The sequence below is a fragment of the Micromesistius poutassou genome (genome assembly GCF_964030765.1).
Source record: "Micromesistius poutassou genome assembly, chromosome: 14".
In the NCBI taxonomy this organism is placed as follows: domain Eukaryota; kingdom Metazoa; phylum Chordata; class Actinopteri; order Gadiformes; family Gadidae; genus Micromesistius; species Micromesistius poutassou.
In genome coordinates this window covers 6,119,718-6,242,217 of record NC_140284.1, presented here as the reverse complement: position 1 = coordinate 6,242,217, position 122,500 = coordinate 6,119,718, and the positions used below count along the sequence as shown (strand labels likewise).

The following is a 122,500-nucleotide window of genomic DNA, read 5'->3' as shown; positions in this document are numbered from 1 at the left end:
AGGTAAATGCTGTCACCTCACTGCAATTTTTTGGGGTGGGAAATGAAATTGATTATTTGAGAGAGAACCAGAGAGGCTATTTATCTCCCATTCCAAACAAGCTGAGCTGAGTCGTGAATCAATACTGATACTTTAGGCCCTAAACATGTTATTGATGTTACATTTTTACTGTGTGAAGCATTTTCCACGATAAGGCCCATTAGGGGAGTTTCACCGATGAAGGGAATAGAATTATAAATAATCAAATCATTGTTGATTAAACTGTATTGGTAAGGGAGATAATCTGATCTATATGGGTAAATTACAGCCTACAATTCCAGTTTTATATTTTGATAACCTCCATATTAGCTATTAACCTCCAGACCTTGGGCTAAGAGAAGCTATTAGTCTCTTAATGATCAGTTGACCTTTGACAGCAGTAACCAGGCAACCTGAATGAATGCACCAGAGAACCCAACCTTGGGGAATGCCACTCTTCAGGGACCTCTCGTAATTACCCACTCAAGTAAGAGTGGTAAGTTGATAAATTGAGATCATCTGTAAAAGCAATTAGGGGAAAATCTTGACTAGCTGGTGCCAAGTTTGGTGGTACAGGAGGATGAAGGGATGAAAAACTGCACTTCTTCAGCACTTCTTGGTACCATTCCTGTTCCAGCTGGTTTGTCGAAAAAAAGACACCAGCAGGGATGACCCCCAGGTTTTCCTGAAGGCGTTCAAGGTAGTGGCGAAAAGGGCTTTGCAGAGCCTAACAACTGGAGGACCAAAATGGCTGATGGAAGGAGATCAACTGTTGGCCCTCTCCCGACAAATCCTGTAAGCTACCCCACCACCCGAAAGTAACTCAAAGTAACTCTAAATGGTGCTCAAGGTGGGGGGGGGGAGACGAGGCAGAATCAGACTCCACTGGTCCCACAGCTTTATCCTCAGTTTTATTGTCTTTTTATTGTCTCAGTTTACTTCCTTGGATTGTTGTTGCCAAACAGCACTCCTGATCAGCAGATATATGTTTTATCCTTAAAAATTGTTGATCATTATTGTAGGCTTGAAAATGCCATTGAATCCAACACTGGCGTTGTGACTAGACTTCTGAAACGATTTCAGTAAAGTGACTTTGTACGACATGTCAGCTGATAGATTACCGATTTGATGTCATTCATTAACGTCTGTTCCTTCTTCCTCTTTCTGCAAAGAGTACACTGCAAATCATTGTAAGTCCTCTAATGTGGTGCTTTGCATTGGAGCTTGTTGCTCCAGAGCCATGACCCTTAATTGTTTAAGGGTTACTCCATGATTATTGCTATAAGCTTACTCTATAGTGAAAAAAGAATGAAAGGTACTGTAAATGCTATATACTGTAAAATGCATGCTGAGACAACATTATCTTCCCAAACTAAGAAATGTTCTGTGTGAAGAATGCGTATAACATAGTCTGATTATCTACAAAGGTTGAAGGGTTCCCCAGTATAGGCTCAGCCAATCCCGAAGCCAATTCCACCTTGTCTAAGTTGTAAAATATTTTTGAAATGTTTAAGAGAACAACACACATATTTTAGAATAATATATTGTTAGGTTTGGATTATTCCTTACGTTTTATGCTATTGAAACATAGTTGTGACAAATTGAACAGAGGGATGTGTGAGACAGAGAAATAGGGTGCATTCACAACAGACTGGAGGTCAGGTTCACTATAAATGTAATCCTGGCAAATAAGGTGTGTTTCTATAATCTAAAAAATATATCTAATAACAGAAAAGGCAAAAAAGCAACACTTTAGCAGGTTCATAGAGATCGTATTTACGTGTATTTATTTACAGATTACATTTTGAAACACATTATTTTCTAATTCAAATGTCCGTTATCCATCCCAGGGCTACTATCAATTCATCCACGATCAAAGGTCAAGCTGCATGTTTGTCGCTACTTTTCACTTTGGTGTGATGCACTCTCCAGTCTCCAGCTGGGAGGATGTGAGTCTGATGCCATCAATATTTTACGGCATGAAGTGACCTGGCGAAGCAGGTTAGACCCAATAGAGCGATATTCACCAGTGTCGTTTTCACAGTGACCGCTGTCTATTAGGTCAGGGTTACTATACGGTAATTGCAAGTGCTTAACCGTTTTTATACAACTGCATACTTCTATTAAATATTACAATTCCAAAACACACACACAACAGTCTTACTAGTTTATAGTGTCTAATAACTATAAGGAGAACTCATTTATTGAGATCTTTAGAAGTCTTTATGAGTGAAGACCGCCGAGAGGCTCAATTGACTGAGAAATAAAGGAAAATGTCAAGGCACATGGGCTATTAATGGGCTGCCACCGCCAGACTAAGATGGCAAAATGTCAGGGACAGAACAAATGAAGGCACAAAAAAAGATTACCTCGAGGAACCAGTGTGTCATGTTGCCATAGTGTCGTTATGCCATTCACATGTTAATATCACGCATAGCCACACAATTAATGTCAGTAATTAAAATGAAAGCTAATCATTTAAATGCACTTGGTCGCTTATAACCATGTGTGAATATGCTGCCACATTTGCAGGAATTGTTGACCTTGCCATCACAAGTAAAAAAAATAATTCTACAGTCATCTTGAGGACGAACACTTTAACACTTTAAGGTTTCCCATGCTCAAGAAAGCTAACAGAGGTAACAGCTTCGTCCCATAATCCCCTTGACCCAAAGTCAAAAGCACAATCAAGCCAGTCTTCAACCTGTTGTTTACAGTCAATCAGTGCCTCACACCCTTCCTATACACTGCAAGGGGTCTGGGAGTACCCCGCCTAGAGGACCTGCTTCAATCACACGCTGGAGAACAACACACACACACATCACTGATTGGGAAGAGGGTAAAAAGGGGAGAAAGAAGATGGAAAAAAATGCATAAAAAAGAGTAAGATTGACAGCAGAAAGGCTATCTCAACAGAACACAACAAACAACAACAAATTATTGATGTTTTTGTTTGTTTGTTTTTTGTGTGTTGTTGAGATTGAGCTTGTAAAAAACTTTGAGAACTTCAACACTTGATTGTGTGATTTCGTGATTTCTGGACCATTGATATGAAATTGCCACTATATGAAAAAAACATGGCCAAGAATGTGTTACATTTGGTCTTATAATAATAATATTCAGCAAACCAGAATATTATTCTGGTTTGCCTTATTTTTATTTCAGTATACCGACCCAGCATTTAATTTTGCATTTTCCGATGAGAGAAAATGTCGATATTAATACATCTAGAGGGTGTATATTGTGCCCTGAGGCTTATGGGAATGCTTTGAATAGTATTTTAGTAAATACAGAATGACATGTAAATATAACCAATGGCAAGGACCTTTAATAGCTGAGATTTTCAATGGGCCCATCTGGCTCCCCGAATGACTTTTAGAAAGAAAGTGTGAGGGAGGGTATCAGAGAGAGAGAGAGAGAGAGAGGGGGAGGGAGGGAGGGAGGGAATCTAAAACCTATCCCTGACTTCATTGACACAGATGGAAATATGTGCACTGAATGTGCTTTCTGATGATTCAGAGCGAGTGAAAGGAAGAAGGAAAGTAGGAATACATTTCATTTTGATAGACTCGGCCATCCCATTCATTATTCCCTGGTTACTCTCACATGTCACTTGTGCCAGTCACTGCCCCTGAGTGGCAGCCACGAGGGGGAGAGAAACAGCATCAAACCCACTAGGGGCTCAACAAATGTACGCATGGGAGAGGCTTTGATGGATGACTGTGTTTTATTGAGGCAGGGTCAAGAGTTTGATGCTAGAGAGCATGAGGGAATAGACATGAATCTCCTCCAGATAAGGGTGTCATCGGAGCACCCCATCTGATCCGAACACCACGGAAGGTGGATACAGAGTGAAGTGGAACCAAATAAAACACAAGTGTCAAAGTGAGAGGCAGTTTACTTAAGAGCCTTATGCTTCAGGCTCAATACAGGCACTTTCATATATATAGTACATTGCAGATTGAACATACGGCACAGCCATTTGCAACGGGTAAATTCTGTAAGATTGTATGTCCACATAATCGTAGGATTAGAGCAATGTGTTGAACTCTTCTAACTATTGTAATTTATTATATTTGCAGAAAACGTAGAACTATGCTAGATGAATAATGTATTACGTTTGTTTTTTCCCCCCCGATATTTAATCTATTAAATAGGCCTATATATTTTTTGAAACGTTGCAACCGCATATAGGGCCAGCGGAGCACAGCCAATGAGAGTGTCCCAAGAAAGACTGGGACGACGCACGACATAGCTGACGTCATCTGGTCTGACGATTGCGGAAATACATCGCTCGGTACCGGGAATCAAAACAGTGGAGACGATATACTATTAATTCCAAAAAAGAGCACGACATTTTAATGGTATTCGAAATTATTTCAACGCGGTATTCGAAATCATTTCAACGAAGTTAAACCAGGTTTAACTTCTAGGAGGGTCCATACACAGAAGATCAACACTTGATCCGTCGAGATGGAGGTATGATGTCGTCGATTAATTTAGCTTTAGCTATGACAAGTAAATGATGAATGTGTATCATCACTTTCTTGCGTGTGGTATTATATTATTTTCGCCATCTTCATGCAATATCAATTCATTCCGTTGGAGATGATGAAAAGACATGGCTCATGTGGCTCATTTCTCACGTCCAGTACTGTCCTTTAAACCCTTCAATATTAATGTGCTGCAACAGGAACCCGGGGGCTCTGGGACCCAGTCTGTGGCTTCGCCTGCAGCAGGTGCACCGAAGTCAAAGGTGCTGTGCATATCACTTACCTCTGCGTTTCTTCCTTGTTCCAAGTAAAGTTGTTTCAAATATGTTTCATGTCATTGATGTTCATCTGTTTATGTCTACCATTATTTAAAACTCCTAGTTGGACACCCTGTCCAAAGATGACCTTATCAAGTTTGCCAAGAAGCAAATCGCAGCCATGCAGAAAATGAAGACCAAATGTACAGGTTTGTAGCCATGTATTTGGATTATATATACATTTACTCAATAACTGAGCAGACAGATTACATGTTAATCTAACACTCCCTCTCTCATCTTTTATATTAAGATTTGGAGAAAGAAGTTGAAACATTCAAACAATCAAAAGCCAGCAACAGCAATGCAGTCGACCCCAATTTATTGCAGGTCAATTATTATTGTTTCTCTTCAGTCGACAATAATACAATGTCCCTACTGACCTTTGTGTTTGTGCAAATGTATTTGTGTGGCCGTTTAAAGTAAACTGACATGCATGTTTTATATGTACCAGGAGCTGACAGAGAGAATGGAGGCATTACTGTTGGAAAAGGCAGAGTGTCAACAAAGACTGGTGTTATCTTGCAAGGATCTTGAAAAGACAAAGAGGCAGACAAAGGTGAGATGAATAAGAAAAAAAATACTCATTTTTTAATAACGGAGCCTACAAGCTACACTCAATAGCCATTTTATACCATTTTCACAGTAAGGAAAAACAGGTGTAGCTTATAACATTAATTATGGGTCAGTTCGATTAGGCTATGTAGTGCACCAGTATAGACACAACTAGTTAAGTAAATATATTGACCATTCTGGTGCGGAGACACACAGAAATAAAACCGCCCTAATGTTAAAATGACATGAACAGGAAGTTACTGTATCCTTCTGTTGGTGATCTGACGATTAGGTAAACATACAAAGGTTTATTACACATTCAAATGCCTAATGTCTGAACAACAACTGAACCTAGACCAGGGGTGCCCACAACTTTTTCCTACAATATTTACTTTTCTGACTGAACTGCTTAGAAGATCAACCAAGCAAGCTGTTGGCAAAGCTGTCAATATGGGAAGTACTGTACCCCTGTACCCCTACTGTACCCCTAGGGCTGAGAGTACTTGGAAAATGTATATAAAAGCACTCATACATGTGTACCTAATACAGTGACCACTGAGGGTATATATTCATATAAAGCATTCATCATAAATATATATCTCAATATTTAATATTCTGATATTCTGTTCAGGATGATTTGGACCAACTTCAAGGACAACTTGACTCTCAGAAAGAAGACCATCAGAGACAAATGGAGACCTTACAGGGAAGCATCAAGGAACTCAACGGAAACCATCAGAAGGAAGTAGCACAGCTTCAGAACCTGCTCACAGACTACTACAAACGAAACTGTTCCGACTCCTCATGTCCCTCGGAGGCAGTGCAGCCTTGTCTTCAAGATCAAATAAAGACCCTTGTGGCCGAAATGGAGGCGGCCCACCATTCACAGGAGCGTTTCCAAAAAGAGCTAGCCCTGGCACATCACGACATGGAGAACCTACGAGAGGAGCTGACCCAGCAAGGCGCTCGGCATCTGGAGGAGATGAAGGCTCTGGAGGAGGACTGCGAGATGGAGAGGGAGCGGCTCCTTCTGCTCCACGATGAGCTGACCGAGCAGCTGGCTTTAAAAGGTAAGCCGACACTACACACTGTGTACATTCTTCAGGAGTGTAAACATGCTGTAATATGTGGACATAGCCTCTCGTTTTCATCTAGCAGATACTTTCTCGTCATTGTAAGATGTTGACATAGCCTCTCCCAGTTACAGCTACCAGATCATTTGTTCACACAGAAAACATTTGTTTTAGACACCTACCTACAGGATGTCCAAGAGGAAGACGAGGAGCCGATACGAGGTTCAGGGATCGCCAGGATGCTGGAACTGTCTGGCTGCAGTCAGGCGGAATCTGATGTCACAGAGGGGGAGGCAACAGACGTCTGCAGATTGAAAGGTGTCCTTGAAGACGTCCAAGCTCAGAACACAATGCTGCATGATGAGCTGACGTTGTTGACCAACTTGAAGAGCGAGCTTGAGATGGAGCTGGAGAGGGTCAAGGAGGAATTTCAGGCAGAGAAGGAGGAATTGGAGTTCAAAATTGACGAGCTCCAAATGACTAGAGAGAGTGTGCACATTGAACAAAACACAACCTCAGACGAGGTAATTCCTGACTCTGGCATTGATGCAACAGTGAAGGAATTGGAGACCAATAACACCGCCTCTGAAGTGCAATTAAATGCTAGCCTTGCTAGACCAGAAGACCAAAAGTCGTTGAGTTCAGAAGATCCTAACCAACACAACCACAGAATTGAAGAACTTGAAGCTAAGTTGGAAGTCTTGCATCATGAAAGAAACACAGCCATTGATGAATATGCCCAAATCAAGGACATTCTGCAAGGATTGGAAACTGAGTTGGGTCAGAGGACGGCTAATTTTGTTGCCCAGTATGAGACCATGAAAGAACAGGGTGACAAGGCAGTACAGGATCTCCAATGTCAGATTGAAGAACTCCAGCAAGAAAAGACCATCCTGGTGGCGTCGTCCAGAGAAGCTACAGAAGACAACGAGAGCCTCAAGAAAAGTCTGAATGAATTGCAGCTGCAGCTTGAAGAACAGCTCGTTCCCAAGCAGCCAATGGAGGAATGTGTGGTCCCACCCCAAGCCTCTGTTTTAGAACAGACAAGGTTAGCCTTTGAGCTAAAGGAGTCGCTGGAGGAGTTGACCAAAAAGAATGAGGTTATCGTTGTTCAACTTCAGGCAAAGGATAATGAGGTCCATGAACTCCGAGAGATCGTTGGGGACCTGACCGCAAAGCGCGACGGGTTGCTCTCACAAGTCCAGATACTCGAGGAGCAACTAGAAATGTTTTTCACGGAGCGGACAAAGGAGATCCAGTGGATTCAAGAGGAGAAGGAGAATAAGCTAGAGAGTTTGAGTGTGGAGATGGAGAGGAAGGTCCAGAGCCTTGAGAAGGCAAAGGATGCTGAGATTGAACGTCTGACAGAGGAAAAAGCCAAGATAGAGGTGAACCTGAAAGCAGAGATCAGGGAGAGACAAGAGATGTTGTCCTCCCTTGAGCTGGCCGTCCGAGGCTTCTCTGCAGAAAGGGACAATCTCGAATGCAAACTTAAGGAAGCATCCTGTGCCCTTGCCGGTGCGCAAGACGAGAGGAACCTTTTGGACTCAAAACTGACCGCATTCAAGTCGGAGATGGGGCAGAACGAAGCCGATCTGCAGTCCAGGCTGCAGTCCCTGGCTGAGGAGGTGGAACAAAGCCGGGCAGCGATGACAGTTCTGGAGGAGAGCCATGCGGAGGTCTCCAGACACTCTGCTGAAAGGGAACAAGAGCTCCAGAACCGTATCGAAGACCTAGAGCGGGAACAAAGCATGGCGATGCAGACTGATGAAGCCAGTGGAGACGACGGGTTGAAAGAATCTCGGGAGGGGCTTCAGATTCGCGTGGAGGACCTGGAGAAGGAGAGGGACATGTTGAGGAGCAACCTGGTGGAGGTGGTGAGGGACACAGAGGGACTCCAGAAGGATCTAGAGGAGATGAAGTATGCCAATGAGAAGATGAGCGAAGAGAACCAGAAACTGTACGCCCATATTTCAGCCGAAGCCATAGAGGACATGAATACACAGAGAAGACAACTGGAAGAACAACTTGAAGAAAAGAATTGCCTCGTCACTAAGCTGTACGATGATATGGCTGCCTTGAAGGTGTGTGAGTGGATCATTTAAAAATGTATATAAGAGGTTTAAATTGGCACATTCTTATAATTGTATTTCATAACTAGCTTCCTATATCAGGAATGTATGCCGTTATAATTCTCAGTCTGATGTGACATTTCTCCAATTCACTACGCTAGGAATCTGCTGCCCAATCAACTTCTTGTGAAGAAACTGTAGCCAGTCACTCTGCTGAGAAAATTGGTATGGAGCGTAATCACTGTGTATCACTTAATCTTGGTCCCCACACCCGCAAGAAATGCTGGTGTGACTCCTACTATTCTAATCTGAGTAATGAATTAGGTCTGCTTTACACTTTGTTTTCTACACCCTCCCACACATTGACACTCAGCCCTCCTGGAAACTGAGGCCAAAGAAAAGAATGAGAAAATGACCAAGATAAAGGCGGTGGCCATCAAAGCCAAAAAAGAACTGGACACTAGTAAGAAAGAGGTACGGTCGTCACAAACGTACAGTGCTCGTGATTTACACAGATTCTGCCAATTGTTTTGCCATCTAAAATCCATGGGCTCTCCCCTTTTTAATGGCCTTTCTAGGTCAGCACCCTTAAAGAGGAAGTGGAGTCACTGAAGGCTGAGCGGGACAAAGTGAGCAGCTCCATGAAGGATGTCATCCACACCGCTGAGAGCTACAATGTAAGTGTCCATTTCTGACCATGTATCCTTTGGTTTATCATTGCACAATGTATATGTTCAACAAAACCCTCTCTTGAGCCAAACCTTTCTGTGGTTTACGTGCAGAAATGTCTGAACTACTACTAATTTCATTCCTACTATCTGTTAACATCTTTTTTGCTGTAATATTTATAATGATGTTAATATTTCTAGACCTTTTTTTAAGGTTTTATTCAAGTAACAATTACACACACTGTAACCCTAACGACCATATCAATAACATATGTGCTTGTGTATGAACGATTGTAGTCCTTCAGAAGTAAATGGGCTATAACACATTGTATTAATGTTCCATGTACTATTGGACTCTTAATCAGTATCCCCGAGACAACACTGTTGGCCTCCATTTAGGATGAAACCACTCTCTTGTATCAAATGTGCATTTTGTTCGCAGCCTAAATGGAGCTGCTGTCAAATCTACTGTGACGTATAGTGTTTTCCTACACTGTGCTGCTCAGCCAGCCTTCAAATCAATTGTGTGTGTGTGTGTGTGTGTGTGTGTGTGTGTGTGTGTGTGTGTGTGTGTGTGTGTGTGTGTGTGTGTGTGTGTGTGTGTGTGTGTGTGTGTGTGTGTGTGTGTGTGTGTGTGTGTGTGTGTAGAACGTGCAGATTGATCACGATAGGCTGACGGAGCAACTGGATAAGGAGCGGGAGAAGGCGGAGGGGGCGGAGAGACGGATGGCAGAGCTCACCAAGCAGCTCGATGCTGCCGTGTCGCAGGTAGGGTGCTGCCTACACCGTGCCCATGAGTGTACACTGGTTTTATCCCCTTCTGTGTCCACACCACCACACACAAGCTGTAGAAAATCTCTCCGTCCACAGGAGAACCACAAAAAAACGCTCTATAGGCATACCATACCATGAGTCAAACACCACAGAAGAAGATTCAGTAATAAAACAAAACAACAGACAGTTGGACCTGACTGCATGTGCATTGTGATTGGTTGCGTGCCGAATTAGCCATGGCCATAGCGTACAAACTGATATTTCACCTGTGATTTATCTCCCTGCTTTGTTTACCTTCCATGACGGTGTCTGTAGAGCATGGCTCACACTGGCAGCAACGCTGTAGCTCTTTAGCAGTCGCTTCTCTATCGTCTGCTGATATACAGTTGGTTATTTATCTTTGGACACCTTTTAGCGAGCCATGCATGGCATAACGATGGCCTTAAATAGACCATTAAATGAGTCTGGGGAGACATCCACATTTAATTGACTCTTCTTCCCATCCCCTGTTTTCCTCCTAATGAGTGGTAGAAGGAAGTTATTTATTTTTCCATCTGTTACTGTGCTGTCACAGAGACTGAGCTTAATGCTCGTTATAGGTCTCTAGCGGGCGCGGACTGTTTACACATTATGGTTTCATGTTCCGCATGAATGACAGGTTTGTGTGTGTGTGTGTGTGTGTGTGTGTGTGTGTGTGTGTGTGTGTGTGTGTGTGTGTGTGTGTGTGTGTGTGTGTGTGTGTGTGTGTGTGTGTGTGTGTGTGTGTGTGGTTTCTTCCATTTGCATTGTAGTTATCGGTTGTCCAAATTGAATTGTGTGTGTGTACATCGGTAAGCCCAGCTTTAGAATGGTCCTGGTGTGTTGCTGTTAATATCAGTTCGATCCCTCCACACATGTCCAGAATGCCACAGTGAGCAGTGAGAAGGAGGACCTCCTGGCCGCCGTGCTCACCTGGAGGAACACGGTGAAGCAACTGGAGGCACACGTCAAGGAGGCCGGCAAACAGCGAGAGGGCCTGGAGGCAGAGCTGCTCGCCGAGAGGCTGATGAAGGAGCAGAAGGTTAAGGTAAAGGAGAAAAAAGGAAGGGCAATAATTAAGGAATCTTCTGTGTGATAGGATAAACAGTTTTATGTGTATAAGTGTGTCAATGGATCGCAACGGATTGGGGGCAAATTGCAGTCCCCCACCACCAAAGAATTCAAAGAGTTCAGACCTGTAAGTCTGGCCTGACGTTCAAAAACCTCACTACCAAAACGATGTATTCCCTGAGCCAAAAGTGTGTGTGTGTGTGTGTGTGTGTGTGTGTGTGTGTGTGTGTGTGTGTGTGTGTGTGTGTGTGTGTGTGTGTGTGTGTGTGTGTGTGTGTGTGTGTGTGTGTGTGTGTGTGTGTCGTGACTTTTCAGGAGTTGTTGTCTGCCACTTCTAAATCAGAGGAGCTGACAGCTGAGCTTGGCAGGCTGCAGCAGCTGTCTCAGCAGACTGCTCATGAGCTGCAGCAACTACGCAAGGTGTGCAGGCACACACACACACACACACACACACACACACACACACACACACACACACACACACACACACACACACACACACACACACACACACACACACACACACACACACACACACACACACACACACACACCTACCTGCATACACACACACACACACACACACACACACACACCTACCTGCATACACACACACACGCAAAGCATTTTCACAAGCACCAACACAGACTATTTCACCAGCATCCTCTGAAGCATACACCCAACGCAATAATGAACCAGCCACTCAAAAAGACACACAAGACCCTGGGGCAGGGTCCAGTCAGGCCGGTGCACTTGTCCCCCATACCGGCTTACTGCAGGGGACCACTGTAATGGCAGGCCTCTAGCTATGATCACCATTTAGAAAGGAGGACGGAGCCATTGTAGCCCCTAGCACTGAAGTTCCTGCTTTCCATTAGTGGTGTGCCCTCTATATATAGCCATCTGGATAGCAACTGTTGTCAACTGAACAGAAATCGGTGGATGCATTTTCCATTGACACAGATCTTTTCAAAGAAACACTGATCTGCTCTGCTCTCAACCTCTCTAATCCCTGTTTTGTTTAGCCACATCAAGCCTGTACACAACATTCACTCGCTATAATTTCCTTTTTATTAGCGTGAATTAGTCATGGCCATTAGCTTCTATTATATATATATTATATTGTGTTGTACCTCAATACATAGGTTTATCACTGCTACTTTATGCATATGTGTGTGTTTTCCTGTCCATACAGGAAGCGCAGCAGAACTCTCTGCTGGGTATGGAGATGGCGGACTATGAACGACTGGTCAAGGAGCTCAACATTAAAGTCTCCCAGGGAGATAATGACATCGCTCAGCTGAAGGCGCAAATAGCAACTCATGTCCAATCAGAAGAGTGCTTCCAGCAGCAAATCGGTGTGGACTTAATCCCTTCACTCATTAACTTGTATTAGTCTTTGGGGTTTTTTTGCATTTGAAGACGATACCTTTTTTCAAAGTAAAATGGATTTTAGATTTCCCCCTATAATCACAATAGCCATGAGTGGCAATTCACAATGGAATGCCTTACATTCACCCACTCACACACCTGTCTGTGGTATGTCCACCGGCACAGTCTTTGGGAGCAGTTTGAGCAGGGTTGAAATCTTACCCAAGGGTACAGATTAACGCAACAAGGAACAGATTAACGCAACAAGGAACCATGATCAGCTGTGAAACAAGTTGCTGATTCCCTTTTATAGTGAGGAATACATCTAAGTAAAACGTGTGTGTGTGTGTGTGTCATACAGAGGCCTTGAAGTCCCAGGTGCGGCAGAGGGAGGAGAAGGCCTCCAAGATGAAGCAGCTGCTGGTGAAAACCAAGAAGGATTTAGCCGAAGCTAAGAAACAGGTTTGCAATGAGTTGGTATTGCCTTTAATCCTCATTAAAGTCTAAATGAGCTTCCATTAGGAATGCAAACTAATTATATTTTATTGTGTAACAGTATTGCCATATTAATGTTAATATTACAGTGCAACCATGCATGAATGTGTAATGAAGTTCCCTTGCCTGGGACATGCATTATCTAAGCGTGTGTGCCTTTTGTGCACATGTCTGTTTCTCAGAATGCATCCTCCATGATGCTCCAGGCATCACTAAAAGGAGAGCTGGAGAATAACCAGCAGCAGCTAGAGTGTTGTAAGGTAAATCACCCTTTTCACTTTTGTATCCATTCCAAAAGTTTACATGGCCAGGCTTTTAAGGATATATTTTGTATGGTTTTCTTATGGCTTGTGAAATGTGGATGGCACCATGTACATAGGCTGATGGGCATTTACAATAGTTTCATTACTTTATAGTTCATATTTGATCATTTTATTTATATACTCCATTCTATCCATAACGTAGAGCATCGGTGGCTGTCGTTCTCTTAGGATTAATGAAGTACGCTGAATCGAATCAATCAAAGTAAATGTTGCGTCTCCTTTTAGAGAGAATTGGACAAGTAGTGTAAGCTGCATGAACTGAACGCTAGTAACAAGACACATGCATACGTTATTTGAGGAGAGCAGCAGTGGCACCAGACATAAAAAACCCTTATACCAGGAAGCACTGATACTCTAGCCTGTCAACAGAACTTGCTGACAACAAGGCTCTCTGTTGACTGGTGGCCATGTGTACCCGTGTGTCGTGTTTAGATCGAGGTGAGTGAGTTGATGGCGGAGCGACATCGCCTTCAGGAGCAGCTAAGGTGTGCGACGGAGCAGAGTCTGAGGACAGCCAGCTCTCTGCAACAACGCATTACCAATCTCCAACAGGAGTGTGAAGTGTCTAAAGTGCGTGTACCAGACACACACACACACACACACACACACACACACACACACACACACACACACACACACACACACACACACACACACACACACACACACACACACACACACACACACACACACACACACACACACACACAAAATTATATTGTTTGTGCACGTATCGTATTGACACAGGACAATCCATCAAGTGTGCTATTATCGGAGTGCACTTTCTCTCCATCACTCCTACATCCTCCCCCTGTACTGTGTTTACTTTTCCTGTTCCTCCAGTTTCACTGGCGCCAATCTCATCCCCCCCCGTACCTCCATACCTCCTATTACCTCCCCATCTTGTCAGTCAACATGTATCATTATTTTAAAATAATCATGCAGACTGGACTTTTTGACATTTCATTTGATATATATTTAAGATTGTTACATTTGAATGATTTTAGATCATCCAGCCCTAGCTATTTTTATTATGATGATGTGCACCCTAAAAATAAGTGAATACTTATAAACACTATGAGGTTAGATCTAGCTGCAATTTAAGAATCATAATTCAGGCCAGAGCTTGGCACAACAAGAACCACACTGGCACATCGCAAACCATTGCTAACCCATTACTTAATTAAGTGCTCCAGAACCTTTCTTGGAGTCAGCATGGGCTTGTCATGGGCTTGGCAATAGTGATGAAAAAACAGAATTTAGAGCTTTACTTCAAGGAATTAGGAATAGGCGACACAAATTTTTGCTTCTCTCTGGAAATAAATTTTAATGAGAACCTTGTTTATCCTATTGTCTTTGTGCTAATTATTTGCAGGCAGAGCTTGTCTCAACAACAGGGGACTTTGAGAGTTATAAAGTGCGTGTCCACAACGTGCTCAAACAGCAGAAGAATAAGGCTACTTTGCAGAGTGACAGCGAACCTGTCAAATTGGAAAGGTAAGGCCCACAGAGATTTCAAACTAAACTCTTTAGGGAGCTGTTAACATTGCTTTTATGAGGGGCAATTAAATCACTAAACAATATAGAAAACTCAAATGAATGATTCATAGACAGACTCCCATTGATCCTTGCTGGTTTTTTGTGGCACTGCATTTTAACAACTGAATCAGGTGTTTGGCCAGTGCTCCTAGTACCAATGTCTCAAAATATTACAGGTGTCTCAATGCCATTTGGTTGACTACTACTGTAGCATGCCATGTACTGGAACCTGTGCTAATGCTTTAGAGCGGTTCTTCCACTGCTGACTTATCTTGCCTTCATAACGCCAAGATGACTACGTCTGGCTACAGAGCTCTCATTCATTTTCAATAGTCTCCCACATACACACGGTGACAGGGGGCAGCATTGCGACCGGAAAAACAAATCTTCCAAGCAAAAAAAACCTGCGCCACAGAACCACCATTATTCCTTGGTCTTTGAACAGATTTGACGGCCACTCTGATTGCTACTCTGCACAGTGTAGTACTCAACCACCTTGGGTGGATGAGTACTATTTAGAATATAAGGCTAATATTCCTTGTATTCTTCATCAATGTATTTTAAAACCCTCTTTTAATCATTGTACACATACAACAGTTGTATAGTTGTATCGTGATTCAAATTTGTGAGTGTGCTATATTTTACACTCCTATTGAGAAAGAATGTAGCCAATAAATTAAAAATACAAGTCAAATAAAAACAGGCTGGCTATAATGAGGGACATCTGATCTCGGATCCAGCAGTACTAACATGTTAAGCAGAACGTCTGTGGTGAGACGGTTCAGAGCCTTGTAAACCAACCTTTGTTGCAGAGTTACGCCTTGTTTCGTGTTTCGTTACAGAGATATTCTACCGAAGAGAAACTGATGGTAGACAAAGCTTTCAGTTCGGGATTTTATTTCTACAGTTGTCAATCTACCCAGTGTTGATTGTTATGAAACGACAGAAAGAGAGGCACCCCATTCACCCAGATGTGAGGTCGTTTTTTTTATGAGCCATGGAGACACATCATTGTTTTTGTGCTTTTGCAGGGAGCAGCTCTCCTCTCAGGTGGAGCAGCTTCGGGCCCGGCTGACCGAGAGCCAGCAGAGCATGCAGGGCTGCGCTGCCGAGCTGCAGCAACTCCAGCATGAACACGACACCCTGCTGGAGCGTCACAACAAGATGCTCCAGGAGACAGTTGCAAAGGAGGCAGACCTGCGCGAGCGGTGAGGTGGATTGGAGAGAGCGAAAGCTAAATGAAACGGCGTCACAAGGGTCGCACTTGAATGCATTTAGCGCCACACAACTGGGAGTGGTTACATCAGGGCGCATACCGTAGACGTAGACATGCCACTTCAAGTTACATTTAGAAACAGCTTGAATATGAGTTAATAACGTCATGTTGCCATGGATATGGCAGGGAGGGAGGGGTTGCTGTCTTGGTGCCACCTCAAATTAATCTTAAAATTGTCGTATGCCATGGTGAATGTATTGAAAATGTGAGCGCTTCAATCACTACATACAATGCATCCGGTGCTGTGCATATTATTCGCCTGTTGTTAGTCGTGATATCAAATTTTAACAAATCTGTGAAAATCTCTTTCAGGCTTCTATCGGTGCAATCCGAGAACATGTCTCTACGTACGGAACAAGCCCAGGCCCAGGCAGAGCTGCAGGCCCAGGCAGAGGCCCAGAGACTGGCTTTCCGAGAGCAGGTGCGGCACCTGCAGGACGACCACCGGTCCACCGTGGAGACCCTGCATGCCCAGCTGAGCCGGCTGGAGGAGCAGCTCTTCACCTTACAGAGCCAGAGTGGTAAGAAGCAGCTGTTGTCGTATGGGCAATATCATGGCTATAACCAAACGTTCAGCCGCAACAGTCAATCGTATGACACAATGGGATTATACCAGGAGATGATTGCAATTATTTAAGATGTAGAATTTTTTTTTACAAACAGAATAACACATTTTAATTGTAATAGGCATTTAATACAATTGTATTACAATTGTAATACACTACGGTGAAGTATTGGGAGTTGAACTTTTATTGTAAATTTTTGTCTGTGAGGATTTGTACTGTAAAACAATTGCTCTTGTGTGAATGCTTTTTCTCTCCCAGGAATCAATAACCCGGGAGGTTATTATGGCTAGGCTGGAGGAGGGTAGTCTGGTTCTGGTCCTATCCGTTGTTGTTTGTCTGGCTATTGGGAAAATGCAATATAATAACACAGAGTGGCAGGCAGAGGGAGTCAGCGTCCTGTTGAAGGAATGTAGTTGCATGAGAGCATTTGAAAGTCATGAAGAAGAATGAGTTTAAAGGGATGGGGGTTGCTTTCATGGTAGCGACACCCTAAGTGCTTTCATCACCTCCCACACTGTTATTGTCTGGAGCTCATCAGAGCAAAACCAAGCAGAAAACCACACAGTAGAACTACCAACATGGGGTATGGTGTTCAGTCTAGCATTCTGTCTAGACACAATCCACTAGCCTTATAAGGTGTGAGGAAGGGAATTGTCCCACACCTTGTTATGGCACAACACTTTTATAGCATTAAGTCCTATATAATTTTATATTAAAAAATAATAATTATATAATTATAATTACTATTATATATAGCTCACCCCTAGGCATTTGGAGATAGTATTAGTGGAACCCTGTTTCATAGATACACACTGAAAGATTATGGATCTATTTAACATCTCCATTTCACGTTTCTGTTGGTTTCTTTCATGCTACCATTGTATGTCTGCCCATTCCGCACCAGTCGCACTCCTAACCATCCTTGTTAGAGGGATCCTTCTCAAGTCTTCTTCTGCTGGGTTGTGGGAGCTTTTAAAATAAGGCCTGTAAAGCCAGCGTTCACTCGACGTAACACACTTGTACTGTTCACTGCCATTATCTGGATACTCAGAGCCCAAGAGTACTAGATTGTAACGTTTGGCTTTAAGCTTATCTCTAGTGCCGTCACTTAGTCAGCGTCTTTATCTCTTACCAGTCTGTCGCATACCACAAATGTTTACCCTTCCTCTCAGGTTCTCCGTCCATCCAATCCAGCCGGAGGCCCCGAATGTCTGACCTCCAGCGCAGGAATCCTGACCTGAGTCATGGTGGGCCAGGGAGCATAGACCTCCAGACCACAGCCCGGGAGGAGGGCGAGGGCATGGAAACCGCGGAGACGGAGAACCCCCTCCCGCCACATCCCCCCCTGCCTTCCTTAGAGCTGCTTCTCGGCTCCCCAGACCCTAAACAAGGTGCGCACACGTGTTATACGTCTGAATGACCATGACAATCTTGATTAACGACATTATAGCTCCATTCTCATTCATATATTTTGACTACAACTCGTTGGCTAAAATGTTAATCTACGATTTCCAGAACCATTTGTATGGACCGCTGAGCCGACCAAGCAAGAGTTGAGCCAACAGCTGACCACAGCAGCACGCAGTATGGAGCATATGAACAGCCTGCTGCACGAAACGGAAGCCACCAATGCAGTCCTCATGGAGCAAGTTACAGTATGTAACACAACCACTCAGAGAAAAACACAGGACCGCAACATCAATTCACGTTCATTTGAATTTATTTGAAACAGTTGTTGGTAAATTACCACATTTATTTTCCCTTCAAATTTATTCCACAGATCAAAAATACAACTGGTTTCGTCACCAAATGTTAGACATTTTTCATACCTAATTTCTCAATTAGAGTGGTCGATATGCCCCAACGGTAACATCAAACAATTGAGCATTGTTTATTGTCCCTTCTTTGTCCAAAAGAAAGTAGAATATATTGTCCTTTATCTTGAGTGGAATAAACGAGGGGGACTCGTTCCTGTGGGCGTGGCAGGCGACCCGGGACAGAGGCACGGTTATTTGCCGACCTCTGTCAGGTCCCAGGGGGGACTGGGTCGCCACTGTAACCATCTTGCCTCCTTGGTGTAAAATCACCCGACTCACAGAACGGCGACAAAAAAGGACGCCAAGTCCTATGATGCCCGCTCCCACCGCAAGACACCCTCCTGTAAACCCGTATCTCCAAACACTTCTTCCTAAATTGATATCGAAGCTCCAAAACCCGGCCAGGCCCGTGGTGGTCACTTTGCGTTGTTCTTTTAAAGAGCTGTCGTTTCGTAGACCGGTATAAGCGAAATGTGCAAGGTAGGTCCAGAAGAGAGTCTGAGCGCCGCAGAAGGTCGCCAGGAGGCGGACGAAGCGGGTTCGGTCGTGATGGAACAGAACGACATCTCTGGAGATCTTGGTTGATGTGCAATAGCAGCGACCGGGTCGGGTTAAATCCCTGCTGTATTTTGGACAGCGCAGCCCGGACAGTACATGTGGCAACTCAATCCCGATCAGGCATTTCATACGACTATAGACGTCCTTCGTTTGTTTTGTTGATAGATTCTGTGGCGACAACGGCGTACTTTGCGGGATTTCCCTCAGTACTTTGGCGACAGTTTGTTGAATACTTAGCAGTCGAACCCGAACTCGGATCGAATTCCATTGATTCGACTTACGAAATAAACGAAAGAATCCCATCATTCGCTGTGAACTGCTTGAAACGAAGACGCTGTTATTCCTCAATCGCGAACTTGTATTTCCTGACACCTCACGCACAGGGCGCCGCCATCTTGATTTTCGATGGCGCGTCATGAACTACAAGTAGCGCGTTGGTCCAGAAAACCTATAGGCCTCGATCCAAGGAACGCTTAAAATTGTATATTGTATACATGCAGGAATGCTTACAGCCAAACAATATCAATAGTATAATATTTTTGGACGTGGTTATACATCATTTCATGATTTTACTTTTAAAGCCAATTGTAATGTACCTTATTTGTTGATAATAAGTTCTATCGTAAGAGTGCGGAGGTCCTCAACATCCACCCACCTAACTAAGCAAACAACCCCCTTCTACATTAATACGGCAGGACATTTTAAACGGGCCACAATTGTCTTAACAGTTGCTGTTTAATGTAGCGGATGCAACTAATGTGTATATGTCGCTCCCTAGCTGCTCAAGAGCGAACTGCGGCGCTTGGAGCGTAACCAGGAGAGGGACAAGAGCGTGTCGAACATGGAGTACTTGAAGAATGTGTTGCTGCAGTTCATTTTCTTGAACTCTGGGAATGAACGACAAGCCCTGCTGCCGGTCATTCACACCATGCTGCAGCTCAGCCCTGAGGAGAAGAGCAGGCTGGCAGCGATAGCACAGGGTACGCTTATTTTACCCATCTATGCACAATGCCATTCGGTTTGTATGTGTTTTTGCTCACACGCTATTTCTTCTCGTCTTGCCTCTGTTGACAGGTCAGCCAGAAGTGTCGGGGTCCCGGGGCGCTGGATGGTCTTCGTATCTCCACAGCTGGTCTGGAATCAGATAGATACTTATTGATCACACTTTAGCACAACATAATAGGGTGGGAAAATGTAATCAGGGACATACTAGCAAATATCTGGAAATCATACTGGTGATGTGTTATGTTAATGTCCACTTGTACATACATGCATATAAAACGGTCTTCCTGACAGTAGTTACTTATAGCCCAGGTCAAGTCATCACATCTTTGGGTTGACATGACCAAAATGATGGCAGTGCAAAAGGAATCAGTGAGATTTACTTTTTTTCATATATGTGCATTTTCTTTAAGTGGCAACTCATCTCAAAGCCAGCTAGCATTAATACTTAGGTTGTGCTGCTACATCGGTATGTGGAAGAATCATAATATATATTTTATAAATCATCACTGTATGTGAGCCAGAGACCAGTATAGCTTCACACTACCCATAATGCAATTTAGTTTGTTAAAGATGTCTGAATGTTGAAGTGATGGGCATCTATGCTCTTTGTGGCATTCTGTAATGTGAACTTTAATTTTATTATTTAAGTGTTTTATATGTGTGGAAATATGGTAATAAAATTATATTATATATTTTGGGTTATGGGTCCAGTATTGTCATGTAATGTTAAAAGATTGTTTCATTTTGGGAGATTCATGGCTGTAATGGCAAATAAATAGATGTCCCGTGTGGTGTTGTTACCCAAATTGTTACTTTTTATTTATTAGTAAGCAATGTTTGTTATTTGGTAAGTTTAAAATATATTTTTATATTTTCTTAATTCATTCTTGATATAAATTATGTGCTGTGTTCCGATATCCATACTTCCATGAGTACACTTAAACGTAGTACACTATCCGCGCGTTCATGGTCCTGGTAACGAGAAGCCTCGTCACGTCATAGTGTGTTCCAGATGCCTCGGACAGTGGGGAAGTAGGGATATCTCCCAGCTTTCTTGCGGCATTTCTCGGAGGCACGCCCCCTTTTGGTTGTGCCCCCTCGGAATTCTGATGCCGCCTTCAAAACAGCTCGGAGATTCGGAATCTCTGATGTGTCTTTACGTAAACCTTCCCTTCTTCAGAAATAAGAGCGTTCAGGTAACACCCCTCAAAAGTGTGTAGCTATGACATAAATTCATTCTTGAGACTAGACTTCATAACAACAAAAAGTATGGATGCCCGCTGGGGCCTCTGCGATTTTTGGTGAATCAGATGATAGTTGGGTCATCTATAGCAGTTCTGTGACCGTGGAGAATGAAGGTTCGTTTCTCACTGGATTTGTCAATTATGAAGGTTAAGAAAAAAATGATCCAGGGTGCCCCAAAAATGTGGGGAAATTTTGTGAGAGCCCTATATCCAATTTGGCTGCCGTCAGCCAAGCTGGAAATTAACTTTTTAATGGTTTTGCCCACAGCGCTGCATAATACATGGTTTCTACGACTATTTGGGTCAAGAAATTCATAAATGATGAAGATTTTTCGTCATAGAGCCTTAATATTAGGCTCAAATTAAAGCTCTCCTCATACTGAGTTCAATTATGGACAGTAAAATTACAACATATACATAGGTGTCTGGGGTGAAACCAATGAAAGCAGGGAGACAGAGAAGATTCTATGACTTGGAGTTGTTTTTATTAACATAACATTAAAAATAATTAAATTATTTATTTATCATGATTCATTTATTTAATTTACTAAAAATACTCCATCGGAATCTGTTGAATCTCCACACAGACTCCTCTCATTATCAATGCTACTCTCATCTGAGCAGTCATGAGGTGTGAGCTGCTGGAGGCAAGGGGGACAGGGTGTGACACACTGGTCGACACTTTATGTTCACTAGTTCCCAGATGTGATGGGAGAAGGATGCTCTTGCAGGTTGTAATGGAGCTTGCAATATGTACGGTAGTTTGACCTTTCCATATGACGATTCAAAGAGTCATCATCAGGTGGGAAATGGATTGTACACTTATTCTTCAGTTTGTGCCATTTGGAAACTCTGTCCTGCCCGCAGCTCACATCTGCACTCTCACCATAAATGATGGAGAGGACAAATGCCTTCATATCCACTCTGACGCTCTGACCACTCTGACTCACTCCAGGATCTCTCTTGCCTCAGAATTGATCTTTACCTTCTACATTCTTCTTCCCATGCCCTTAGAACCCTGAGGTGTGGTCCCTGCCATTGATGATGAGGTATGATATCTGCAACCTCTTCCGAGAGCATGGCACAGCAGTTGATTAACACATGCATAGTCCACAGACATAGTCCCCAATTGCATTCTTCAACATTCACTTCACCCAGTCAATGACAGGGCTACCTTACTCCTGTCAGCAACTTGACCTTTGGATAGAAACAACTATGAATCTGAACTCGAAGCTAAAGCAAGGAACGCAAACAACGTTGCAAGGGTGAAGTCTACTGTGGAGCAGAGCCTCTAGTGACAGCGCCGCTATAGGAAGCATGTTGAATGCCAGCCAACAAGGATGAAGAAGGATGAGCAGGCAGTTCAGGACCTGCTGGCTGAGCCGTTTGACATCTCTTAACCTACACTGAGGTCGCTACAGTCCGGCCTGGTCGCCTCACCAGAGTTAGTGCATGACCTAAAGACTGCACTTCCAGGTGGCCAAGCTCAGGTTGAAACCTTCCTGCAAGAGCGAGTGTTCACAAAGTTCACGCCTTCACTGAACCATCTACAGGAATAAGAGGCAAAATTTCACTGGAGAAATTATCTGTACACCATCTTCTGCTCATCATTTGAAGATTGGCCATTTGGAGAGATCGGGGCTGGCAGCCCCGATCTTGCAGAGGGATCAGGAATGATCCAACTTGAGTCAGCTTGAGAGGGGAGTGACTCAGGAGTGCCTTTCACTCTACAATGTAGAAGGGTCAATGTGCAAGACTGTGAAGAGCAAGTTGTTAGAGGTCTTCAAGCTAGACCCAGTAAGTGAAAAACCAAGAGACCACGTTAGCCTTGTGGACGTGGGGCTGATCTGGTGGCTTGCCACCCCCAACACCTGAGGACCGTGAGTATCGGAAGCGGGACGGTTCAGAGTACCACTGGGGTGACTACTTGGGTGCTATGATCTTCTCACACCACGCCAACGCATACCTCATCATCCTTATCAACGACATAAATGACCTTCCTTTCAGCATCAAGGATGATGAGCACGATCGTCAGGCAGAAAAACATCCAAAAGGCCCAAATGTTTTACCCAAACCTGAAGACATGTTCCCAGGTGCTGCTGAGTTCAACCAACTCATGGTTAATTCCGAAAACAAGGTCAGGCTACAGAAACTTGTAAAGGAACAGCTGAAAAGACAAGTGGGTCAGGTGCAGGGTGACATCATACTGTGAGGGAGAAACGTCAACCAACCTATGGCAGTAAGTACTCTGGACCTATTGTTCTAGACTGCGAGGACACAGACGTGTGTATGTCCAAGCAGCTTACGTCTCGCAGCAAGTCAGAGGTGATCTGCTGATTAAACACAAGCATGCGTTAATCAACTGCTGTGCCATGCTCTCGGAAGAGGTTGCAGATATCATCATACCTCTCCATGTGATCACTGGCAGTGTTCCACACCTCAGGGTTCTATGGGCATGGGAAGAAGAAGGTGTTGGAGAAGGTGAAGATCAATTCTGAGGCAAGAGAGCTCCTGGGACGAGTGGTCAGAGCGTCAGAGCATCATTTATGAAATTCTTGACCCTAATAGTCTCAGAAACCATGTATTATGCAGCAATGTGGGCAAAACCATTAAAAAGTTCACTTCCAGCTTGGCTGACGGCAGCCAATTTGGATATAGGGCTCTCAAAAAATGTCCCCACATTTTTGTGAGAGGCATCCTGGCTAATTTCTTTCTTTAACCTTTAGAAACAAAACATTCCTTTGCTCTCCATGGTCACGGAACTGCTATATAATATATATAAGTGGCGGGAATGTTTTTCTTCTCTGTGTGTTGTGTGTTATGTGTTGACTATTTTTTGTATTGCATGTCTTTTAAAATGGACCTTGAGTCTAATAATACAAGTTGATGATGATTAAGTCATTTAATATACACATTTGAATGTTGTGTATGACTACAGAACATATATCATTGTGAATGTGAGTGGTAATCAGAAGATATGACCCATCCAATTGTAAATCCTGCATTTTAGAACTATAATCTTTTTGTATTTATTTATTAACACATTGTTTGTCTAGCAATTGGCAGTGTTGCAGAGTTGAAGTAGCCAATGAGCTTAAGAAAGCAAAGTATGCTGAAATGGCTGGAGAGGCAGCACAGCGAGGCTGGAGTACGCGACTAAGGCCTATTGAAATCGGTGCGCGGGGGTTCGTGCCTAGATCTGCTACTAGCTTGCTGACTGAACTGGGCATTTGTGGACGAAGTCTGAGGCAGGCGGTTAGTAACATGTCCTTGGCAGCAGAATGAGCAAGTGAATGGCTGTGGGTAAGGAGAAAACATACTTCCTGGGGTGCAAGCTAAGGTAAGCCAGCTGACTAATGTGCTAACGTGTTTGTTCCGCGGTGCTTATTCTTACATAATATCAGAGAATATCCGCGTCAGTTCGGCCGGCGCAATTAATGAATAAAGATCATAAACATCATAAACTGAATGGCTGTACAAGTGTTCTGAGATACGGCTGCGAACTGGCAACTTAAAAAAAAAAAGTAGTGCCGGTTTGGTGACGGTTCCGTGTCGTGCCGCTGCCGTATCCAGTGGAATAGCCTACATTGACTATAATGGTTTCTAATGTCTTCAGCAAACGTTTTTATTGCCGTGCCACTTCCGTGACGGTTCTGGTGGAAATTGCCCTTCACTCAACATTCCGAAAATATCTATCATGTTGGATAACCCCGATTTTGTGCTCGGGTACTCTTGGAGTTGATGAGATTCTATCTTGGAACTGCAGACAGGATAATCTTGGCCGATTTTCGTCCAGATTCGGCTGCCATGGGAACGCCACCCCGATTATCGTAAGGGGCAAATCTGGCAGGATATTGGGACATTTCTCTTGTAGTGTGGGGTGATCTTTAGGAGAGCAAGTATCCGACATCACGAGGAGACGTCGGATTTCTTGGGTGGCTGCAATTAGAAGAAAGGACCTTACTTTCGATCACATCGAGTCGATGAGAGTGTGTTCACTGCATTTTCACTAGGACCCTTTTCCTTCGCCTTATTCTTCTCAATTTATTTCTTTATTTCTTTATTTCTATCTCGTAATGTCTCCTGCGTCTCTATGTTGCGTATGCCTTGCCTCTGACGACGTTGCCCCTGGCAACCGATAGCCGTGGATGCCATCATGACAGACGGGCTCAAACATAGGGCTCAAACCCCTCCCCTCCCCTCCCCAAAAATCACGTGACTCCTATAATAATGTTTGTAACTGTCCCAGAGACTTGTTGTTTTGGTTATGCAATGTTCCCTATGAAAGTTATTATAAATTAGATTTCCTTTGTAATTCATGAATGTAAATGTTTAAAAAAAGACGTAGTGACGTAGTGACGTAGTTGGTCACGGGACCTGACAGGAATCGCGGGTTATACGCAAGGGACGTAAATAATTCTGTTCACGGTCCAAGAGGCGCACACGGTAATGGTTTATTCGCAGTTGTAATATTAAGTTCATTTCTGTGTTGGGCTTGAGATTTGAGTGTTGTTTGTCGTCCTTTTTTTTAAAATAGTTTTCACGGTGTCAAGCCATACGACTTAATAAAGACATCAGTATGAAGCGTGGCCATTATTCCATTGGACCGGTGCAGTTACAGTGAAAACGTACCGCCAGCATGGCCGACAGTTCGAAGTAAAGAACGGCACGTACCTGTGAAGAAGAGAGGAGGGAAGCAATCGTGGAGCAGCGTTTAACCGGAGACAACGGTGGAAAAGACTCGTTGGCCGATTCACGGAGAAAACGGCAGAGTCGATTCTGGCGCCATTGAGAACAGTAGCGCGATTTCGTCACCAGAGGTCAGCGTTTACCAGCGTAAGGTACAGCTTTGCAAATAATTCCCATACGGACTAGATATTGGTTTGGACGAGAGAGAGGCTCCGCAAACGCTTCAGAACATGTACGATGTCAGTTCATGGAGAAGAATCACTCGGCAGTAAAGTTAAAGAGCAAACTCAGTATCTTCGTGAAGAATTGTATAGATTACGGGAACAATTACAGTCACAGACTGACGATGTGGAAATAGAAAGAATAGAGTTACTCATAGGAGACATTCATGCCCAAATAGAGATATGCAAAATAACAGAGATGGAGCGTACCGGCGCAACTTCAGCAACAGTAGAACCTAGGAAATCTTCACGAGAGAGAAAGTTAACCCCAAAGATGCAGGAGATAAAGCAACAAGAGACCTCTCAGAAGGAGCACATATTCAGTAGACTTTATGAAACCTGGAAAGAACAAGTTAGAGCTGCACGCACCAAACTTAAAAAAGAGTGCTCTGACCAAGATCTTAGTGTCATGATGGATGATGTTGAGGAGCTTGAGACTAAAGTGAGAGGTGTGTACGAGGAAATACGTTCCCAGTCAGCACCTTCTACTGAGATTAGGAGAAGGATGGACTCTTGCACAGCAGTAACATCAGATTTGATGGGGCTACTAAAAGTGCGCATGAGTGAAGTGGGACTAGACGAGTTTGATGCTGAGGCAGAAAATGCAAGACTCCGTACAGTATTGAACAAAGAATATACACAGTCAATATTTGGGACCACAATCACTAAATCTACTGTCAGAAGCCATCTCTCAAACGGTTCATCACAACAGCACAGCATTACAACCAAAAGAGTAGAGTGTGCTGCACAGTTGGCCGCAAAGAAAGCTGAAATGCAGATGGAGGAGGCAATTGCTGCCCAAAAGCAAGAGCTCAAGAAACTGGAAGATCAGAGAGATCTTCAAGTAATGGCTGCTAAGCTTAAGGCCTGCTCTGAAGCCGACTCAGGTGAGGCCTGGGACGAAGACAAAGCAGCATGCAGTGAAGTGGCTAGTTGCCCTCCAGTACCCTGCAAAGAAATAAAAGGTCAACAAACATGTAAGAACAATAACAAAGAACAAGCCATTAACAATTACGACGCATCATTAGCAAAGGCTTTACATGACACTGGTTCTCACCAGACTCCCTGCACCTGAGCCATCAGTCTTCTCAGGAGATTCGCTTAAGTTCTTGGAGTGGAGTACAAGCTTCAAGTCATTAATAGAACAACGGTGCCCCAATCCAGCTGACAGATTATTCTTTCTGCAGAAATACATCAGTGGTGAAGCTCTATCAGTATTGGAAGGAAGCTTCTACAGAAAGGATGATGAAGCCTACGACCAAGCATGGAAAGCTTTAAATACTAGATATGGCCACCCCTTTGTGATTCAGCGTGCATTCAGAGAGAAATTGAGCAGTTGGCCAAAGATTGGCTCAAGAGAGTCTGCGAAGTTGAGACAATTTAGTGATTTTCTGACAGCTTGCAACAATGCCATGCCTTACGTTAAAGGGCTACAGGTGTTAAATGACTGTGAAGAGAATCAAAAAATGCTCCAGAAACTCCCTGATTGGATAACTTCACGCTGGAATCGCTATGCCTCGAAGCAGTTGCAACAGTCTGAAGAATACCCCAGTTTCAAAGAGTTCACTGATTTTTTGGCAGAAGAATCAGAAATCGCATGCAATCCTGTGTCATCCTTTCAGGCCCTGAAACCTACTGAAGAAAGGCTCTTTAGAGACATAAAACAACCAAAGGCTACTGCATTCATCACAAATGTGGAAGCATCAGACAGATCAAATACAGAGATTAAATCATAGTCTTGTTGATAACAGTGCAAATCCTTCAATGGGATTCAAGGAAGCAAACGGCTCAGCTTCATCCTCAAACCAAGTCACATGCACGTGCTGTGGAGAAAGCCACTCCATCCACAAGTGTGAGAAGTTTGTCAATAAACCTGCAGAGGACAAGAAAAGGTTCATATTTGACAATAACCTGTGTTTTGGCTGTCTTAGGAGAGGACACAAATCAAAAGAATGTGAGAATAAAGCTACTTGCAGCATATGCAAAAGGTCTCATCCAACACCACTTCATGAAGACCGTCCGGCTTCTACTGCGCACACATCCTTCCAGGTTAGGCAACCAGAAAGAAACTCATCCTCCCTCTCTTGCATCGTGGACGAAGGCGATGGTGGGAGTACATCCATGATTGTGCCTGTATGGATTTCTTCAACTAGTAATCCTGAAGCAGAGAAATTAGTGTACGCCCTATTAGATACACAGAGTAGCAACACTTTTGTTGACCAAGAGGTATGTGTAAAGACGGGAGCAGAGTTAGAACCAGTTAAGTTAAGGCTTACCACTATAGTGGGAAAGGATTCCATTGTTCAGAGTGAGAGAGCTAGTGGTCTTAGAGTTAGAGGATACTCTTCGTCAAGCTTTATTAACTTGCCACCTGCCTATACCAGAGATTTCATCCCCCTCGAACGTTCCCAGATTCCTGTCCCTGAAACTGCCAAAAGGTGGGCCCATCTAAGTAGTATAGCACAGGAAATGCCAGGACTGATGGATTGTGCAGTTGGACTCCTAATAGGCTACGATTGCCCCAGAGCATTGGCGCCAAGGCAAGTCCTCGCAGGAGGTGATGATGAACCATATGCCATCAAGACAGATCTGGGCTGGAGCATTGTCGGCAGCTCATTGCGCATAGCAAAGTCAACAGAAGTGACAGGTTTGTGCCACCGTGTATCTGTCAAGGAACTGCCTCTATTGACACCAGCCGCAGTCATCAGAGCCCTTGAATCAGATTTCAAGGATACAAAGCCAGGGGAAAAGAACATATCACAAGATGATATACAGTTCATACAATTGCTAAATGAAAGAATAAGTCAAAATGAAGAAGGACACCTGGAAATGCCCCTCCCATTTAAGTCACGCCCACAACTTCCAGAAAATAAGCAACTGGCTCTGGTGCGGATGAAGCACCTAAAAAGAAAACTTGAGAAAAATCCCAAGTTTAAAGAAGACTATGTTAAGTTTATGCAAGGTGTGTTCAAGGATGGAGATGCAGAGAGAGTGGTTGACCAACCTAAAGCAGGGAATGTGTGGTTCATTCCTCACCAAGGGGTCTATCACCCCAGAAAACCAGGAAAAATCAGGGTTGTGTTTGACTGCTCTGCCAAGTATGATGGAACAGCTCTGAATGAACACCTACTATCTGGACCTGATCTCACAAATAGGCTGACAGGAGTGCTCTGCCGATTCCGTCAACACCCAATCGCAATCAGCTGTGATGTGGAGAAGATGTTCCACAGGTTTCATGTAAAACAAGAAGACAGAGATTACTTACGGTTCCTCTGGTGGGAAGTGGGTGACACAAATTCAGAACCGAAGGAGTATCGGATGAAAGTCCATTTGTTCGGAGCAGCATCCTCTCCTGGCTGTGCAAATTATGGAATGAAGTATCTTGCAAGCCAAAATGAAAAGGAGTACCCTATGGCGGCTAACTTCATCAAAAGGAACTTCTACGTGGATGATGGTCTGATCGGTGTAGAATCTGTGGACACAGCCATTAAACTAGTAAGAGAGGCACAAGATGTGTGTGCAAAGGGGAAACTACATCTCCACAAGTTCATTTCTAACTCCAGAAGTGTTTTGGAATCAATTCTTGACAGTGAACGAGCTAGTGAAGTTCAGGATGTGGATCTCAGATGTGATGAACTCCCAGTCCAGGCTGTATTGGGAATCAAGTGGAGGGTAGACAATGACACCCTCTCCTTTAAAGTCACCCTGGATGAGAGACCAGCAACACGGCGAGGCATTCTCTCGACTGTAGCCTCTGTTTTCGACCCACTAGGATTTCTGGCTCCTTTCCTCCTGCTGGGAAAGAAAGTGCTACAGGAAATGTGCCAAAAAGGGATTGGATGGGACGAACCACTGCCCGAAGAATTGAAGCCAAGATGGGAAAGTTGGCTGAAAGACCTAGACAGTTTGCAAAAACTCCAAATCCCAAGATGCCTTGTTCCTGAAAACCTAGGGAAGGTAGAGAGAATTGAGCTGCATCATTTCTCAGATGCGAGCAGCTACGGATACGGTCAATGCTCGTATCTCAGAGTGGTCAGTGAAGGGGAAGTGTATTGCTCCTTGGTCATAGGGAAAGCAAGAGTCGCACCCACTAGTGTTGTAACCATACCTAGGCTGGAATTGACAGCCGCAGTGGTGTCCTCAGCAGTCAGCAGTATGCTGAAGGAAGAGTTGGACCTCCAGATTGACCAAGAGTACTTCTGGACAGATTCACAGGTCGTCCTGGGCTACATTAACAATGAAGCCCGAAGATTTCATGTTTTTGTGGCAAATAGGGTACAACGAATCAGAGAAACAACAAACACAGCAAATTGGTACCATATTGACACTGATCAAAATCCAGCGGATCACGCTTCCAGGGGCCTCAAGGTGATGGAATTGATAAGCTCCAACTGGCTGAATGGACCCAAGTTTCTGTGGGAGAGAGAGATTGTCGTACCAATGTCAAAATCAGAGCTTCTAGTCGGTGATCCTGAGGTCAGATCACAAGTGCTACAAACAAAAGTAGTGCAAGAGGAAATATTTTTGGAAAGACTTAAAGGGTTCTCGAAATGGCACACAGCGCTGAATGTTGTTGCTCGGATCCATAGACTAGCAAAGAGAACCAGAAATGCAGAATCTATAAGCGTGGAAGACAGACGAAAAGCCAGTGTTGTGCTCATTAAGCTGGCACAAAGGGATGCTTTCAAAGAGGAAATGCAAATACTGAGTCATGGTAGCCTGCCATCCAGCAACCCATTGCTCCAGCTGGACCCAGTATTGCAAGATGGAGTTCTCCGGGTGGGAGGACGTTTAAAGAGAGCTTCCTTATCGCATGACGTGAAACATCCAGTAATCCTGCCGAGAGATGGTGTGATCACACGACTGATCCTGGATTACTGCCATGAAAAAACTCAACACCAAGGCAGAGGACAGACCCTCAATGAGCTGCGAGCAAATGGCTACTGGGTTGTAGGTGGGAGTAAAGCTGTGGCAAACCACATTAAACAATGTGTCACATGCAGGAGAGCTCGCAGGCCAACTGAGACACAAAAGATGGCAGATTTACCAGCCAACCGTGTTGATCCTTCGCCACCTTTCTCCTACTGTGGGATGGATTGTTTTGGACCGTTCTACACAAAGCAAGGTCGAAAAGAGAATAAGCGATACGGTCTCATATTCACCTGTCTGTCATCGAGAGCAGTTCACTTAGAGCTTTTGGAAGATCTAACGACTGATGCCTTCATAAATGGCTTGCGGTGTTTCATAGCGATCCGTGGAGCTGTAAGGCAAATCAGATCGGATCAAGGGACAAACTTTGTTGGAGCGAATAATGAGCTCACAAAGGCTTTAAAGGAAATGGACAAAGACAGAGTGGCCTCTTACCTGGCTGAAAAACAATGTGACTTCACTACGAACGTGCCTGATGCCAGTCACATGGGAGGTGTCTGGGAACGGCAGATTAGGACAGTAAGTCCTAATCTGGGTCCTTTCAAAGAGTGTTGGAAGAGTGGATGACGCTTCATTGAGAACCTTCTTGTATGAAGCCATGTCTATTGTAAATAGCCGCCCACTTACCACAGTCAACATCAACGATCCCGGAGGTCTAGAGCCCCTTACACCAAACCATCTACTCACCCTGAAGACCGCTGTCCCACTGCCTCCGCCAGGAAAATTTGTGGCAGAAGATCTGTATCTCAGAAAGAGATGGCGCAGAGTTCAATATCTGACAATTTGCAATTCTGGAGTAGATGGAGGAAGGAATACCTGGCAAACATCACCAGCAGACAACATTGGAAGTCTGCAAGACGAAATGTGAAGACCGGAGACATTGTCATTCTCAAAGAGGAAAGTACTCCCCGCAATGAGTGGAGACTTGGAAGAGTTCTTCATGTTTGTAAAGATGAAGATGGCTTGGTCCGAAAGGCCACAGTACAAATAGGTGATAGAAAGCTAGGGAAAGCGGGGCATCGACATGCTAGTCCATCCATTCTTGAACGACCTATTCATAAGTTAGTTGTACTTGTAGAAAACAATTAAGATGTGTCAGAGGAACTAGTCTCTAGATACCTATGTGAAGAGTTAAAAAATGTCATTGTGACTTCAGAGTTAATTTAATTTTTTTTGGTTTGAGAAATTAATTGATTTATTCAAATGTATGTTTGTCGTGAATCAATAATTTGGTGGGAGTGTAACTGTCCCAGAGACTTGTTGTTTTGGTTATGCAATGTTCCCTATGAAAGTTATTATAAATTAGATTTCCTTTGTAATTCATGAATGTAAATGTTTAAAAAAGACGTAGTTGGTCACGGGACCTGACAGGAATCGTGGGTTATACGCAAGGGACGTAAATAATTCTGTTCACGGTCCAAGAGGCACACACGGTAATGGTTTATTCGCAGTTGTAATATTAAAGACCGGGTAAACCAAGAATAATTATGGGTTTTGAGTTTATAATACCACAGGAAAATATATTATTAACCACCCTGCCAAATTTGAAGGACTAAAAAAATCGCGAAGTATATAAAATTATGCTTCAAAGTTGATGAAAAATGAGCAGTAATCCCTGGCTCAGGACGGTGGGGGCGTGTGCGCTGCAGGCCAGGAAACCACGCCCATCACCGGAGAGAGACCGTCTTCGGTCGGAAACTTAAATAAAGTAAACGAACCGTTAACGTTACGTTTCCCACTGTGGCATCCAGGGAAGATGCACCAACGAGGTTGAAGAGGCATAATGGGCAAGCTAGCTGCAAACTGACAATTCAAACCAGACTCGTGAGCGGTAAAACCATAGACGGGTGAAACCACAGAATGCTAGTGCGCGGTTAATGTATTTATACCTAGAGGGCAGCAGGGGGCGGGTCTACATCGAAGACCGCTTTACGTAAAGCGGTCTTCGATGTAGACCCGCCCATTTTAAACCTGCACACAGAACATTCTCTGAGGCCTAGCTCCTCAAGGAAATGATGAATGGGAAAAATATTTTTTACATGTTTTGAGGGACACATTTAAGGCCTAATTAATATGATAAGAAGAAAAATACTGAATTTGGTTTACCCGGTCTTTAAGTTCATTTCTGTGTTGGGCTTGAGATTTGAGTGTTGTTTGTCGTCCTATTTTTATAGTTTTCACGGTGTCAAGCCATACGACTTAATAAAGACATCAGTATGAAGCGTGGCCATTATTCCATTGGACCGGTGCAGTTACAATGTTGGTTTGGGCAGGGGCTTCTGAATATGTGTTTTTCTTGGATTTTGGCACAAGGGATTATAACAAATAACAAATAAATAAATAAATTGTATTGTGGTTTTACTTTAACTCTTGACAGGGCATGTTTTAGACTGAATTAAATCGTAATTTTCCTCGTCATGTATTATATCTTTCTTAATAAATATTAATATTGATGATTTTTTCCGCGTTACTTCACTCGAGTCTAGAACTGACAGTATTTTTGATTGAATTGAATATTATGCTTCTGTAGGTCAAGAGACTGTTCTAGGCCGGGTGTACACACCTTCAAAATAAAAGTGCGTCACCTGATTCAAAAAGTTTCACTTTCGTTTTACCTGAAACTCAGGCAAGCTAATGACGACACTACATCACCATGATGGCCGAAGAGCTATTGAACAAGTAACGATTTGAGAAATGACTATCAATTATCGTTCAATAATACCTTCTGCCACACATTAGTATAGAGATCTAACATTCAATTCCGAAGCCATGAAGCGAAGTAAGGCTGAAGTGGATCGCTATATCTCTTCAGTACACAGTTCGTCCCCTTCGCTCAACGAGGTAAGTTGACAGGCAGAATATTATGGTTCGTAAAAACCTTAACGTTACTAAATCACTATTTAGTTAGATTGAGTCTTGCCCGTGTCCACCATTGGAAATGCGCGGTAGAATCCCGAGCAGTGGCGGAGCCAGAGGGGGGGTCGGGGGTGGCACTGGCCCCCCCTGGAACCTGATGTGCCACCCCAGGTGCCACCCCAGTTGATTGACAGTTCACTGCATGTTTCGTTGAAAGCGCGATTTATGCTCCCCGCAATGTTTGGCTGATGTGGGTCAGCTAACTGGACGTTACCCCAATCCTTTATTAGGTAACATTTAACATGATTTCATATGCTGTTACTCAGTCCGCATAATGCTTCGTTATAACTTTCCTGTCAAATATGATGCGATTATCTACTTTTCTGAGCTCCTTGAATATTTGTTGAATTAATAGTCATCTGGTTCAAACAAACATGTCCAACTTTTATTTCTTGAATATCCAATGCTGTAATTTTCTTCTACAGAAACCAATAAAAGGCTTTTTATTTGCCAAGCTGTATTTTCAGGCGAAGGAGTATGAACTCGCTAAAAGGTAAGCCAAATAAGCCTTGCTTATTTAAATTAAACCATTTGACTATGGTTTTGGAGTTTGATTATTTGCATACCTTTCTATTTGTTTTGTTTTGTCTTTAGACATGTGTCAGAGTATCTCAAAGTCCAGGAGAGGGACCCCAAAGCACACAAATTCCTTGGCCAGCTCTACGAGAAAAAGGGAGAAGTTGACAAAGCAGTTGGATGTTATATGGTATGTAATTCCGACCATATAGCGTAGCCATCTTTAATGCTTCCACTGTTGAGTGCAAACTTCATTGTGTGCATTGGGTGATCTCTGTGTGTAGAGGTCAGTGGACCTGAACCCAGCACAGAAGGACCTGGTTCTGAAGGTGGCTGAGTTGCTGTGCAGTAAGGATCCATCTGACAGCAGGGCAGAGTTCTGGGGGGAGAAGGCCAGCAAGCTGCTCCCTGGTAACCCAGCGGTCTTCAACCTCAAGGTGAGATCAACTGTAAGCTACTTTCAACCATTAATAGCAACACATTTTAATGTTAATATGAATGAATGAATGAATTAATTAATTAATTAATATTAATTCAAATTGACTTGTTCAAACTCATACGTCAGACTTGCTAGTCTGTGGCAGGTTATGAAACAATGGAGCTGGATGCTGCTGCTATACCATTGCTTCTGTGTTTCGGTTCTTGTTTTGCATACATAGAACTGCAGTAACCTACAATACATTGCATGTAAACAAGACTAAGTAAAAAGGCACAGCTGGTTCAGATACTTTAATACAACTATTAAAAAGATTGTCGTTGGGGAGTTTTCAACAATCAATTCATCATTTGATCATGACGCATTAATTCTCTTGTAGTTATTATTTCTATATCCTGGATAAACGGCCACATGCCAACAACATAGTATTACTTTAGGCTCACATAATGAATCACGCTTAACAGTTGATTCATTATGCCTTCGTACACTATGACACCAGTATAATTTGTCCACTCTTTTAATTCTCCAGTCTGCTCTCTAGCCACTGACTTAAAACCTAATTAATAGCCTCCGTAAACTACGCACGGTAACTCAAACCAAAAAGAATACGGCAATATGTTGCATATCTAAATAATGGTTGTGGGGGATGGATTTAAGGAGGATTTATGGAGGATTTAAGATGGAGTCACACATGGGGTTTGTACTTCCTCTGTTGTTGTTGTTGTTAAAAGGAAGTTTGTGTGAGTCGGTCAGCCTGTAAACATGTTTACAACCCCTCCCAAAAGGGGCACAGAGAGTAAATTAAAGCAGCAGCTCTGGGTCTGATATGTTTGATAATAACAACAAGGAGAACCTTTCCTCTGGAAATGGTAGCTCCCAACTACAGCTTTTCATGCGTTGCGTTCCATGTCCAGTGCCCCCTCGTCTAGTAGAATATCCCCTGCGTCACTTCACAAACTGTGCATCACAGTGACTTTAATGGTGGATAAATTGAACTCTTCCTGCCTCTCACATTACGACTCCTTTTTTGTTTTGATATGTTAAATCTTATGGATATGTGAAAAGTCTTAAATAAAGGATAAAGTGAAAAACTCTTGTTTACTCTAAAAATAAAATATGGGTTAGGGTTATACAGTATATTGTCATTTACTTTTGAGAATTGAATCGTGAACCCAATATCAGATATCAAACCAAATCATGAGCTGAGTGAATCGTTACCCCCCCCTTATTTCCAGGCATTTAATGAACAGTTAACTAAATGCCAGCTATCTTATTTCCCTGTTGTCCTCGTACCCCTCATCTATTTACATTTGTTTCCATGATCAGGAGAAGCTGCTCAGCCGTCAGGGCCAACAGGGATGGAGCCACCTTTTCGATCTTCTGCAGGCTGAGTTAGCAGTGCGCCCAGCCGATGTCCACATCAACATAAAGCTGGTTGAGCTGTACTCTAAAGATGGGCGCCTGGACGAGGCTGTGAAGCACTGCTTGAGCCATGAGAAAAAGGGCCAGCTACGCAAAAGTCTGGATTGGAACTCTGTTGTGGTCGACACACTGCAGGTCAGCCATTATGTGTTTTGGATGTATATAATTTTGGATTAAAAAGATGAAAAAATACAGTATCGTATTTAAATACGCAAGTGGTACAGTAAATGGCCTCAATGTGCTTCAACTGAAGTTGAGCAGACGTTTTAACATCTTGCATCTGACTTGGCATGTGTTTTAAGGAATACCTGGCCCAGCCCGGTGTCTCAAACAATGAAAAGCTGTGTCGTCGCCTTGAAGGAGAGCTGCTGCTGGCCCACTGCAACCTGCTGAGACTCAAACTATCAGTCAGTGGAGTGCTGCCCGCACTTGATGCCCTGAGAAGGTAGGTTTTGTGTGTTTGCATTTGCCCACAAAGACGGGATAAGCATTGTTTAAACCCAACTCTTTAAGGTCTACAAAGAGCCATGCGCAATAATCCCCATATAATGTATGTGCGTGCATGTGTTTTATTTTTCTTTATTTTTAGTTTTGATGAAGCCATGCGGTCTGTGAGTGCCACAGCAGGCAGCCAGACAGACGAGCTGTGTGAGGTGTTTGGGGAAATGCGAGCTCACCTTTACCTGCACACTGGTACCCTCCTACTGAAGATGGCCCAAGAGCGTGAGCAGAACTGGAGAGCTGTGACCGACTTGGCCACCCTCTGCTTCCTGTTGTCTTACCAGGTACATGCTAATGGGACCTAGATGGGTTACTATAGATCTCTATTAAAAGTCTGCCTGTTCCTGACAATAAAACGTAGCATACAGCACACACACAGTTTGGTTTTCTAACGTGCACTGTTTAATTAAACAGTGCAATTTTATACTAAAAGTACTTTAATATACAACTGTAATCATGGCCAGTAACTAGAGATGCACGATTTTAAAACGATACCGATAACTTTCAGCTCCTAAAGGCTGATACCGATAACCGATAACACACACACATATACATATATATGATCATGACCTACGATCATGACATTAATACTATGAACAAACCCAAAAACCTTTGGGTTTTTATTCACACTTGATGCCCGATATGCGGACATCGGTGTCGCTCAGACATCAGTAGAATCAACGGGGGGTTTAGGGGGGCGGGCTTGCAAGGGGCGGGATATGACATAGGGTCGAGGTTCGCAAGAGGCGGGATAAGTGAAGTCCCCTGTCACTCAGGTGTGTTTTGGTCTGACCGCAGATGGCAACAGAGGAGGAATGGGCAGAACTCATCGCGATCATCTTAAATGTTGCTGCAGCGATGCATCATATATTCTGTTGCATCCACAACATCTGCATCGATCGATGAAAGATTGGAGCATGAGTTACAGACAAATAGAAGAAATGATGAAGAAGAAAGGCGTCGCGAACGACTGGGTTACCGGAGAAAGAGAGCGTTTTTTTTTGTTTAATTTCTCATCTAACAAACGCTCAGACAAATGTAGTTGATTTCTGTGTTTAACTGAGAAAACAGGGAGTGGAAGGCCGGGACCCTATAATGTTCAGCTAACTGTTGTCAATAATAAGTGTTATGAGAGTAGTTTAGTGAAGTAATGAACTAGTCCGGTTGTGTCTGTGCAAACGTGTACTGTAAAGTTAGTGAAACTAAGAATAAAGTACCCAGCCTCAATAATCGGCAGCCGCTTCATTCCGACCATATTCCGACCTATAAGCAGACTGCCAGTCAAAGGGAAGGGTGAGAGAACATCGACCCTGGAGGGAACGTCTCCGCTGTGCTCCTCGACTATGGTCTGGGAGCCGACAGCAGGAAAGGTGTAACATAATAAAAAAAAACATTTTCTATATACGCGTGCAGTTGTGAACTTGTGTATTGTAATTGATTTTATGATGTGTACTTTTAGGGTTATGATAAGACCTTATCGGAACGACGTAATAATTTCTGTTATCGGCCCGATAATTATGGTGCACCCCTACCAGTAACTGACAGTGATGATGATAATGATAATGATTGATGGCTGGTCAGTAGAGAACATAAAGGTAGAGAACATAAAGGTAGAGAATGGCGAGTTAGCAGTTGTTGGATCCCAAAGGGAAATTTAACGTTATCATATACTCCTGTCAAGTTAGGGCAGACTCTCAGTTCAGCATGGATAAGGAACAGCATGGAAGGAATAGCATTTGAAGCCATATTGAGCCTAAGCTGGGTATATTAAGCAAAAAATAAAGTAGTAGTACACGTTTGCATACCTAGTGCCAAAGTACCCCAGTGTAGCTCGTACTTCAGAGTTTGATTTCAACCACCAATATGCAATGGCATCTGCAGCAGCAGCTGCTGTCAATATCTTGGTAAAAAGTGAAATATCAATATCGCTTTGTCATTTTAGGTGCCCAGACCAAAGCTTAAGCTGACTAAAGGAGATCAGTTGGCACCCCAGCTGTTGGAGCTGATGGCCAGCGATAGACAGAGCCAGGCTGGCCACATGCTGCTCAATCTCAGCTCGGACCCACAGACCTTTATTACTGAGGTCAGTGGAACAACCGTTAACCATTTCATCACTTTTCAGCTAAAACAACCATCTTATGCTGCTTGTTTTTTTCTCTTGACTTTGGAATGGATGTATTCCAGCTGCCTTCCCTTTTTCATACATTGTACATTTTATTGTATTGTAGGTGGTGGAAGCATTTGGTAATCGCATTGGGCAGAGCTCTCTTTTTGAGCTCCTGTTTGGCGAGCAGTCCTCCACAAGTGCCTCCTTCATGGCCAATGATGACTTCTGTTCCATCAACACACAAGTCCCAGAATTCTCCAAGCTGGCTAAGTGGGACAATGGTTAGTGGAGCACAGGGGTGTCCTCGACAGCAGTATACAAAACTGCACGGTCAAGTTTTAATCGTCAGGCCAGACATATCGATGCCGGATGGTTTAAACGGTCAAAACTTCTATCAATCAATTGGCTTATCTGGATTTCCCAGGTGCTGTCTATAGGCAAGCACAGCGACTCCGCTAAAAGACTCACCGCCTCTAACAACAAATTAACTTAAAATGAGGACAATGTGCGTCTCCGTTGATTTCAGCATCTGCATTCTTTTTGACATAAACTGTAGGCTACTATAAGCAAACAAAAGTGATGTAATTTGCTAGAACATCATGGATCTCAATTGGTTCTGTGCGTGTTCTGTAGGTTCCATCATGCTCCATGGGGGAGACTTGCAGCACCTGAGCTGGCTTGGCCTGCAGTGGACCTTGTTGGCCCAGAGGCCAGCCCTGCGAGACTGGCTCAAGCAGCTCTTCCCCAGGCTCAACCTGGAAACATCCAAGCTTGACACCAATGCTCCCGAGTCCATCTCCCTGCTGGACCTGGAGGTACTTTTCCAGGGACTAGATGTTACTTTAAAAACTAACCATGGTTGAAAACCTTATATCTTCATCAGCCTGTATTATCACAATACAGGTCTGATATGAGAGGGCAATCTAAACTCAAAGGGGTACACTGGGCCTCATTTGTTTTTCTCATGCTTTATTAGTTTGGTTGGCTTTCTACGATTTTATCAGACTACTTTCAAGTGGGGTTTGATATTTAGACATTATTCACACTACAATTGAATTTCCAGTTTTGATATCCAGTGATGATATTACAAATATTGCCACTTGAAAATCATGAATGAATTGGTTCGCTTCACACATAGGAAATCTTAACTATTCAAAGACTAAAAGTTGCTCCTATTGAAGGTAGCTTCCATTCTGATTTATTTATCTTTTTCTCAAGGTGTTTGTGTGTGGGGTGGTTTTCTGCTGCCACAGCCAGCTCCAGGAGACTGCTAAGATCAGCTGTGTCGGCCAGCAGCCACCCAGCGAGCCGAGATGCCTTCCTCTTCCTCTTCTCCGCTCCCTGTCCAGTGATCGGCAGAGGGAGTGGTGGGATGCCATCTACAGTCTCATCCACAAACAAGCTCTGTACGTTTTATTGAGCGATATGCATGGGTCCACAATGAAGGCCCAAGGCATTCTTTCCATTTTTGGTCAACTGACACCATTTGACACCCCACAAAATATTTGCTCTTTTAAATCCAACCTTTTTTTGAATGATTGTAAAACCCAGGATATCAATTTCACTCAAAAATTCTAAAATAAATGATCGGTGATTTTTAATTTATGACTTAAAAACAATATTGAGGGTAATATGCTATAGAACTATATAAAACTAAGCCATCAGATTCAGCCATTGGGTGATTCAATTCCACAGTAGTACACCTTGATGAACAAATTTGTTTAGCTTTATTAGAATTGTCCACTTGTCAGACTCCTTCAGTGTTTCAAAAGTGCTCTACATTGCATCAATTTTGTATTTCTATTTTGCAGACCTGGCACATCAGCCAAGCTGCGTATGGTTGTGCAGCATGGTCTGAGTTCACTAAGAGCAGGAGAGAAACACGGTCTGCAGCCAGCACTTGCTATTTCCTGGGCTCAACATCTCAGCCAGATGGTGAGCATGTCTGCAGTGTTTAGCACCTAGCAGGTTACCCAACACGTGCGTGCATGCCTGTGCCTTCACGCTGTATACTTTCCTTTAAAGGGGTGATATCAAGCTTTTCAACTTTTCCCTTTGCTTTAGACTGTTATATGACCTATGTTTACATGTTTTACATTTCCTAAGCTAGAAAAATCTAAGTCCGAGCCAGGGGGAGTATTCGCGCACACCGAGAACGACTGGTGAATAGTGTATGAAACAGCAACAGCAACAATAGCAACAACAGCAACAGCAACAATAGTTTGCCTCGAACTTTACTTCCATAATAGTCTGACGTCAAACTGTGCAGTGGGCGGTGCTGAAGTGCAGAATTCGTGCCTCCCTACTACCCACAATGTTTACAACTTCTCGGGTGAGAATTTGCCGACACGCACGCAAAGCGTTACCTGCTGAACAATCACAGCAGACTGGACTACTCGGGAGGGGGGGCTTAAAGGGACATGATACAAAACAGAACGTTTTTGAAAGACGCTGAAATTGGTTTTGCAGAAATGAACAAGGTGAGATTAATAAGGGGTATTTTTAACATACAGGCATGTAACCCTATTCTAGTAGTACCCCCAAATGCAATTATTAACCCTAAAAAAGGTTGGCTGTTGTTACTTGGCTTTTATTAAAATAGAATTATTAGAATTTTATTATTAGAATAGTAGTATTTCTCAGTTTAGTACTATGCTCAGTATGCTCAGACTTTTGACATACTTATTTAACCAGATTTGTCTCCTCAGGGCATGGAGGTGAATTCATACTATGACCAGAAGGAATACATTGGCCGTAGTGTCCACTACTGGAAGGCTGCTCTTCCTCTCTTGGACAAGATCAAAAACAGGCGAAGCATACCAGAACCCCTTGACCCCCTCTTCATTCATTTCTCCAACAGAGATATCCAGGTGAACTTATATTTTATTTTCATCATTTGTTTACAGTTTAAGCCTATGTTGCATGCATACAAGTAATATGACTGCAACAGTTAGTTTGTTAACTGCTGGGAAATGTTCCATACCTGTTCCTACTTTCAGATCTCAATTGTGAAGGGCTATGAAGAAGAGGCCATGATAGGATTTGCGTCTCTCTTGGACGTAGAGGGTAAGACGGAAGAAGCCATTTCCACCCTGGAAACGATCAATAACGTGTCATCTTCCTGGCATCTTGCACAGGCAAGTCCAAGCTTCAGATTACTTGAGTGAACTGATGTACTTGGGATGCTGTTGACCATTATTGTGTTGCCATTAATGCCGGTTTTCCACCGACAGTACCAGCTCAAATCGCCATGACTTAGCGCGGCACGTCTTGAATTGGTTCCAGGCACCATCTAAAAAAGTACCTCTTCAACATGGGCAGGTCGTAGAAAAGAACCTCTTCAACGTGGGCGGGTCGTCATTAGGGTTTAATCCCGGGAGACGGTATTCCTGGGAAATCTAATCAAGACTATTTCCTGATTCCCGGGAAAGGTTATGACGGGAAACAGGAAATAAAATAAAATAAATAAACGCAATGAGTGTTCGTCTATTGTTGTCATACGGTAACATTGATGGAGGCGAAACTCGAGCCCTGGGAAAGGAACGACACAAAAACGAAACAGCGAAACGCTGATCCGTGTCCACCTCGGGAGCGGGTCTGTGGAATCCAGCCACACCGGACACACACAACCACACCGGACACACACAACCACGTGCAGCCTAACTCTAGCCCCGGGAAATGAGCAACACACAAGGCGAAACACTGACCCATGTCCCTCTCGTGAGCGGGTCCGTGGATTCCAGCCACGCCTGACACAATTTAACTTTGAGTGATTATTCCCGTTTGCAGTCACTGGCAAATCAGTGGTCAGCAGCCTGTTTAGGTCACACAAAAGTACCAGCTCAGTTCGCTTGGAACCTCTACGGAGGTGCTACTTTTTTTGGCAATGGAAACGCAAAAAAAAGCGAGCCAAGTCGAGGCGAGTTGAGCTGGTACTGTCGGTGGAAAAGGGGCATAACAGATCACCAGCCTTCAGTTGATTTGGTTGTAGTAGAGGCTTCCTTTCATTGAGATTCTCAACAGATCTACCAAAGGCTGTCAGAGGAGGCAGGCAGTGGGGTGGAGGAGACACGGTGTATCATGTTCCTCAAGAAGTTCAGAACTTACCTGTCGAAGATCTACAACTCGGATGACCTGGAGCAGGTTTGTGGTGGTTTCATGATGGAGTGAATTGTTTCCTCTAGGGAGGTATAAGCCAGTGATACCAATCTTCTCCTCCAGCTGCCTGTATCCATAGAAGAGGTGATGGACCTCTTGAATGAGGTGAATCAGAAGCTGGAAGATTTTGGTGAGATTGCAGAGGAGAAAGAGGAGAAGGGAGGGGCCCGAAGAAACCGGTTCACACCAGAAACAACCTTAACTGTCGCCAACATCACAGTTTCTCCCTCCAAAATACACCTGGTTGGTCATTTTCATTGATAAATGGGTTGACCATTTTGATTAACCAGTGGCTGATGTTTTCCATAATATACAAGGTTTTCTTGACATTCTCAACATTGTCAATGTTTCTCCTAAGACACCACTGCATTGGGTCGAGGATCAGATGTCTCTGCTACAGATGCTCTGGCAGCAAGTAGAAGCTCTCAAGGTAAGGTTTTTTTATGTTGCTTTTTTGTGGTATTGCAATCTGAGCACGTTGTCATGCTAACAAGCTGATGTGCTAGGATGCAGTCTGTACTTCTGTATAATTCTGAATCATCATAGTCATCAGAATTGCAATGCAAATATCTTACCTAAACAAAAAACACCCCTGGCATAAATAAGCGCAAATGAAAGATTTTGTATTTACAATGTATGAGAATTACAGCGCATGGAACAATGCAACCTTTTGCAAAGATGCCTCATCAAATGGTAATTGCAAGGGAATGAGAGGGTATTTAACTGAAATGCTTTCCCCCCCATTCACTTTGAATTGGAAGCGTGCTGGACGGGTGGACGCGGGGGCCAAGGGATTTTGGGGAAGGCTTGCATGCGGGCGGTTGATTGCGGCGCGTGTAAAGGGGAGGGACAAAAGTTCAGTTCAGTTCAGTTAACTTTATGCAAATAAGTGCATCTTGTAGCGCGCGTTCGGCTATGCGATTGGCCAACCGACATTCAGTGACTACTGGCGGACCATACAGACTCGTGGTGGAATTTCATTTCCTTGTTTGGAGCACTTCAATCGACAAAGTGGGAAACTCCCACAAGCAGCAACTAGAGAGCACATAAAACCCTGCTGAATCTGGCTAAGATAGTCAAACTCATTTACAGTAATCGTGGTAACCCTCTGAGCATTTGATCGAACATTTAACAAAAAATCCCTGCACTATAGTTATTGTAAGAGAAAAGGGGGAGACCTTTTATTGCCTTTATCTATTATTCCATGGTGTACACAATGGTTTTATGTATGTGGGAGACAGAGTAGAGAATCTGCTGGATACGGCTACGGCCGTGACATTGTGTAGTTGGTTGATTAATCATCCTCTACTGTACATGATGTAATGACTCATTCCACAGTTGTGCATGTGTAAAAAATAAGTGATAATAAAATGGGGCTGTAACTACTTTCCACCTACCAAACATGGATAGGTGGTTTGTTTGTGTGGAAATTCAGATGTATTTCTTTACATTGTAGAACGAGGTCCACGATCTGAAGCACAATTCTAGTGGGGACCTGGGCTCCCCTCATAGGATGTATGGGGACAGCTATGGAGCCGACGGCCTACAAGAGCCCTACACCCCGGTACCGTCCTTTCAAGCGCCACAGTTAACAGGTAGGTTTCCAAGTAAATCAGTATTGCCGGTTACTTGTTTAAGCTATATGAGGTGACTATACACTTAGGTTACCCTCCACATATTGCAGCATCTATATTGTAATGGAATGGAAGTCAATGTAGCACCTCTTTAAATCCTTGGGATCTGATCACAACTTCTTCCTAACTAGTTAGGATTCTTAATGAGCACTGTGTGTGTGTGTGTGTGTGTGTGTGTGTGTGTGTGTGTGTGTGTGTGTGTGTGTGTGTGTGTGTGTGTGTGTGTGTGTGTGTGTGTGTTCTTTCTCAGATGCTACCACAGGGCCGTCTGGGTACTACAACCAGTCTCCTGCTTATAGCTCTCAATATCTACTTCGCTCATCAGCAAATGTGACCCCCACAAAGGTAAGATAAGTACTTGATATTCAGATTGCCATTTTGGACTAGGGATGCACCGATTTGTCGGAGATACATCTATATCCACTGATACTTGCCTTGTTGACTGCCATCAGCCTATCAGGAAATAAGATTCATCTATGGCAGTGGCTAATGTTGGATGCATACGTTAATGAGCTCACTGACATGCAGGAGCTATTTACAAACAATGTAAAAGTGACCTTCGAACATTCCAACTTATTATTGGTTCAATAAAGCTCAGATACTACAGCCGAGGCTTCCTGGTAGATTCTCAGTTTGAGCATTCTGATACGTGCAGAGTTTATCACACGTGAAACTATTACATTTGATTATATGTGGGTTAAATCAGTGTTGGGTGTGTATCATCCATACAGTCGATGGTATAATCCGTTTCCTTAGAGTGCGAGTGATTGTGTTGGCCTTGGTTAAGAAAATTAAACAACAAAAAAATAATAATACATTGTTATATGCCATCGGCAAGATTGTAACGGCCCAGTATCGGCCCAGTATCGGCCCAGAATATTACAATCGGTGCATTCCTATTTTGGACCAGTGAGTGATGACTCTTCTAATGCATATTTTTGTGCTTTATCACAGGGTTCAATGTACAACATGAATCGTATGCCCTCACAACAGCATATGTATTCCTACCAGCAGCCGAACCACACACCACCAATGCAACCTGCTCCACCGTTCGTCTACCCCCCACAAGAACAAGCTTTCGGTGCACCTCTTCGCTTTGAGTCACCAGCAACCAACCTTCTCTCGCCCTACAGTGAGGAATATTACAGCCATGGTGTCAATCAGCCAACAACCAACCTACCCCTTCCTGAGCCTGGTTACTTCACCAAACCCTCTCCGGTTTCCATTCAACCAAAGAGTATTGAGGGGAAAGCAATGGATTTTGGGAAAATCTCTTTTGGCCAAATGGCATCGACTGACAACCCAAAGGTTCCTAGTCTTGTTGCTGGGCCAACTAGTCAAACTGCACAATCGTCAGACTTCAAATTCAACTCTAATAATTTCAAATCCAATGACGGAGACTTTACCTTCTCTGCTTCTCCAGCCAAGCACAGTGAAAGTCTGCTTGGGCTGCTGACTTCGGATATTTCCACTGAAACAGACTTTGAGCAGAAGCCTGGGGCTCAGGATCAACCCACTAGCCAAGGGGGCATCTTCACATTTGGAACTAAAAATCTCTCTGGGTTCAGTTTCTCAAGTGCAGCAACGAACACTGGCATTTCAGGTGTATTTGAAAAAGTTGAGAAGCCATTTAGTTTTGGGGATGTCACCAAGCCTATAGAAGAATTGGAAAATCCATCTCAAGCTGAGCAAAATCAGCCACTGGAAAATGACAATGACAGCACCCAGTTAGAGGAAGATGATGATGGTCCTCATTTTGAACCTATTGTACCTCTGCCCGATAAGATAGATGTCAAAACAGGTGAGGAAGAAGAACAGGAATTGTTCTGTAATAGGGCCAAGCTGTACCGTTTTGAAATGGAGACAAAGGAGTGGAAAGAGCGGGGTATTGGAAATATAAAGATTTTAAAACATAACACTTCAGGAAAAGTGTGCATCTTAATGAGGAGAGAACAAGTCCTTAAGATCTGTGCCAACCACTATATCAACGCTGATACCCTACTTAAACCGAATGCTGGCTCAGACAAGTCATGGGTCTGGAATGCCATTGATTATGCAGATGAGCAGCCCAAACCTGAACAACTAGCCATCCGTTTCAGAACTGCAGAGGAGGCATTGCTTTTCAAAATAAAGTTTGATGAAGCTCAACAAAATGTGCCCAAGTCACCAGCAAAGCATTGCTTGCAGGAAAAGAGAGACGTGGGCTATAAACTGAATGAAACCCAATCATCATTTGGAGCCCATTTTGCACTTAAGGATGGGGAATGGGACTGCAATGTTTGCTATGTGCGAAATAAGCCCAAAGATATTCAGTGTACAGCTTGTCAAACCAAAAATCTGCCAACAACCAACCCGTCCCTTCCAGAGCCTTACTGTTTCACCAAACCCTTTCCGGTTCCCGTTCAACCAAAGAGCATTGCGGGGAAAGCAATGGATTTTGGGAAAATCTCTTTTGGCCACATGGCGTTGACTGAGATCCCAAAGGTTCCTAGTCTTGTTGCTGGGCCAACTAGTCAAACTGCACAATCGTCAGACTTCAAATTAAACTCTAATAATTTAAAATCCAACAACGGAGTCTTTACCTTCTCTGCTTCTCCAGCCAAGCACAGTGAAAGTATGCTTGGGCTGCTGACTAGCCAAGGGGGCATCTTCACATTTGGAACAAAAAATCTCTCTGGGTTCAGTTTTGCAAGTTTAGCAACAAACACTGGAATTTCAGGCGTATTTGAAAAAGTTGAGAAGCCATTTAGTTTTGGGGATGTCACCAAGCCTATAGATGAATTGGAAAAGCCATCTCAAGCCGAGCAAAATCAGCCACTGGAAAGTGACAATGACAGCATCCAATTAGAGGATGATGATGATGGTCCTCATTTTGAACCTATTGTACCTCTGCCCGATAAGATAGATGTCAAAACAGGTGAGGAAGAAGAACGGGAATTGTTCTGTAATAGAAATGGAACTATAAAGATTTTAAAACATAACACTTCAGGAAAAGTGCGCATCTTAATGAGGAGAAAACAAGTCCTTAAGATCTGTGCCAACCACTATATCAACGCTGATACCCTACTTAAACCCAATGCTGGCTCAGACAATTCATGGGTCTGGAATGCCATTGACTATGCAGATGAGCAGCCCAAACCTGAACAACTAGCCAGCTTTACTTTCAAATTTGGCACAGAGTCTTTAAAGAATAGTTCTGGCACTCCATTTTCAGGATTTAGGGCATTTAATGCTTCTATTCCTCCATTTTCATTTGGGACTAGTGGTCAAACCCTTGCCGATACTGGAACCAGTGCATTTGGAGCTCAGTTTAATAAGAAGCAAGGTCAGTGGGACTGTGATGCATGTTATTTAAGAAATGAGTCGTCATCGAACAGTTGTGTTGACTGTCAAACTCCTCATTCCACAGCAGCATCAGTTGTCACAGAAACAGCAGGGCCACCTGCACAAATGGCTGCTGCCCCAACCACCAAGCCTCAGAGCTCTGCGTTTGGCTCGAGTTTTGGTAGCCAATTTGGGATCAAACAAGGTCAATGGGACTGTGATACATGTTATGTAAGAAATGAGTCCTCATCAAAGAGTTGTGTTGCCTGTCAAACTCCTCAGGCCTCAGCATCAGTTGTCACAGAAACAGCAGGGCCACCTGCCCAAATGAAAGCTCCCACAACAACCAAGCCTCTCAGCTCTGCGTTTGGCTCGAATTTTGGTGGAAAATTTGGGATGAAGGCAGGTCAATGGGACTGTGATGCATGTTATGTAAGAAATGAGTCCTCATCCAAGAATTGTGTTGCCTGTCAAACACCTCATTCCTCAGCAGCATCAGTTGTCACAGAAACAGGTCCACCTGCACAAATGGCAGCCGCCCCAACCACCAAGCCTCAGAGCTCTGCGTTTGGCTCGAGTTTTGGTAGCCAATTTGGGATCAAACAAGGTCAATGGGACTGTGATGCATGTTGTGTAAGAAATGAGTCCTCATCAAAGAGTTGTGTTGCCTGTCAAACTCCTCAGGCCTCAGCAGCATCAGTTGTCACAAAACCATCAGAAACAGCAGGTCCACCTGCAGAAACAGAAGCTGACCCAACCACCACTCCTCAGGGCTCTGCGTTTGGATCGAGTTTCGGTAGGCAATTTGGGATGAAGGCAGGTCAATGGGACTGTGATGCATGCTATGTAAGAAATGAGTCATCATCAAAGAGTTGTGTTGCCTGTCAAACTCCTCAGGCCTCAGCAGCATCAGTTGTCACAGAAACAGGTCTGCCTGCACAAATGGCAGCCACCCCAACCACCAACCCTCAGAACTCTGCATTTGGATCGAGTTTCGGTAGCCTATTTGGGATGAAGGCAGGTCAATGGGACTGTGATACATGTTATATAAGAAATGAGTCCTCATCCAAGAATTGTGTTGCCTGTCAAACTCCTCATTCCTCAGCAGCATCAGTTGTCACAAAAACAGCAGGTCCACCTGCACAAATGGCTGCCGCCCCAACCACCAAGCCTCAGAGCTCTGCGTTTGGATCAAGTTTCGGTAGCCTATTTGGGATGAAGGCAGGTCAATGGGACTGTGATACATGTTATGTAAGAAATGAGTCCTCATCCAAGAGTTGTGTTGCCTGTCAAACTCCTCAGGCCTCAGCAGCATCAGTTGTCACAAAACCATCAGAAACAGCAGGTCCACCTGCAGAAACAGAAGCTGACCCAACCACCAATCCTCAGGGCTCTGCGTTTGGATCGAGTTTCGGTAGGCAATTTGGGATGAAGGCAGGTCAATGGGACTGTGATACATGTTATGTAAGAAATGAGTCCTCATCAAAGAGTTGTGTTGCCTGTCAAACTCCTCAGGCCTCAGCATCAGTTGTCACAGAAACAGCAGGGCCACCTGCCCAAATGAAAGCTCCCACAACAACCAAGCCTCTCAGCTCTGCGTTTGGCTCGAATTTTGGTGGACAATTTGGGATGAAGGCAGGTCAATGGGACTGTGATGCATGCTATGTAAGAAATGAGTCATCATCAAAGAGTTGTGTTGCCTGTCAAACTCCTCAGGCCTCAGCAGCATCAGTTGTCACAGAAACAGGTCCACCTGCACAAATGGCAGCCGCCCCAACCACCAAGCCTCAGAGCTCTGCGTTTGGCTCGAGTTTTGGTAGCCAATTTGGGGTCAAACAAGGTCAATGGGACTGTGATGCATGTTGTTTAAGAAATGAGTCCTCATCCAAGAGTTGTGTTGCCTGTCAAACTCCTCAGGCCTCAGCAGCATCAGTTGTCACAAAACCATCAGAAACAGCAGGTCCACCTGCAGAAACAGAAGCTGACCCAACCACCAATCCTCAGGGCTCTGCGTTTGGATTGAGTTTCGGTAGGCAATTTGGGATGAAGGCAGGTCAATGGGACTGTGATGCATGCTATGTAAGAAATGAGTCATCATCAAAGAGTTGTGTTGCCTGTCAAACTCCTCAGGCCTCAGCAGCATCAGTTGTCACAGAAACAGGTCTGCCTGCACAAATGGCAGCCACCCCAACCACCAACCATCAGAACTCTGCATTTGGATCGAGTTTCGGTAGCCTATTTGGGATGAAGGCAGGTCAATGGGACTGTGATACATGTTATATAAGAAATGAGTCCTCATCCAAGAATTGTGTTGCCTGTCAAACTCCTCATTCCTCAGCAGCATCAGTTGTCACAAAAACAGCAGGTCCACCTGCACAAATGGCTGCCGCCCCAACCACCAAGCCTCAGAGCTCTGCGTTTGGATCAAGTTTCGGTAGCCTATTTGGGATGAAGGCAGGTCAATGGGACTGTGATACATGTTATATAAGAAATGAGTCCTCATCCAAGAATTGTGTTGCCTGTCAAACTCCTCATTCCTCAGCAGCATCAGTTGTCACAAAACCATCAGAAACAGCAGGTCCACCTGCAGAAACAGAAGCTGACCCAACCACCAATCCTCAGGGCTCTGCGTTTGGATCGAGTTTCGGTAGGCAATTTGGGATGAAGGCAGGTCAATGGGACTGTGATGCATGCTATGTAAGAAATGAGTCATCATCAAAGAGTTGTGTTGCCTGTCAAACTCCTCATTCCTCAGCAGCATCAGTTGTCACAGAAACAGCAGGTCCACCTGCACAAATGGCAGCCGCCCCAACCACCAAGCCTCAGAGCTCTGCGTTTGGCTCGAGTTTTGGTAGCCAATTTGGGATCAAACAAGGTCAATGGGACTGTGATGCATGTTATGTAAGAAATGAGTCCTCATCAAAGAGTTGTGTTGCCTGTCAAACTCCTCAGGCCTCAGCAGCATCAGTTGTCACAGAAACAGGTCCACCTGCACAAATGGCTGCCGCCCCAACCACCAAGCCTCAGAGCTCTGCGTTTGGATCAAGTTTCGGTAGCCTATTTGGGATGAAGGCAGGTCAATGGGACTGTGATACATGTTATGTAAGAAATGAGTCCTCATCCAAGAGTTGTGTTGCCTGTCAAACTCCTCAGGCCTCAGCAGCATCAGTTGTCACAAAACCATCAGAAACAGCAGGTCCACCTGCAGAAACAGAAGCTGACCCAACCACCAATCCTCAGGGCTCTGCGTTTGGATCGAGTTTCGGTAGGCAATTTGGGATGAAGGCAGGTCAATGGGACTGTGATACATGTTATATAAGAAATGAGTCCTCATCCAAGAATTGTGTTGCCTGTCAAACTCCTCATTCCTCAGCAGCATCAGTTGTCACAAAAACAGCAGGTCCACCTGCACAAATGGCTGCCGCCCCAACCACCAAGCCTCAGAGCTCTGCGTTTGGATCGAGTTTCGGTAGCCTATTTGGTATCAAACAAGGTCAATGGGACTGTGATGCATGTTGTGTAAGAAATGAGTCATCATCAAAGAGTTGTGTTGCCTGTCAAACTCCTCATTCCTCAGCAGCATCAGTTGTCACAGAAACAGCAGGTCCACCTGCACAAATGGCAGCCGCCCCAACCACCAAGCCTCAGAGCTCTGCGTTTGGCTCGAGTTTTGGTAGCCAATTTGGGATCAAACAAGGTCAATGGGACTGTGATGCATGTTATGTAAGAAATGAGTCCTCATCAAAGAGTTGTGTTGCCTGTCAAACTCCTCAGGCCTCAGCAGCATCAGTTGTCACAGAAACAGGTCTGCCTGCACAAATGGCAGCCGCCCAAACCACCAAGCCTCAGAGCTCTGCGTTTGGATCAAGTTTCGGTAGCCTATTTGGGATGAAGGCAGGTCAATGGGACTGTGATACATGTTATGTAAGAAATGAGTCCTCATCCAAGAATTGTGTTGCCTGTCAAACTCCTCATTCCTCAGTAGCATCAGTTGTCACAAAAACAGCAGGTCCACCTGCACAAATGGCTGCCGCCCCAACCACCAAGCCTCAGAGCTCTGCGTTTGGATCAAGTTTCGGTAGCCTATTTGGGATGAAGGCAGGTCAATGGGACTGTGATACATGTTGTGTAAGAAATGAGTCCTCATCCAAGAGTTGTGTTGCCTGTCAAACTCCTCAGGCCTCAGCAGCATCAGTTGTCACAAAACCATCAGAAACAGCAGGTCCACCTGCAGAAACAGAAGCTGACCCAACCACCAATCCTCAGGGCTCTGCGTTTGGATCGAGTTTCGGTAGGCAATTTGGGATGAAGGCAGGTCAATGGGACTGTGATACATGTTATATAAGAAATGAGTCCTCATCCAAGAATTGTGTTGCCTGTCAAACTCCTCATTCCTCAGCAGCATCAGTTGTCACAGAAACAGGTCCACCTGCACAAATGGCTGCCGCCCCAACCACCAAGCCTCAGAGCTCTGCGTTTGGATCGAGTTTCGGTAGCCTATTTGGTATCAAACAAGGTCAATGGGACTGTGATGCATGTTGTGTAAGAAATGAGTCATCATTGAAGAGTTGTGTTGCCTGTCAAACTCCCCAGGCCACAGCAGCATCAGTTGTCACAAAACCATCAGAAACAGCAGGTCCACCTGCAGAAACAGCTGCTTCCCCAACCACCAAGCCTCAGCCTCTATCTCTGGAAGCCATGTTTGCTTGGAAAGGTGTGGAGTGGGACTGTGACACTTGTTTGGTCAGAAACAATGCTTTGGTCAGTCAATGTTTGTCCTGTCAGACGCCTAATCCTAACAAAAAGATTTGTGGCCAAACACCTCCGGCCTCGGCAGCATCAAATGAGCATCCTAAACAGCTAAACATCTGTTTCAAAACTGGAGAGGAGGCAGTGCTTATCAAAGCAAAGTTTGAAGAAGCTCAACATGTGCATAAGTCACCAGCAAAGCATTGCCTGCAGGAAAAGATTGGAGCCCAGTTTGCACTTAAGGATGGGGAATGGGACTGCAATGTTTGCTATGTGCGAAACAAGCCCAAAGATATTCAGTGTACAGCTTGTCAAACCAAAAATCTGCCAGCAACCAACCTGCCCCTTCCAGAGCCTTACTGCTTCACCAAACCCTTTCCGGTTCCCGTTCACCCAAAGAGCATTGAGGGGAAAGCAATGGATTTTGGGAAAATCTCTTTTGGCCACATGGCGTCGACTGAGATCCCAAAGGTTCCTAGTCTTGTTGCTGGGCCAACTAGTCAAACTGCACAATCGTCAGACTTCAAATTAAACTCTAATAATTTAAAATCCAACAATGGAGTCTTTACCTTCTCTGCTTCTCCAGCCAAGGACAGTGAGAGTCTTCTTGGGCTGCTGACTAGCCAAGGGGGCATCTTCACATTTGGAACTAAAAATCTCTCTGCGTTCAGTTTCTCAAGTACAGCAACAAACACTGGAATTTCAGGTGTATTTGAAAAAGTTGAGAAGCCATTTCGTTTTGGGGATGTCACCAAGCCTATAGATGAATTGGAAAAGCCATCTCAAGCCGAGCAAAATCAACCACTGGAAAGTGACAATGACAGCACCCAGTTAGAGGATGATGATGATGGTCCTCATTTTGAACCTATTGTACCTCTGCCCGATAAGATAGATGTCAAAACAGGTGAGGAAGAAGAACAGGAATTGTTCTGTAATAGGGCCACAATGTACCATTTTGAAATGGAGACAAAGGAGTGGAAAAAGCGGGGCATTGGAAATGTAATGATTTTTAAACACAACACTTCAGGAAAAGTGCACATCTTAATGAGGAGAGAACAAGCCCTGAGAACAAGTCCTGAGAATATGATCTGTGCCAACCATTATATCAATGCTGATACCCTACTTAAACCGAATGCTGGCTCAGACAAGTCATGGGTCTGGAATGCCATTGATTATACAGATGAGCAGCCCAAACCTGAACAACTAGCCATCCATTTCAAAACTGCAGAGAAAGCATTGCTTTTCAAAACAAAGTTTGATGAAGCTCAACAAAATGTGCCCAAGTCACCAGCAAAGCATTGCTTGCAGGAAAAGAGAGACGTGGGCTATAAACTGAATGAAACCCAATCATCATTTGGAGCCCAGTTTGCACTTAAGGATGGGGAATGGGACTGCAATGTTTGCTATGTGCGAAACAAGCCCAAAGATATTCAGTGTGCAGCTTGTCAGACCAAAAATCCCAAAAGTGTGTCAAAACCAGAAGGAACGACAGTTACTTACTCCAAACCAGCCCGGGAGGAGGGCGCAGGTATGGAAACCGCAGAGACGGAGAACCTCCTTCTGTCACATCTTCCCCTGCCTTCTTTAGAGCGGCTCGGCTCCCCAGACCCTAAACAAGGTGCTCACACATGTTGTAGGTCTGAATGTCAACAACACTAATGATTACTAACTACATTAAAGCTCAATTCTCATTCATATCTTTTGACTGCATGTCAAAATTACTAAACTGTTTTCTGTTATGCTGCCAGAACCATTTGTATGGACCATAGAGCCGACCAAGCAAGAGTTGAGCCAACAGCTGACAACAGAATCACGCTGTATGGTGCACGAAACAGAAGCCACCAATGCAGTCATGGAGCAAGTTAAAGTATGTATAAACACAACCACTCAGAGAAAAACACAGGACCGCAACATCAATTCACGTTTAGTGGAATTTATTGAAAGGTTATTACATTTCCTTTCCCTACATCCCTGCTGCCGGTCATTCACACCATGCTGCAGCTCAGCCCCGAGGAGAAGAGCAGGCTGGCAGCGATAGGACAGGGTACGCTTATTTTACCCATCCATGCACAATGCCATTCGGTTTGTATGTGTTTTTGCTCACACGCTATTTCTTCTCATCTTGTCTATGTTGACAGGTCAGCCAGACGATCGGGGTCCCGGGGCGCCGGATGGTCTTCGTAACTCCACAGCTGGTCTGGAATCAGAATCAGATACTTATTTATTACACTTTAGCGCAACATAATAGGGTGGGAAATAATGTAATCAGGGACATAATAGCAAAGATCTGGAAATCATACTGGTGATGTGTTATGTTAATGTCCACTTGTACATACATGCATATAAAACTATCTCCCTGACAGTAGTTACTTATAGCCCAGGTCAAGTCATCACATCTTTGGGTTGACATTAACAAAATGATGGCATTGCAAAAGGAATCAGTGAGATTTACTTTTTTTTCATATATGTGCATTTTCTTTAAGTGGCAACTCATCTCAAAGCCAGCTAGCATTAATACTTAGGTTGTGCTCCTACATTGGTATGTGGAAGAATCATAATAATATATATTTTATAAATCATCACTGTATGTGAGCCAGAGTATTTCATTAATACACAGGATCAGATGATATAATCCCTTTTGCCAAAATCCAAGGAAAACATATATTCAGAAGCCCCTCCCCAAACCAACCTTATAAGTACGCTGGCCACTAAACTACCAACCAATGGTGAAAAACACATGCAAGACAAATGGCCCAACTAACAGCAGTATGCAATATGCAGCATTTCATTGGGGTTATCAAGTGGGCACCCTCTTTCACCGATGTTTCGTTGATGAACAATGAAACCAGCCTGGAGTCAACCCCCTCTATGCTGCCACATTTAATGCCTCTAAATACTCTCTTTACTGCATCGTACCCCTAGCCCTAGCCCTACCCCTAACCCTGATCAAACACGTTAGCACATTAGTCAGCTGGCTTACCTTAGCTTGCACCCCAGGAAGTATGTTTTCTCCTTACCGACAGCCATTCACTTGCTCGTTCTGCTGCCAAGGACATGTTACTAACCGCCTGCCTCAGACTTTGTCCACAAATGCCCAGTTCAGACAGCAAGCTAGTAGCAGATCTTGCCGCGCACTGATTTCAATAGGCCTTATTTATTAGTAAGCAGTAAGCAGTTTAAGATATTTTATTTTTTATTTTCTTAATTCATTCTTGATATAATTTATGGTTGCTATAGTTTTAGGTTAAATCATTTTGTTTTTGTGTCCCCACTACCACCACTAGAGGCCAACAAAGTATAGGCTATAGATTCCTCTCAAACATTTTTGTTTGTTAAAGTTGTATGCGTTGGCCTTGAAGGATAACAGGAATTCAGGATAGTAATTTACAATCAATGGGTATATTACACAAAATGCAACAAATAAAATTACGAAATGTATTTGCAAAGTATCAATTGAAAATAGGAAACATACCATAATTTGGAAATTAACTCCATATTCTAAATGTCTACTACTGGGTAATAGCTAAATATGTGAGTTTTTGCTAATATGTGCATAAAGAAATTTCACATTTGTAATGGGATTTGATGCATGTTAAAGAAGTAAAAGATGAATCAGTGTTGCCTTACAGAATATAGCCTACGAGACACTAAAAGAGCCTTCTGCAAATTTGACATATTACGATTAACCGGATAAAGGTTAGTCATTGTAATCTGTAATCTTTCTTTACGTGAAATGCAATACCAATAGGGTAATAGGGCAATAAATATGCTTTTTTCCAAGATGCGTCCTCAATATGTGATCTCCAGCTTACTTTATTGGCTATTTGAACGATACATCTAACATGATAACAACATTTCCTGTTTGTTATTTAATATCCATCTAGCATTAATGGCCGGTAGTCATTTTCTACTGTTACACAACTTGGGTGGTCTTAATTAAAGTGAGCTGGACCAGGAGCTGGGGCGAGTATTTGGCTAGTGTTTCTTAGCAGACGGTGTCAAGGCTGCACAGCATCAACACTGATGCTGTGTGGGGATGGGTGGCGTTGCCAAGAACCTCCGTCTTGGACTTGTTCTGCTGGAAGTGGTATGCCTTCGTCGATCCAGATGGATTATCTTGTATATCTGTGCCAGCATACATATAGTAATAGCCACATATTTTTTAATCACTCAAAAAATTATTATTTTCTGTTTTAATCTCTGATTAAAAACTCCTGAACAGGTTCTTGATTTGGTCAAAAAGATTAAGATCCGTGCAGTGGGTTTCTTTATGGGGTTGGAAATATGAAAAAAACATTAAGGTAACCCTTGTTGTTTAAAGTGAACCTCCCATATTAATGTTTAGAACACAAATAAGTGGGTCATCTACAACAAAGGGCAGAGCTACTATTTTAGTTCTTCCTGACAAAAGCTTTTTGTGTAAGCCTACTCTTACTATAAAAAAAATATATATATTGTTTAGAATAATTTGATGGGCAACAGTCTGAAATTCAAGTCCGCCAAGCATATCACTGAAGCATTATACAACAGAAAGCTCCTAGTTGCAGTAACAGTTCTTTCATTATTTCTCTATGCGAAGAAACCCAGTGTACCTTTACCTGTCCTGAGAGGAAGGGAGGGGCAATGCTCTGAGGTATGCTGACAGAGAGCCACACCTCAGTGTGTGTGTGTGTGTGTGTGTGTCCGACCTCTGGCTTTGTGCCCTGGAGGTGTGCTGGAGTATGTGTGGTGGAGATAGCGAACGAGAGGTAGTTGAACACTGGCTGCCATTGTAAGAGAGAACGAGTGGAGACCCGTCTCCTGCTCTAGCCTGTTGGTCAAGGAGCTGTCTTGCCCATCAAGTGTTTCTCTGCACTGCGAACCTTCTATCATCGGCAGTGACAAAAGTATTCTTACCAAGAGGAAAAAAAAAAGAAGCCGTAGATACGGGAAGAAAGGGTGTGTTGGCAGATAGGGAGAGATGAACGCTCTTAAGTTGAAGGAACTGTCCAACTCACATCTCTACAGACGCAGACAGGAGAGACCGGACAGCGATGGCAGTTTGACTAGACACAGTCTTGGGTAAGACAACCTCCTTCCCTCATACACATATACATATATAGAGTATGGATATTAATTCAGTTAATGGAATAGCACACGTGTGTGTGTTTCATGTGGATGAAACATGCGCATGCATGTCAGTGAATACATGGATGTTGCAATGTGAGGAATGCAGTAAGAGGTCTCCTCTTTGAATGGGACCCGAGTCATAAAAGAAAGAGAATCAGAAAACAGACTGCATCTTTCTCCATCTTTCTTGTGTTTTTGACAGAAACACAAGTGTGTGAGTGTGTGTATCTTTTTATCTTAAAAACAATTACGCAAATCTAGAATTTTTAACATGTTGAAAGGAAAATGTGTGCGTGTGCATGTGCACATGCATGTGGGTGTGTGTGTGTGGGTGTGCTCAGACAGTGTTGGTCTGGAGACAACATGTTTTCGGCCCAAGCAACCGATTATGTTGCTATAGCTACTGTTGACACAGCGTGGATGTATGAAAGGGGGATTGTTTGCTGCAAGTTATGCCTTTGGTTGTCTAGCACTGACTGAGAATACATTGGAGTTTGCTTCAAAGAAGGGTCAGCGTTATACGTCAAAAGAATATATGATTATTATATATGATTATTATTATTTTATTGATAAATACAGTTTAGCCCAGAATATGAATAATTTCCATAGCTATACCTGCTGTGCAAATGATACTCAATTTTACTTTGTTTCTTCAGACCCACAAATCAAAAAGTAAAACAAAGTTATCATTTATATCTGGTGTCTCAAACCCTTATAGGCTGATTATATTTATTTCAAAAATATTGTGGTTCTCAAAACCTCATAATTAAAAAACAATTAAATGTTAGCATTTAACATAACTTTGCATTCGGCAATTAGTAAGGAATAAAGTGTTCTACTTTGGTTTCATTCAACCTATCATTCTGAGAAGACAGAATTTAGGACAATAACAGTGACTCTCTTTTCCACATTTCCACTTTCCAAACACTTCTAACAAATATATATATATATATATATATATATATATATATATATATATATATATATATATATATATATATATATATAATACCATTACAAACAAACTAAGTAACAAGACTGTTGGAACAACTGCATACAGCTTTGGGCCACAAACGTTCCGCAATCTTCATGTAACTCGGTGCTAAAACAAGTCACTTACATGTTATATTACATTCAAATCGATACTACCTTTCTATCACACCTCTATTTTAAAGTATGTGTTTCTGTCTTTGTCTCTATTTATGTTTTCAACGGACCAAGACTCTGCTTCATATTCTTGTCCCTACTTTCAACACATTATTATCTGAAGGCGTTCCTTGTGTGTGTTTCCTGTTTTGTTCCTGCTCTTGCCCATGTCACTCAACCAAACTTCCTCTGGATTTGGGATTTTTCTTTTGCTATGGATCTCAAAAGGTATCTGATAAGCTGATTGGAGCCTAACCTCAATGAGACTTCCTGAATAACTTTATTGTTACAATATATGGGATAATAGCTGTTCATGCCATTTTTTGGTTTGGGTTAAAAAACCCTCAACGCTTTACTTTTTCAGTTTGCTTCCTTATGTTTCAGGCTTTCAGAAGATGTCTAAATTGTGTGTGGACAGTTCCTCAAACAATGCAGGTCAGCACAGCACAGAAAACAACAGCTGACAGCACCTAGTTTGGTAGTTTGGATTTGAGACTACACTGACGTCTATTTGCGGAATGGCCATGCAGAGGCCTCAAATGCCAAAGGAAGCAATACACCCCCCCCCCCCCACACACACACACACACACAAAAAAACACACCCACAGACACACTCACACACACACACACACACACACACACACACACACACACACACACACACACACACACACACACACACACATACATACATACATACATACATACATACATACATACATACATACATACATACATACATACATACATACACACACATAATTTGTACGTATTTCTTCATGTATCTTTCTTGTCCTCATTAGTCAACCGTTTTGATTTATTACCACAGCCTTTTGAAATAAAGCAACACCAACATTAACAGTCCCCAATATATAACGCTGGTATTGCCCTCTAATCGTGAGACTAACATCAACATATCAACAACCTTTCTAAATCACATTAGGCAGATTAATTTATCCAAGGTGAGGTTACAGGTGAGTCTAATCATACGGTCATAAATTACTCATAATGGCCACAGTGTGTGTGTGTGTGTGTCCGTGTGTGTGTCTGTCTGCGTGGGTGTCTGTGTGTGTGTGGGTGTCTGTGTGTGTGTCCGTGTGTGTGTCTGTCTGCGTGGGTGTCTGTGTGTGTGTGGGTGTCTGTGTGTGTCCGTGTGTGTGTCTGTCTGCGTGGGTGTCTGTGTGTGTGCGTGTGTGCGTGCAGGGCACAGGGGACCCTCTGGCGTCAGGGATGAGTAACCTACCCAAGAATAGCTTGTGTGAGGGGTGGTCCAGTGAGTGAGATGGGTGGGAGGGGGGGGGGGGGGGGGGGGTGAGGAGGTCATGGAGAGGGATGTGGTCGAGTGTGAGAAAGGGGTGGCTGAAGACTAAAGCAGAGAGAGCGAGGGGATACGGCAGAGTTGGAAGCTGCAAACTGGAATGCTACAGCTCCCCTAGTACTACAACTACTACCCATTTGTGGTGGATTTGACAACAACTCCAGCCTTTTCCCGAGATAAAGCTAATGTTGGTTGATGGGCAGGACCACAGAGTCAGACACAAAGTGGATTTAACTGACCGGCTGAACTGTTAGATTCCCATTAGGCTAGCTCTGCTCTTTATCGGCTCCGGTGGATTACAATATTCAAGATGAATGGCCGTACCCTGCATCCGCTGATACCTGAAGATGGGGAGTGTCCGGACCCCCCTCGTCGGGGGGTGGACGAGGAGCCGAGAGGCCTCTGCTTTGGGGACAGTGGAGAAGCAGAGTTGCCCGTTTCCAAGTCCCAGAGACGGAAGAGTGACGTTAAAGTGTACAAAGAGTTCTGTGACTTTTACGCCCGCTTGTAAGTGGTCACGTGTGAAGATTTATCTAGAGACTGCTCAGTTCGTATCACTTTGCTGTAATAAGAGTATGTGTGCTAGTGTGCGTGCGTGCGTGCGTGTGTGTGTGTGTGTGTGTGTGTCTGTGAGTGAGCGAGTAAGTGTACTAGTGTGTGTGTGTGTGTGTGTGTAAAAAAATGCATGGCTGAAAACAATTGATTCACATCCCATTTGTGTGTGTTTGCCTGTATTAGAGAATAAATGATTGGTTAATATAGGCAGTCTTTCAAATGTTATGCTTTATGAAGTGACTTATCTTCATTAACCTTTATTTTACCAAGCAAATGAATCAAGAATAAATTATTATTTAGAATAACGGCGTGGCAATAGGCAAAAGACCTTGTGGGAACGAGGGATGGGATTAAAGAAAAATTTATTTTTGGACAGACATTTTGCGATTTCGCTCCATTAAAGATAAGTAGTAGCCTATTCTTCCTCAGTCACATATTAGTCATATTCATATTCATAATCAGGTTTCTTTATTGATCCTGGGGAAAATTGTTACTGTTACAATTGCTCTGCTCAAGATAATAGAATAAAGAATATAGGATAAATGTAAGTAAAAAATATGAAGCAATACAGGCACTACAAATATATTAAACAAGAAATTGACATTTCTACAAATAAAACCATTTCCATGCGTACAAAAATGTGAGGATAGCGTATGCATACACAAAATATATACAGAAAATATACAAATAAAGGAAGAAGATCAGAAATACTTTTCGGCTGTTTTTGGTGGTACTTAGAATTCCAATAGGCTGGTTGCTGGTTTGACTCGTCAAAGTTCTCAGTTGCTGTGTATGTGCAGGAATAGCTAATGGCTGCCACTCAGCTGCTTCCTGGTCAATGTCATGGAAGGCACAGTGAATTCTATTTCAGTGCCGAGACAGACGGTATGCAAGGTGAAATAGGCCAAGTATGTGTGCATTGGAGGTGTATAGACCAGAGCACACTTGGGGTATATATATAAAGATAAAGTGCTTTCCCCCATTGAGTGCTTTCACTTGTGGAATGATTAAACTTTAGTGGTGGGTCCCAACACTTGTCTGTGAACTTTTTGAACTTTGTCTGTGACCTTGTGGTCGAGCAACCAGGGCAATTGGGACGATCTGTACTCAAAAACCCTGTGAGACAGTGTAGTGTTCAAGGTCCAAATGATATGAGGCTCCCACGATCTGTTACCTCGATATAATTTTGTTGTATACAAAAATACTAGAAATTTGTATAGAAACAACTACCTAACCTTAGCCAATTATTCATCAATGTTGGGATTACAAACAGTTCGAAACCGCAACTTTTGAAGTGCCAGGATGGTAGAAAGGCTAGATTGAAATGAAAGAAAAAAGTATATTAACATGTATTTTGTTAGCTGTTGTTTGGCTTCATAATACCTCTGCTCACTTTTATTCTCCTCTCTTCACATATCCTCTCATTTTCAGTTTTTTACTTCTCCTCTCTCCTCATCTCTCTTATGTTCTCTTCTCTTCCTTCCAGTAACATGGCGAATGCCCTGGCAAACGCCATGTGTGAGCGCTGCAAGGGGACCTTCGCTCCCGCCGAGAAGATAGTGAACAGCAACGGGGAACTTTACCATGAGCAGTGTTTTGTCTGTGCTCAGTGTTTCCAGCAGTTCCCAGAAGGACTTTTCTACGAGGTGAGGTCTCCATCTATCCATGTGTCTGTCGGTCTATGAAATTTATGTTTAAGATGGTTGGAAGTATGGTTGCAGCATGTTATGACAGTTAGCCATGCTTCAGTACATCATCATGCATGCAGATAAACCATAAACATTATAATCAAGAAGGGTCATCATTAACTAAAGGCATAAACTGCCTGATGCCTATATAATAATATGTGTTATTTGATCTCAAAATTAGCATGTTTTTATTTTTGCAGTTTGAAGGGAGAAAATACTGTGAGCATGACTTCCAGATGTTATTCGCTCCATGCTGTCACCAATGTGGTGGGTAAAAGATTTCTACTACCTCTGTTCACCAAAAATAATGCTGGATCATAACCACTGTCTTTAGTAATTCTTACATGCACACTTCTAACTGTACAGGATAATTCCATAAACTATTTACAATAATAAATAATAAATACAAATGTTCCTCTCTCAGGTGAGTTCATTATTGGCCGTGTCATCAAGGCTATGAACAACAGCTGGCACCCAGACTGTTTCTGCTGTGACATCTGTCAAGATGTGCTTGCAGATGTGGGCTTTGTCAAGAATGCTGGCCGGTGAGTACGCAGACTGATGCACACACACTCTGAATGTGTTGACATTCCTGTCACTACTCACCATTGATTTACTTCACTTACTTTTCCTATTGTTCTTTTTCACTCCTGCCATCAGGCACTTGTGTCGTCCGTGCCATAACCGTGAGAAGGCCCGCGGGATGGGCAAGTACATGTGTCAGAAGTGTCACGCCATCATCGAGGAGAAGCCACTTCTCTTCAAAAATGACTCCTACCACCCTGACCACTTCAGCTGCAACAATTGCGGGTGCAACGCGCAACACACACACATACATACTGCCCACCTCATGACAGACAAAGAACATCTGTTGTAGTCCTACATAAAATAGGGTTTGAAATTGTAGTGGACTATATTATATATTGACTTCATTAAACCACAACCAAATGTATCAAGGCATAACACACGTCTGTCAAGATTTGAATACAGTAGAATAACAATAAGCAAAGCTTTGCACAACTATAAACACAGAATTTTTCCTAACTGGTTCTTCTACTTTTTAGGAAGGAGTTAACATCGGATGCCAGGGAGCTGAAGGGAGAGCTGTACTGCCTTCCCTGCCATGACAAGATGGGGGTCCCAATCTGTGGAGCCTGCCGGAGACCGATCGAGGGCCGTGTGGTCAACGCAATGGGCAAACAGTGGCATGTTGAGGTATGTTTAACCAAAGAAGCTACCATATTAATGAGGTTCTTTATCATAATTTACTATTATATATGCAATTTATACAGATCCTACCATTTATATGTATCAGATGTATTCTGCTATTAGCTCTGGTAGTAATTTGCTTCATAAAATGGAATGACAGTCAGTTCATTAGTCATTAATCAACATAAATAGCACCAACATGTAGCTTATATATGTTGACAAGACTAAGCTCTTAAGGACAAACGGCTGTTCATAAATATAACCTTCGAGCCTGACCCACAGAAAACATGGGGCATGTTTGCGATTGTAGAGAACATGGCATGAGGTGAGGACACTGGTTCCCTCTGGTGGAGGGATATAGACAGAATGGCTTTCAAAAAATAAAATAAGAAAGAAAACCCATTTTTGGCACATGCATCGCATTATCTGCCTCCTTGTGATAATAAAAATCTCTCACTGATATTGAACCTCTAGTCTTACCCATGAGGTAACACCCAGGTCTCCCCCCCCTTTTATACCAAAAACCAGTGGCTCACGCAGGTCAGAACCAGGTCTGGAGTTGGTCTCTAAGTGACTAAGTGCTAAGAGTTTTAGAGGTATAGTGTTTTAGGCATATTTGGATGTTTGTATGATCTTATAATCGTATTGTCAGCAGCATTCCCTGTTGTCCTCTGTATGTTACTCTCTTGTCCTTAGTTTCCTCGTTGTCCCACGTTTATGTATCAAGAGGCGTCTGTTCTGAGATGTGATACTTGGACCCACTTCATACCTGTCATTTATTAAGTCAGAAACACAGAAATAAGTTTCCTATACAATAATTATTCAAAAGGACAAACTATGTGAAGGCTAAAATGTCCAGTCACACTTCTGGGAATTTGGGCTAACCATTTGGTATTGGCTTGTTTTTTGTTCCAGCATTTTGTGTGTGCCAAGTGTGAGAAACCTTTCCTGGGACATCGCCATTATGAACGCAAAGGCCTGGCGTACTGCGAGGTCCACTACAACCAGGTAAATTCCATAATAAGGCACCACTCTATGGTGGGATACATTTCAGAATGTAGGTGATATGATTCTCTTAATGGAAGGAATTTCCAGCCTGCGATTTAAGGCAGTTGTGTGTGTTTTTCTTTTGAATACAGTACTTTGTATTCAAGACTTTAAGTATGGCCTTCTCCATTGTTTACCCTTTCTTCAGCTGTTTGGGGATGTTTGCTACCACTGCAACCGTGTCATTGAGGGAGACGGTAGGTACACTCAAATGTGTTAGTAATTTTGTATTTATGTATGCATGTATACACTTTGGTGTGTATATAAAGGCCTACACACAAGGGTCTATGTATGTATATATATATATATATATATATAAATTAATGCAAGATTATGTGCTCCTCCATGATTCAGTGGTGTCGGCCCTAAACAAAGCCTGGTGTATCAACTGTTTCTCCTGTTCCACCTGCAACACCAAGCTTACTCTCAAGTAAGTCTGTTAACATTACGATCTGTAGCGTTCTGCCACATCCTCATCAATGTGCTTTCTCATTTCCTCCTTATCCTTCTTCCCCTCTGTGCATGACTTGCATTTCTTCAGCTTTATTCTCTTCACTTCATGTGCTTTTTGCTTCTCTTAACATCTTCTCTTTCAACTCCCTTTTCATGCTGGCTTCTGGGTTCTGGCAGAGATAAATTTGTAGAGGTGGATCTGAAACCAGTATGTAAGCGCTGCTATGATCGGATGCCAGAAGACATGAGATACCGGTTGTCCAGGACCGAGCACAACTCCAAAGACAAGAAGAAAAAGTTATTCATCCCCATTTGCCTCTAATTATTTTACTATCCATCTCTGCTTGATTTTCCACGTGCTTTGGTTAGTCTCAATCATTCTTTTCTTCTATTAATTTCATCTTGTATGATAATGCTGTTTCACTCTGTTTGTATTTACAACCGTCTTTCTTATGATTTTAACAGTATTGCATTTCCAAAAATAAATAATAAATACTGGTAAGTAAATAATAAAGATATTTTGCCTGCATGATACATCTCATGGTCAGTAACATCCCCTTTTTTATTTTCTTTCTTTCTTGTGTCTTTTCTTTCTGAAGGAACAAGTTTGTAGAGTTTGACATGAAACCAGTGTGTAAAAAGTGTTACCAGAAGTTTCCCCTGGAGCTGAAGAAAAGACTCAAGAAGCTTTCAGAACCTATGCCACGGAAGTAATCATGGATATGTGTATTTCATATTGTAACTAGGATGTGATTTTCGAAGTTTGCAAGCAAAAGATGGAGCAACTATCTAGTAAACAATAGTATTGTTTTGCCCTATAGTATTTATGTGTCTGAACCTAGTGCTATAGATCTGATACTTGGCAGATGGATTTAAAGTGTTGCCCACCAACTCATCTTTCATTATTAAAATTTGGCTAATATCATATTTGGATTAAGCTGAACAGCACTGTTAAAACTGGCACTAAAAATGCAATCCAGTTTAACTATCCAAAGTACTATAATTAACTAATTTAATTGTATACTCCTGGAAATGACTCATTGATAAATAACACATAAAAAACAGACCACAATAACAAAAGGCTAAGCAAACCGATCTTGATAAAGTTAATTTGTTTTAACGATGTATTCACAATTGATTAAGCGATTAACTCTTATAATCACACCAACCATCGTCAGGTTTTTTTTGGCTTGTGACATGATCACCATGAGTGCAACAAAATAAGATGAAGATCTACTTGAGGAGGTATGCTGAATCCCTTAGGGGTGGCCTTCTCAGCAGGAAACACTGTAACCATTTGACTGCAGCATCAATATTCAGTCATAAATGAATACTTTTGAATATAAACTCATTCAATAAACACATTCCAATGTTGTAATACAGAACATATAGCATTGTGAATGTTAGTGGTAATAAAACGATTGTTGACTCATCCAATGGTAAATCCCGCATTTTTTAAACTATAATCTATCTTACATTTATTTATATTCATGTATAAATTGTTAGCCTATGAATTGTTTAACCAGGCTGTGTGGCTATTGGCAACTCAAGAGATTTTTGTTGGAGAATAAATATTTTCTTTATTCTATTGTATTGAGCTTCTACTTTGTAACTCTTGAAGGTGCATGTTTTACACTGAATTCAATCTTTATTTTACTCATGTGTGTCATGTATTATATATTTCTTAATAAATATTAAATATTAATTATCTTAATAAATATGCTTGAGCTGCCCATTTGGTAAAATGTTTACCATTGAATCATTATATTGTGTACACGTTACTTCACTCGAGTCTAGAAGAGAACTGACAGTAATTGAATTTAACACTGACGCTTGGGTTATGCACGGTTCTGTAGGTCAAGAGACTGTTCTATGCCGGGTGTAAACCCCTTCAAAATAAAAGTGCGTCAATCGGCGATTCAAAGTTTCAATTTCGTATTATCCGTCAACTCAAACAAGCCAATGAAAAAGTAGGCTCCCTACCATGTGACTCAACAACCATTGCTGCCATTTGCTGTTACGAGACTGCGCACTGTCACCATGATGGCGGAAGAGCTATTGAGCCAGTAACGATTTACAGAAATTACTATCACTATTTCTAATTATTGTTAAATATTACCGTTTTCCACACATTAGTATAGAGGTCTAACATTCAATTCCGAAGCCATGAGGCGAAGTAAGGCTGAAGTGGATCGCTATATCTCTTCAGTACACAGTTCGTCCCCTTCGCTCAAAGAGGTGAGTTGAGCCGGTGGCTAAAATTAGCCGTTCAGCCATCATGTTTATACCAGCATGTGCTAAACGTTTTGGCTAATAAGCAAGTTGTACCCACCACAAACAAATGACAAATATTTTAGCCTTACTGAGGTCGCTGCAAGCAGAAACGAGCAGAATATTGTGGTTCATAGAAACCTTAACGTTACTAAATCACTATTTTGTTAGCTTGAGTCTTGCCCGTGTCCTCCATTGGAAATGCGCGGTAGAATCCCGAGTCGCGCTGCTTTAGCCGCGATGTTTGGCTGATGTGGGACAGCAAACTGGACGTTACCCCTGTCCCTTATTAAGTAGTTAACGTTTAACATGACTTCATATGCTGTTAGGCAAAATGGTTCGTTATAGCTTTCCTGTCAAATATGATGTAATAGTAAGTCGTTGTCTGAGCTCCTTGAATATTGGTTGAATTAATAGTCATCTGATTCAAACAACCTGGTCAAACTTTCATGACTTTGATATTCAATGCTGTCATTTTCTTCTACAGAAGCCCATCAAAGGCTTTTTATTTGCAAAGCTGTATTTTGAGGCGAAGGAGTATGAACTCGCTAAAAGGTAAGCCAAATAAGCCTTGCTTATTTAAATTAAACCATTTGAAAAACATTGGATTCTGGAGTTTGTTTATATTTGCATACGTTTCTTTTTGTTTTGTTTTGTCTTTAGACATGTGTCAGAGTATCTCAAAGTCCAGGAGAGGGACCCCAAAGCACACAAATTCCTTGGCCAGCTCTTTGAGAAAGAGGGAGAAGTTGACAAAGCAATTGGATGTTATAGGGTATGTAATCACATTTACCGTAGCCATCTGTAATACTTCCACTGTTGAGCGTAAACTACATTAAAGAGTGCTCTCTGTGTGTAGAGGTCAGTGGACCTGAACCCAGCACAGAAGGACCTGGTTCTGAAGGTGGCTGAGTTGCTGTGCAGTAAGGATCCATCTGACAGCAGGGCAGAGTTCTGGGTGGAGAAGGCCAGCAAGCTGCTCCCTGGTAACCCAGCGGTCTTCAACCTCAAGGTGAGATCAACTGCATGCTACTTTCAAAAATGAATAGCAACATATTAATGTTAATATTAATTCAACTTGACTTGTTCAACCTCATACGTCACACTTGCTAGTCTGTGGCAGGTTATGAAACAATGGAGCTGGATGCTGCTGCTATACCATTGCTTCTGTGTTTTGGTTCTTGTTTTGCATACATATACTTGCAGTAACCTACAATACATTGCTTGTAAACTGATACTTTAATACAACTTTAAAAAAAGATTGTCGTTGGGGAGTTTTCAGCAATCAATTCATCATTTAATCATGAAGCATAGTTCTCTTGTAGTATTTTTTTCTATATCACATGATAAACGGCCACATGCCATCAATATAGTATTCCTTAAGGCTCACGTAGCGATTCAGTCTCCCGGGGAGAACATTTAGAAAAGTTAATTCATTATGGATTCATTCACTATTGCCACTTTTCCACCGACAGTATCAGCTCCATCTAAAAAAGTACCTCTTCAATGTGGGCGCGTCGTAGAAAAGAACCTCTCCACCATGGGCGGGTCGTCATTAGGTTTTAATCACGGGAGACGCGATTCCTGGGAAATCAGAATCTGATCAAGACTACTTCCTGATTCCCGGGAAAGGTTATGATGGGAATAAAAATAAAATAAAATAAAATAAAAAGCGCAATGACTGCGCGTCTATTGTTGTCATACGGTAACGTTGATGGAAGCGAAACTCGAGCCCTAGGAAAGGAACGACACTAAAACGAAACAGTGAAACGCTGATCCTCCAGAGCCGGTCCGTGGACTCCAGCCATGCCAGACACACACAACCACGCGCAGCCTAACTCTAGCCCCGGGAAAGGAGCGACACACACGGCGAAACGCTGATCAGTGTCCCCCTCGGGATACCGGGTACCCGGTACTAGGTACCAGGTACTTTTTTTGCCAATGGAAACGCAAAAAAGGCGTGTCGAGCTGGTACTGGCGGTGGAAAAGCGGCATATTACACAAGTACAACTTGTCCACTCTTCTTAATTCTCCAGTCTTCTCTAGCCACCGACTTATTCTATTTGAAACCTAATTAATAGTCGCCGTAAACTATGCATGGTAACTAAAGCCAAAAAGAATACGACAATATGTTGCATATCTAAATAATGGTTGTGGCTGGAGGATTTAAGATGACTTCACACATGGGGTTTGTACTCAGTTGCCTCTGTTGTTGTTGTTGTTTGTTTGAGATGAGACACATTAAAAGGGATGTTTGTGTGAGTCAGTCAGCCTGTAAACATGTTTACAACCCCTCCCAAAAGGGGCACAGAGATTCAATTACAAACTCACCTCCTCCTCAAACACCTCCTAAAAGTAACTTCATACAAATGATTGCTTCCTCTGCATGGACAAGCAGCAGCTCTGCGTCTGACATGTTTGATAATAACAACAAGGAAAACTTTTCCTCTGCAAATGATAGCTCCCAACTACAGCTTTTCATGCGTTGCGTTCCATGTCCAGTGCCCCCTCGTAGTAGAATATCCCCTGTGTGGTTGGTCACTTCACAAATTACATCAGGGTGACTGTAATGGAGGATAAATTGAACTTCTCTTCCTGCCTCTCGCATTACAACTCCTTTTTGTTTTGATATGTTTATGAACTTATGGATATGTTAAGTTATAAAGAAAAGAAAATATGATGGATACACAGTATATTCTCATTTATTTTGAGAAATGAATCGTGAACCCAATATCGGAAATCAAACCAAATCATGAGTGAATCGTTCCCAGGCATTTAATCAACCGTTATCTAAATGCCAGCTATCTTATTTCCCTGTTGTCCTCGTACCCCTCCTCTATTTACATTTGTTTCCATGATCAGGAGAAGCTGCTCAGCCGTCAGGGCCAACAGGGATGGAACCGCCTTTTCGATCTTCTGCAGGCTGAGTTAGCGGTGCGCCCAGCCGATGTCCACGTCAACATAAAGCTGGTTGAGCTGTACTCTAAAGATGGGCGCCTGGACGAGGCTGTGAAGCACTGCTTGAGCCATGAGAAAAAGGGCCAGCTACGCAAAAGTCTGGATTGGAACTCTGTTGTGGTCGACACACTGCAGGTCAGCCATTATGTGTTTTGGATGTATATAATTTTGGATAAAAAAATTCTATATAGTAATACTCAAGTGGTACAGTAAAGGGACTCAAGGTGCTTCAACTGAAGTTGAGCAGACGTTTTAACATCTTGCATCTGACTTGGCATGTGGTTTTAAGGAATACCTGGCCCAGCCCGGTGTCTCAAACAATGAAAAGCTGTGTCGTCGCCTTAAAGGAGAGCTGCTGCTGGCCCACTGCAACCTGCTGAGACTCAAACTATCAGTCAGTGGAGTGCTGCCCGCACTTGATGCCCTGAGAAGGTAGGTTTTGTGTGTTTGTGTGTGTTTTTGTGTGCATTTGCCCACAAAGAAGGGTTAAACATTGTTTAAACCCAACTCTTTAAGGTCTACAAAGAGCCATGTGTATAACCCCTGTGTAATAATCCCCATATAATGTATGTGCGTGCATGTGTTTTATTTTTCTTTATTTTTAGTTTTGATGAAGCCATGCGGTCTGTGAGTGCCACAGCAGGCAGCCAGACAGACGAGCTGTGTGAGGTGTTTGGGGAAATGCGAGCTCACCTTTACCTGCACACTGGTACCCTCCTACTGAAGATGGCCCAAGAGCGTGAGCAGAACTGGAGAGCTGTGACCGACTTGGCCACCCTCTGCTTCCTGTTGTCTTACCAGGTACATGCTAATGGGACCTAGATGGGTTACTATAGATCTCTTAATTAAAAGTGTGACTGTTCCCGACAATATAACGTAGCATACAGCACACAAACTGTTTGGTTTTGTAACGTGCACTGTTTAATTAAACAGTGCAACTTTATAGTAAAAGGACTTTAATATACTACTGTATACATAGCCCGTAACAATGATGACAGTTTCAGTGATTGTCGAAAATCTAAAAATCAATTAGGGATGGGTCAGAATATTCGATTATTCGTTCCTGAGGGTCAAAGTCGATTTTTAGCATTTGGACGGAACTAATGTTGGTTCTGTAGCACTATTATTATTTTTTTATTATTATATTTATTTTTTTTCTTGCCGATGATCCATGGCTGCCTTTGTGAATATCGGCACACATCGAATAATAGATTATTCGTTCATACCACCCACTGATTATTCTACCATGAAAATTTTGAGTTATTCACATCCCTAATATCAATATCGCTTTGTCATCTTAGGTTCCCAGACCAAAGCTTAAGCTGACTAAAGGAGATCAGTTGGCACCCCAGCTGTTGGAGCTGATGGCCAGCGATAGACAGAGCCAGGCTGGCCACATGCTGCTTAACCTCAGCTCGGACCCACAGACCTTTATTACTGAGGTCAGTGGAACAACCGTTAACCATTTCATCACTTTTCAGCTAAAACATCCATCTTATGCTGCGTGTTTTTTTTTCCTCTTGACTTTGGAATGGATGTATTTCAGCTGCCTTCCCTTTTTCATACATTGTACATTTTATTGTATTGTAGGTGGTGGAAGCATTTGGTAATCGCATCGGGCAGAGCTCTCTTTTTGAGCTCCTGTTTGGAGAGCAGTCCTCCACAAGTGCCTCCTTCATGGCCAATGATGACTTCTGTTCCATCAACACACAAGTCCCAGAATTCTCCCAGCTGGCTAAGTGGGACAATGGTTAGTGGAGCACAGGGGTGTCCTCGACAGCACTATACAAAACTACATGGTCAAGTCTTAATCGTCAGGCCAGACATATCGATGCTGAATGCTTTAAACGCTCAAACTTCTATCAATCGGCTTATCTGGATTTCCCAAAGCTGTCTATAGGTTTTCCTTCTTGAAACCAAACAATGCTGTGGTATCATTCATGCAGCCCCACCATTCTCCCAGTGCATTATCCCTCTGTTAAACAAGCACAATTTTACAGACGCAAGGATTCCAATATAATGACAACAACGACCAAATGTATTTTTGTCGCAGACTCAAATCATCGAAAGTTTGAGGTCCACCACCACACCACACTTGACAAAAAAAGGGATGTTTGTGTAATTTGCTAGAACATCATGGTTCACAATTGGTTCTGTGCGTGTTTTGTAGGTTCCATCATGCTCCATGGGGGAGACTTGCAGCACCTGAGCTGGCTTGGCCTGCAGTGGACCTTGTTGGCCCAGAGGCCAGCCCTGCGAGACTGGCTCAAGCAGCTCTTCCCCAGGCTCAACCTGGAAACATCCAAGCTTGACACCAATGCTCCCGAGTCCATCTCCCTGCTGGACCTGGAGGTACTTTCTAGGGACTAGATGTTGCTTTAAAAATTAACCCTGGTTGTAAACCTTATCATAACTTCCAGTATTGAGAATCATCAGGTAGTGTTGTACTCTCTATATATGAATCACAATGCAGGTCTGATGTGAAGGGTCAACTAGTGATTGAGAGGGCAGTCAATTCAAAGGGGTACACTAGGCCTCATTTATTTTCCTCATGCTTTATTAGTTTTGGTTGGGTTTCCACAATTTTATCAGACTACTTTCAAATGGGGTTTGACATTCAGATCTTATTCACGCTCCAATATAATTTCCAGTTTTTCCAAGAATGATATCGGTGTAATCGTACAAATAATGTCTCTGAAAAATCATAATGTATTACCTAGAGGGGTTCATTGAAAATCGTGTAATAATAAAATAATGCATTGGTTCCCTTCACACATAGGAAATGTTAACTATTCAAAGACTAAAAGTTGCTCCTGTTGAAGGTAGCTTCCATTCTGATTTATTTATCTTTTTCTCAAGGTGTTTGTGTGTGGGGTGGTTTTCTGCTGCCACAGCCAGCTCCAGGAGACTGCTAAGATCAGCTGTGTCGGCCAGCAGCCACCCAGCGAGCCGAGATGCCTTCCTCTTCCTCTTCTCCGCTCCCTGTCCAGTGATCGGCAGAGGGAGTGGTGGGATGCCATCTACAGTCTCATCCACAAACAAGCTCTGTACGTTTTATTGAGCGATATGCATGGGTCCACAATGAAGGCCCAAGGCATTCTTTTAATTTTTGTTCAATCGACACCCTTTGACAACCCTCCCTTTGTTATTTTCAATCCACCTTTTTTTATGACTGTAAAGCCTAGGTTATGATATCAATTCCGTTCAGGGTTTGTAAAAATAGATAATGGTGTTTTTTTTAATTTATGACAGAAACTATATTGAGGGTAATATGCTATAGTCTTTTGCAAATCATATAGGATACAACTCTCAAGATTCAGAACTGGGTCATCCCTCAGTACAACTTGATGAATAATTTTCTATATTCTAGATGAGCTTTATTAGAATTGTCCACTTCTCTGACTCATTTAAAAAGTGCTTTACATTGCATTAATTTTGTATTTTTATTTTGCAGAACTGGCACGTCAGCAAAGCTACGTATGGTTGTGCAGCATGGTCTGAGTTCACTAAGAGCAGGAGAGAAACACGGTCTGCAGCCAGCACTCGCTATTTCCTGGGCTCAACATCTCAGCCAGATGGTGAGCATGTATCCAGTGTTTAACACCTAGCAGGTTACCCAATACTTGCGTGCATGCATGTGTCTTCACACTGTTCACGTTCTGTTAATGTTGAATCTTAATTTTTTACTTGGCTTTTATTAAAACATTAGGAAACGGTAGTATTTCTGTTTAGTAGTATGCTCATACTTGTTACATACTCTTCATTTAACCAGATTTGTCTCCTCAGGGCATGGAGGTGAATTCATACTATGACCAGAAGGAATACATTGGCCGTAGTGTCCACTACTGGAAGGCTGCTCTTCCTCTCTTGGACAAGATCAAAAACAGGCGAAGCATACCAGAACCCCTTGACCCCCTCTTCATTCATTTCTCCAACAGAGATATCCAGGTGAATTAATATTTTATTTTATCATTTGTTTACAGTTTAAGCCTGTGTTGCATCCATGCAAGTAATATGACTGCAACAGTTAGTTTGTTAACTGCTGTGAATATTTTTCTAACTTTTTCCTACTTTCAGATCTCAATTGTGAAGGGCTATGAGGAAGAGGCCATGATAGGATTTGCGTCTCTCTTGGATGTAGAGGGAAAAACGGAAGAAGCCATTTCTACCCTGGAAACGATCAATAACGTGTCATCTTCCTGGCATCTTGCACAGGCAAGTCCAAGCTTCAGATTACTTGAACTCATTGTACTTGGGATGCTGTTGACCATTATTGTGTTGCCACGAACAGATCACCAGCCTTCAGTTGATTTGGTTGTAGTAGAGGCTTCCTTTCATTGAGATTCTCAACAGATCTACCAAAGGCTGTCAGAGGAGGCAGGCAGTGGGGTGGAGGAGACACAAGACCGGTGTATCATGTTCCTCAAGAAGTTCAGAACTTACCTGTCAAAGATCTACAACTCGGATGACCTGGAGCAGGTTTGTTGTGGTTCCTTGTGGACGAAATTATGGGGTCAATTGTCTCCTCTAGAGGTATAAGCCAGTGATATAAAATGTCTACCCCAGCTGCCCGTATCCATGGAAGAGGTGATGGACCTCTTGAATGAGGTGAATCAGCAGCTGGAAGAGATTGGTGAGATTGCAGAAGAGAAGGAAGGGGCCCGAAGAGCACCAACCCGGTCCACACCAGAAACTTCCGCAACTGTCTCCCGCATCAACTTCCCCACCACGTCACCTAATAAAAGCACAGTTTCTCCCTCCAAAATACACCTGGTTGGTAATTTTCATTAATAAATGGGTTGACTATTTTAATTACCGGTGGCTGATGTTTTCCATAATTTACGAGGTTTTCTTTACATTGTCAACAGATTTCTCCAAAGACACCACCGCATTGGGTTGAGGATCAGAAGTCTCTGCTACAGATGCTCTGCCAGCAAGTAGAAGCTCTCAAGGTAAGTTTTTTTTATTTATTTATTTTATATATTGCATTTTTGTGGTATTGCAATCTGTACGCAGTTTTGGTAGAGCGACAGAGTCCTCCCTACTCGAGTATTCTGAGTCACCAAAAATAAGTAATAATAAAATGGGTCTGTAACTACTTTCCACCTACCAAACATGGATAGGTGGTTTGTTTGTGTGGAAATTCAGATGTATTTCTTTACATTGCAGAACGAGGTCCACGATCTGAAGCACAATTCTAGTGGGAACCTGGGCTCCCCTCATAGGTTGTATGGGGACAGCTATGGAGCCGACGGCCTACAAGAGCCCTACACCCCGGTACCGTCCTTTCAAGCGCCACAGTTAACAGGTAGGTTTCCAAGTAAATCAGTATTGCCGGTTACTTGTTTAAGCTATATGAGGTGACTATACACTTAGGTTACCCTCCACATATTGCAGCATCTATATTGGAATGGAAGTCAATGTAGCACCTCTTTAAATCCTTGGGATCTGATCACAACTTCTTCCTAACTAGTTAGGATTCTTAACGAGCACAACGTGTGTGTGTGTGTGTGTGTTCTTTCTCAGATGCTACCACAGGGCCGTCTGGGTACTACAACCAGTCTCCTGCTTATAGCTCTCAATATCTACTTCGCTCATCAGCAAATGTGACCCCCACAAAGGTAAGATAAGTACTTGATATTCAGATTGCCATTTTGGACTAGGGATGCACCGATTTGTCGGAGATACATCTATCCACTGATACTTGCCTTGACTGCCATCAGCCTATCAGGAAATAAGATTCATCGATGGCAGTGGCTAATGTTGGATGCATACGTTAATGAGCTCACTGACATATGCAGGAGCTATTTACAAACAATGTAAAAGTGACCTTCGAACATTCCAACTTATTATTGGTTCAATAAAGCTCAGATACTACAGCCGAGGCTTCCTGGTAGATTCTCAGTTTGAGCATTCTGATACGTGCAGAGTTTATCACACGTGAAACTATTACATTTGATTATATGTGGGTTAAATCAGTGTTGGGTGTGTCATCCATACATCCATCATCCATACAGTCGATGGTATAATCCGTTTCTCATGTCCTTAGAGTACAGGTGATTGTGTTGGCCTGATTCATTCCAATGAATCGTTCTCCTTCCGATGATATCTCCTTTTTAGTAATGTTCATTAATGCTAATTGTTAAATGTTAATTTATACAACATTTAATTACAGTCTGCCTTTATGACTAAACCTATTGAGACGTTCAGAAAACCGTAGTCCAAATTAAACTCTAGCGCTCTATCTTTAATATTATATACGTTTAATTGCATACAATTCAGTTATGTTGTATGTATCCATTTACTACAGTATGTTCATATTTTAAAAAGGTTGGAAATGGGCTAGCCTATTCAGTTTTTTCACAAAACAGAAAATAACATTAACAAAAAATAATAATACATCGTTATATGCCATTGGCAAGATTGTTATTTTAAACCTAAAGTATCGACCCAGAATATTACAATCGGTGCATTCCTATTTTGGACCGGTGAGTGACTCTTCTAATGCATATTTTTGTGCTTTATCACAGGGTTCAATGTACAACATGAATCGTATGCCCCCACAACAGCATATGTATTCCTACCAGCAGCCGAACCACACACCACCAATGCAACCTGCTCCACCGTGCGTCTACCCCCCACAAGAACAAGCTTTCGGTGCACCTCTTCGCTTTGAGTCACCAGCAACCAACCTTCTCTCGCCCTACAGTGAGGAATATTACAGCCATGGTGTCAATCAGCCAACAACCAACCTACCCCTTCCTGAGCCTGGTTACTTCACCAAACCCTCTCCGGTTTCCATTCAACCAAAGAGTATTGAGGGGAAAGCAATGGATTTTGGGAAAATCTCTTTTGGCCAAATGGCATCGACTGACAACCCAAAGGTTCCTAGTCTTGTTGCTGGGCCAACTAGTCAAACTGCACAATCGTCAGACTTCAAATTCAACTCTAATAATTTCAAATCCAACGACGGAGACTTTACCTTCTCTGCTTCTCCAGCCAAGCACAGTGAAAGTCTGCTTGGGCTGCTGACTTCGGATATTTCCACTAAAACAGACTTTGAGCAGAAGCCTGGGGCTCAGGATCAACCCACTAGCCAAGGGGGCATCTTCACATTTGGAACTAAAAATCTCTCTGGGTTCAGTTTCTCAAGTGCAGCGACGAACACTCGCATTTCAGGTGTATTTGAAAAAGTTGAGAAGCCATTTAGTTTTGGGGATGTCACCAAGCCTAAAGAAGAATTGGAAAAGCCATCTCAAGCCGAGCAAAATCAGCCACTGGAAAGTGACAATGACAGCACCCAGTTAGAGGATGATGATGATGGTCCTCATTTTGAACCTATTGTACCTCTGCCCGATAAGATAGATGTCAAAACAGGTGAGGAAGAAGAACAGGAATTGTTCTGTAATAGGGCCAAGCTGTACCGTTTTGAAATGGAGACAAAGGAGTGGAAAGAGCGGGGTATTGGAAATATAAAGATTTTAAAACATAACACTTCAGGAAAAGTGCGCATCTTAATGAGGAGAGAACAAGTCCTTAAGATCTGTGCCAACCACTATATCAACGCTGATACCCTACTTAAACCGAATGCTGGCTCAGACAAGTCATGGGTCTGGAATGCCATTGATTATGCAGATGAGCAGCCCAAACCTGAACAACTAGCCATCCGTTTCAAAACTGCAGAGGAGGCATTGCTTTTCAAAACAAAGTTTGATGAAGCTCAACAAAATGTGCCCAAGTCACCAGCAAAGCATTGCTTGCAGGAAAAGAGAGACGTGGGCCATAAACTGAATGAAACCCAATCATCATTTGGAGCCCAGTTTGCACTTAAGGATGGGGAATGGGACTGCAATGTTTGCTATGTGCGAAACAAGCCCAAAGATATTCAGTGTGTAGCTTGTCAGACCAAGAATCCACAAAGTGTGGCAAAACCAGAAGAAACAGTAGTCACTGACTCGAAACCAGCACCCCCACCTGGAGGACCAACGGCAGCAAGTAGCTTTACTTTCAAATTTGGCACAGAGTCTTTAAAGAATAGTTCTGGCACTCCATTCTCAGGATTTGGGGCATTTGGTGCTTCTATTCCTCCATTTTCATTTGGGACTAGTGGTCAAACCCTTGCGGATACTGGAACCAGTGCATTTGGAGCTCAGTTTAATAAGAAGCAAGGTCAGTGGGACTGTGATGCATGTTATGTAAGAAATGAGGCGTCATCAAACAGTTGTGTAGCCTGTCAAACTCCTCAGGCATCAGCTGTCACAAAACCATCAGAAACGGCAGGTCCACCTGCAGAAACACCAGCTGCCCTAACCACCAAGCCTCAGGGCTCTGGGTTTGGCTCGAGTTTTGGTAGCCAATTTGGGATTAAACAAGGTCAATGGGACTGTGATGCATGTTATGTAAGAAATGAGTCCTCATCAAAGAGTTGCGTTGCCTGTCAAACTCCTCAGGCCTCAGCAGCATCAGTTGTCACAGAAACAGCAGGTCCACCTGCACAAATGGCAGCCGCCCCAACCACCAAGCCTCAGAGCTCTGCGTTTGGTTCGAGTTTTGGTAGCCAATTTGGGATCAAACAAGGTCAATGGGACTGTGATGCATGTTATGTAAGAAATGAGTCCTCATCAAAGAGTTGTGTTGCCTGTCAAACTCCTCAGGCCTCAGCAGCATCATCTATCACAGAAACAGGTCCACCTGCACAAATTGCAGCCGCCCCAACCACCAAGCCTCAGAGCTCTGCGTTTGGATCAAGTTTCGGTGGCCAATTTGGGATGAAGGCAGGTCAGTGGGACTGTGATGCATGTTATGTAAGAAATGAGTCCTCATCCAAGAGTTGTGTTGCCTGTCAAACTCCTCATTCCTCAGCATCAGTTGTCACAAAAACAGCAGGTCCACCTGCACAAATGGCAGCTGCCACAACCACCAAGCCTCTCAGCTCTGCGTTTGGCTCGAATTTCGGTGGACAATTTGGGATGAAACCAGGACAGTGGGACTGTGATGCATGTTATGTAAGAAATGAGTCCTCATCCAAGAATTGTGTTGCCTGTCAAACTTTGAATCCCTTATCCAAAACGACTTCCCCTACAGCTACAGCCCCATGCCCTACTCTATCACTGGGAGCCATGTTTGCTAAGAAAGGTGGGGAGTGGGACTGTGACACTTGTTTGGTCAGGAACAATGCTTCGGTCAGTCAATGTTTGTCCTGTCAGACGCCTAATCCTAACCAAAGTGCTAGTGGCCTTGGTCCTTCATCCGGCATCAGTAGCTCAACATTTAGCTTTACTTTTGGAGATAAAACTGCACCAAGTCAATCTGCTGGAACTGCCTTTACTTCTGGCTTTGCGAGTAGCAAAGGTTCTTCCTTTAAGTTTGGAGTGCCCCAATCAGAAATTCCTGTTACTAGCGCTTCAAGCTTTTCATTTGCATTGCCCATTCAAGCTGGAGGATTCAAGTTTGGTGCTCAAGAAACTACAAAAGAAGAATCTGCGATGAAGACTGCACCAGTGACTGCTTCTACAGTCCTCAAAAACTTAGCGGACCAACACAAAGAGACAATGTCTACACAATCTATTGATGGAACTAAAGAAGACCAAAATGCACTATTTACTGGTAGGCATGATGCATTCAGTTTTGCAGACTTGGCCACTTCAAGTGGGGACTTTCAATTTGGCCAGAATGATCCCACTTTTAAGGGCTTCTCTCGTGCTGGCGAGAATCTGTTTTCATCCAACCAGGGGTCTCCAAGAATGGTAGACTCTTCTGCTGCCCAGGAAGAGGAGGACATGTACAAGACTGAGGAGAATGATGACATACAGTTTGAGCCTGTTGTTCAGATGCCGGAAAAGGTTGACCTGGTCACGGGAGAGGAGGAAGAGCAGGTTCTATACTCCCAGCGTGTTAAGCTGTTTCGCTTTGATAGCGGCCTAAGCCAATGGAAAGAACGGGGCTTGGGTGTCCTCAAATTTCTCAAAAATGCCGCTAATGGAAGACTAAGAGTTTTAATGAGAAGGGAGCAGGTTCTGAAGGTATGTGCCAACCACTGGATCACCACCACAATGAATCTTAAGCCTCTAGCAGGGTCAGACAAAGCATGGATGTGGTTGGCAAATGATTTCTCTGATGGAGATGCTAGACTAGAACAGCTAGCAGCCAAGTTCAAAACACCAGAGCTAGCATCGGAGTTCAAGCAAAAGTTTGAAGAGTGCCAGAGACTCCTATTAGATATCCCATTGCAGACACCACACAAGCTTGTTGATACTGGCAGAACAGCCCATCTCATTCAGAAAGCTGAGGAAATGAAGTCTGGTTTAAAAGATTTAAAATGTTTCCTAACCGATGAAAAAACTAAACTCTGTGATGAGAGCGCAGCAAACCTCCCTCCATCTAGCAATGTGATCGGGCTGACCGTAAAGCCCCTCACTGAAGGCACAGGTCCTACTTTGGAATGGGATAACTACGATCTTAGAGGAGAACCTTTAGATGACTCTGCTGACACTTCTGTTTATGCTTCTCCTCTAGCAAGCAGTCCCGTTAGAAAGAACCTATTTAGATTTGGAGAATCCACTAGTGGTTTTAGCTTCAGTTTTCAGCCTGGCATCAGCCCTTCCAAGTCTCCTGCTAAGCTCAATCAGAGCAGAGTATCAGTGGGCACTGATGATGAGCAAGATTCAACTCAAGATGAGGACAAAGATGGCCAGTACTTTGAACCCATTGTACCCTTGCCTGATCTTGTGGAGATTTCCACAGGAGAGGAAAATGAGCAGGTGGTCTTCAATCACCGGGCTAAATTGTACCGTTACGACAAAGACCTTAACCAGTGGAAGGAGAGGGGCATTGGAGAAATCAGGATCCTGCAGAACTACGACACTAGACGAGTGAGACTTATCATGAGACGAGATCAGGTGCTCAAGATTTGTTGCAACCACTGGATTACAACGGCAATGAAGCTAGAAGTGATGAAAGGATCTGAGAAGGCCTGGGTGTGGAGCGCTTTAGACTTTACTGATGCTAAAGATGGCAGAGTTGAACAATTGGCTGTGAGGTTCAAACTACAGGATGTAGCAAATGCATTCAAAGAGGTATTTGAGAAGGCCAAAAATGCACAGGACAGCGAGACACCAATGACCCCAGTGACTTCAAGGGTGGCCACTCCTCAGGAAACAACGCCAGCCAAGACTACACCTACCCAAGTATGTGGAAAAGAAGCGATTGCCATCCTGGAAGAAGCCATTAAAGAGCGCACAGACCTGATTTCAGAAAGTCAGCCCATAACAGCTATATCTTCCAGCCCTTCAAACCCTATGAAGATGGTGGTTTCTCCCCCCAAGTTTGTCTTTGGTACAGATACCCTCCAAAAAATCTTTGGCCCAACCAAGTCTTCTCCAGAGCCAGAGAATTCTTCATCTAACTCCAGGACCGAAGATGACCTCAATGTGTCCCCGTCATCTGCATCACCTGCATTCAAGATCCCAGAGAAAGGTAAGTCTTCCAAAGCAGTTTTAAATATTGTATTTCATTCCATGTAGTTTGTCCATGTTTTAAAGTGTATCCCCATTCTTATCGTACAACCTTATTCAATGCCCAATGCTGAGAGGAACTCACCAAAAAGTACTTTCCAGCTCAAATGTGGGAATTTTTAGACTAGCATGATTATCCGGAGACACTTATCGTTCCCAATTTAAATGTACCCCTTGCCATTTTAACTTGAACGCACTATTTCTTGTCAAGGGATGAATTAGGTCCTAAAATTGTTGGAGAGCACAGGTAAACAGATCTTCCATTGATGGAATTCAAGTATCCTGCGCATTCTCCTTATGAAAAGTATCTCCCTTTCAACAACCATGCATAAATCCCGCATTCATGTTTGTCTTTTGTCATGCCTACTTCAATTCATTTAGCTGGGATTATGTAGAAGGCAGAAAAGCTCACAATGGGTAGAGTCTCTGATTTATGGACGTTAGTCCTAAAAATATATAGAAGAAAAGGCTAGCTCAACTGGTAGAGCATGGCATTAACACTGCCAGGGTCTGGGGTTTGATTCCTATTGGGCCACCCTTAATAAAAAAAGAATATACACATTGCGAGACGATTTGGTTAAAAGTGTCCACCAAACAGTAAATGCCAGATTATCTAATTTCACAATGGTTTATGTGGTGCAGTTTTTCTTTAGAATAGTACTTAGTTAAGCTGAGATATGAAACGGCTTTGAATTTAGCTTCTTTCTTCAAACATGCTATCTTTTTAGGATTGGATTTTAGGCTTTTCAAAGATAATCCAATGGCTTTTTGGACCACCACATCGTCCTTCCAATTTGAGTCCCCAGGTACTTCTCATTGCCATGCCCCGGTCTGTGTGTGCCATGCTATGCCACATGTTACCAGCTTTCACCTGAAAGAAGGCGATAGCCTGGAAGCAATACACACTTAACATGTTGCATGCCCAGTGTGTGTTGCCAAAAACAGATTGTAATTCAACTTTGAGTAAGCAGTTAAACCTTTATACTGCCAATGAAACCAAAGCCATTATCATTTACAAAGAGCAATGTTGGCACAGTAATATTATCCTCCCACTGTCGGAGTCTGTCACAAAAGTTTAAAATGTCACTTGATCATGGGCTAATGGGTGTGTAAATCATGCTGCACAATGCCTTGGTGAATTTGTTGACATTATTTTTACCATTTTAATCAACCAATAGGCCTCAGTACTTTTGAAGTACATATCGACACTTTTGGAACTTTACTACAGTGTCGAACTGGACCAAAAGTTTGGTGCCGATGTTCGGCTCTCGATGGGCACAAGTGTATAACCGTGTGCAACTCGCTAACAGTAGTGCATGTTTTATTGCAATGATATAACTGATCATGCATGTGCGTGGCATGCTCAATATTCCATTCAGGAACTATTCCAAGGCAATAGTACAGGCGCTTCACCTCCCAGCACCTGACTAGGTCAGACATGTCCATGTCCAAAACCCCAGTAGTCATATTGGTTCCATTTTTATTTGGGATTAGCTTGGGCGTTCAATAGGAATGGAATAAACCAATCGATCCATTATCAGATTTCTCCAATTTTCGTTACCATTATTGCATCAGCATTTAAAAATGTAGCGGTTGACCTCTAGTTCAGCATTTCCCAACCTGAGAGCCCTAAATGTTGTTGGGATTTCCAGATAAAAATGCATCATATTTATAAGGGATGGAACGTTCCAACTGAAAAATCGGAACCATTCAGGTCCCTTGTCACGGATCAGGGCATGTATGTATTCTTTGGGTTAATTAGGTTCAAATAACCTTTTGGGCCGTAATTAAGGTACCCAGTGAAAGTCTCAGATGATTAGTGACTACAAACTTTTTCATTTGGTGGGACCCTAACAAATTTGGTAAACTCACTTTTAATAAGCTGTAAAATAGTTAATCTCATTGTTGTTCCTATATCGACAGCGCCTCAATCTCTTTCCTCAAAAACCAACTATTCATGCTTTACCTTCTGATAATAACGGGCTGCTATGGTAATATAATATAATTCTTTTTTTGATATAGATATAGGCACGGTGTTATCCCCTGCTTTACCAAAAACATATCGAACCAAACTTTGAATTTTGTGAACCATTCCACCCCAAATATTTATAGGTCCCTAAAGTATGGTTCTGAATATATTGAATGTTAGGTTGGCTGCGAGCCACAAACACTTTTCGGATAGGGAAGTGGGCCTTGAGTGGAAAAAGCCTATGGTTTATAATGCATTAGCCAAAAAGCAGTTAGGGTTAAAAATTCATAATGGGTGAACCAGTACCTAACAAAATATTTCCTTTTGTTCCCAGTGAACTAAAGTAAGTTACAGCATATCATTAAATAGAAATTGGTCTATCAAATGGCATATGACTAATTCCTAGTCAAATATAACGGAAGAATACACACCTTGAATGGATGGAAGTAGACTTTCCCTGAGGTTTTTGATACTAGTTATTCTATTACAATTGCACGTTTTTAGTTTTTTTCTAAGGCATCTTGTTCATTTGTGTGAATTCCTAACACATTAACGTCCTGTCTTTGATTTAAATCGGCTGGGGAAATAAAGTAACTGCAAATACAATTACAACTTTCTTTCTAATATAAATCTTTTGTTTCCCTCCAAATTTCTGTTCCAGTACCCAGTTATGCTGAAGGAAGTAGCGAAAATTGGGACTCTGATGTTGAGGTGGTGTACGTGAGGGAGCCTACGCCTGAGCAGGCAGCGTTGGCCAAAAGTTTACTTCTGCCACTGACTTTCTTCTGCTACAAGAACGAACCAAGCTACAACAGCGATGATGAAACTGATGGTAAGGTTACAACAAATGAGAGGTTATCAAAGTAATGCACAACAGACTGCAATTGACTTCAAATTGTTTTATTAAGCTGTGCATTAAGCATAAAAAACATAATGTTTGATTGAATGCAGTGAAAGCTACCCTCATTTCAGCATCTACTCCTTCTGGTCTATTGAATGGGTGGAGTCTATTTTCCCTCCTGGCTGCATAACTAATTGCCATATGTTCAAGGGGCTAAGGGAAGCCACTCGCATTACGCTAGGGCTGAATGATTTATTGCATTTGCGATAATATCACGATATGACAAAACAAGATTTTCTAACCGCAAAGGCTGCGATTTGATTGGTCACGTGACTTGCGAGTGAGCCGAGCGGAGCAAAGCAGTGCAGGCAGGGAGAGACGCTGCGCTTTAACCTGCTACACAATGGCCTCAGGCTCGCCAGAAGAGCGCACAGCTGAAAGTTTGGTACCAAAGAGGGGCGGCACATCAGTTGTGTGGATTTATTTTGGCTATAAAAAAGACGATGCTGCGCAACTGTCCCGCATTTTGATCACAGCCTCGTCGGCCTTGAAAAAAAAAAAACACCTCAGCGCACCAAATCAGCCGGCCGAGACCTCGCTAAAGAGGTCCGCGCTATTGTTGACGGGGGGGCATTCGATCGCCGACAAGCACTATTGCGGACGCGATTGTTGAAGAACACTCAGAGGGCACTTTTTAATACGAGGCAAAAAGGGCAGGGGCTCAAGCACCACTAGGGCCCTATGTGTGCACGTGCCTGGTAACAGCACATTGTCGGACCGTCGGGTGAAAATGAGTCGTGGCTCAACATGGAGCAAAGAGGAGACGGAATGTCTATTGGATATTTGGGCAGACGCCCACATAGAACGTATGCTGGCAAACACACATAAAAATGCCGATGCATTTAACACATTCAGCACCAGGATGAGGGAGAAGGAGTTCGAAAATAAATCTGATATTGTTTATTATGAAACAGATAGATTTATTGCTTGTGTCCGTTGAAAAATACATGAGAAAAGGACCTTGAAAAAATAATCGCATATTAAATCGCAATCGCAATATTGAGGGGAAAAAATCGCAATTAGATTATTTTCCAAAATCGTTCAGCCCTACATTACGCGATGGTGCATATTGATGGCATTGCAAGTCATACAAACTACACAAAACAGCAAGGGGGGGGTATTCAGATCCCACCCCTACGAGTTAAGACTGACTCTTATTAGCTGACTTTGCGATGTAAATGTATATACTTTTTGACATTTTAATGGCAAGATAATGTATCCCACATAATTTGATTCGATTTGTTATGGTAGCTGACCTGTGGGGTGGGGGGAGCGGGGTGTGCACGGAAGGAGGCCATCAATTGAGCAGTCGATTTTGACGAGCAGCTAACAGCGTGCTAAACTCAACAACCGAGCTGTATTCTAATTGAGGTGTGGATTATGTGGGAGCTGAGCAGGCCTGAATGGGCCTTGCTCTCCCCTGGAAACACTTTTTTATAAATAAAAAAACGATTGACTAGCAAGGTCCTGTTTAGGACTATGACGCCCAGTAATGAAAAGTAATTAAAATAAAGGTATTCCCTTGGTCTTAATATGTGCCTGTTGGCAACATTTTCTTTTGTGCCTTTTAAAGTTTTTAAAATGCACTTGAGCAGAACAGTTGATGCGGATTGACTATAGGTGAATACATAATTTTTTGTCAATCTGATGAGTCAAATATTGCGGGAGCAAAGAATCAGGTCTACAACGGTTCTTTGTCATATGTCCTGTCTGGGATATATCATGGGTTTTGATTAGGGATGCACAATAACTTCTTTTTTTTTAACCGATACCGATAACTTTCAGCTCCTAAAGGCCGATACCAATAACCGATAACACACACACATATACATGATCATGACCCAAGATCATGACATTAATACTATGAGCAAACCAAAAAACCTTAGGGTTTTTATTCACACTTGATGCCAGATATGTGGACATCGGTGTCACTCAGACGTCAGTAGAATCAACAGGGGATTTAGGGGGACGGGCTTGCAAGGGGCGAGATATGTCGTAGGGTCGAGGTTTGCAGGACAGCCCCCGTCACTCAGGTGTGTTTTGGTCTGACCGCAGACAGCAACGGAGGCAGAATGGGCAGAACTTATCATCTTAAATGTGGCTGCTGTGATGCATCATATATTCCGTTGCATCCGCATCAATCGATAAAAGATTGGAGCATGAGTTACAGACAAATAGAAGAAACAACAAAGAAAAAAGGCGTCGCGAACGACTGCGTTACCGGAGAAAGTCTTTTTTTGCAAGGAGAGCGAGCAGTAGCGTGTGTCAATTTAGTGAAGTAATGAACGAGTCCTGTTGTGTCTGTGCAAACGTGTACTGTAAAGTCAGTGAAACTAAGAATAAAGTACTGAAATTATATAGGCTATGTTATCAGGGATATTCATCATGATATCGGACTTATCGGAATGACAGTCATTTCTGTTATCGGCCCGATAATTATCGTGCACCCCTAGTTGTGATACAAGTCTACAGGTTGAATTTGATTTTGACCTTTCAGATGAAGACTATGAATCTGCTGTGAACTCCTTAAACGGAAAGCTCTACCCTGAACCTACAGAGAGAGGAGCTGCAGCATCTGATGGTACGTGATATACATAGCTCTCATTTCATGGAAGATATATTCATGAGGAAATGTACAGAACTATTGTCAAAGTATACACGTAGTAACACTAATTGTAAGGGCTGCAGCATACTATAGTGAATTATGTGGCTTTCCATATATAGCCTAAGAGTTGTCTTTTCTCCAGAAGGAGTCGCCTCAGATCCAGACTGCCAGGTGGTCTGGGAGAAGAAGCCCACACCAGAAGAGGAGGAGAAGGCAAAGAGCCTACAACTCCCCCCAACCTTCTTCTGTGAACTGGGCACCAGTGATTCAGAGGGAGACAAGGCTGAGGAGTTTGAGACGGAGGTCCGCAAAGTACAGGAGGCACTGGTGTGTATGGAACTTTAGCATGAAAATCTAAAATGGTGCACCTTTTACTTGTAGCTAAGAATTTTCTTTTTGCTCTAACTATTTTATCATACCTCCATTGTTACCACATCTTAAGTTATATTCTTTATCCACGCATGAAATAATAATTGTTTTTTTGTTTTTGTTTCCTTTTGTTTTAGACTGCCCAGCTAAGTGCAGAGGTGAAGGCTTCCTCTAGTGCTTCAGAGACGGTGCCTTCAGGCCAGCTGTCCAGCACAGAGGACCCAGTCTGCACAGAGGACCCAGTCTGCACAGAGGACCCAGTCTGCACAGAGGACCCAGTCTGCACAGAGGACCCAGTCTGCACCGAGGACGCAGTCGGCACCAAGGATGCAGTGTCCACAGAGGACGCAGTCGGCACAGAGGACGCAGTGTCCACCGAGGACGCAGTGTCCACCGAGGACACAGTCTCCACCGAGGACGCAGTCAGCACCTTGGCACAAGGGGAGGCAATCTCTGATCAGGCATCCGAGGCCCAGGATGCTGTCCCAAGCAACGGTTGTCCCATCGATCTCTCAACCAGGAAAAGCAAGGAGTCAGACTCGACTGTTGATGCTGCAACTCCTTCACTTGCCAACATTTTCACCACTACTAGTCAAGGTATACATATTTGGTTATCTTTAACTAGTGGGTGAGGCTATGTTATTGACCTAACCCACTAGTAACTGCATTTCCACATAGGCCCTTTTCACAGCAGACATTTTGTCATTGCTGGGTGAACAAGGGTAAGAGTATAATATTTATTATGGTCCTGTTACATTTAGGTGTGACGCACTAAATAGGCGGGGACTAGGGTGTCCATGACTAAGAATGTTGTTCATCAACTCAAAGCAATACATCCTGACACGTCTTCCAAGGCTAGGCAGACCTTTGCCCTTCAGCTGGCGAGCTAGTCATGTGTTTTTGGTGGAGTGTCTTTGCGGGATGCCTGAAGGGAGGGGGTACCATGGTACGGGTATAAGACCAACCTGCCTACTTACTCAATGTTAACACTTGTTTACCTTGCTATGACAGCTCTTTGATAAGGTTCAATAGTCAATGGTTGTTATCTTCAGTAGTTTACCCTTCTACCCTTGCCCTGGTATATAAAAGTAGCAGGCCCATCATTAATATTTGGAGCTACACCTTTTGAGTAGCTACACTGCCTACTCATACATTTCCCCAAAAAGATGTCTCTTTAAAAACATGTTTCTTCTTTTTCAAATGCATTTTAGATTATGTGTTATTGCAATATAACAAAGTCATATTTAAACAACATTATGCAAGTTTAGTCCATTGGGATCCACAATGTTTCTCTTCTATACCTTCTCAATGCAGACATCAACTTTGGCTTTAATGCGTTCGGAGGCGGAAGCTTCTCCTTCGCAGAACTGGCACAAAACACCGGAGATGGAGAATATGCCTTTGGATCGAAAGGTCGGTTTCAATCACTTTACTTGGCACTGATCATTTAAGTTGAAATAAATGCCGCCTGCATGGCCTGTGTTTCCTTATTTTTATTTTCTCTTTTTTTTTTTTATTATGATTTTTACATTTGCTCTTCCATCACTTTTGGATGCTTCATCTAAAACTCATAATGAGTGGACACCTATCTTCCTCCCCTCTTTAGACACCAACTTCTCCTGGGCAAATGCGGGAGCCTCAGTGTTTGGTGGTGCAGCCAAACCGAAGAACAATGGCGAGGAGGTGGAAGGGGATGAAGGGGATGCTGCCGATGAAGTGGACATTCACTTTGAGCCGATAGTGTCTCTGCCAGAGGTACCTTGTCTCAACCTCATCTTCAATTGGATTAAATTAATTTCAAATGATTTTGATTCTCCTTCGTAATCTAACAGGTTATCAGCCAGGTACAACATTGTGTGACTGATGAACTGCTGTCGAAAGCAAATATTTGTACTAGCATTACTTATGCCAAGTATTCTAAAATAGTCCAAATGCATAAAAAGGGAGTGCTCTTATTATGTACATGATTTGTACTAGCGTAGTGGTTTTGTACATGCACAGCAGTTCCTCTTGTACTTTGCAGACCCCAGTCTGAAACTCCTCAGACTTTTCTCCCTTTTAAGCGCTCATGTCAGCTTCCATTCAAGTTCCCGCTCTCCCTCTCAGGTGGAGACCAAGTCGGGTGAGGAGGACGAGGAGATCCTGTTCAAGGAGCGCACCAAGCTGTACCGGTGGGACCGCGGGCTCAACCAGTGGAAGGAGCGCGGCGTGGGCGACATAAAGATCCTCTACCACCCCGTCAAGGGCACCTACCGCGTCATCATGAGGAGAGAGCAGGTGCTGAACGTATGTGCCAATCACATCATCACACCCGTCATGGAGCTCAAGCCCATGAACTCGTCAGCCAACGCTCTGGTCTGGACCACCACTGACTATGCAGGTAAAACGCCACTTGCATCAGGAGTTTTGTGATGTGATCCATAAAATATACGCCGTCTTCAGTCTCCCAGGTGTTGCTCCAATCGATTAGCCCATCAGAATTTGTCAGTATTCAAATTACTTTATGATTATAATTTGTCTGTAGTATTTTCTTTTATCTTTGACGGCAGCTGTTTTTAACTCTTTCTCCTCATCCAGAGGGCAATGCTAGTGTGGAGCAGCTGGCAGCCAAGTTCAAGAACGCAGACCTAGCTGACAAATTCAAGAAGACCTTTTTGGACTGTCAGCAGCAGTTGAGTCAGCGCAGTGAAGACACCACCTTGCAGACGTTGTCCCGAGCCCAGGAACATTCCCGGGACACCAATCCCCGGGTTTTCCTGACCATCGCCGCTGATGACGAGACCCTTGGCACCATCGGCGTGGAACTGTATTCCCACGCTGTTCCAAAGACGGCAGAGAACTTCCGGGTGCTCTGCACAGGAGGCAGGGGCTTTGGTCTGAAAAACTCCATCTTCCACAGGGTTATACCCAACTTCATGTGTCAGGTGAGCTGTTAATAGCAATATTTAAAATGTAGAAAACGTGAGACCACACACTTAACGATAGATGAAGAAATGTGTCACTTTCAATCGGTAAGTGTGTGGAACATAGCACACCACACCACACAAAAACGTGTCCTGATTCTTAAAACCAATTGGTTATTGTCTGCCCAACGTGACAAGCCATACTCTGCTTTAAACCTTGTTTGTAAACAAACTATATTAAGATACAAGTTGCCTATTTATATATTTGTAAAACAAATGATGAATAGCAACAACACCAATTGTGGATGTAGGTAATAGACTACATTTTGTATTGGCCTGAACATCTCATAATGACAAATGATCCAGTCTTTTTGCATAGAATTAAACCGGTTTATCCTTGCACACCGCACCGTACCAGTAAAACCGGACACCACCCAACCCTAGTGTTCACCAACCTCTTTAACCTCTTCATCCCAAATGTACCCGTATCCAGGTAAAGCATGCCCTTGCATTGCCAGACAATTTGCAAACTACAATTAGTCTGCAGTCTCTCTGTTAATTTTGGATATACAAAGGGCGTCAACAACTGGCACAGACAAAAATGACATCACGTTAGTTTAGTACTGTCTCGATAGTGTAATCAACAGACCATGCTACAGCAGTGGCAGCCATCTCTATTGTTGTTGAAATGCCTCTACCGCACGCCTGCACCATCATCGTATTTATCCCGCCTCATGTTAGACAAAACATTGTGATAGCTGTTCTATTTTGTACCAGGCAGAACATTTTTTGTATGTGGGCGAGCCATACCTTATCTGGAGAGCAAATGAAACAAGAGATTGCAAGATTTGTCTGGTTAACAGGCTAGGTAGAGCCCCTCCCCTCTATTTACTTTGGCCATGTTATTTTCTGAAATAGGCCTAGTGATAAAGAGGTTAAGTTCAAGATCACTACCCAGGTAACAAAGGAAGCTTGTATAAGAGAGAGAGAGAGAAAAATATGTCATCACAGCGCTATGCAAATATAAGGATCCAGGATACAGTTATGGTTTTGGAATTAAAAGACATGGAGCAAGGTGAATGATTATACAATTCAATAGTAATACATTTTAGACTAGAAAGATTCTACCTCTTCCACACTTAACTACAGTAACAACAGAATCGAGTCCATTGGAGTCGAGCATCTGTCTCCGCATCATAGTGCCGTTAGCTTAATTTTCATCATCAATTTCATTATATCATATAGCAGACGATATGCTGTGTAAAGGTCTATATAATATGATATTCAACTGAATTTATCCCAACCACTTTAAAAGCCCCTCCTTTTGTAATAAACAAGGAAATTCTTAGGTTTGAAAACCTGTGGAGAAAAATCCTTGCTTTTTCAATCCGGTAACACTTTTCTATGATATTATTGCTGTCATTTATTTTGTAACAGGAACTTTACGTGGCTTTCTGTGTTTTCAGGGAGGTGACTTCACAAACCATGATGGCACCGGAGGGAGGTCCATCTACGGTGGACAGTTTGAAGATGAGAACTTTGACATCCGACACACAGGCCCGGGCCTGCTGTCCATGGCGAACCGCGGTCGGGACACAAACAACTCCCAGTTCTTCATCACTCTAAAGAAGGCCGAGCATCTGGACTTTAAACATGTGGTGTTCGGCTGGGTTCATGAGGGCATGGAGGTGGTGCGGGCGATGGCTGAGCTGGGCTCTGCGTCCGGCAAGTCCAGCCAGAGGATAAGCATCGTGGACTGTGGACAGGTTTCATAGACATTGATAACTAATATGGTGAAAAACACTTTGATGAGCACAGGGAACTCTAAATGTCACTACGATTTTGTCAATCAACTCCCCTGGAAGTGAAATGCTATCATGAAAGCATGTGATGATTGTTCTTTCTCTTCTTCAGTAATGCAGATTCTTGCCCTCCTTTTCTAAGCTGGACTTGAGTAGTCCAATCGTTCATACTGATCATATTGGCGAAGGTATAACGAGACAGCCTTTTGTTAGAGTCTGGTGTTGTTGCTGTGTTGCACTTAGGTTTTACATTAAATGTCACATTAAATGTCACCTTTTAAGGGAATTTGTTGTACAAATATGTATAGTTATTTTCCTGTTTTCAGAGGTAGCATTGATAATTCACCATGCACCATATTTTCCTGATGTAATGTTCCTTTTTTTGTAATGCTCACTTTCTATATTACTTGTTTTGCCTGTCCCTGTTTCTGTAAGAGATGGTTATACCTAAGGCTACAAAATTCCTGCATTGTAACGGGACAGACGGAACCGGATTTACCCTAAAAATATAAAAGTAAAAACGGTGCTCAGTTGAGATACTGAGATGAAAAATTAATAAAGTTGCTATAATTGTTTTTGTGGCTTTTTATATACATTTTGTGGTTAATTTAAGCATTCTTTCCACTTAACTGACCTAGATGATTAAATTATTGTGAAGATTTGGTTTTGTGACCTTAACTATAATGCTGATGGTGAAGATATACTGGTGGCTTAAATGCAGCATTGTGCAAAGACAACTGCATCGATCACGTTAGAATGGATGATGTTGCACAATTCTCAAGTAGCATACTTTTGCTTCAATATAAACGTTTACAGCTACCCTTTTTAGAAGAAAATCGTAATATTTAAATAAATATTAATTAAATATGAATGCAAATAAATGGATGGGGAAAAAAACTGATGGTAATATACATTGACATTGACTAGATTATAACTTCCTTTCTCCGGCTTATATATCTTTTTGAGAAAAGACGGGTAGGTGATTGATTATCTTGTGTGAACTATTTTCGTGTGTAATATGTGTGTACATAGAAAAAATAACTAGAAATAGATTGCGTTTATGTAACACTCCAGCCACGAGGTGGCAATATCGCGTGGCGTCCCTTTTAATAGCTACGTCACCACGATGCCGTGTAAATGTTCCGTCTGAGGCCGCATCGGTCTTTTTCTCGTCAGGTCCCGTCGTGGTGGGAGGTTTGCCGTTTTGTCCCGCAGTATCTTAACATCAGTCCGTCAAAATGCTGATCTACAAGGACATAGTCTCAGGTATGAAAAGACCGGATTCAACGACTTGGGATTTTGTTTAAGCTGTTTCACCGACTTGGGTTATTCTCAACACATTTTCTCGAGCCGCTGTGCTAACGATGCTAATCAAAATGTCCGTCATGCTAACATAGCCTACTTGGTCATTTTGGATTCGTCAGCCAAACCGTTTTTTTATTTTCTGTGTTCTATGTCATCGTTTCAAAAGCAGTCTTTCTAAACCGTGTGGTTCAAGTATCTGAGTTTTATTCAACATTGTCGTTTTTTTGTCATTGTTTTGTGTGATCATCGTGGCTGTTTGCCGCGTAGCCATTGCCGCCTAGCGTTGCCTACAGTTCATGGCGTTTTAATTCTTACATCTAAAACGGTTTCTCTCATCGCAGGTGATGAGATGTTCACCGACATCTACAAGATCAAGGAAACTGAAGATGGGTTTTTCATCGAGGTGGAAGGATCGGTGAGTGTATATTTTACAACTTCCTGGCTGATAAGATGGGGAACCGGGCTCATTTTCTGCGGCAATGCCACTGACTTTAAATAGAAGTTCAGACCTGATGTGACCATCACTTTGTACATCGGTCCACGGCTACATTATCTTAAACACTTAAAAGGTATAGATGTAAATGTACACGTTTTAAAGTCCATACCATTGGACCGGCAACTTTCTTCCTTTCCGCCTGTGTTACCGTCACACTAAAGGCACGTCCCGGTGTTGACTCATCGAGGATCGGGTCCTATTGCCCCTACTGCGCACCAACGGAAGCACGTCCTAGGAAGTATTCAAATCGACAACATCGAATTGAGTCGGCGTCTTCGCGATCGCCAATATGACGTTGAATTGGAAATCTTCAGCCTAACCTGTATGCAACAATGTTTGCTTACGTGTTTAATTTGCAATGGCATGTAGTGTCTTGATAATTACTTGAATGATTTCTCGTCAATGTATTTTGTGAAACGGCCTGATCTCTGAGTAAGGAACTACAATATGTGATGTCAAGATGATCTCAGGCTACACCAAAATGACCCTAATAACTGTTTGTGTTCAGATGGTCACCAGGTCGGGGGATGATATCAGCGAATCTCTCATCGGTGGAAACAAATCTGCAGAAGAACAGGTGGAAGACTTCGACAAAGTCACAGAATCGGGTGTGGATATTGTGCTCAATTCAAAACTGCAGGAGACCATTTTAAACAAGAAAAGCTTCAAAGTCTACATCAAGGACTACGTCAAGGAGTAAGTCTAAAATGGTAATTTGTCAGTTGCACTAGTCAAATGCATGTAATGTACGATTAAAAGTATACCTTTTTGTTTATTTAGACTCACAGCCAAACTGGCGGAGACAAACCCACAAAGAGTGGAACCTTTCATGAAGCAAATTGGCGACCGGGTCCGGGATATCATGGCTAACATTAAGAACTACCAGGTAAAGACATACACTCGTTTGTCAGTGGCAGCATTTATTTTGTTGCAAAGACTGGCTGCCATTTAACTATTTCTCATCAGTTTTTCACAGGTGATTCAATGAACCCCTTGGGCATGTTGGGCATGCTTGACTTCCGTGAGGATGGCGTCACCCCATTCATGATTTTCTTCAAGGATGGTCTGGAGATCGAGAAAGTTGTACGTACTATATTTTCAGTCTGCTTGTAATCATGGTGGTTATTTTGAATGTTTAGTGCATTTCAGATTAAAGAACAAATCTTTTTTTTTTTCCCTCTACAGTAACAACTCAAAGACCCCTTTGGCTTTTCTTGCGGCTTTTGAATGGACTTACGGATATGGGAAAGAACCTGGTCTTTATCAACCCAAAGGAATTATTTGTGCAGTCCACTGATTATTGACATTATGGCCCACAGTATCGGTAATGCGAGTGAATTTTCATCTAATACACGAGTTGTCAATTGTATTTTTTCATCACTTAATTGAAGACACAGAAGCAAGAAAATTGGGCTCTGCTTTTTATCTTGCATGAACTTTGCTTCTTGATGATTCCAATCTTCCATTCTGCATCATGTTTTCTGTGGGGCTGATTGGCTTACCCTCATCACCGTCTGCCTTGTCTGACGGCATGCAATTTACCATCTCCCTGACTGAGTATGATTCTGGTTTTAAATAAAAACCTTGAAACGTCTGTTTTGGAATGACTTAAGGAAACACTTCACCCAAAAACGTCCCTAGTGAAGTACGAAACAGGTTGACAAATAATCTGGTTTGGTCCTTGCCTGCCTCATGGTTACATAGTTTAATATTTCCAGTATTGTATGGCCACATGAGATTCCCTCTAAAGGGCAAGGACAACTATCCCTGCCAAAGCTTCATTGGTTGTCATATCCTATCAACTTGGAAATGATATCCCAAACGGGACATTCAAATTTAGACGATTTTGCCATCAATGGTTGTCCGACATGTTGCATTTGCAGATTAAGTTGGGATGTGTATCTGCAATATTTGGTTACACATGAGGGAGCTAACAAAATCCCAGCCATCCGATCAACAGGTGGAGGCAAGTGTCATCCCCAGTTATCAGATTTCGGTGCCCTCCCCAGACTTGATTTATTCACAAGTGATTGGGACTACCCTAAAATCTGACAGCCAAACTGATCTGTACAATATGGTTGGGTCAATGTTACGTGGCTTATGGAAGTACTTGGCTATTCATATCAACAGCCATGTGTCAATACCAGAAAGACAAGCACATATGAGGATCAAATTAATGTATGTAGAAATTAGTCTTAGCCAAATCATTTTATTTACACTGCTGTACATTGGCTGTCTAAAGTAATACAGCTAGCAGTTAGTCAAGTAACTCAAAACAAAGTGAGAAGCAATGTTATTTCTGCCGTTGACACTGGTCCAGGAAAGTATCTGGTGTGAAGGGGCAATGGGTTCTCCGGGCTAGTCTTCATCCCTCTCCACCTCTGTAGACTGGTAGTGCCGGTACTCAGGTTTCAGCTCCCATGTACTCTTGTGCAATCCCTTGGTGTTGTATACACCAATCTCTCTCATTATCTCTTTCAGGTAAGTCTTGAAAGAAAGACATTGCGAAAGGAAGGTTTAACGTCAATGTGATCATGTACGGATTTATGTTCAACTGGCAATAGGCCAAACGGTGACTAATGAGTGAAGAAAAAATAATGCATGATTTTATTTGGCCACAAGATGTCGCAGTCGGGTTAGATTATTGGGGTTATGGGGAACGTTGCCATGGCAACAAGCAACACATACAAAATGTATTGAAAAAAGGTGTAGGGTGACTAAGAAATGTTCTGTGTATTTTAATGAATTTGAATATGATGTTTGGTCATAACCAATGGTTTCCTGTGCTTATCCAATGCAATTCCTCTTTTAAATAGAATAGGTTTATCCTTCCGACACATGTAAAGAGAAGCTTCCATTCTCCATGTAAAAATCATCAAGTACTGTCAATTGAAATTGGTAATACAATTGAATGTACATTTTATTTCTGTAAAGCATACTTTGCTATGGAGGAAATATAAATGATGACCTGATGCGTTATGTCCAGCAACTATCTATTTATCAGCCGGGAATTGAAAGAACAAGTACTATTGCTCATGTGATTACTTCCCTGTACGAAGGCTAGCTTGTGAAGAGAGAAAGTTATGTCACTTAATCAACTTTTTGCTGTGTAATCTCAAAACCTTTTTAAAAATGTATATACTTAGTTTTACGTCGAACTGCGACTTTCTTAACATGCACACAATTAACAAAATTCATGTTGAATTGGCATTGGAGTTAAAATGGGATAGTTTCTTTGTCTCTTGCAACTGACTACCATACATATTTTTCCGAAATAAAGTCCCATGGGGGTCTACCGGAAAGGGAACAAGGGTGACACTCTTAAATCATACCTTCAAATAGATCAAAAGGTAACCTATGTTGAGGAAACTAACCTGGAATGACATGACATTTCTGCAGCAGTCTTGGTGAGCGATATGATCGAACATGGCTTATCAGTAAAATTCTAGCGGAGTGGGCTCTGCACGCACCTCTTCAAAAATATACAACAGGTTGATTGCGTCACAACAGAACCATTTGTCTGACTACTTTAGTTCACTTGATTTGAGTGTTGGCTAAGCGCTTAAGGGAAGAATGAAAGCATGTGTGGTGTTTGACTCCTACTCTGCCCGTGGTTATGTAATCAAAGGACCCCAAGGTCATCAGCACCTACACACTGCTGTTCTCTGTTGGAATGGATCCACAGTATCAGTCTCTCCATTCGAGAGGGCGAGAGCATGAGAGAGAACGCTAAACAAGTGTGTAAATGGGTGAGAACATACACTGTGGGTGAATTGGTTTCACAAGGCAGGGTATGGTGAAAGGTGGGCAGGAAAACTATTGTTTTCTTCCCTCCACCTAAGAGAGAGGGTGTGCGTATGTGTTTGTGGTTAACGGACACTGAAATCAACAAAAGCTGATAGAAAAAGCAATGCGTTGCCTAAAATAAGAAACTCAAACTGAGCTTGCACACAGCACTCAACTGAAATACAGGATACGCTGAGATATGCCTGTTTAATTCCAATTAAACAAAATACAAATTCAATAGAAATGGAAGGTTAATATCCATAATTTGCATTCTCTCGTTTTTACTGAGGCTGAATTCCAATCCACTGTGACAGTCAATCATTTCTTGTTTCCATTAATAAATTTAAGTTAACATTTGTGACTATCAAAAGATGGAGGTGGAGTTTAATTGAAAAATTATAATTAATTACATTGCTTTTCACACAACAATGACTATTATGCTGTTCCTTACTGAGCATATTGGAATCCACATTACTGATATGGTATAATGTAAGTAAAGTGATATAAAAAGGCACAACTCAGCTAGTTTTTTATTGTTAAATCAAACAGGTGGGTTTGATGTATTGGTTGTTATTTAAATAAAATAATATTGAATGGGATCTTTCAAACTAAAACTGAAAGTGAGTGAGTGAGTGAGTGTGTGTATGACTCACCACAGGTTGTTTAGTGATGTCCACCAGGTCCTTAATGTTGTAATACTGGTGTCTCTCAAACGCTGAGAAGAGCATATCCAACACGACCCGTCGCTCTGCCCGGACCATCCTCCCCTCCTGCCGTTTCTTCTTCTCGAACTCTGCCTGCCATCATGAACACACAAATAATCTGTAGCATTTGTAATTTACAAATCGAATAACAACCAATCAAATACATTATATATATTCAATTCCTTTCCAGTGGTAGATCACACATGGCAAGAGCTTGCCACACATACACACCCCTGTAATGTGGCCTTACATTGACGATATGGTTGGCCACAGGCTTATAGATGTTTGTGACGGCTTTCTCCAGCTGCTGCGACAGACGCTTGGGTTTGGTGGACTCCTCGAGCTGCAGTCTGACACACGGACACACATTCAAATAAATCAGTACATTTATAAATATTCTGCCTAAATGTGTTCGAGGGCAGTAAACATTCTGTCCTTTAACAATGTCCATATGAATGTGTCCGCTTATGTAGATGTCTACTGCTTGACTGTTGAGCACATTGTGATATTTCAGAGCATGACGCCACCATGGTTGACAGGTGTTTAACTATTCACAATCTCTGCATTTATCACTGAATGACTAGGACTAATGACTATGTTGCTATAGTGAAGACATCGGTTAGCTATGGCTGGAATCTTTTGAATGATTTAATGATTGAATGTCAACAGATTTATAGATGAGTAACGCATCAACCTCTATGGCAAGTGCTGTGTCATGAGACATTTAAATAGTATATATATAGAGAAGAAATGGGTCTGAAACATAACTAGGGGTGTTAGACCCTGTGTGTGACATGGAATTCCTCCTGTATAACTTGCAGAGGCACATTCCTTGCAAATTCATTATTTCTTCCAATGGGAAAATATTATTTAGCAATGTAGTAACATTTTCTCCAAGCTCCCAGTGTATCCTACTACTCTCTCTATGTCCTATTCAAAAGCCTGCAGTGTCACTAACAGATCACCCACTTTTTGAGCTTCATGTAGCCCTCATGGACTGCTGGCTTGCATTCAGCTTTTTTGACGACCATCCCCTCCATGCTTATTTCACCTGAAAAAAAAGAAGATGGTAATTGGTAATTTGGTAATATGTCAACTGGCCAATTAAAATGTTTTTGTTGAGAACAGCAATTTCAGAGCGCTAGCTTTCATTTAGGAAGTAGGAAAAAGTCAAAGGCACAGGACCACCACCTCAAGTCTATGGAAATACACATACTGTATATAGGGAATACTTTGCACTTCACAATGTCACTTGCCCATGGCCATCTTCAGCTTTGCAACAAATTGCTGCAATTACATGCAATTATTGGACCATGACTAGCCAGAGCCCTTGCTGATAGCTCTATTAAACCCACACATGCATGTGGGTTTAATATGCGCTTGTGTGTGGGCTGAGTAATCTCCTCCAACGGTCCATCTTTGATTTCTAAAATGACGAGCATGTGGAATTTTAGTGATTGGACTGTATAATGACAGAGGAGGTCAAACACTTTGAACAATGACAAGGCAGCTTGAGTTTTATTTAGAATTAGATTCCCTGTGTCCTTGAACATTAAATGGATTTGATTTGCCAGATAAACAGTTCATATTAACTTGCTGATTTACAGTTAATACTGTGCCTTTAATGTGTGTTAAAACGGTATAGTTACAAAATAGTTTATCGATTGTGTATGATGTGTATGTTGTCATCTATAACCATTGATTTGCCAATTCCGAACACAAATCAGTTTGTGAAAAATAGGATTCGTTACAAGTGGCCGTACGCTTTTATTCTCCAACTATCTCAAACTCATCTCTATGTTAATCAAGTGGAGTAGGAGCTTAAGGCTGTAGTCACCCCAATCAATGCCAGTAGTGATTCTTTACATTTTCACCAGGATCTGCACCAGAGGTTTTACGGGCTGGATATGGACGTGGAGGGGAATTACATCAAAACACAACAAAACATATAATGGTTTGCAGAAGCAAGGAGGAAGACAAAAGAACGAGGCGTATGAAAAACCGAGCAACCTGACAAGTTCAAGAGGTCTATATTTCGCCCCCATAATCCATTTTCCAGAATGAATTTCTCTCCGCTCTCCTCACCTCCCAGCTCCGACCTTGCTGGGGTTGCCACGGCCAACAAACGACCTCCTGTCCACCCCCACACACGCCTCAACTCCAGATACCATCTCCATTTTTTTTTCTCCATCTTGGAACACGTGAACACGCAGGACCCTGCTTTGATATATTTCTAGAGACTTAATCACTGAGACAGAGTTTATGTTTGACCATGATGATTTCTATACAGTACATAAACCAATGTTGGTAATGGGACTGTCAATACCAATAGATACGCACAGCAGTGCCTAGATAAGAAACAGATGGAAGCTGTTGAATAAAAAAACGTTGACTCCTAATGCCATTTCCCATCAGCCTCCGGACAGAGAGAAACTAATTATCCAGAAACGATTTTGACTTGATCTAATTTGGGATTTTAACATGGTTTACAATAATTGACAACCTAATCCTCTCCAAATCAACTCAACTTTAAACCCATGTTCAAGAATAAAAAGGTTATGACTGGGATGTGTTTTTTGTGGTGCATGTGTGTGTCATGTGCCTATAAGATACCATAAAAGGGAATAGGAAAAGTGACATAGCTCATACATAGCTCTATTTTAAGTGGTTGCCATGCCAGCGTCACAGCAGTCAACCACTTTGCATTACGCCACCAGCGCAGACACCATACCAATGAATAATTCAATTCCTCGGAATGCAGGGAGCGCACCCACCATTGGTTGATTAATTAAAGGTACAGTCTTTAGAAAATAAGCTTTGGTTAACACCTAGAGTAAAAAAGAACAGAATACAGGGATTTGTTAATTACCCTCCTGTTAAATGTGGTAAAGAGAATACCTGCAAGCTGATGTCAGACAAAGGGCAAATAAGATACACACATACAAAACGCTCCATAATTCTATACCGCATCAAATTTTGTATGCAGTCCAAGATGTTGAAAGACTTAAAGTGAAACCATCACACTCTGCTTTTCTCAAATTGAACAGTGCTGCTCATGAGTGTTTGAAAAAAAGTTAAATCACAGTCTTCAACATCAACTTTTTTTTCCGCAAAATCAATGGAAAAGTGAGACCATAGGCATCATTGATCTGTATAATGCGTTCTCTGGTTCCCTCTGAAATTGTACATTATGTAGCTTTTCAAATATCTTGAAAAATGTCTGAACTTCCCTCCATGTCATAAAATGAATATAACTAAAACATTGTATTTCAAGTCCAATAACCAATGCCCAGCCACTCTCTGAATTATACATTGTGATTGACGATAACTGCTGACACCATCTAGATCACAGTTCTCATAACACAGTCTGGGCTTTTTGCTGTTGTATGGGCATAGCGGAAAAGCCATCTATTTGCAGTCGGTAGCAGTGAATGCACTGTGAATACATGTGAATACAGTATACATACTGTGACACACAACAACCAGAGACAAAAGGTTTCAGGTAGCTGCACCCAATTACTAGACAGCCAAGCGCGTTGACTATTTAGAGAAAGCGAGAGAGATCAAGAACAGAGGTTTTGGCAACCACTTGTTATCGTGTTTAGAGAAGCAAAGGGCAGCACTTTGGCTTATAGAGCATAGATTGAACAAAACGGGCATTATGAACCAATCCAAACACCTTGGCACCTTTCGGAGATGCACACCCCTTAGTTTACAGTGCAGCATCCTCCAACCATCTGGAGACTGGGGGCGGAAGGTGTGTGTGTGTGTGTGTGTGTGTGTGTGTGTGTGTGTGTGTGTGTGTGTGTGTGTGTGTGTGTGTGTGTGTGTGTGTGTGTGTGTGTGTGTGTGTGTGTGTGTGTGTGGCAAAGCACAAGACCATTTTCATCAAAGCTAATTAGGGAAGGAGCAGGGGAGAGAGAGAGAAAGTGAGCAACAGTGAGCGAGAGGGAGAGAGAGAGAGAGCGAAAGAGGGGGTGGAACAGAGAGGAGCACTGAGATGTGTTTTTTCTCTAAGCAACCAGTGCAGTGTGTGATTTTCTCAGACAGCACGATCCACCAGTTGCTATCGCGCACTCTCTCCCACCTGGCAACTACCAACAGCTCTTCCATCTGAACAGCACAGAAAGCTCGCACATTTCGAGCGCAGGAAGAAGGCAACGGAAAAGGCAGCTTTGTGCGTCGCACACACACTTCCAAGTCTGCGAGGGGCTGGAGCATACAGCAGGCGGACCGGGGGATTGCGGCATGGAATGGAATCTAAGAAGGATGGACAGCGAAATAAGGCAGATTAATCCTGACTTACTGCAGCCCAGTAAGAGCTTCAAGAAGCCCTCCTCGGGCACAATCACGCTCAACGTCGGGGGCTTCCTCTACACGGCCCACCGCACCACTCTGGTCAAATACCAGGGCTCGCTCCTCGAGGAGCTGGCCAACGGGAAGAAGCCCGTGCAGCACACCGACTCCATGGGGAACCCTTTCATCGACCGGGACGGACCCGTGTTCCGCCATGTGCTCAACTTCCTGCGTACCGGGGACCTCCAGCTGCCCGACGACTTCCGGGAGGTGGGGCTCCTCCGGAAAGAGGCGGAGTTCTACCGCCTGAGCGAACTGGTGGACGCCGTGTTCGAGTGGGAGGAGCAGAGGACCGCCAAGAGAGAGCCCGCCTTCCTGGAGGTGACGGACAGCCACGAGCGGTCACAGGGTCTCAAGGTGTACTGCAGCGACCCGACGTTCATCGACAGGGTCAAGGCGAGGCTGGTGCAGATCTCCAAGAGCCGCCTGGACGGCTTCCCCGAGGAGTTTGAGGTGTCGTCCAATGTGATCCAGTTCCGCCACTTCATCAAGTCGGAGCCGGGCTCCCGGCTGGTGCTGAAGGAGGACAGCACCTTTCTGTGCACCCTGGACTGTCTCAAGCTGGAGACGGTGATGCTGGCCCTCAAGGGGGGCTTCAAGCTCATCACCAGCCTCGACAGCAGCAAAGGGTCGGTGGTGGTGGCGGAGGCCCTGCACTTTGTCAAATAGGACGGTATTAGAGAGAGGGGTCATAGAGAGAGAGAGGGGTCAGAGAGAGAGAGAGAGAGAGAGAGAGAGAGAGAGAGAGAGAGAGAGAGAGAGAGAGAGAGAGAGAGAGAGAGAGAGAGAGAGAGAGAGAGAGAGAGAGAGAGAGAGAGAGAACATTGACACATGGAAAAGGAGAAAGCAGTGCCTGAGTCCATACCCATCATAAAACAACTGATCTTCTTGTGTGAAATTGTGGATAGCTTGTCTTGTGTACAAAGTTGTTGTATCATGGGGTAGGGGATTGAAGTGATGGCGAGTGTGTCACATGCGTCTTAGGACTTAGAATTTCAAGTATTACAATATTATTTTAAACAAGTGTCTTAACGGTTCCGATTGATCTTGATCAAAATGAGAGTTGTTGTTTTCAATAGGACGCAGTGTCATATCTCTTACAAATCAAATCCTTGTTGATCAAATTTGTATGTTTTTTATGATGTGAAGAAGCCTAAAGCATTGCTACTCCTAATGCAAACAATAATCAATAACGGTCCTTACTGCCATGTTCTTAAACCAACAGTGTTCTTAAACCAACCGACAGTGTGCGTTACAAACCATGTTTAAGGGATATAAAACACAACTCTGTGGCTCATGTCCCTCTCCTTTCTCTCTCTATGGAGCCCAGATGAGTGATGTTACACACAAATGGAAAAGAGTGATAAAATCAATGTGAAAATACATTTAAAAACTAATCCACAATGTATCTCTAATCATGCTTGCCTTTCCCTTTACGTGTGTGTGTGTGTGTGTGTGTGTGTGTGTGTGTGTGTGTGTGTGTGTGTGTGTGTGTGTGTGTGTGTGTGTGTGTGTGTGTGTGTGTGTGTGTGTGTGTGTGTGTGTGTGTGTGTGTGTGTGTGTGTGTGTGTGTGTGGTTTGCTTAGTTTCAAGCATGATGCATGTACCTTTAAGTAACTACGTTCTGTAAGTGCCATATTGTTTTTATCTATAATTGAAGTACAGTAACCAACAACTATTCAACTGTTTTTTCAATGTATAAAAACATAAATAAAAGTTGCAATCAAAACCTCAACAATTCTCATCTACGAACAGCTGGTGTGCAGTATGTTGTTGGTGATTATAACATGGACATGAATTGGTCTACTTAGATCCTAAGTCTTTCTCTTTATTTTATTTTAAGGATGCGTGGATATGTATTTTGCATTATGCATGCATTATGGGATAGCTGCTGCCACTATTCTAAGTCTAGGAAACCAGAAGTACAAACTGATACTCCCACCTGCTTTGATTGCTGTGCAACAGAATCCTTTTTTCACATTTCTAAATACCCCTAACAAAAGCCAGTCAACCACAGCCTTGAGCCTCGAACGCTGAAAATATTATTTTCCGCAACATGACTCCTCCAACACACGCAGTAACACCATTTTTGGAGGATTATACGCTCACACAAAATGTTTCTTTCTCTTTCTGTCACATACACATATGTACAAGGACATGCCATCTTATTTGTTGCCATGGTTGTATGCTTCTGAATGCCAGGCAGATGAGTCATTCAGCGCCGACTTACAGAGACTCTGAACACGAGAAGACAATGGGAAATGGGAGAATAGCAACACGATGAGATTGATGAGAACAATAAAGAGTGGAAATCAGCTTTCACAGCTAAAAGGGAAATACAAGCACAATGCCATCAGCCCAATGAAATACAGCTTGGGTTAGTGGAGTTCAAATTCAATTCAAGCATCCCTTTCACATGGTTTATACTGGATGGGACCGCAAACGAGTCGGGAGAGAAAAACGATACAAACCAAAAGGAACTGTAAATGAAGCACATTATGCACAAAAAGCCCTCGGAAATTGAATGTGGATATTATCAACTCGGAGATATGTCTCATGAGCATGGTGGGCCCAAAATTGCACAACAGTATATTATATTGATAATATATGTAGTATGTCTGAAGTCATATTCACACAGAGAATTTAGTGTAGCATTTCCGGCAAAATTTAAAGTGTGCGGGGTATAGACTTCACAGTTAATCATAGCCATCAACGTCCTCTACCTACAATGTACAGTCTTTTTTGAGTCTGATATTGAGGTTACTTTCTTCCCTATACTGAAACCATAGTTTACTCCGTCCTTACCTCTCAAAACTAAGCAAATGAACATAGAGAATGGAACAGGACTTTACAAACCAAAGAAATAGACTATGTAGTCAGCACCAACAGATAGCATAAGGCCTTTTGGATATTAACATACTGCTTGGGATGAATATTGTTATTAATCCATACATTTGTTGCATTTCAGCCTTTTAATTCACCTTCTTAGTGTGCCCAGTGCTCACTAAGGAGCCTGGCCTTTAAAAGTGACAGATTAAATTTAAAAATCTGTAATTTGGCAATGGTAAAACCAGCAATTCTTCCATCACTTAAAACCAGAACATAGAAACCAGAACCAGAACACATCTATAGTGGATGTGTGCGCCACTAGCAAGCAGCGATGGAGGAACGGCGGGTCACCAACACTACACATTAGTAATGCGTTCTGTTGTTCACTTCCTCAGGTGGTTCGACATGGAGGACTGCTGGACGTAGAAAATACGTCCGTAGAGTCCATGACATCACCACAACCGCTTTGAGGCTGTGATATTGCCTTCTCTGGAGTGTTGTTTTATTTTTGAAACCAGCAGTGGAAACTACACATATATTTGGCACAGTGAGGGCGAGAATTGAAGGGTAGCCTTGCACTGTTACGGATGAAAACATTAACATTCACTCCTTAATAACCTGTCAAACATAACTGACAACCGTGACCTTAGAAAATCAATATTATGAAGATGAATTAGCAGCTGACATCCTCACCGAACAAAGAAGTAAATTATTTGCTTTGTATTAGTTGAGAATAATAAAATTCCAAATTATTTTGGTTGACTAGTATGCCGATGAAAGCAAATGCATCATTGTCATCGAGTAGTTTAGAGATTCACTTTCGAGGTGCTGTTGCAACAGGTAGGCAGTGGCATTTGGATCTGTAAAACAGAATTCATGGCAGCCCACATAGGGCATTGATTTATTTCTCCACCTTATTTCTACAGAAAGTAGTTTCACAGCCCTGGTTGATGGGAGTTGTTTCCCAGTCCGAGTGGCAGGAGGCGACCGTCCTTTGTCGCCTCCTGCAGGTTGATGTCCCACTTGGCTTAGAATATAATCTATTTATGTTTCATGGGTTTTCCGCCAGCTATGGTTCATGAAGGGCTGAGCACTCAGATGGTAACATCTCTTGACTACATACCTCTTGAAAAGCTAAGCCGAATCACCAAACTTGACATTTGCAGTGGGCTGTGCTTGTTTAGTCTACTGCACAGTATGCACGCAGATATATATATGCATAGAGTGTGCATAGAGTGTGCATAGAGTGTATATATGCACATAGTGTGCGCACGCCCACATATACATTGTATACACACACACACACACACACATACATTCATGTTACTATATAAGAATTACTGTGCAGTTGACTATTCAAAGCCCACTGCAAATGTCAAGTTTAGCGGTTTGGCTTAGCTTTTCAAGAGGCATTTAGTCAAGAGATGTTACCATCTAAGTAAGTACTCAGCCCCCATGAACCACAGCCGGCAGGAAACCCATGAAACTGAGCCAGCCAATCATTGTAATTGAACACACAACAGCCTCTCCAAGACTGTTACATAGCATGCGGAATGTGCTCTGCTTGCCATGTAGAGCTAATGCACTCAGCACATGCGGCCAATATGCATACTTTACCGAAAGCAAATGTTTTGCATTTTATATAACTAAAATGTGGCTCTCAAAAAAGGGATAGCGTAATTACAAATATGGTGTTAGGTGGACACAATTAAAGCCTCAGGTCACGCTAGTATTTAACACTGAACTGTCACATTTAAAATTACTTTACCTCTACTGCATTCGTGTGTACTACACACATGTGACTCACGTTGAGTGTTTACTGCGAGAAAATCTAGCAAAAAATACAGGGAGCTCTGAGCTTTGGCCTTGAACATTTTCCTACTGAAAAAATATCTGGGAGAAAAATATCCCAGGAGAAAAACATATTTTAGAACAAGACAGATGGAGAGCGAGCGACATACGTGGAACTTTGTACAATTCAATTGTACAAAGAATTACGGCTTATCATTATCATGTCTTTATCATTGTACGACTATTGTTGCAACTACATCTGTTGCTAAGCAACCCCCTGATCAACAGATGTGGCTTGTCAAAGCAGACCAAAAGTAACACCATTATCCATGTCAGGAGAAAACCCAACAGTGTCAAATTAAACTGCGTTTTTTAATGCTTGTATTGTGGTGTGGAAATCATATACCGAAGACACAGGCGTTGCATGTAAATGTGTATGTAGGGAAGCAGCAAAGACAAGAGGTGATAGATAAGGGAATGGTTAGGCCATCTACGTGCATCAATGTAGGTAAATAACTTTCAATAGCAACTTGAATACTACCCCATTGTGCGGACATTTTATCTCCAAAAATTTAATTTGATTTCAAAGTGAGTCAACTTGAGTCAACGTCTTTTATGATGAGTCCTCTGAAGATAAAAAGAAAACGTCACACAGACCTCGCCGATCTGATCCGAAGACACGCTGAGTGAATGCAGCACTCAGTCACAATTATGCACAACAATTTTGACCTTGATGAGGTTTAGTTATCGAGGCAAAACTTTCAAACTGAACTCCCTGTTGGCGCCTTCAAAACATCAATCCAATATTGCAGCAATGGGATTCAATGAAATGGGGGGATTGCAAATGTATTGTCAATGTCAATGTATAGTAACTCTGTGATGCCATTACTGTAACTTAAGATGGACTAAAATTCTTTCCAGCACCATGCTAAATCCAAATATAATATAAAAGAAGGATCCAGGATGTTAGTCTCTACCCAGTTCTCGATAGGCACAGAAAAGACAAATCCATCAGGGAAACATCGATATTAGAGGGAGGGTAAATTACCCATGGCAGGGAGCAATTCCTTGAAGCAGTAAACATTGATGTTATGCATGTGACACGGATCACAAGTGCACCACAAGTGGACACGGATCAATGACTGCCCTCTGGTGAGTGTTGTATACTTCTATGACAAGTGTGAGCAAGCATGTATTCGGGTATGATGAACTATAATTGCTATGCACCTATCTCATAACATACTCCTAACAGGGCAACATTATTCAACTAGGGTATATTTTTATTTTTAGATTTCTTAAATAAATGTGTTATACAAGTGATGAGTTAGTGCTATATTTGGGTTTTCCTGGTAGCTTGTCGTTATCCAACCATGTGACACCGTATTGTGTTTCATGGGATCTTAGATTACAATCATGAGTTCAGGTTAGATAGAGTAGATCCGAGGGTATGTGATGCACTATTCTGTGAGTAGTGATGGGGTGTTGTGGTTATGGCTCCATCAGTATGGATCAAGAGAGCCAGCAGCCAACCTCTGTACTGTCCTAATCAACTGTGGGAGTTAAGAAACACTGGGCAGCAGTTTCCTTGGAGATTTAGCAACCTGCAGTTACTGTGGTGCCAACCTGTTTCAGACTGTGTGTAGACTGCGAGTGATGGGCCCCCCGCTGGTAGCATTGTGAAGGGATGGTCTGTGGGGATCTTCATCACTTCGACCTCACGAGAGCTCAGGGTGCTCAGGTCCTCATTTAGCTTGAAAGATATCTGGGAGACAATCCAATATACAAAACACATCATATATTCTGACTTTAAGAACTACTTTTGTTAAGAACAAAAAAAAATAAGATAGATATAAATAAATAAAAATAGATAGAAAAAAAGATAGAAAGAACTATTGTGGGCCTCATCACACTTGTAGTGTGGGTGTGTGTAAATATGTGTGCATAGGTCAACCACTGACCTGTTCGTAGCTACACTTATTGAAGGTGTCCTGTTTAGTCACAAAAACAACACATTTGCTTAACCCAGTTGACATTTTATGTGAGCCTATCCTATAAGTCCTATAAAACTAACTAAGTGCTTTGTATTTTGCTTAACACTGTCAGTTCTATATAGAGCTAGATTATATGTAGAAAATGTGAGTGACCTGACCTCTTCTCTTCCTTGTTTCCTGTAGGGCACGACACAAGACAGAAAAATACTGTTGGTACAGTTTTGTGCTTAATATGAGTTTGCATTGAATTCTACAAATCATATCTAGAACAATTTGATATCCGCATCCATACTTTCCAATTCTGAGCTTGCCAACTTCTCCATTATCCAATGCTTTGTCCCATTGTTGAGACAAATATTTGGGAACCTGAATTTATATTAGGGTGAAGTTATTATTCTTAAAATAGACAAACAAATGCCTCACAAATTCATAATGAGCGCTGTGGACACACCTTTACGAGCCACAGGCCCACGCCTCGGCTTTGTTTGGCACCGGCTAGATTGATTGATGCTTTTTCTGACATATTTGGGGAAAATGGAAGTTGTACAACGCACCTGAGGATTTAATGAATTTACACGTGATAATTTACACGTGATCCACTAATGTTGTGGTTTCCACAAAATGAGTTGGCACATACTGCCGACATGTGGCCACATGGTCAACTACTCCTCAGGTGTCGTCTCAGAACTAAACGCTTTGCTACATTCCTGACTGAAGTTCTTTATTTGGTACTAAAAATGACTAGTGTTACTTTTACTGATTTGATATATGTACAATATATTATTCACACAACATTATCGCATACACATGATCTCGTTTGGTATTTTAGATCTTAGGTTACGTTAACACAGAGTGTTAGGTTAAATATACACAGTGTTAACTTAACTTAACCTAACTGCCAAATATCTTTGTATGCATAAAATATTGTTGGGGGAAAAACTACTGGAGTTTGCTACTAGGGGCAACCAGCAGGGAGGGAGGGGACGAAACGGGGGAGCATGTGTTTGGTTGATTGCTGTTGCAGCTCAAATAATTGAAAAGGAATTGCCAATTTAGCCTAATCTATTTTGTACTGCCTTTTTCTTTTTTTAATCCAAATTAATAAACATTCGTTTATGAATCACTGTACAGCTAATGCGTGGCCCCTATGTCCATTAATGTACCATATTGTATACACTGTGTGTGTGTGTGTGTGTGTGTGTGTGTGTGTGTGTGTGTGTGTGTGTGTGTGTGTGTGTGTGTGTGTGTGTGTGTGTGTGTCCCTTCAACCCGTTTGGCCCCCAGACTGCTTTATGTCTGGTCTGCACTGCACCGGTCATGCGCAGTTGCCACATTACGAAGCCCTCCTCCCACTCGGTCTCGCGCTGACAAAAAAAAAAAGTCTCGCACCAGTCAGAAACGAGCAAAGCAAAAGCCAGTCAGCAGGACCGATGCTTGAAGGCGTTGTGACACTCTACCACGTTGGAGGGGTGATACAGCAAATATTGTTGTAAACCTACTCTGAATGGAACGGATTTGGCTTTTTCCAGGAGAAACGGACTACGCGACACCGCCCAGCCCTGTGCCGGATAACGGGTTACTTCTCTTCTTTTTTGTTATCATTTGACAAGGCGATAGCTAAAGCTACCAGCCTGGTTCTGTGTTTCACTAACCGGGAATGGAGGATGTGGCAGCAAGCTAGCAGCTTTTACCTTTCCTTCAGATTAATATGACCTATACATGCATTGATTTAGCCTCGGATGCTTCGGTTTCTTGGATGATTGACGTTATTTCGGTGTAGTCAAGGTTCAAGCCAACAATTGAAAGTTGCTAGCTTACGCACCACACCGCTGGGTGGCGAGCCTGTCAGCTGACGTTAGCGCGCCTCCGCCGACCACTAGCCAGTGGCTACTAGGATCCCCGGCTGTCAACGGGAGGGATGGCTTTGACCATTCGAGGAATGTGTCTCCGTATGGGAGATATTATTGTGTGAGCCATCGTATGTGCTTTATTGAGTTTTAGTTGTAGCTGTTGAATATAACGACGTCGTAAACACGGCGGGGTTAAACAAGTACACTATTCTGAAGAACTGTCAAAGAGCCACTACCTACAGGATTATTTTACAATGCATCATCCGGATTCTGCAGGAGTCTCCAGCAATGGAAAGATGGCACATCAAAGGATATATCCTGCAAGTGGTAGCAACACGGGCAGTGACGGTGGCACATTGTTGTCAACACCACCAAACACTGTTGTCAATAACGTTCAAATTCCGGTCGATGAATGTCTGTTGACTCAATCTTCATCAGTATTGTCTTCCCAAGCTCCACAGCAACCTCCTCACAACCTGAGCTTGCACTCCCTATCGTCCCAGTCAGCAGGCGCTCAGATGAAAAAGAAGAGTGGCTTCCAGATTACTAGTGTTACCTCAGCCCAGGTATCCATTGGCACTAACAACAGTATTGCCGAGGACACCGAGAGCTATGATGATCTGGATGAATCGCACACTGAGGACATGTCTTCATCAGAAATCCTTGATGTTTCTCTCTCTCGGGCGAATGACCTAGCTGGAGCTGAGCGGAGTTCATCTGAGGAAACGCTCAATAACTTCCATGAGGTCGAGAGTCCTGGAGCCATCTCTCCTAACCAGCTCTCCCATCTCCTCCTCATGAACCAATCTGGAACCATAGTGAATGGGACTATGCACCACCACTATCTACATCATCATGTGACACTTCGTCATCCTCCTCAATCTACGTCCCCTTTGGCCTCACCAGCCTCTAACATTGGGGTTATCCTGGAAAATACTTCAAGTGGAAACATTTCTTCAGGAGGAGATGTGACCTCAGCTTCTGTTGCTAGAATGCACAGTTCTGTGACAGGAACAACTACTGGTGTAATTAATCACCAGAGCAGCAATGCTGGATATGTGAACGTGCCTTCGCCCAATGTATTTGTGAGGGATAATAAAAGTGGGAGTGGCAATATAAGCAATATTGAAGGTGGCACAGGCAGGGTGGCCATGGGGGCCAATATAACTGAAACAATCCAGCAAGACCAAACTATGAACTCTACTATCATATCAACCACATTTGAGAATACTAATGCTGCTGTTGCCTTCACCTCTGGCCCTGCAGTTATAGGATTACCAAATGGGAACCCGGGAGGAAGTATAACTCAGTCTAGTGCTGCCGTAACAGTTGTGACTGTTGCCTCTGTATCTTTAACCCAACAACAACCTTTACCCACATCTGCACCTACAACGACCACCACTAGCTCTCGCTTCAGGGTGGTAAAGCTGGACTCTAGCTCTGAGCCATTCAAAAAGGGCCGATGGACATGCACCGACTACCACGACAAGGATGCCCCGGTTTCTGCTCCTTCTTTTTCCACTCCTGAAGTGACAGCCCCGGGAATGCGAGCAGGGGAGAGCATGCAGCAAAATTATCCTGAGTGCTTTAATAGCGGTGCAGGAAGAGAGAGCACAATCGGTAGTAGCTGTACTGTAAGTAGCACGGTCAGTACGCAAAACTATTACACTGACACTGTCGGCGGTGGAAAAGTTGGCAGAGTTCAACATTCCCAGGACTATGTAACTTCTCTTCAGGGCTTCCAGACATCCCTTTTCAATGGCTTAAACATGGGAGTGTCCCAAACAGAGACTCTAATTCACAAGGATCTCACCCAGACCACTGGTCCACCTTCTGCTCAGACTGGTATCCTCCAGTCGGTCTCCATGATGGGGGTCCAGAACCCAACAGGGAATCCTATCTTTGCAGCGACCCAGCAGCAGCTCACCTATGCGCAGGCAGTTGCTAACCAATCCCCGGGCTCCAATAAAGCCCTGTTGATGGGTCATCAGCAACCTTCTGTTACTGCCCAGTATGGTCAGTCACACCAAAGTATCCCTCAGCCTGCCGAATCTCAACCTTTAGCGCACAAGCCTTCTGGTCCTGGTAATGGAAATATGGTTGGAGGTCAACATGAGCAGCCTATGGTATCTATGCCGGCTCAGATGCGGCTCCAGCAGACCACCTCCCTCCAAGTCAACACCTTTTCTGTTGTCCCTCAGATGGGGGTAGGTGGGCCCGACCAGCAAGGCAAAAGCAACCCTATTATGCTCGATCGCCAACAGCAACAGCCGCTCACAACGCAAGGCCTTTTAACCCATCTTCCCAGTGCAAGTCAAGTGCCATCTCCTGCTAACCTTAAGAATTATCCTCTATCCATGTCCCAAATGCACAATGGTGTGAACAGTGGGATGGCACTGTATGCCAGTTTGCCCACATTCACCACCACCCAGTTGGAGGATGCTCAGCGCCTTCTCCTTCAGCACCAGTCAGCTCTGTTGGGGCTACCCAAGCTGGCTGAGGCTAGCTCTCCAGCCAGCGCTGCTTTCAGGCAGGAGGGCAACTCCAGTGCCTTAACTTCAACCGTTTTCCTCAAGGCCATAGATGGAGAAGATAGGTGAGATGCTTTTTCATTCTCTAATTTATTGGTAGACTTAATGAAAAAATATTTTTGTCTTGTTGCATATTTGACATTCGACATTTTGAATGTGATCAAATTAGCACATCTACCAGTACTCAAATAAAATATGCCACATCGCTGTGAATATATCTATTGATGAAAAGGTGATACTTTATTAAAACAGCATGCAATTTGGTGACTAAGTAGGAGTGTCAGTCCATGGATAAATATTTGCCAGTGCTATGAATAAAACTGTAGTTTGGGAAAAGTTGTAAAAAATAAAATGTTAGTTAATGGTACTCGCAATTATGTATTGTGAAATGGAAATACACATTGACATTGGCCTGTTATATTTCCAATAAAATGTTATTACATTTTAATTGTTATTTCAAGTTGTATTACAGTAAGTTAAGTTAACCATGTCTCTAGTATAATTATAATATAAAATATCTGATTCAAACCCTGTCCCTTCAAACCTTATCCATACTAGCTGACTTTGTGTTTATACATCCAACTGTGTCCAAGTCTATGAGACGGGAGACTGCTGAAATGCTGATGTAGTGTATCTGGGCCATTCTAACAGTGTGTGGATGTGCGTGCATTTGACATGTCCCTCTTGGTGTCAGTGAGTCAATCTGTATAGAGTGAGGACTTGCTGTTGTCAGCCCAAATGTACGCTGCCCCTCTGTTGGAAGGCCAAAATGACCATCATTAGAACCTGCCTTGCTCATCATTGCTTCATACAGTATCTCTGCTGCTCTAGACATGTAGTCATAAAGCTTCTACTAGTATTATCAAAGTGAAGCTTGGCCAAAAGCCTTTCCCAATTAAATTCAACATGTTCCGGTCATAAACTCAGACGTTGATATGACGTATATAGGTTGGACTCGTGATACATGTCATTTTGTTTATAGGCCTATCGCAAAAAAAAAAACTCTTACTAGGCCTGACATTTTTCTGTATATATGTTTTTCAGTTTGTCTGGAGCCGGTGTCGTGGCCATAGACAACAAGATTGAGCAAGCTATGGTGAGTTTCTAACTTGTCTTATCAATACTTCAGTGTTTATAGTGATAAGAATGAATGAATGTTTATGATGCCAATAATAATCCAATGATGTCAGACAAGCAACGGCCGATTGCTGTTAGATTCCAAGTAACATTTTCCTACTACTACTCGTGCGTCGTACTATAGTATTTGACACTGCGTTATTTTAATGTTTATAGGCAACCATTCATAACTTCACTGCTTTTTTAACCTTGGATTTGAGCCTAATTCATTCAGCTAAGTTTGTTTTATTGTCGAATAACGTCACTGTGCTCAAACAATCTTGATTGATTCATTGTACACCATTGTATTTTATATATGGTTCGTCATCAAACTCGGCTGGAGGGGTGTTGATTTAAAGTCCCTTATCACCTAAATCTAAACAGGAAAATGGGTTCTATTTATTAATAGTTGATGTTATTAATCATCCATCAAAGTTTGATGATGAACATTTTTTATTTACTATGTATTTTCTCATCACACATTTTTCCAGGATAAGCTTGACCAATATTTGAGTCCCTGGTTGTGCCGCCACCTGTAATGCCCTTGAGACGGCACAGCCTAGCAGCCTGACAAAACGGAGCAGCTCTCTTCCTTGCCGAACCACACTCTGCCTAGTTTATCCAGCCATAGCGAATCATTGACGAGTACGGGACTGCTTTGCAGTACCACAAAAGCTTTTCAGTCGGTCTTACAGTGTCCAATTATAATCCTCCCGAATACTCCAAGGTCCATTTTGAGTCAAATGTATGCCAAAAGCGGAACTGGTTCGAGGGAGGAATTAAATGTTTTCAAGCATAATCAGTTATGTCTAATTTCTACATTTGTGGTCATGATCAATCAAAAACAAACCCTCCAATGTGCTTGTCTCTCCCTCAGGACTTGGTGAAGACCCATCTGATGTTTGCAGTACGAGAGGAGGTGGAAGTGCTCAAAGAGCAGATAAAGGACCTGATCGACCGCAACACACAACTTGAACAAGAAAACACCCTTCTGAAGACCCTGGCCAGCCCTGAGCAGATAGCCCAGTTCCAGTCCCAGGTGCAGACCGGCTCCCCTCCGGTCTCCGTAGCTACCACCGCAGGACCGCAGAACTTAGCTGCCACGACTCAACCGGTGTCCCACAACTCTTTCTCCTCTGCATAGCAACATGCACACCGAGGAGGCTTTGTTCCCTTAACTTAACCATGCCAACGAACTGACTACAGAATTGTACGATAACGGCAGAGCTTTGCCTCTTATTGCAAAAGCTATGCTGTTAAGAATTTGCACATATTTGACTCTTGGGAAGGCGGCAAGTGGATCACTGACATGGAATGCTTTGGAGTGCAGTTGTATAGAGACAATGACAGAATGCCAAAAGTTGATTTGACATATCCATTAAAATGTCCGAAATGTAAATTAACATTATGCTGGACTTAGAATTACAAAATCACTGTGCCTGTGTCCTGATGCGGATTCAATTTACAATAGTATTGATGAGAAGGAGGGGGTATTAATTGTCTCCAGGTGGCGAGTCAAAGTGTAAATAGAGGAGGTTATTGTAGTGTATCAATGATACAGCTATAAGATTAAAGGGTAGCATAAAACCAGCCTGCTTGAATTTAATTGAAAAATGTGAACCATTGCTTTGAAGGGCCCATATTTTATGACCAGGTGTGATGGTAATTAGGCATTACAATCTGTTTCAAAATCTGCCCTGTGACTTAGAGGGCAGGGCAGTTTCTGAAATGGCTCGCACCCGGTGGTAAAAGATGGCCTTTTAAAAACAATATCCCGTCATGTATGGGATGAGAACAGCTAATATTTGTTGATCTTTAGTGGCAGTTGGATGTCAAGAGGTCAGGGGTTATCTCTTCAACACATCATGGATAATAAAGCAAAATTAACGTATTATCCATATTTAAGAACTGAGACTAGAGACTCTATTAGACTATTTGCCCTGAACAAAGCTCATTATGGCAGTTTTATCAATCCTGCAATGGCATGTAAAAATCTGTATCACAAGGCAGATTTGGCACATTGAGCTTCGCTGCAATTTTTTAAGTTTGGCATATTACTGTATATTTCTGTATATTTGAATATTGTGAAAAAGATGAGAAACGACACTGAATTGAATAGGTGGGCTGGAAATGTGGCTTTCCGCTCACACTGTGCTGTCTCATTTGTAAATGCTGTATTCCTGGATGATGGGCAACCATGTGCTCTGAAGTTACTTACCTGACCAACAAATGGCAAGAGCTTCTAATTCACATGCAGTGACAATAAGAGTGAAAATCTTTTTTCGTTCAGTTTTTCTGATGTAATGCATTGACTTTGAAATGCCCCTGGATAACCACGCACCTAGCAATGAAAAAATAATAACAATATCAAAAAACAAAAACACGCACACCACACACATACACAGACAGCCACAGACATACACACACAGCCTTGAGATACATATATTTTTTGCATTCCATGTATGATTTGTATGCTCATGTTCTATGCATGTTTTTGGAGAAAAAAAAAGGACAAGAGATTGTACCATAATATCTTTGCACCTGCCAGCTGTACTTCATGTCTTTAAATAAAAATGAGTTACGGAAGTATAATCACCGGACTGATTTAACAAATATGTTACATTGTGGTTACCCACTGCTATTAGCTCAGAGATAAATGGAGTAGTGGGGCCGTGTGACTGTTGATGTGTTTCCTCTGAAGGTGACAGATGGTACACTGGGAACACAGTCTAACCAGTCAGTTCTGTGTTCATGCTGCTTCTGCAGAGTGTTATTGAATGATTGATTCGTTTCAGCACTCTAATGAACACATTGTATGTTCAAATAATTCAAACTAGATCCACCTCATTCATTACAAAGTAGATGGATTATGCATCAGCCGATGGGAGGATAATAGGACTTTGTCAAACAAAGTATTTACAAATTCCACTGCAACCCTGGAAATGGTCACTATACCTTGTGTTAATCCATGTGAAAATATATTCAATTTAATTTCAGACCATGATACAATACTAGGTAATACAGTGATCATGCATACAACTTTGGAATCTATTTTATTTGAAAGACGTAGGGCCTACACAATTTTACATAAAAGTCTCCTTTGATCTGTATATGGGTCCTGCTTAAATGTACACAAACAAGATATATATATATATATATTTATATTATTATTATTTTTTAATTGAGTGGATACCATTTATCAAGTGATGCAAACACTTGTAGTCATGGTGCAATATTTTATATTTCACAAAATAGAGTTCGGATTTGTCATTGTTTGTCCAGAGAGGTAGTTTAGAAGTGTATTTTTGTTCAAGCCTAGACTGTGGGTTTTGGTTAAAAGTCAGGGGGTCTTTTGGTTATTATTTTGGCCATGGCTACCCCTAGGCCAAAAAAATGTAAGTCAGCCCTACCCACTCCATGATGTTGTGAACCCCTTCTTATGGGGCATCACGAGGTTGAACCCTTGGGCCAGCAGAGCCACTAGTCTTTGGTTGTGGTTATACATTTGGTTGAAGAACACCCACGGGTTGTGGTCGGTTTACACCACGACTGGCACCGCACTGGACCCCACATACACCTCAACAGGCTGTAAGGCAAGGTGCAGGGCCAGGGTCTCCTTCTCCATGGTGCAACACCCAAGCTGATGCTGCTTGAACTTGGTTGAGATGTAGCAAACCGGGTGGCTGAGGTCATCTGCATCGTTTTGTAGCAGCACTGCTCCAGCTCCGGACACACTTGTATCCCCGTTAATCTTGAAGGGCTGGGAGCAATCAGGCGCAGCCAACACCAGAGCACTGCAAAAAAGTGACTTGGCACAGTCGAAAGCAGCAATCAATAGTCCATATATAGGGTCTTTTTGGACTGCACAACAAAAACAATGAGAAAAACCCACCATACCCAGGAATCTACAAAGCTCAAGACTAGTGATCTAGTGATCGTCAACCTGCTCACCAAGGTGCGTGACCGAAGCCTTTCCAAATTCACACATTCACACAAGATTTGAGAGATGCCTTTTTAGTTTATCAGAATCTGTTGCTAAAGCAGCCATATTCTCTGGCCAGCAAGAGGAGTACACAACCACATCATCTAGGTACACATTGCAGTTTGGGATATCACCAATTACAGTATTCATGAGCCTCTGAAAGGTTGCTGGCTCATTTTGCATCCCTGAGGCTATTACTGTATACTGTGGGAAGTGGTCGGGAGTGACAAATGCAGATATTTGAGATGATCGCGGTGTAAGGGGGACCTGCCAATGCCCTTTTAGTAAATCAAGCTTGGTGATAAAGGTTGCTAAACCAATGCTGTCCACTTAATCCTCCATGCGGGGCAAGGGGAATGAGTCTGGCACAGCAACTGCATTTAACTCTACAAAATCTGTACAGAATTGTGAAGAACCATCAGACTTTGGAGCCAATAAACAGGAGGGACTCCAGGGGCTATGACTCTTTATTGCAGGTCAGGGCTTAATCAGATACGCTGCTTCCGCCTTCATTATGTCCCTTTTTACTATTGGGCACAAGTAGACATGCTGCTTTATAGGAGTGGCCTTACCAACATCAACATCATGGTTTAACAGTGTTGTGCATGAAGGGACATCGCCAAACAGGATGGGGTACATATCAATTAAACACCTCGCATCTTCTTTTAGTCTATGTGAAATAACCCCCTTTTTTTTTACGTTGCATGGTTGTAAAGTGTCACTTCAATCCCTTTTTGCTTCATTATGTCGCTACCATGTCTGATACCAATTTAGGTTCATAACAGATGTACAGAGAGATTAAGGTTGCATACGTATGAAAGTGCTTTCATACCTAAGGTGCGTTCCCATGCATACAGGTCCATGGGTCCAAGATTGCCACTTGTGAGTGCAGCTCCTAACTCGGAAGCAGTAAAAAACAACCACTTCAAGAACAACTCACAGAGTAACCTTGTGCGGTTTTGATTGTGATGGGAACAAAACCAATTGCAGGAAGTAATCCAAAGAATTATGATCTAACTATGTGGGCATTTATTGACATTTATTGATTTATTGATTTAGGGTAAGTATTAGATAATGTCAAGATGAATATCTTGGTTACCATTAACCCCATTACTATAGTTAACATGAACACCATTAGTAAATTGTTACTAGACCATTACTTGACTGTTAATTAACTGTTAATAAAAACATATTTTATATTAGATACCGCTCAACTCAACTTAAATGTTCATACTTTTATAGTATGATAATTAAATTAAACTGTGACAGAAACACCAGACACAAAGTCAGAGAACTAAATGTTTGACCTATATTTGAAAGATCATATATTTATATTTATCTAGCCTTCTTCTAATTTTTCCATTCCAACGAATATATTTTTAATTGAATTTCATTGTATCCAGAGGAGGAGGGATAGTGGGAGGGAGGTGCGGGGTCTGTCATCCTCGGTGGGAATGAGTGCTGAGTAGTGAAAGAGATTGCATGACAACCTTACATCAGCACTACACACACACACACACACACACACACACACACACACACACACACACACACACACACACACACACACACACACACACACACACACACACACACACACACACACACACACACACACACACACAGGGGCGCGCGCGCGCGCACACACACACAGATGCAGCAGATGTGCTGCAGTAACAAGAGTTGCTCCAGCAGAGGTCGCCCCGTGCCCGGTTAATCCTGACCCTCAGGGGTGGAAACCACTCCACGCAGCCGCAGTGGAGACAGGCCGACCCGGGCTAACGGAGGAGGAAATCGGCGCACGGCTGAAGCCAGAGTCCCTCCGTGTTGGACCTCGCACTTGGATACACCCCCACGCACACGGAGCCTATTTTCCCGTGGATATCCTCGTTGGAATGGCGACGCTGGGACCGGAGTCGGTTCGTCCCCATTCCCAGCTCGGTGGTTCTCCGTCGTCCCAGACTAGCGGTATGGGTGTGATTAGTCATAACCTGCCGCCTCCCAACCGAGCCTCTGAGCGGGCTCTGGAGGAGGCGGCCAGCGGAGGAGTGTTGAACCTCAGCTCCAGGAAACTCAAGGAGTTCCCGAGGAGCGCCAGCAGCCACGACCTGACAGACACGGTGGAAGCAGGTGAGGTCGTGGTTGACTCTTGTAGGCCTACATGTTCAAACACCGGCATCCCCTCTCTGATCGGGATGCGTAGGTCCGGTTGATGGGCTGCGTGTGTGTGTGTGTGTGTGTGTGTGTGTGTGTGTGTGTGTGTGTGTGTGTGTGTGTGTGTGTGTGTGTGTGTGTGTGTGTGTGCGCGCGCACCCATGGGCGTGCGTGCGTGTGCGTGCGTGCGGGACCTTATAATATCAGCAGGCCATTTGCAACGCCATTTCAGATCATTTTATCTCTGGGGGCATTTATGCGCACCGAACTTGGTCGCTGTGTGGACGCGGTGCGTGGGGGGGAGGTTATAAACATTCCTCCGCGGTTGCGCACGACGGGACTCGTCGCTCAGGCGAGAGAATCGTCCATCCGCTGTGCAGATGTGGATGTGGAGCCGTGTTGTTGTGTTAACCGTGGAAGTGAATGGCCAGGCATGCAGAATGCGACAGGAATAGAATACAGCAGTGGGACTCCTTGTCTAGGGCTTTCAACGGCGATAGAGCCGAGCTCGCTGTGTGTTGTTACTTCGGTTGACTCCGACCTGACCTTTGTTGGAATTCCCCAGCAGCTCCACCACCACGCATAGGCATGTTAACACACACACACACACACACACACACACACACACACACACACACACACACACACACACACACACACACACACACACACACACACACACACGTTCACGCACTGGCGCACAAACGGGACCATCCTGGGTGATTCCGTTCAATTAGAGTTTTCACTGAACCGACTGGATCTCCAATGCTCACCCTTCAACCAGACTAGAGTGGTTGCGGATATGAAACGCTGTGTTGTCCTGATCGCTCTGCACATCACATGGTCGCGTTCGAGGCTATCGTCCACAGCAGCACATCATGGATGGATGCTATTATAAGAACGCACCATGTTGGTCCAACCAAACAAAACACCAAATTGAG

At 42.9% G+C, this 122,500-nt stretch overlaps 10 protein-coding genes across 20 annotated transcripts in view; 8 read left to right on the top strand and 2 right to left on the bottom strand.

Moving 5' to 3' along the window:
- Positions 1–4,325: 4,325 nt before the first annotated feature.
- gcc2 (GRIP and coiled-coil domain containing 2) lies at positions 4,326–20,748 on the top strand. Of its 2 annotated transcripts, XM_084478381.1 has the most exons (24): positions 4,326–4,497; positions 4,712–4,774; positions 4,893–4,977; positions 5,079–5,155; positions 5,280–5,384; positions 6,012–6,450; positions 6,628–8,537; positions 8,687–8,750; positions 8,899–8,999; positions 9,104–9,202; positions 9,842–9,961; positions 10,869–11,033; positions 11,372–11,476; positions 12,252–12,414; positions 12,789–12,889; positions 13,105–13,182; positions 13,678–13,815; positions 14,621–14,742; positions 15,816–15,992; positions 16,373–16,581; positions 17,799–18,017; positions 18,142–18,281; positions 19,780–19,981; positions 20,076–20,748. In XM_084478381.1, the coding sequence occupies exons 1-24, from the start codon at positions 4,492–4,494 to the stop codon at positions 20,147–20,149; spliced, it is 4,962 nt and encodes a 1,653-aa protein (XP_084334507.1). In that variant the 5' UTR covers positions 4,326–4,491; the 3' UTR covers positions 20,150–20,748. The 2 variants fall into 2 exon arrangements, with proteins under 2 accessions (XP_084334507.1, XP_084334506.1); XM_084478380.1 differs by having other exon boundaries at positions 19,780–20,748.
- Positions 18,335–19,905, bottom strand: tmem223 (transmembrane protein 223). The gene has a single exon (XM_084478382.1). It carries the CDS (start codon positions 19,416–19,418, stop codon positions 18,468–18,470), a length of 951 nt encoding a protein of 316 aa, XP_084334508.1. The 5' UTR covers positions 19,419–19,905; the 3' UTR covers positions 18,335–18,467.
- Positions 20,749–33,733: 12,985 nt separating the features above from the next.
- LOC311358029 (ranBP2-like and GRIP domain-containing protein 3) lies at positions 33,734–56,625 on the top strand. Of its 4 annotated transcripts, none has more exons than XM_084478010.1 (23): positions 33,734–33,930; positions 34,431–34,498; positions 34,600–34,711; positions 34,806–34,958; positions 36,284–36,514; positions 36,682–36,824; positions 36,969–37,164; positions 38,823–38,963; positions 39,109–39,268; positions 39,621–39,802; positions 40,206–40,393; positions 40,799–40,922; positions 41,696–41,857; positions 41,987–42,124; positions 43,011–43,130; positions 43,209–43,388; positions 43,504–43,575; positions 44,602–44,740; positions 45,030–45,124; positions 45,734–54,470; positions 54,601–54,719; positions 54,854–54,896; positions 54,991–56,625. In XM_084478010.1, exons 1-23 carry the CDS (start codon positions 33,859–33,861, stop codon positions 55,095–55,097), a joined length of 11,682 nt encoding a protein of 3,893 aa, XP_084334136.1. In that variant the 5' UTR covers positions 33,734–33,858; the 3' UTR covers positions 55,098–56,625. The 4 variants fall into 4 exon arrangements, with proteins under 4 accessions (XP_084334136.1, XP_084334139.1, XP_084334137.1 ...); XM_084478011.1 differs by lacking the exon at positions 33,734–33,930 and adding an exon at positions 34,150–34,235; XM_084478013.1 differs by lacking the exons at positions 43,504–43,575; positions 44,602–44,740; positions 45,030–45,124; ... (2 more) ...; positions 54,854–54,896; positions 54,991–56,625 and having other exon boundaries at positions 41,987–42,053; positions 43,209–43,343.
- Positions 56,626–57,795: 1,170 nt separating this feature from the next.
- On the top strand, positions 57,796–66,963 carry LOC311358032 (LIM and senescent cell antigen-like-containing domain protein 1). 3 transcript variants are annotated; one of them, XM_084478017.1, is made up of 11 exons: positions 60,451–60,932; positions 62,467–62,626; positions 62,869–62,935; positions 63,093–63,213; positions 63,329–63,478; positions 63,733–63,883; positions 64,793–64,885; positions 65,073–65,121; positions 65,279–65,354; positions 65,555–65,741; positions 65,977–66,963. In XM_084478017.1, the coding sequence occupies exons 1-10, from the start codon at positions 60,736–60,738 to the stop codon at positions 65,697–65,699; spliced, it is 1,209 nt and encodes a 402-aa protein (XP_084334143.1). In that variant the 5' UTR covers positions 60,451–60,735; the 3' UTR covers positions 65,700–65,741; positions 65,977–66,963. The 3 variants fall into 3 exon arrangements, with proteins under 3 accessions (XP_084334145.1, XP_084334143.1, XP_084334144.1); XM_084478019.1 differs by lacking the exons at positions 60,451–60,932; positions 65,555–65,741 and adding an exon at positions 57,796–57,913; XM_084478018.1 differs by lacking the exon at positions 65,555–65,741.
- Positions 66,964–67,430: 467 nt separating this feature from the next.
- ranbp2 (RAN binding protein 2) lies at positions 67,431–93,243 on the top strand. 3 transcript variants are annotated; one of them, XM_084478015.1, is made up of 30 exons: positions 67,431–67,615; positions 68,136–68,203; positions 68,312–68,423; positions 68,508–68,660; positions 70,511–70,741; positions 70,896–71,038; positions 71,212–71,407; positions 71,908–72,048; positions 72,197–72,356; positions 72,777–72,958; positions 73,466–73,653; positions 74,061–74,184; positions 74,393–74,554; positions 74,684–74,821; positions 74,960–75,085; positions 75,173–75,379; positions 75,475–75,558; positions 75,776–75,914; positions 76,133–76,227; positions 77,137–82,081; positions 82,848–82,925; positions 84,750–84,920; positions 87,487–87,570; positions 87,740–87,921; positions 88,101–88,560; positions 89,278–89,376; positions 89,570–89,718; positions 90,070–90,343; positions 90,541–90,887; positions 92,333–93,243. In XM_084478015.1, exons 1-30 carry the CDS (start codon positions 67,544–67,546, stop codon positions 92,639–92,641), a joined length of 9,819 nt encoding a protein of 3,272 aa, XP_084334141.1. In that variant the 5' UTR covers positions 67,431–67,543; the 3' UTR covers positions 92,642–93,243. The 3 variants fall into 3 exon arrangements, with proteins under 3 accessions (XP_084334141.1, XP_084334140.1, XP_084334142.1); XM_084478014.1 differs by having other exon boundaries at positions 87,737–87,921; XM_084478016.1 differs by lacking the exon at positions 82,848–82,925 and having other exon boundaries at positions 87,737–87,921.
- Positions 93,244–93,796: 553 nt separating this feature from the next.
- On the top strand, positions 93,797–96,063 carry tpt1 (tumor protein, translationally-controlled 1). Its single transcript, XM_084478632.1, has 6 exons — positions 93,797–93,934; positions 94,315–94,388; positions 94,978–95,165; positions 95,250–95,355; positions 95,436–95,552; positions 95,655–96,063. Exons 1-6 carry the CDS (start codon positions 93,907–93,909, stop codon positions 95,655–95,657), a joined length of 516 nt encoding a protein of 171 aa, XP_084334758.1. The 5' UTR covers positions 93,797–93,906; the 3' UTR covers positions 95,658–96,063.
- Positions 96,064–96,215: 152 nt separating this feature from the next.
- Positions 96,216–110,488, bottom strand: LOC311358784 (general transcription factor IIF subunit 2-like; the record flags this gene model as incomplete). The annotated part of the gene is made up of 8 exons (XM_084478901.1): positions 96,216–96,956; positions 98,909–99,052; positions 99,210–99,309; positions 99,929–100,010; positions 109,559–109,697; positions 110,085–110,103; positions 110,219–110,292; positions 110,378–110,488. Coding segments are annotated over 8 exons (798 nt in total), but the record flags the coding sequence as incomplete, so codon positions are not given.
- On the top strand, positions 103,208–103,984 carry kctd4 (potassium channel tetramerization domain containing 4; the record flags this gene model as incomplete). Its single annotated transcript, XM_084478631.1, has 1 exon — positions 103,208–103,984. One exon carries the CDS (start codon positions 103,208–103,210, stop codon positions 103,982–103,984), a length of 777 nt encoding a protein of 258 aa, XP_084334757.1.
- An 861-nt stretch (positions 110,489–111,349) lies between the features above and the next one.
- On the top strand, positions 111,350–117,958 carry LOC311358103 (TSC22 domain family protein 1-like). The gene is made up of 3 exons (XM_084478099.1): positions 111,350–114,372; positions 115,352–115,403; positions 116,301–117,958. Exons 1-3 carry the CDS (start codon positions 112,031–112,033, stop codon positions 116,565–116,567), a joined length of 2,661 nt encoding a protein of 886 aa, XP_084334225.1. The 5' UTR covers positions 111,350–112,030; the 3' UTR covers positions 116,568–117,958.
- A 3,229-nt stretch (positions 117,959–121,187) lies between these two features.
- lrch1 (leucine-rich repeats and calponin homology (CH) domain containing 1) overlaps positions 121,188–122,500 on the top strand; it is a 33,291-nt gene continuing 31,978 nt past the window's right edge. For 2 of the 3 annotated variants that reach the window (XM_084478581.1, XM_084478583.1), the window contains exon 1: positions 121,201–121,535. In XM_084478581.1, coding sequence (XP_084334707.1) covers positions 121,301–121,535 — 235 coding nt within the window. In that variant the 5' untranslated portion in view covers positions 121,201–121,300. Of the gene's footprint in view, positions 121,536–122,500 lie in introns of all 3 variants that reach the window. The other variant, XM_084478582.1, reaches the window with a different exon arrangement.

What these genes read in the sequence shown, in the direction of transcription:
- tpt1 (XM_084478632.1), top strand. Translation starts at nt 93,907, where the DNA reads ATGCTGATCTACAAGGACATAGTCTCAG. An exon ending in CTACAAGGACATAGTCTCAG is followed by an intron (nt 93,935 to 94,314) that starts GTATGAAAAGAC and finishes CTCTCATCGCAG; the next exon opens with GTGATGAGATGTTCACCGAC. An exon ending in ATCAAGGACTACGTCAAGGA is followed by an intron (nt 95,166 to 95,249) that starts GTAAGTCTAAAA and finishes TTGTTTATTTAG; the next exon opens with ACTCACAGCCAAACTGGCGG.
- gcc2 (XM_084478380.1), top strand. An exon ending in TAGCCGAAGCTAAGAAACAG is followed by an intron (nt 12,890 to 13,104) that starts GTTTGCAATGAG and finishes TCTGTTTCTCAG; the next exon opens with AATGCATCCTCCATGATGCT. An exon ending in AGCAGCTAGAGTGTTGTAAG is followed by an intron (nt 13,183 to 13,677) that starts GTAAATCACCCT and finishes TGTCGTGTTTAG; the next exon opens with ATCGAGGTGAGTGAGTTGAT.
- LOC311358032 (XM_084478017.1), top strand. Translation starts at nt 60,736, where the DNA reads ATGAATGGCCGTACCCTGCATCCGCTGATACCTGAAGATGGGGAGTGT. An exon ending in CAGAAGGACTTTTCTACGAG is followed by an intron (nt 62,627 to 62,868) that starts GTGAGGTCTCCA and finishes TTATTTTTGCAG; the next exon opens with TTTGAAGGGAGAAAATACTG. An exon ending in AACACCAAGCTTACTCTCAA is followed by an intron (nt 65,355 to 65,554) that starts GTAAGTCTGTTA and finishes GGGTTCTGGCAG; the next exon opens with AGATAAATTTGTAGAGGTGG.
- LOC311358103 (XM_084478099.1), top strand. Translation starts at nt 112,031, where the DNA reads ATGCATCATCCGGATTCTGCAGGAGTCTCCAGCAATGGAAAGATGGCA. An exon ending in GCCATAGATGGAGAAGATAG is followed by an intron (nt 114,373 to 115,351) that starts GTGAGATGCTTT and finishes TATGTTTTTCAG; the next exon opens with TTTGTCTGGAGCCGGTGTCG. An exon ending in ACAAGATTGAGCAAGCTATG is followed by an intron (nt 115,404 to 116,300) that starts GTGAGTTTCTAA and finishes TCTCTCCCTCAG; the next exon opens with GACTTGGTGAAGACCCATCT.
- ranbp2 (XM_084478014.1), top strand. Translation starts at nt 67,544, where the DNA reads ATGAGGCGAAGTAAGGCTGAAGTGGATCGCTATATCTCTTCAGTACAC. An exon ending in CAGCGATGATGAAACTGATG is followed by an intron (nt 84,921 to 87,486) that starts GTAAGGTTACAA and finishes TTGACCTTTCAG; the next exon opens with ATGAAGACTATGAATCTGCT. An exon ending in CGATAGTGTCTCTGCCAGAG is followed by an intron (nt 89,719 to 90,069) that starts GTACCTTGTCTC and finishes TCTCCCTCTCAG; the next exon opens with GTGGAGACCAAGTCGGGTGA.
- LOC311358029 (XM_084478010.1), top strand. Translation starts at nt 33,859, where the DNA reads ATGAAGCGAAGTAAGGCTGAAGTGGATCGCTATATCTCTTCAGTACAC. An exon ending in GCTGGCTAAGTGGGACAATG is followed by an intron (nt 39,269 to 39,620) that starts GTTAGTGGAGCA and finishes CGTGTTCTGTAG; the next exon opens with GTTCCATCATGCTCCATGGG. An exon ending in CAGTCATGGAGCAAGTTAAA is followed by an intron (nt 54,720 to 54,853) that starts GTATGTATAAAC and finishes ACCATGCTGCAG; the next exon opens with CTCAGCCCCGAGGAGAAGAG.
- tmem223 (XM_084478382.1), bottom strand. Translation starts at nt 19,418, where the DNA reads ATGACGCGCCATCGAAAATCAAGATGGCGGCGCCCTGTGCGTGAGGTG.